A 144,179-nucleotide genomic window follows, 5' to 3' on the forward strand; every position below is an offset into this window, starting at 1 on the left:
CTTTCACAGTTATGATTGCTAATTGTGTATTTCCTTTCATCATATCCTCTTGCTTTCTGCTCTTTCCTCATACCCAGCTCTTTGCAAAGAAGGTGGTGGAAGAGGAAGATTGAGATCCACACTAGTGATATGTAATTGAAGCTCTCAGCTTCTAGTCCACTGCCCCGCCTCTCTTCCCTTTTGCAGACTGCTGAGTCTTGTCTTTTCTTTTAATCCTACCTTTAAGATCCCACCCCACCCCCACAAGCTGAGGTTTGTTTTGTTTTTGACTCTTCCCTCCTTGATTCAACTCACCTCTAGTCTTTCTGACTGGAATGCTTAAAAGTCCTCTATTTCATTAAAAATCCATTCTCTAACATCTCCCCCCCCTAGATTATACTTAGTCCTGCAAGGTAAATTATTTTTGGCTATAAACCTTTATCTTTTGCCTTTTGGGATGTTGTATTCTAATTTTTCCCTCCTGCTTTGTCTTGTGTGATACCAACTTGGTTCTTTGACATTTGAACTTTTTTTTTGACTGCTTGTATACTTTTAAAAATCTTTTCCTTCACCAGGAGCTCAGGATTTGAGCTATGATATTTTTTGGGAGTTTTCATTTTAAGAGTTTTTCCAGGAATCAATTGGTGGAATCCCCTATTTTCACTTAACTCTCCTGTTCTCATAAATTTGGAGATTTTTCATTTATGATTTCTTGAAATCAGGTGTAGAGTTTTTGGGGGTGGGAGTGGGGAGGGGTTATGGTTTTATGATTCTTAACACATTTGTTCTTCACATATTTTTGGGTCAATTAGTTTTTTACAATAGATATCTTATTTTTTAGCCTTTCAATTTTGTTTTAATATTTATTTCATGGAATCATTGTCTATTGTTATGGCCTTTGTATGGTCTATTCTTGGACAGGTAGGTGGCACAGTGGATAGAGTGCTAGGCCTGGAGTCCTGAGTTCAAATGTGCCCCCAGACACTTACTACTTATATAACCCCGAGCAAATCACTTAACCCTGTTTGGCTCAGTTTCCTTATTTGTAAAATCAACTGGAGAAGGAAATGGCAAACCACACTAGTGTCTTTGCCAAGAAAACCCCAAATAGGATCATGAAGAGTGAGATATGACTGAATGGCAACACCACAGGTCTATTCTGGTTTTCAGAGAGTCCACTACGTGGGCAATATTCTCTACCTTCTGGTTGAAACTATTTATTCTGCTTTCAATTCTTTCCTTTATTGCTCCTATTTTACTTATAATTCTGTTTTTATTCTTGCTTTAGTTATTTCAGGTTCTTTTAGTAGTTTTAATGAAAAAGACATTTTTTTTCCCTTCTCTGAGGATCTGCTTGTAATTGTTGTGGAATTACTCTCTTTTATGTTTCCTTCTTTGGTGATTATTAACCCATGATATTTCTTAATATACTTTGTGTTTTCTTCTGTTTAACCACACCTCTAGTCTCAATCTTATTGATTTGCTATTCTGTGCCAGGGTTAGGATGTATCCCTTCTCATGCACTTAGATGAGAGCATGTAATCAAGCCCTGACTGTACTTTCCTGGGTTCCTGATAATGGCTTTTACTTTCCTTTCTGTGTTTGTGCTTAGAGCACTGGCAGTCTGAAATGACCTTGCTCAGATCTTTGTGGTTGACTCTCCTTGCTCAAGGCACTTCCATGATTTTCTTCCCCCTCCTTTCTTCCCTTCCCCCACCAGGGCACTGTAGCTTTTATCTCCCCTGGGGCTTCTCTGAGATGCTGTCTCAGACTTCTAGTGTATTTACTTGAGCTACACTGGCAGGATCCTTCCAGCGTCCACAGGTTTTGGCTATCTTCGTGTGCAGTTCTTGGCTGGATAAAGGAGCTTACTGATATTTTTCTTTGAATTTCTTGATCCCTATTCAACCTGGTTCTCTTTCTAGATCACTTCTGGAATAAAAGGAGGAGACTTGAGCTCCACAGAACTTTCCCTCAGCCATCTTAAAGAAAATCTGTAATGTTCCTCATCCCCAGAACTCTCTTAGTACTTAATGTATGTGTGTGTGTGTGTGTGTGTGTGTGTGTGTGTGTGTGTGTGTGTGTGTATTAACCAAACAATTAACAATAAGCGTTTATTAAGTGGTTACCACTTTTGGCTAAGCACTGAAGATACAACAGCAAAAAACAATATAATACTGGATAAGGAAAAGGAACAGTCACTGACACGATTATTTCTTATTCCAGAATAATTTTAGGCCACAATAATAGGTTTTCAGGAAAGTAAGCAAGTTGACTATCACCATCCTTATCTATCTATCGTCATTTATCTATCTGTCCAACATTAACTTTTTTCAAAAAGTTGTACTTGAAAAAGTGCCCTCGCTACTTAATGGCAAAATTTTCCCTATTATGCCATTTACCATGTGGTACCCTGCTAGCTGCAAACTGAGATGCCCGATCTGTACAATGATGTGGGAGTACTTCATGTGCCTCTCAAAACGATACTCCATCTGGAGTCAAATTTTTGCAGTCTTCAACCATCTATCCTGAGTCCTCCTCACTCCACTTACGTAGGACTGTGTTTACGTCTGTTTCTTCTAAACGCATTATACCATATTGTGGGGAACTTTTTTTTTTTAAACACCAAGGGCTGAATTCTCTGTGCCTTAAAGCTCCACAGATACTTTGTAACCCTTTCTTTTTTCCCCATTCACACCCTCCCTCCCAGTCTGCTCTCCAGCGCAGGCGGGTACCAGGCAATTCCACGTGCCCGCCCTAAGTCCGAGAGCAGAGCAGCATTCACGAAGTTTAGAAAAGAAAGAATGAAAAAAAAAATAGAGTTGTGGCTTTAAGAGCCTCCTTTCCATTTTACTCTATGTTTACATAACATAGGGGACGGTTCCAACGTTGCCATCGCGGGGGGGGGGAGGAGGCTGTTTCCTTTTCTCTCTCTTTTTCGGGGGGCGGGGGCGGTCGCGAGGTGAGGGGGGAGGCCTCCGCCGCCCCACGTGCTCCGGAAGGGGGAGCCCTGTCGGCTCCGAGGCGCGCTCGGCCGCACTTTCTTGGGGGCGGGCTCGGGGCGGCTGCCTGCGGCCGGAGGCGGGGGTGGCTCCGCCGGGCCGCGGTTCGCTCCTCCCCCGCTTCACTGCGCTCCTCCTCCGGCTGGCAGCTCGCCGGTCGTCCGGTAGTCCGGTCGTCCGGTCGCCTCGGGCCCCGCCGCTCCGGGACGGCCGCCGGGCTCCGCGTTGGGGCCGCCTCGGGGGGAGCGCGGGCTCGGTGCGGGTCCCGGCGGGCGCGCGGGCGGGGAGCCCGGGAGCCAAGACGGAGCCCCTCGGGGACTGGCCGCCCCGCGGCCCCCTCACCACCGTCCCTTTCCCCAGCTCCCTGGCTCCCTTCTCCGTATGGGATTGTAGCCGCGGCGCGGACCCGGCGGGGATCGCGCAGGAGGCGGCGGCGCCCGCGGGGCCAGAGCCGCCGGAGCCTGCGGACGACGAGGACCAGGAGGACGAGGAGGGAGCCGAACGCGGCTCCATGTTCGCCCCCGGTCCGGAGGAGCCCTGCGCCCCCGGCAAAGAGCCGCGGAAATACGGGGAGCTCGTGGTGCTGGGGTGAGTGAGGGCCCTGGAGCGCCACCCCCACCCCGGGGATCCCGGGGGGTCAGGGCCGTCCATCAGCCGGCATTTTTTAGGCCCCCACTGTGTGCCGAGCTCTGTGCTGAGCGCCGGGGATACAAAGAGAGGTAGGAGACCGTGCCTGCCCTCGAGCAGCTGCCAGTCCTGGGGCAGACGGCGCGCAGGCAACTGCGTGCAAATAAGCTGCGTGCTGTAACAGTGCAGAGATCGGATCGGCCGAGTTAGGGGCCCGAGGCGGGGGTCGTAACTCCGGCTGGGGCCATTGCAGGGCTGGGACGAAAGGCACAGACCCTCCGTGGGTGTTACATTCGTGGCAGCCTCTTTCCAAGCTCCCTTGAATATGGGGTGCCCAGGGAAGTGTGTGTATGTGGGGGTGGGGGGATGATGTGGGAACTTATAACTTGTTCCTGGGCCTCTCGGGCTGCTGTTGGGGTAAGGGGTTGTATGTGTGGGGAGGGGGAGGGGGTGTTGCTGCTCTGCTTCTCCATCTAAATTGCCAAGCCTGAATTTTTTTCCCCTCCTTCTTTCTCCCCTGTTACTCCTTTCTCCCTCCTCCTTTCTCTTTCCTTCTCTTTCTCCTCTTCCTCGTCTTCCTCCTCCTCCTTCTCCTTCCCCCTCCTCTTTTTTCTTCCTCCTCCCCTCCCCTCTTCTTTCTCTTCCTCTTTCCCCTCTCCTGGTCTTTCTCCTCCTCGCCCTCCTTTCCCCCCCTCTTCCTTTCATCCTTCCTCCTTTCTCTTCCTCCTCCCCTCTCCCCTTTTCTTCTTCCTCTCCACTTCCTTTGGGGTAGAGAAGTCTGGGGAAGTTCAAGAGCTGGAGGATTAGTGGGGGGAGGGTGGAATAAAGTTAGTGTGAGTCACTGGAGGATCAGGTATGGGGGGCTGAAGGCATAGTTTATTCTGCTTCTTGGGGAGAGGCTGCGGCGGAATAAGGTTATGGTGAATCGCAGGAGGAGGACCAGGTTCTAGGGCTAGAAGATTAGTAGCGATGTGTCTTGGAGGGGGAGGGGGGTTGTGTGCGGAATGAGGTTACTGTGAATAGCTGGCAGGTTCAAGGGTTGGAGGATTAGTAATAGTGATGTGGCTTTGGCTGCTGTGGGAGGGTGAGGTCCCTGTGTATCCGAGACCTGCGGTCTGGAAGGTGGAGAGTTTGTGAGATGCCCTGGGAGTGATGGAAGGAACTGCATTGAGAGGGAGGATTGGGGGCGATTCGTGCTTCCCGAGGGAAATGAGGCTTTGGGTGTTGCTGGTTGTTTTTTTCTTTGGGCACCGTCATCTCCTTTCCTATGGTGCTTTTTATTTAGTGGTCTCAGACAGACAGATGTTGAGACTTTTTTGGGATGGGTACTAATTTGCAACCCAACTTGGGAAGAAGCAGGCAATTACTTATATATATTGTTATGGTGACGGGAGTGGTTACAGTCTGGGGAAGGCCCTGTGGTGAACTGTCTGGACCAAACCCGTTGGCTTGGCCCTCTGTGAACTTTTCCCCATTTGGAGTTTACGAGTTCGTTGGGTACAGATGTTAGGAATTGGCTCCTTCTTGATTTGTGGGGCCCGAGGTCAGGGCTGGGCTCCAGAATTGGAGCAAGGCTGTGTTCTTTGGACACTAGCGCTGCATCTTGAAGGTGGGTGGCATCCCCGGGAGGGATGCTCCACAGCAGTGAGTTAGATACAGCTCTCAGACAGAGAGGCAGCAGCAAGGAGCTCACAGAGCTTTAGGTCTGTCCTACTGGTGAAGACCATATTTTGAGGATAGTAATTATCTATAATCATTAAGCTGAAGCACTTAGAAACGTCATTTTACCTACTCTTTCCTTGTCACATTTTCCATTATTTATCCTTAATAAATAGATAAAGGGCTGTAGGCTAAAGGGGATAAAGAGAGTGGTGAAAGGGGGATATTTTGGGAGGCAGAAGATAATACCAACGTGGATTAGTTTCTGGGGTGGAAATGTTTATTCTTGTTTAAATATAGAGTTCTGAGTTTCATTATTTTTTAGTTAAAATAATATGAAACTTTTTTTCAGGACATCACAGACGCAGGTGAGGAAAAGAAATGTAAGCAAAATTAAAGGCTTCTGACTTGATTTTCAAAAAAGGTTATTCTACTCTTAAGGTTTTCTAAGTACTCTGTGTCCCCACAACACCCATGTGACAGAGGTATCAGAGATATTATTAGACCTTTGTTTTTACTTATGAGAAAACTGGAGTTTGGAAGAGTTAAGTGAAACTTGCCCAGGGTCACACAGTTAGTAAGTTTTTGCAGATGTAATTTGAATTTTGGTCTCTTCTGACTCCAGCGTTCAGAGAGAACTCTTGCTCTCTGTATGCAGCCTTTATTTTGATAGCTGAACTTCTTAAAGCACCACTTAAAATACAATTTTTCTTACAAAAATGTACTGGAACTTTAAAACAGAGAAACATATGATGGATTTCTAGACAAGTGACAGCTCAATATTATCAAGTCCTTACTCTTTCTGCCCCCTTTCCCTTACAGGAATGTTGTTAGCATTAACGATTTTTAGACAGTTAAGTTTCAAGATAAGCATTTTCCTTCATTACAAAAAAAGTTGCATTAAAAATGTTGTGAATGGTAGGGATATGGGAGATGGCTTTCCAAGCATTCAGTCCTGACTTTTGAACTGTTTTCTGCATGCTGAAACTAACAATTTTAGTGGTGGTTAGTGATATTTATATGACTGGCTTCTAGTAAATTTAACTCAGCCTCTTATAAAAGATTCTTCAGAGCTCTTTAAAAATATATATATTTTTGTTATTGAAGAAATCAACGATGAAATGTTTCAAAGAAACATTAAGAGTTTATAATGAAAATGAGAGTATCTTCATTTTTGTGGCATACTGTTTGGGCATCAATTTAAAATTGATGCCCAATGAATATTTGTTTATGTTGTTAGAAAACATATTTTTTTTCCTGACACTTTGCCAATAGGAATAAAATTTGGTTTAAATTGATTAAACTTACAAATAGTTTCCCTGAAAAAGTTGAGGCAGACAAGTTAAGTGACTTGTCCACACAGCTAGTACGTGTCTGAGGCCAGATCTGAATTTGGAAAGATGAGTCTTCCTGACTCTTGGCTCTCCACTTTTATCAGCTGTGCCATCTAGCTGCCCTATGAAGACCTTTAGTGATAAGAAACTATCTTCTATTTGTCTTTACTTCTTTCCTGTCCCTTTTTTTCTCCTTAACTCCCCCCACCCCCATCTCTTCCCTCCTACCGCATTTTAAAATTTTGGACAGTGTTAATTGTTTGGGAGTTTTTTTGCCTTTATGTTTAATCAGCAGTTAGGTGGTGCAATAGAATACTGATCTGGAGTCAAGAAAATCTGAGTTCAAACCTTACCCTAGACCCATGACTAGCTGTTGGTTAAGTCACTTAAAATCTGCCTGCTTCAGTGTCCTCAAGTGTAAAATAAGGATAATAATAACACCTACATACCAGCATTTTTATGAGGGTCAAATGATGTAATGTAGTGCCTGGCACATAGTAACACTTGTTTCCTTTCTACCTTCCTACTCTACATTTACATCCTAGTAATTCCCATGCTTTCATCATAGTTCTGCCTTTTTGGCAAAAGCAGAACGGATTTAAAACCCTTTTCACTTTATATATTTGTTCATTAAGGAAATAAAGATCTCTCTCATGCTGCCAAAAAAATCTTCGTGAGGCACAAGTCTCATTATATTACTTCCTTGCTTAAAAGCTTCTTCAGGAGCTCCCTATGGTCTCCAGGGTTCCTTAGCATGATATTTAAAGCCTTAAAACCAATTTCAGTCTGGCTTCATTTTCTGCCTTTTCAACTTTGGCTCACACTACTCCCTTTCATGGGCCAAATTGACCTGGTAGCTGGCTCTCAAACTCAACATGGCATTTTTCCGCCATTTTGTAGGAAGAGGATTTACTCAAATTCCACAAGATAGTGAATATATTTCCTTTTTCTTTATCTTTGCCATTTGGAATTTTTGGTGCCTTTACTTTGTCTCACCTCAAGTGCTTACTCTTTATCCCTCTGCTTAGTGCTTTTCCTAGAACACTTTGTCTTATCTATCTTGCTCATCATTTGTTCAAATTTGTTCTCTTTTTGCCAAAAAGGCAGAACTGTGACCAAAGCATGGGAATTACTAGGATGTAAATTTAGATTAGGAAGGAAGAAAGAAAACAAGCACTACTGTGTGTCGGGCACTATACTGTCTCATTTGATCCTCATAAAAGCACTGGTAGGTAGGTGTTGTTATCCTCATTTTAACCTTGTGCTACATTTACATATTGTAGAAATGATGTCTACCTAGAAGAATGTTAGCACCTTGAGGGTAAAGGTAGGCTCTATTTTCCCCCCCCATAATAGTCCACAGTGCTCAACAATGCTTTGCACATAGTGGTTCTCAACAAATGTTTTCTGAAGTAAGTTGAATTGAATTTTCATTGTTGACAAAGTTATGGCTATTGTAATTTTAAACTCTCAGAACTTAACCCTTTAAATGTTTGCAGTGTCAGGTCTTTTCTTCTGCCTTCCAAATGGAAACATTATTTGGGAACTAGATCAACTCAAAGTCAGTAGTTTGAAAGTTCTCTGAAAATATAGTAAAACATTGTAAAAGAAACAGATAAAATAAGCATTCTAAAGAAGGTCTGTTAATATAGTTTATAGTAAGGCAGTCATCTTGGAGGTTTAGATGCCTTTATGTAAAAATAAGAAATGGTATCATAGTTAAGACTGTTGTGTCAATTGCTTAATTAACAAATTAGGTTCAAAAAGCAGTTCACCATTTATATTGAGTGGTTTGATTTACTATATTATCAAATTGTTCAAAGAACTTATCAGATCATTAAATTTTGAATACCCATTTTTTCAGCTGTTAGCTGAGAGGTGATATTCAGTGAAACTAAGTGCCTCAAAGATGAACAAGGAATAGTTGAAATTAAAACAGAATCTCCCACAAAAAACCCTAAAAAAAATCTGATGTTCTAAATTTTTGTACATTTAAAAAATTCCACTGATAGAATTTAAATGGGAAAACTTCTTGTGTATTAATGTTCCAAACCTTTCCCCAAGCCTATCACCTCTCTCTCTCAACAGAGGACTTTGCCTCCTTCTTTATTGAGGCCATCTGTTTTGAGTTCTTTCTTGTCTCCTAACTTTATAGCTTAAAATACTTCTAAATCAACCCTTATTTTTTCATCCTTTGTGTTCTTAATCCCATCTAGGACTGTCTCCTTAGCCCTGCACATTCCATGACTCACTTCTCCCTTAATTTCTCCCTATCTCATGGCTCCTTGTAAACTTAACTGGGTCTCTGCCAAGAGGGTGGCATCAGACTTCTGGGGTCATAATTGTTTAGTGCATTGATTAGAATTCTTAAATCTTTCAGGTTGTCCTTCATAATTTGTAGTCAGTGTATATATTGTTCTAGATCTGGTCACTTCACTTGGTAGCATTTCATTGAACTCTTAAAGATTTTTCTGAATTAATCTCTTTAGTAATTTCTTCCTGCACAAATAGTATTCCACTTTATTCTTATTTTCCCCTTTGACCTGGAAGCTCTGGATAGACGTTTGAAGTTTCTTTCAGGAAGTGCCTGGTGGATTCTTCCTATTTTTGTTTAGCCTTCTGATTCTGGAAAATCCAGTAATTTTAATTTATGATTTCTGGAACTATTGTAGCCAAGTTTTGTTTTTTTTGCTATCATTTTCAAGGATAATGATTTTCATATTAGTGCCTTGTTTTCCAGGTGTCATTTTTTTATAGTAAACGCCTTATATATTTTTTTCTTTTCTTTCAATTAGGAAAACTATTTCTTGTTATTTTCTGTAGTTAATGACATCTGTCAGTCTGTTTTATTTTTCATGGGTACCACTACTTGTATAAGATTTTCCATCTTCTGTCCTAAGCTCTCTATTTTCCTTTCAATTCTTTATTCCAAAGCTCTTATTTAATGTGCATAATTCCATTCTTAATCCCTTTCAAAATTTCTTCCAGGTACTCTTATAGTCTCTGTGGCCAAACTGGCCTTTTCTCTGAGTCTCTGCTGTTGGGTTTTTTTTTACTTCTTGTTTATCTCCTGACCCTTCATATTTCTTCATTGTGTTCCATATCTTTGTTTTACTCATTTGGATTGTAGTGGGAGGTCCAGTCTCCACCCGCTCTTGTAGTCTTAGTCTGCTTGGGCTTGACAGTTTTCTGGATTCCTTCCTCACCTCTGCCTTCCCTGGCATGACTGTTCTCAAACTCTGGCAATTTTATTTGTGCCTCTCCCAACCCCCGGTTTTACAGTCAGCTGTTCCCGTGTAAGGCTGTGGTTGTGATGGTCCATTCCCACCTGAGACTTCCCACTTCTGATTGTTGCCTGTGGCAACTTCTACCTCTCCCTCCTATTCTCTGGGCTTCCATATAACACTTTAAAATTTATAACGAACTTTTCTCATAATCCTATGAAGTAGGTAGTTGTAATATTATCCTCATTTTGTAGATGAGGAAACGAAGGTTTCTCTGGATCTTTCATAATCAAAGTAGATATGTAAGCTGAAATGAAAGGTAACAAATGTTATAGGACCCTTCATCAGATAGGAAGGCTACAAATAGAATCCCAAATTCTTGATATCCTATAAAGTCATCCTGCCAAAGGTTTTGTTAACAAATGTTCTGAGATCTGTGGTATTTCATTTTAATATAGTTAATCAGAAAGGTGAAGTTATTGCTATTAGAGGAAAATTAACCAATGTCCTGGGGAAAAATGAACTGGTGGATTTCATTGGTTATTAATTTTTCAGCTTCTGTCAGGAGAACTAAATAAAAATGTCAGCATAAATAGTCAGAACTGGGATTTGAAACCAAGCTAGTGAAAAATTGAGCAATCAGTTTTCACAGAATCATGGAACAACAGAAATGGAAGGGACCTCAGAGATCACTGTATCCAACCTATGTCTGCACACAATTCCCCTTTATAACATCCTCAACATATGCTCATTTGGTGTTTGTTTGAAGAACTCCCTTGAGGGGAACACACCAGCACTGAAGGTCATTTCACTTTTGGAGAACTCTGTAGTTTTTCCAAGCATCCAACCTAAGTTTTCCTTTTCACAACTTTTACCTATTGCTCCTACTTCTGCTCCCTGGGGCCAAAAAGAACAAGTTGAATCCCTCTCCTTATGGATAGCCCTTCTAATAATTAAAGACAACTAACATGTGTCTCCTAAGTCTTCCTTTCTTCAGAGTAAGCATCCTCATTTCCTTCAGGTGAAGCTCAGGGCATAACTTGAGGCCCTTTGCCATTCTGGTAGCTGTCTTCTGGTTGTCTTGATTATTAGTGTCTGATTATCAATGTCATTCCTAAAGTGGAAGTGGGCGGTGCCCAGAATTGAACACAACACTCTAGATGTGGTCTGACAAGGCAAGAGTGTAGTGGGGATGTCACTCCCTTGTATTAGACACTGCATTGCTTATTGTAGATAGATAAGCAATTAAAATAATTGCTAGGCACTGTGCTGAAGGCTGGAGATATGAATACAAGCAAGTAGGAGAGTCCCTACCCTCCCAAGAGTTTATATTCTAGTGAAGGAATTCAGTACAGACAGGGGTGCTGGAATAGGGGGAGGGTGAAGGAGGTTTGAAGCATACATTTGCCCAGTCAGTGAGGCAGTCTGGAGGAGCAGTAGAAGTCAGAGTCCACAAAGAGTCCAGGCCGGAGTGAGGTGACAATAAACAACTGTGGCTGGGTGTCAAGCTTGTAAAGCCACCAGGTTTTTTTGTTTTTTAGATGAACTGTTTTCTGTTTAGTCCTCTCCCATCTTACATTTCTGAAGGTGATTATTTGAACCCATAAAGACTTTATATCTATCTCTGTGAAATTTCATTTTCTTAGAATTAGGCCAAAATTCTAGCTTAGAATTCTAGATTCTTTTTGAATCTTGACTGTCATTCAACCTGTGTTGATCTGGCTTTGTGTTTTTGTAAACTCAATAAGCACGCCCGCTATCGCATGGCCAAACACAGATTTTGGGACCATTCCAATAAAACAGGGGTCCTTAAATGTGGGGTCTTTGTATTTGTTTTTAAAAATATTTTGTAAATTATATTAGTATTATTTGTTTCTTTTGCAACTTTATGCATTTAAAATATTCTGTGAAAGAGTGGAAGTCCCTAGACTGCCAAAGGGGGCCATGACGCAAAAATCAATCAATAAACATTTCAAAGATATCTACTGTGTGCCAGGCACTGTGCTAAGTTATAACCTCTGCGATAGGGATTGCCTTCTAACTTGATGTGGGATCACTAATAACTCTACTATATGGGTCTGAACATTAAATGAGTTTTCAATTGACCTAACTATCGGTGCTGCCATAGAACCCAAATCTCTTGACAAATTTACACAGACAACATCTGATTGATCAGTCTAGTAACCCTCTCAGAAAGGAAAGGAGTTTAGTTAGGTATTATGTTCTGGAATCTTGCTAGGTATTAAAGTCAAGCTCAATAGCCCTTAGGACTTTTAGACTATTTACTCTTCTCTGTTTTTGGAAAATTGAGACATTTGCCCCTGTTGAATCCTGTGAAACCTCTCTTAGTTATGAGTTCTAGTCGAGCTCCATTAAAAAAAGTTGTATAATCTTAAGTCAGTCGCTTGTTTCAGCCTCATTTTTCTCCTTTGAAAGTAATAACAATGATGAGGATGATTATGTTATTAATAATAGCCTACTCATCCCTTCATTTAAGTAGTGTTATTACCCTGATAATTGATGTCCAGCTTGCTTCCGTCATTATGGGCCTAATTTGTTAAGATGAAACATAATAAGCTATACAGTGAAGTCCACCATTGTGTTCAAAAGCTCACAGCGTGGAAGGGATGTAGCTAGACAAAAGTAAATATGAAAAAAAATGGGAATTTTCATGGATTGTAAGCTCAGTGTGGGTCAATAGTCTGATTTCACATCTAGAGAAAGGAATGTGATATATTATTTTCATAGAAGCATAGGGTTCAAAAATAGAAAGTGTTGGGTTTTGTCCTGGTCAGACTACATATGAATTATTATATTCAATTTTGGCCACTATATTTTGGAGAGATATATTGAAAAACTAAAGAATGCTTAGAAGACGCCCATCAGATTGATTAGGAATCATGAAAGTGTGGCTTGTGAAGATTAATTGAAGGAACTGGTCTGTTTAGCCTGAAGAAGAGAAGACTTAGAGGGGTATGATAAGTATCTTCAAATATTTAAGGGATTGTCATGTGGAAGAGGGATTGAATTTGTTCTTCTCGTCCCTGAGGCTGGAGGTGAGGTCAGAACTAAAACCAATCTGTCATGACTTGCAAGTGAACCGGATTTAAGTGAGGCAGAGCTGTGCAAAGTCACCAGCCTCATTCTCTACCCCTGAGCCATCTGGGTCCAGTGGCAAGACAAAGGTCAGGACAACTGGAGATGACCCTGGACGCAGTGGGAGACCTTGGCCTTTCGTAAGGCTAAGTCTGACCGAGGCAATGCCCATTCAGTGATTAAGGCTAGGTAAGAAATGAGGCAAAGAACGGCCTTTTTTACCTAGACTGAAGTATCAGAGAGGCAGATTTCATCTCAGCATAAGAAACAATTTTATTCCTTATACTGAGGAATCCTAACACTTGGAGCTGACTAAAGATGGACTTGAAATACCTTGAAAAGTAGCAAGTTCTTCATCTTGAGAGATGGTTAATGGAGACTGGATGACCTGTTAGAAAGTTATAGAGGGCAGGGGTTGAACTAGATGACCTTTAACATCCCTCCTCAACAGTATGATTCTTTGATCCTAATAAATTGATGTACATACTACTTCGGAATTATGAAAATCAAATGAGTGTGTCCTTTATCCAAATGAGTGATTATATGAAAGAAATTAGGAGAGTGTAAATTGTTTTATTTACAAACAATAATAACTAACATTTACACAGCCTTTTAAGATTTGCAAACTATTTTATATATTATCTCTTGTGTCTGTAATAGGGACAATCTATATTGGTTATAGGGCAAAATTCAATTTATGAAGATATTCATTTACAAAGGGATCTTGTTATAATATAATCTTATCTTATGAGGGGGCAGCCACAACATGGCCATCAGAACAAAGCTCTAGTATATATTTTTCTGGGATTATTACAATTTTTTTTGGTATTCATATGACTTTAAAAGCACATAGGTTTTACTTTGTAACTTTTATAAAAATAAAATGTTTATGAAAATTGTTTGTCATCACAAGTTCTAATTTGTGTTCTGTGATGATGATGTGAATAATGATTTGAGCATGGCCCAAATGTGGATGAGAAAAAGAGGAGCAGGAAGAAGAAGGACCGTGTACTTTGGGATATTTGAGCATAACTTTGTGTAGTAGCAGCTAAGCTATGGAATAGAAGACAAAGGTACAGCTTTCAGGTTCAGTCTGCTTCTGTCATAAAAGTGCTAGTTGGGTTAGAAGCATAAAGCTTGAAATTATTTCTTGTTCCTCAGAAACGGACTATGGGAAGTATTCAGTAGGAATTATGGGTGGATATATTTGAAAATACCTTCTATATTTACTTTCAGTAGCTGTAAGCCTGCTGTTGACCATTTCATTGATATATCTACAGTAGATTTGAAGTCTGATAGACTAGTACTATATGAAATACCAGTTTCTACTGCCAATACAGTATAAATCATTGGGTAGAATTTTAACAACTAAATGTGTTTCATTTTTTTAAAATATAAATTTATTTATTTTTCATTTTCAATATTTACTTCCACAAGATTTTGAGTTCCAAATTTTTACCCCATCTCACCCCTCCCTTCACCCCAAGATGGCATGCATTCTGAATATCCCTTCCCCTAGTCTGTCCTTTCTTCTGTCTCTACCCCCTTCTCTTATCTCCTTCCCCTTCTATTTTCCTGTAGGACAGGGTAGACTTCTGTACCCCATTTCCTGTATTTCTTATTTCCCAGTAGCATGTAAAAACATTTTTTTAAATCATGTTTGTTTTTAAAACTTTAGGTTTCAAATCTTCTCCCTTTCTTGCCCCCCACCCACCCTCATTGAAAAGGCAAGCAACTCAATATAGGTTATACATGTGCAGTTACACAAAACACTTCCATAGTAGACATGTTGTGAAAAACTAACTCTATTTCCCTTAATCCTATTCTGCCCTCCCATTTATTCTGTTCTTTCTTTTGACCCTGTACCTCCTCAGAAGTATTTGCTTCTGATTACCCCTTTCCCAATCTGCCCTCCTCTCTATCATCCCCCTGCTCTCTTGTCCCCTTCCCCCTTTTTTCCCTGTAGGGTAAGACAGATTTCCATACCCAATTGAATGTGTATGTTATTCCCTCCTTAAGCCAAATCCTATGAGAATAAGATTCACTCATTCCTCTCACCTTCCCCATTTCCCTCCACTGTAAGAGCCTTTTCTTTTCTGTTTTTTTTTGTGAGATAATTTACCCCATTCTACCTCTCCCTTTCTTCTCTCCTAGTATAATCCTTCTCATCCCTTAACTTTATTCTCCAGATATAACCCCTTAATCTTCAACTCACCATATGCCCTCTATCTATCTATATCTGTCTATCTATCTGTCTGTCTATCAATCTGTCTGTCTATCTATACCTACATACATATAATTTTTTCCCTCCAACTACCCTAATACTGACAAAGGTCTCATGAGTTATAAATATCATCTTTCCATGCAGGAATGTAAACAGTTCAACCTTAATAAGTCTCTTATGATTTCTCTTTCCTGTTTACCTCTTCACGTTCCACTTGAGTCTTGTATTTGAAAGTCAAATTTTCTATTCAGCTCTGGTCTTTTCATCAAGAATGCTTGAAAGTCCTCTATTTCACTGAATGACCATTTTTTCCCCTGAAGGATTATACTCAGTTTTGCTGGGTAGGTGATTCTTGGTTGTAATCCTATCTCCTTTGCCCTTTGGAATGTTATATTCCATACTCTTTGGTCCTTTAATGTAAAAGCTGCTAAATCTTGTGTTATCCTGATTGTGTTTCCACAGTACTTGAATTGTTTCTTTCTGGCAGCTTGTAATATTTTCTCCTTGACCTGGGAACTCTGGAATTTGGCTATAATATTCCTAGGAGTTTTCCTTTGGGGATCTCTTTCAGGAGGAGATCAATGGATTCTTTCGAGTTCTATGTTTTCCTTGATAATTTCTTGAAAGATGATGTCAAGGTTCTTTTTTTGATCATGGCTTTCAGATAGTCCAATAATTTTTAAATTGTCTCTCCTGGATCTATTTTCCAGGTCAGTTGTTTTTCCAATGAGATATTTCACATTTTTCTAATTTTTCATTCTTTTGGATTTGTTTTACAGTATCTTGATTTCTCATAAAGTCACTAGCTTCTAATTGCTCTATTCTAATTTTTAAGGAAGTATTTTCTTCAGCTAATCTTTTGGACTTCCTTTTCCATTTGGCCGGTTTTGCTTTTTAGGGCATTCTTCTCCTCATTGGCTTTTTGGACCTCTTTTGCCATTTGGGTTAGGCTATTTTTTAAGGTGTTATTTTCTTCAGTATTTTTTGGGGTCTCCTTTAGCAAGATGTTGGCTTGTTTTTCATGATTTTCTTGCATCACTTCATTTCTCTTCCCAGTTTTTCCTCTACTTCTTCTTGTTTCTCAAAATCCCTTTTGAGTTCTTCCAAGGCGTGGGACTGATTCATATTTTTCTTGGAGGCTTTGGATGTAGGAGCTTTGACTTTGTTGTCTTCTTCTGGTTGTATGTTTTGATCTTCTTTTTCACCAAAGTAAGATAATATAGTGTGACTCTGTTTGTGCTTCTTGCTCATGATCCCGGCCAATTACTTGAGTTTTAAACTCTTTGTTGAGGTAAGAGTCTGCTTCCAATGTGGAGAATGTACTGTCCCAAGCTTCAGGGGTTTGTATAGCTGTTTTCAGAGATACTTGTAGGGACCTGTAAATTTTCAGTTCTTCCAAGGCGGTATGATAAGGGGCAAGGTGTGTACTCCTTTTACTCTGTTTACCAGAGCCTGTGCTGTGGTCTATTAGTGACCACAAGTACTCCTTTCTGTCCTGTAACTGTGAAGAGGGTCTGCTCTTCACAGCCATTACAAGCTCTACCGTGCCAGCGCTCCTCCTCACCCTAGGACCTCCGCCCAGAGCTGTGACCCTGGTCCAAGCACGGGGCAAAGCAAGAGATTCCTGCCTCAGCACTGGCAAAGAGATCCCTGCAGTCCACCTCTGATCAGCCACTCAGTCTGTGGGCCTGAAGCTTAGGAGGCAGCTGTACCCCCAGGGCCGTGTTCTCGGGGAACTGGATCTGAGACCCTGTGTTCTTCTCTCAGCACACAGAAACAGAATTTTCCCACTGCCCTTGTAGGTTGTCTTTGGAATTTGTGGATTGAGGAGTCTGGAAATCGAGATTTCAGTCCTCTGAGGCCGCCTCCAGGTTTGCTGCGGCCTGCGCACCCATACCGAACTGTGCACGTCTTCTAGCCCAGAACCTTTCTGATCAACAATTCAGGTTGTCTTGGGCTGGAAATTTGTTTCACTTTGTCTTTTTGTGGGTCCTGCTGCTTTAGAATTGGTTTAGAGCCATTTTTTATAGGTATTTGGAGGTGTTTGGGGGAGAGCTCAAGCAAGTCACTGCTTTCACTCCGCCATCTTGGCTCCGCCCTAAAATGTGTTTCATAAAAGGTATAATATACTGTTCTGGTGGCAGAAATGATTATTAAGTGACTTGTGTTTGGAACAAAATCTGAGTGCCAAAACACTGAATTTCTTTGATTAGTAGTTTAGTATTCTCTGGTCTTTAATTTGGCTTAAGAATTGTAGACTTTGTCACAAAAGGAAGAGTTGTATAATTTACTAAAGTACAGCTCTGTTTCCTGGTAAAATCTTCTGATGGAGTGAATCTTAAGCTTTTAAAAATTATAAGAGCTTAACTATGAATAAAATACGTAAACAAAATAAAAGAAAAAAATCTGATATATAACTTTTATGTAGCAATTAAGAAAGTTAGAACCAAATGAATTAATAATAACCCATATGAAGAAAATGCTTTTGTTCTGTCTTGGTTTTTCTTCCACTCTCCTCTTTCTTTCCTTTGCATTCTTCTTATCCAACCCATCTTTCTCTCTTTCTGTCTCTCCTTCTCTCTCTGCTGGGTACAGAGTAGGTGCTTAATCACTGTTAATTGACTGACTGATTTTCTAGTATATACACACACACATACAGTTTTGATCTTTTCATATTTTACTATATGCTTTAGATATGTCATTTAAAAACATAACGTTAAATTATATATTAACATTCTGTAATGTATTCAGGACGGATTGAATCTTATTTGTTTTTGCTAGAGTTTTACTTTTCCATTTAAAAATTACCCCAAAAATCTTGTATTCTCTGTCCCAGATATAAAGACTAAGCTAAGTCATCCTTTTTCAGTGTTGCTGGTTGTATGCTTTAGGGATTCATTATTTTCCCACCAGTTTGTTTTCTAACTTGAGTTTAATAGTCTGGAACAGATGGATATTTTGGTGTTTAAGCAGATATGGCAGAGGAATCTGTGATCAAGGAATTCTTATACTTAAGATACATAGTTATCTTCCATTTCTAAATCTTTCTTTAGAATAGAGCAAATGTGCATTTTTGCAGTAGGTGCCTAAGTTCTTTTTTTCTTTCTTTTTTTTTTTTTTTGTGAGACAGTTGGGGTTAAGTAACTTGCCCAGAGTCACACAGCTAGTAAGTGGTATGTGTCTGAGGCCGGATTTGAACTCAGGTCCTCCTGACCCCAGGGCCGGTGCTCTATCCACTGAGCTGCCTAGTTGCCCCCGATGCTTAAGTTCTTTAATGTCTGTGTGGGAATGGAATCAGAACTGGCCACTGTTTGCCTTTCTTAGCCTTAGATTAGGTGGTGGTGAAAACTTCTTAATTAATTTAAATTTTCCACTGAATAGACTTCCTTATACTTACTGTTTTAGTCCAAGAGTTTAAAACATATTTTCATAGTTGATTGTTTTTCTTTGTCTCAGGTGGTTTTCTGTTTTTGAGTGCCCTGGGTTTTCTTGACTTTGTCATTGCTGTCCAGTTTCAGTCTTGATTTTCTTTGCATAGTTTTGAGAAACGGTCTCAAACATTATTTTCCTGATCGGCTGCTCAGTTTTACTTGATCAGCCCGGCCTCTTCTCTCTATCTGAACTCCTAACTTTGCCCTCACTGTGTAACACTCATTTTGAATGCGTGGTGGCTGCTCGTGATAAAGGAGCCTCGTATTTAAAATCACATTAAAGAAGAAGCTGTAAGATCCTGGTTCATTTTTGGTGCCTTCATAAGGGAATGCATAGTAAGAGTGGCAGGATCCTTTTCTTATTTTGTGAGTAGTGGGTAGAGGAGCTTTTTCAGCTAGAGGAATAGAAGTGAACCCTTCAACATTTCAAAAACATTCCTCATTTCACTATTTAAAAAAAATTGTGTGGAGGAGAAAAGCTGTGATATGGACCCATTGAATTTCTCTCCCGAAGAATGCTATCTAATCTCACTAGTGACAAGCACACTTAAAAAGCTTAGGCTTTTTTTTTTTCTAATTTAGCCTGGAAAGAGGAGCCTTTAAAGCATTTTTCCTCTGAAGTAAAGGTCTTTCGTTCCCAAGGTGCTAATAATACTGTTTGTTGATTTATTCTTTGCTGACTTTTGATCTTCCAATTAGTATTGATTAAGGAAAAGCCCTTCACAATTTTTTTTTCACTGAAGGAGAACTTGATGAAATTGGTTTAAAAATGACCTGTGCTTTCTTAGATTAACTAAAGATTGAAAATAGCAGGTCAGGAGTGGTGTCTTGTATCTGTTAAGTGTTCAATGGGTTTAGATGTCAATTTTAAAGCTTTAGAAGAACTCCTTTGAGTGACCCTTCCAGGCACACTTGACTTTATGTCATACAATTTCACATACCCCCTTCAATAAGTATAATTTTTGCATACCCTGTAAGGTAGCACAATGCCAGGCTTAAACATAATTTTTTTCACTTTATTGTCAAGTTGACCAATGTTAACAACCGTGAACACTGTAAAGAAGAAAAAGGACATTGTATGAGAAACCTTGACTCTTCACTGTGAACAGTTATTTTTAAATGAGAAGGCATAAGCCCCTCCCCCCATCTCCCACAACAAAAACAAACTAAAGGTGGAAAAATCACCAGAAGTAAAGCATAGCTTTTCAAAAAGCGGCAGTAAGTGTTGATTGGGGAAAAAATAGGACTGCAAAATATTTTAGGGAGAATTATTCAGTCAGAAAATTCTAATAATAAAGTACACAGGGGTGAAATTTGAGTGGCGTACACATATTAACAAGCCCTTCAATTGAATTATAGCTTTGTAATGAGTATCTGCCTACGATCTTCTGTTTAAAATATTTTTTCAAATATATTTTCCCCTCTCTGCCAGTAGGAAAAAGATGCTGGTCCTTGTCATTACAATAATTTATAGGCAGAGATCAAGAGCCATACTTTGGGGTTTTTAGCTGGAAACAATTTATAGGCTAATCAAGTAATATTAACTAGCTGAAAATGTTATGGGGCGTCTAGGTGGCACAGTGGGTAGAGCACTGGCCCTGGAGTCAGGAGGACCTGAGTTCAAATTTGGCCTCACACCAAACACTAGTTGTGGGACCCTGGGCAAGTTACTTAACCCCAGTTGCCTTAAAAAAAATGTTACATACTCATTTACTCAAATAGCTCCGTGATTTTTTTTTTTCTGTTTGGAAGTTCTCTCCAAGATACAGATCAAAACCTATCAGTGTTTGCCCCTTATGTGCAATTCTTGGCTATGTCCTTCCTTAAGTTCACCACAGGGGTCCAGCCAATCTGGAGGAGAGTTTCCTTAATTTCTGACACCAAAAGGACACCAATGGAGCACTTTGGCAATCTATGTGTCATCTTTTACCATCACCCCATGACCAGCCCATGTTCTTTTCCTTATATCATGACAACTTGCATCTGTATAATGCTTTAAGGTTTGCAAAGCACTTCACATGTGTCAGGATCCTCATAGTAGCCCTAGGAGGTAGGCACAATTATTATTCTTACTTTACAGATGAGAAAATGGAGGCACAGAAGTGAAGTGACTTGTCCAGGGTCATACAGCTAGTAAAGGTCTGAGGTAGGGTTTAAACTCAGGTCTTCCTGACTCCAAGTCCAACCTGCTTTTTTGTACTGTGCCACCTTATACAGTTCCTTAATGACATCTTATACTCCTATTATTTGAAGTTCCTCGTTGGTTACATATTACAGTCCATTCACATTCAACTTATACCTTTCCATTATCGGTCAGTCAATGGTATTTATTAATCATCTATTTATTTTTAATTATCCGGGAGACTGTTGTGCTACAAATCTTGCTCCCATATAACAACATTAGAATGTTGTGTTAAAATGATGGGCCTTTGCTTTCTTGTAAAGGTTGGGGTAAGTAAAGGGGTTTCACATTTTCTTGAAGGTAACAGTGGGCAAGCTGTGTAAGTTGTCTATCCAAATGCAGATTGTTTGTCCTGTGTGAGTGGTCAGCAGGAACTCCTTTGAGTGATTACAGATGTATTCCAGGAGCTTCTTCAGTTTTATCTGTGAATAAGAGCGTCAGTATGAGCTCACTGTCCTATCCGTAGGGAATCTGTCTTTACCTTGGCTGCAGTGCTGGCTCCTTATCAAAGAAGAGAATACTTTCAGGAAGCTTTTCAGGTCCCTATTTTATGCCTTACCTGATGTTTATGATTAAAGGAATCCTGTGATATCTTAAAAGAAATCCCAAATGATTTGGATGTATTTGGATGGAGGAGACACCTAGCATAAATTCTTCTCACTGAATCAAAGGCTTTTTTTGTAATCAGCACACAGTAAGTACAGTGGAGTCTTAAACTCTACATCTTTCAGTTTATTGTAAAACGATAAATATGGGGTCCAGTGTTGAAAATTGCTTTACAAAATCCTGCTTGTTGCCTACTAATGCCTTCATCATAGATGTCCTCAATTTGTGTAGAGATGACACTCAAAAATATTTTTATAGGTGTGAGTATAGGCATATAGAGTGATACTTACTGGTGTTTACTCTTGCATTTTTCAGAACTGAAAATAGAAGATACCAATTAGCTAACCTTTTCTTTCCCATTAGTAATTGAATATGAAAGTAATCTACCTCTTTTTCCTTTTATGAATTTTTCCTTCTGTAAGTTGTTTTCTTTTTCCATAGGAACACAGTCTGAGTAGGAGTTTTCGTAGCTAGGACACATTCTGCCATCAGTATGTAACTGTGGTGAGCAGTTTGTAAATTGTTGTTGGAGCCTTAATGACACCATGGTCTGAAATCAAAGCTTCTCTCCAGTTCGATGTAAAACCAGGCCTTAAGAGATACCGTTTTAAGATCTCATTGGTATTTATAGACAATCTTCATTAAGGAAGGTGGGTACATTTTGGGTTTGAGGTAGATTTATCAACTGTTTGCTGTAAAAAATATTGAAGGTCCAGTTACAGAAGTCATGTTAAAAGCCCCAGTAAAATATATTGACTATAACGTGGTGAAAAGGGAGTTAACGAAATACTCAGTTTTCACTCCATAGCTGTGAACTGCCCCCCAAACCAATCTGTGGCTTTTTGCTTCCTGGGTTTTGAAGAACTAAGAGAAGATGGAAAAGGACCAGAGAAGGTCCTTGGGTCTTTTGGCCTTGGGTCTTTTGGTTGCCTTCATTCAGACCAATCAGATTTTGGAAACAGATGTCAGCTTCCTTCGGAAGGGGGCCTTTCCGTGTGCCTTTTAAGCGCCACCCACAGTGGATCTCCCTCTGATCTAATCAGATTGCTCCAGCCTCTGTTCTTACTAGATTTGCTAGCGTTGTCTTTGTGCTTTGGTTTCTAATGAAACTCTTTCCACTGTTGAGGACAGTGGAGCTGACGCATTTGAACTCAACACTGAAGTCTTGGGCAAGCTTATAGAGGGAGTAGAAGTGTCACTGAAGAAAAAAAAATATGGTAAGAGCAGCTGGCCTGGGCCAGGTTTACATAGGGGAGGTTGTTCTGGAAGGGACATAAGTTTCTCAAGGTATTTGAAGGAAGAGATACCAAGAACGTGGGAAAAAATATGTAAAACCTTGTTTTATCATACCAGAAAGGAGACTAGGATCAGCATGCTGATTCTCTTGATCTCTCTAAAATATTTATGAGAATCATCTATTCATGCAACAGGGGCATTCTTGGTGAGGGAATTAGAAGGGATACTTCACAGTAGAAGACAGTTTTGGTTTCAAGATTTGGCAGATTAAGGATCTCAATGTATTTGTTAGTTGTTGACCACTTTAAAGCATTTGATTTTGTAGAGCAAGGTGTCTCCCCATGCATATGTCAGAATTAAAAATTCCTTGGACACTATGATAACTGAGATTGTCCTGTTTGACAACTCTCTGATCATTCAAATAGGGATCAGTACATATGATGGATGAATTGGGCTTAGAATTGAATTAGGTGAGGGGGCAGGGATTGCCTTTAGGAAATTGCAGAGTTCTTTTAATGACCCCAGTCTTCTTGAAACAAACGTCTGTCTTTTTAGTATCAATATTCTGCTGGTCTTGTTGCATGGCAACTAGTGGAGGAAAGCTGGCCACTGAAGAACTGGAATTGAGGATGTGGGGAGGGCAATAGAGAGGTATCTGGTCAGCAGGAGACCATTGTTGTTTTTCTATCAGAAAATACAGAATAAGGGGCAGCTAGGTGGCACAGTGGATAGAGCACCAGCCCTGAAGTCAGGAGGTCCTGAGTTCAAATGCGACCTCAGACCAAACATTTGACACTAGCTGTGTGACCCTGGGCAAGTCACTTAACCCCAATTGCCTTAAGAGAAAAAAAAAAGAAAATACAGAATATCAGTAACTATAAGTGTTGCCCAGGGTTCGGTCTTAGGCCATCTTCCCTGCTGTCTGTCCACACCTTATTAGCTCCCGTGGGGTTAGCCATTATCTTTATGTAAATGACTATATATGAATATCTGTGTATACATGAGTATGTGTATCTCTCTTTAGCCCTATTCTCTCCCATGAGCTTCAATCACTATATTACTAATTGTTTATTGGACATTGGAACTGGATGTCCTAGAATTACTTTCAACTCAGCCTTTCTGAAACTGAACTTGTTGCCTTCTCCCCTCAAAGCTCCTCTCTTTTGAAGTTTCCTATTTGTATCGAAGATACCACAGGACCCACAGCCCTTACAGTATCCCAAGTTTGTAACCTCACTGTTTTCCCCCACTCCTTACTCTTCCTCAGTTTGCATATCCAGTCATTCACCAAATCTTGCCATTTCTACCTTCACAAAACCTCTTGCATCTGACCCCTTTTTTTCTGCTAACTGCAGCTACTACCTTAGCTCAGGTCTACATCACCTCTCTCCTAAATTATTGCAAAAGCCACCTGATTGGTGTCCCTGCTTCAAGTGTCTACACACTGCTGCCAAAGTAACATGCATTAAGCACAGATCTGACCATATGACTGTCCTGCTCAACCAACTTTGGTGGATTCCTATTGCCTCAAGAATGAGTTGGAAACTCTTTTTTTGGTTTTGTTTTTTTTGTTTGTTTTTCCCTTTTGGTGAGGTGATCAGGGTTAAGTGACTTGCCCAGGGTCACATAGCTAGTAAGTGTTAAGTGTGTGAGGCTGGGTTTGAACTCAGGTCCTCCTGACTCCAAGGCCAGAGCTCTATTCACTGCGGCACCCAGCTGCCCCTAAAACTTTATCTTTTAAAGCCTTGTACAACTTGGCTACAAACGCTCTTTTCAGCCTTATTGGACATTAATTACTACCCTTCCCACACTTTGTGAACCAGACAAACTACCTTTCTCTCTGTTAGTCAGTCATGGCACTCCATTTCCTATCATCCGTTTTCATGCCTTTCGGCTTACTCTGTGTTTGGAATGCACTCTCTCCTTCCCTCCCCTCAAGGAATCCATCTTTTCCTTTTAAGATGCTCAGCTGCCATTTTCTACATGAAGCCTTTCTAGATTCTTGTCAGTATCTCCTAGTGTCCCTCCCTCCCAAATGTGTGGGACAAGTGAAAGTTTCTCATATGAAATGGAAGCTATGCCCCAAAATTTAGTTAATGCTTTAGCATTAGCTGAGCCTAAGTTCCATTTTCCTGTAAATCATGTGATTGGATCATACATCTGTTGCCTACCCCCTCCGTTGTTTTGTAACCACCACCCCAGCCTTATCTTTACTAAATAAAGCAATCTTCTAGCTGCTGAGCTTGTTTTGGGTAAAAAGTCATCTTAGTTTCTAAATAGAATGTAAGGTCTCTCACCTCAACCAATGTGGATAAAGAGATTGAGGTAAACAAGTGTGTGTGTGTGTGTGTATGGGGGGGGGTTCTTAGAGTTGTTTGTCTAAGGGTATATAACTGCTTGCTTTCTGCCTGTATCTCAGCCTCCCTACTCCAGTCTGCCCTGGGTAGGTGATGCCCAATTCTTGCGCAAGACTTTCTAGAGTAAAACTTCTGTTTCTACTGAGAGAAACCTCTGAATTTTTCTTTGGGTAGGTGGTCTCAGTCCCACTCACATACTACCTTGTATTTAATACATTGTATATAGATGTATTTATTTGCTTCATAGTCATATTATTCACTTGTATATTTATATGTGTGCTTCTTGCCTCCTCATTGGTGTTGTGAGGAGAGATTGTTTTCATTCTGTCTTATTTGTACCTCCAGCACCTAGCAGAGTGTCTGGCACACAGTGCTTAATAAATATTTGTTGATTGATGGATTATTACCTAAGTAGCATAAATAAATGTATAGCAAACTTTTATTTGGCATTCCTAATGCTGAGGGATTAATATGGCATTAGGTATGCTTTTTTTCTTGAATTTTAGGGATATTAAAAGTTATAGATTCTGGATACTTTTTTATAGTAAACTCAGTATAGCTATTCTTGATCACAACTGGTGCATTGGGGAAGGGAATAAACATTTATTAAGCACCTATTATATGCCAGGCACTGTGTTAAGCTAAATATCTCATTTGATCTAAAAAAAAAAACCTTTGGGAAGTTGATGTTATCATCCCCATTTTGCAGTTGAGAAAAGTGAGGCAGACAGAGATTAAGTGACTTCCCCAGAGTCACACAGATAAGGGTCTGAGGCTAGATTTGAATTCGGGTCTTTCTGACACCAGGCCCAGAGATCTATCTTCTGTGCCACTTAATTGACCGTTAGCAGGTTAATATAATAAACCTCAGGAGTGCCAGGAATTAATTTAGCACACTTAAAAAATCTGCCTTATAGACTTCCTTTTTGCATAGGAAAAGAGCAGGTGCAGTTATGTGATTTTTTAAAAAGTGAATTTCTGGAGTTTGGGACTTTTGAGTTGTTTCCAAAACTTAGCTAGCACTATGTAAGACTGGAAGGAGGAAAAGACAGAGAGAAGTAGGTGTGCTAAAGAGTTTTATCACTTTTACCAGAATTAAGTCTTTCAGTGAAGTTGCTGAATTACAAGTTCTTTCATAGCAATTGAACACATTTCTCTCCTTTTTTAACAAAATCACTTTGTTTCTTAATTAATTGTTCCTGGCCCTAAGACAAGTGTGCCAAAATACCAGTTAAATAGAGAGAGAGAGAGAGAGAGAGAGAGAGAGAGAGAGAGAGAGAGAGAGAGAGTGTGTGTGTGTGTGTGTGTATTTTCTTCAGGAAGATTAGAGTTCCAGAAGCAACATTTAAAGAAAAACATTCTTCCTTTAAAAGGTAAGCTTAACTGCTGTGTTTTCCCTCAGTTCAGTTTGTGAGAGATGATCTCTCAGAAGTGAAGCCTCCTCAAAGGGTCATTAGTTCTTGTTAATGGTTCTGGTATTGTTGCTTTTGAGTGGTACATGTTAACCAACACTAAGTGAAGACCCCTCAGAATGCAAGACCCCCTCCCCTAGCCTTCTCCCTCCCGTACTCTTAGATAGTGGTAGCAGAAATTCCTGAGCCATAAAGAGCATCCTCTCTATCTCATCCTCTAGCTAGTTATATGACCTTGGGTATAAGGCTGCTGAAACTGTGAGGCCCTGAAAAGAGGAACATGCTAACATAATTTCTGTACCTCTTTGTTCTCTCTGTTACTGGGGTAGTTTTTACACGAATAGAGTGTATACCTGAGGCTCAGTGAATGAGCCAACAGGAAGCAGGTTAGGGTGGGCTGTTATGTTAGGGTCTATATAATCTTGCCTTAAACAAAGAGCACTCACACTCTTGGGGCAGCTTAGGCAGCACGGGGGTGCACTTTCTCAGGAAAGTCAATAAAGAGATCTCTCCTTTTTGCAAACTATTGTCAAGACTCTGGTTTTTAACTGAGTAAAACAGTGTAAACAATGTGACATCTCTCAGATGGATTGAGTGTAGCAATGTCTTAGACTGTTGCAAACTCGAGGTTGGTTACACTAACCTGAATAGGCCTAAGTTTCAGGTTCCTAGAAGTCACATGATTTGTATTGTTACATCAGCATTAGGTAATGGCTAATTACTAAATAAGGATAAATAGCTAGAATTGGTAGTATTATAATATGGTTTCTTGTTTCTGGGGTAGATTTTCGCATTTTAGAGTGTGAGGCTGAAATTCCTGTCCAATGGGAATTCAAAGCCAGTGGTGGGTGGGTATTTCTGTGTTAGGGCTATATTACCTTTGTCCTGGCCTTTGCGGACTGCTGGACAGCCTGCTTCTTGCGAGAGCGTAATAAATCTTTCACTTTATACGTAGAAAATCTCTGAGTGTTATTTTTGGGCAGCTGTACCACACAAGTTGAAGATGGGTTCTTCCCACCTCCAACCCATCCAAAAAATATTCAAATATTCGTAGAGCTTCTGTTGATTTTGTTTATCTGGGTAATAAAGCTATGGCAACTTCCATTCATGACACAACTTCAGGAGACAGTTCCTCCTCCCATTCTTTCCCCCTTGTTCAGATAATTAGCTGAATATGCTGTGCTTGGTATACACCACTTAATTGTATTGCTTCCAGAAAAATGAGATATTCTGAAGGCCATTCACTGCAAATGTCAGTTCTGTGGGAAGAGTGTTATAAATGACATTGTTTCAGGAAGCCGACTATAAAACTTAAAATACCAGGAACTGAGAATTTAAATATGAAATGGACTTTAAAGCTCCTTTAGAGAAGAAAGGAGAAAGATCAAGATCAAATTTTATCTGGCTGAAAACTGCCCTTTTCTTTAAGGGTGGATGGGAGAAAATGGGGAGAGTATTGCATAGTGGTGTTCTTGATGGTCCTTGGGGCAAAGCAAGATCCTGAATCAGAGACACAGCATTACTTTAAGGGACCTGGGTTTGAAGTTAAAAAACAAAACAAAAACAATCCTGGGTATTAAACCAAGCTTTGCCTCATTCTGGCGGTATGGCCCTTGGGCAGCATAACTTCTCAGCCTCTGCTTCTTCATGTATAAGATAGAAATAATACTTCACAGAGTTGTTAATGAGTAAGGTGTTTTGTAACTGTTAAAACACCACATGTAAGTTTTGCTTTTTTATTTATGTAATTGTGGGGTAAGATGCAAAACTTGAATTATTATACATATTAAACTTTGATAATTTGAGCTAATAATTATCCAGAAACTGAATGTATGTAAATTAATTGCCATAACAAAAAGACAGAGACCCCAGAATATATCTTAGTTGGATATGACTTACTTGCCAGATGGAGAGGGAGATAGTTGCCAAGGGCCATGCTGAGTTAGAATATGGTCATGACCAATATTGTCTTGTAAAGCACAAAGAAGCAGTAGAAGGTTAAACCAATGTAAAGAAAGATTGGTAAAATTTTTAATTTTAAAAAATTAAAATTTTGAAAATTATACATTTTAAAAAGCAAAGCCATCACACCGGCTTTCAAGGATGAAAATGGAACGATTACAGACTGAAGAAAATGGAAAGAATTTTCAAAAATCATTTTTAACATTGTTTTCTTCATCAAGTGCAGTGAGACCACAACAGTTGGGCTGTTGACATCACAGTCTGGAACATACCAATAGAAGAAGTAGACAAATCACTTGGTTGTTGTTCAGTTGTTTCAGTCGTGTCCGACTCTTCGAGACCACATTTGGGTTTTTTTTGGCAGAGATATTGGAGTGGTTTTCTGTTTCCTTCTCCAGCTTATTTTACAGATGAGGAACTGAGGCACACAGGATTAAGAGACTTGTAGTAAGTGTCTGGGGCTGGATTTGAACTCACCAAGATGAGTCTTCCTGACTCCAGGCCTGGTGCTCTTGTGCTACCTAGCTGCTCAACAAATCAGTACAGAGAGAGATGGAGAGAGCAGCTGAATTAAACCAAGTAAGTAGAGAGAAGGTTCATGCTAGAGCGACAGAGTTGTGAAGCGCTTAAGAGGTAAGTATCAAAGGTGACCAACTATTTCAAAGGCATGGAGAAATCTCAGATCCTGTGAATACAGAAAAAAGTTGACTGAGAACATCACTAATTATTGACCTAAATGCCTCTTCTACCACCTTTATAAGATCTTTGTGAATGTCATCTATACGTGACCTGAAGGCATCTTTATTGCCGGGATTAGTAGAGAACAAACCCATTTTCACGAAGTCGGGATTAGACATTCTCTTTACCATTTCTCAATTAATTGAAAGATATTAGGGAGTAGAAGATTGCATTATGCTTATTATTTGTGCATAACAACAAAAAGAAACAAAAATCCATTTGATTTGGTAGGTTAAAATGTTATTGCAGTAGAGCGTTTCCCTTCCATACCTCGAAACCATTCAGGATTTCCTGGAAGGTGTAACCATAGAAATAATCCTGATCAATAATAAGCATCAGGTGAACTCCTTTCCAGATCCAGCACAGAGTCCCAAGTCCGAGAGGATTTTTTGTTCATGGTAAGGCCCTCCAGGTGCTCCTATTTGTGATGACATTGTGCTGATTGAAGAGCCTTCTAGACAGATCTGTAAATCACTCAAAGGACTTTGACCTGCCCATCCACAGAAGAAAGTTTATCTACTCAGGATGAAGAATTAACCTTTTAACATGGATTTGGATAGAAAATATGTAGAACTTATTCACCAGTGCGTGTTCGTGCATGTTTGTTTGGGACAGAAAGTACAGATGGTCAGTGAGTTTGGCTTAGTGTTGAAAAGGAATAGAGTGGGTTGCATTGCCTTTTGGAATTGCCCCAAGCTTCTCATGAAAATAAAGACCCACCTTTTAAATATTAATATTCTACTGAGTTGCCACATGGCACTTCATCTTTGGAAAGCTTTTTAGTTCATGTTGTTAACATTAAAATGTTCACTGATTAAATCAGTTTTCTTGATTTCTTTTTCTCCAGAAGAGGGTGTGTGGGGAGCTGATTGGTACCTAGCAGGACTAAATGATTTTCTAAGGGAAGCTGAAAAGTTGTCATGATCAGGTCACGATGTTGATGGTTTAAAGACAGGAATACTCTTGTGTAACTCGTAAGACATAATTGCCACATTTCTGAATAAGGGGGTGGTGGGGAGAGAAAGGGGTGTACTTAAAATTGCATAGGCAATTTGAGACTCCACATTTTGTCAGAAGATAAAGTTTTCTTCCCCTCCAGTTTCACTTTGGGATGGTCTTAACCTGAATGCATGTTATTTTAAGATTGCTGCTTACCTGTGATATTATAAGAAAAATCTTAACTATAAAAAAAATCTGTTTGATATAAAAGTTTAATGAGTTAAATAATGAATGGGCCCTTATATAAAATGACTTCCATAATATTTTGCTAATACGTGGGATGGCTTTAGAATTAAACTAAGGACACACAAAGGGTGTCATTAATTACCTTATTAATGTATGAAAATGGCTGTTTATCATTTTTGCATTGCAGTAACATTGGTTGTCTTAAAAGTAGAAATGTTCATTGTCATTAATTACAGGGTTGGCAGTTTGGCTATAAATTGTTGAATAAAGCTGTTCTGAGTGGAGTTATAACTTGTGCTTCAATGAGAATGTTTAAAAAATATATATAATAGAATGTTTAAAAAAAATGTATAATAGATTTAGGAATCCCTTGTGGAGAAGTTCTGAGACCTGTCATGATGAAGGAGGGGTTGGGCTCAGTAACACATTCAGTTGAGGAATGTAGTAGAGAAGGAACCTGGTTTTAGTGGAAATGTTACTTGATTTTGGAGTATTTTTATTTTAAGCAGAAACAATGAGGTGGTCTGGCCTAAGTTCTCCTATTGAAAATCCCTCCTTTTCACATTATTCCTTCCTCCCTAAAATATGCATATTTTAAAGCAGATAGTTAAGTGGGTACTTTTTCCAGCTTTAGAAACATACTCTTGAGAAGGGTGCTTTGTATGCTTTCGAATGTTAGGAGATTTGGATCAGCCAGGCCATGTGCCTGCCCTCCCTCTCATTGGACCAGCTCTTGCTGTAACACTCTCCACCCAGCTAAGTCTTTATGTGCTCACCAGAGCATTACAATGCTCAGAAAATTGCTTTCTCAAAGAAATCACTGTTTTTGTTTAAAATAACTCATTTTTTCACGAAGGAGTAAAGTGCTTCTGCAAAATCATTCTTTGAAGAGTGTGCATGGATTTAATAAGTGCTGACGTTCAGTACTGTAATTTTCCATAGGCTTTGACACAAAGCACCTCACTTCTGTGGAATCAGAACAGAAATGAAATGCCTGATTCAGGGTTTGAGCTGTTCCTTTTTTATCTCACTTCCTTGAAGCCTTTTAAATGGATCAAAGTGCAGGTGGTTCCGGGTTTTTGACTTTACAAAAGATGTAGATTTAATAATTTCCTGCAATATAAAGTATAGGAGAAAAGACTGGGGAAAAAGAAATGATGTAACAGAATTTGCCAAAAGTGAGTTTGTAGTTATGATCCACTTTTAGAGTCTCTGTAAAATGGTATTTAAAACAGGTACAGGAACTCTGGGTATAGTAGTAGATTAAAAAATGTTTTTACATTAGCCTTTTTTGCATATAATGTTATTCTTTAAAAAATTTAATGGGTAGATTGTTGAATTGTGTGAAGTTTTTGTGCTTATGGCTTTACGTGAAATTATTTTTAAGAAAAAATTCAATATGAAATTGGTATTCTTTATCATTTATTTCTTGTCTTCCTCTCTGATTTCTCTTAGCAGCCTCACTTAATTATTGCTTACAAAATAGATGAAAATGTAGACAGTGGGAAAGAAATGGTTTTACATGTGATTCAAGATAGTCTAGCAAATTGGGAGTCTGAGGGATTTTTAGAATGTTGAAGTCATACTTCTAGGAACTGCCTGGTTGATAGGGATTTATTGTATAATTGACAGAATGCTTCACTATCTGTATCTGCCTTCCTTCTTTGAAATCTTGAATGATAGGGCATTACATACTCAATCATTGTTCTTTGTTGGAGAAGAAGAGCAAGATCGCCTCTTCACAAAGGAAGAGATTTTTACTTGGTTTATCTTTGTCTTGGTAGTTTTAAGACATTGCTGTTTTTAGGCTAGTTATAAAATTATGATATGAGAAAATTCAATTCATCAAACACTTGTCAAACAGAACAGTTTATTATATAACTAGAGTTCATAAATTGCTTGTAAAATAAAGCATTATATTTTCTCAAACCATCATTAAAGTTTACTGCAAGTTGAACTTTTTTCAAATGCTGTGTATTTCCCATCACCATTCTTTCTTTGCAGCAGTTTGTACTTAGGCTTTTTGCTTTTCTCATTTTTTTTTTAAGTTCTCTTTTTGGGGGAGTGCATTACTTTTTTTTTTGATCAGTTACCTCATATCTTCTTGACTGATGAATGCTTTGGGGCTTTTGTTATGCTCACTGCCTTTTATGTTGCAACTTGCTTTTTCTCTTTGTTCCCTGTTGCAAAAGAAAAAAACCCCCAACACTTTCTAAAAATAAAACTGTAGCAACTAATGAGTCTTTGCTAACAGAGCTTTTAAAAAATTCAAAAACAAAAGAAGTCTGGCAAAGCCTTGTCAGTAAATCATATCATGTGCTATTTCCATTTCAACAAGCCTGGCAACTTTTTTTTTTGGTAAAATAAGGTCTCTTTTAGAGGAATGTGGTGCAAATGAGATGCTTAATTAAAAGGGAGAGATAGGATTTTAGTATTTGGAAGGTTGCCTTTGCTGGGGAATTTTAGCTAGCTTTCACCAGGAAAATATTTGTTTGAAAATGGTTTAAATCACTCTTCCCTCATGAGCCTTTCTGGTTTTTTTGGTCTTGAAAATCTGAGGTCATATCTTCTGTGAACAACAACAAAGAATATTCAACACAGTAGTGAAAATCTTTCACTATTGAATATCTAAATTACATTTACTGCTATGTACAATCAGAAGCTTTATATTTAATTCAAATCTGTGTTCCCCAGTGGGGTATATACCCTTACTTTAAAAATATGTGTGTATGCTTACATAATTATATGCTACCTGTATGTGCCTGCTCCTCTCCCAGTCCATATCCCAGAACTGTTTTGTTTTGTTCTGTTTTTTTAAATTTTTTTCAGACCCGTTACCAGTGAACGTGTAAGCTTGTTTTTCAGTGAACCTTATTTTTTAAAAGTTATGAACCAAAAATTAGGAACATATTTTGTTCTATCTGGAATGTTATCAAAGTATCATTAACTTTTCATCTGCCTTTGAAATCAGATTAAAGAGGCATTAAAAACAAAAGAAAAAACCAAACTACAGAGAGTAGCCTCTGCCTTAAAAGGAAGTTACTTGTGCAACTTTCCCAGGCTGACTGTTGCATGAAAGGCTTTTGTTCATTATTGGCACGGTATTCAATTAGAAAGACGATGAAGCTGAACTGTGGGCTTCCGTAGCACCTTGTGCAAGAAGAGCAGGAAAATGATAGACTATTCAAGCTTGCAAATTCTTTTTTAATTCTGTGCCAAGATCTTAGTAATGATAGTAGTTTAAAATGGTTACTATACCCTTTTTATTTGTGGGGAACTCATAGAATTGATGAATGGATTCAAAGACAGGTGCTAACATTATTATGACAATTTTAGAGAAATTTCTGTAGTGCATTTTCATGTACCTGTCACTGAAAGATTAGTTTCACTGAGTTTATCATAGTTAAATCTGTCAGGCCTTGTGCTGTTATTAAATTATGTGGGAACAGTGGGAACAAAACTGGTATGCTTAGTTCAGATCTTGCCTCAAACACTGGTTCTGTGACCCTGAGCAAGTCGCTTAACCTCTTCGCCTCAGCTTTCTTATTGGTAAAAGAGGGTTAGCAAAAGAGCTATTTAGGACCAATTGAGATTACTTAGGTAAAGCACTTTGTAAAACTTAAAGTGCTGTATAAATGTTAGCCATTATTATTATTCTCATTATTATTAATATTCTCATTAATTTTCATGAGTACTCATTTGCTGTTTTTAAAATTACGTTTTTATTTATTTCATTAATTTATTTCCCAGTTACATTTTAAACATTCAGTTAAAAAAATTTGAGTTCCACATTTTCTCCCTCCCTTTTGTCCCGCCCGCACCATTGATAGCACTGTGATATCAATTATACATGTGAAATCATGCCAAACATATTTATTACTTATATTAAAAAAGAAACAAGAAAAACAAAATAAGAAAATTATACTTCAAATTTGCCCTCAGAATTCATCAATTCTCATGGGAGGTGGATGATAGCTTTTTTCATCACAAGTCTTTTGTAATTGGCTTGGATCATTGTATTGATCAGATGTGAAATCTTTCACAGTTGATTGATCTCCTGATCCTTCTCATTTAACCTTGCATTAGTTCATACAAGTCTTGCCAAGTTTTTTCTGAAACTACCCCACTTGTCATTTCTTATAGCATAATAGTGTTCTATCACAATTATACTTATTCAGCCATTCTCCAAATGATAAACATTCCCATAGTTTCTAATTCTTTGCTACCACAAAAAGAGCTGCTATAAGTATTTTTATAAAAATAGGTCCTTTTCTCTTTTCTTTGATATTTTTGGGGTACAGACCTAGTAGTGATATTGCTGGGTCAAAGGATATGCACAGTTTTATAGCCCTTTGAGCATAGTTTCAAATTATTCTCCGGAATGGTTGGATCAATTTACAGCTCTGCTGGCAATGCTTTAGAGTCTCAGTTTTACCTCATCCCCTCCAGCATTTGTCATTTTTCTTTTCTATTCATTGTTATTACACATATTAAAATTACTCAACCTATTCTGTCTGGTGAGGTTGCGAAACCTAAGTCTTTTGGTAAGGCTTCTGGGGCTTGGAACAATTATGTGGGATAGTCCCTGAATGATAGGGAACTCCTTTTCCTAGAGGGATAAGTACAGAAACCCATGATAGCAATGAAATCTGTGGATCTGATCTTCAAAGGTTCTGTGATCTCATTAATTTGAGTATTCGTTTCATTGGTACGTGTTACAACTCATTAGTGCTACCTCATTCTATGCACTTCTTGTCTGTGCACTTGCAGAGATCTTCCAAAGAGAATCCATCCAGTGTCTTAGAGACCCTTCCTTTTAGACTTTACATTTTTAGGGTACCAGAAAAGCTCTTGGGTCATCCTTCATTTGTACCACATGACCAGCCAGCCTACTTTTCCAATTATACAGTTCCTCAGTGACATCCTTGGCATCACTTCTTGAGTATGGGTTTTCATTGTAAATATGCTATGCTTTACTTGTGCCCCTCATAGATCTATCTGTTGCTCATCGGGTTGACTGCCATTTTATTTATTTGGAGATTGTGGTATTCCAAAATTCACGACCATAGAGCACTGCTTGAAAGAACATTTTTGTTGAAAAGATGGCATTTATACCATGTTGCAGCTTGGAATTTTAAAAAGCACTGTGTACTTTTTTGAATGCAATCCAGATCAGTTCTAGGCCCTTCTCATTGTCTTTTTGCAGTACTTATTTTGTATATATGCACCAAACCAAGTACACTGTAAGGAAATCCATGCTGTGAGTGAAACAATGTTGAAGGCATTGACATATTGTGTTACAAGACATTTAAGAGAGGAGAAGATAGCAAAAGAATAGGGGGGCCATGCAGGCCATGTTAGTATCTGGAAAAAAAAGGGTGACTGAGAAAATGTTAGTAACTTTCAACCCATGTACCTACTTTTTTATCTTTATAAAATTCTTCATTTTTATAAAAGGTATCCTTGTTGAAATATGAGAAAGGAACTGTCAGGCTTTTTGCAAATGGTTTTCTAAGCAGACCACATCTTTATAGGTACGTGAGTGCCAGAACTGCAGAGAATGCAAGCTCACGCTGATTTGTTTATTGAATGAAAAATGGTATTTGGTTCACAGAAAAACACAGGAGTTAAAGGTCTTAGAATGAAGTTTCTCATGTATATGCTAAGATGTTACATGGTTAATTTTTCTAAAATTGTCACATGATACTGAGAAATAGTTATTACTTAGTGGTCCCATTCAGAAGGCACCATACATATTTTAGCTCTGATTTTTCAGACATTTTATCCAGTTCTGTATTTTCTCATTTGTTGACATTTCTGAAAGATTTGTCCAATTATGAGAGAACATTAAAAGTATCCTGCTATTATTTTATTACTTTATGTGTCTTCTTGCAATTCATTCACATATGGAATTCTAGCCCCTGAAGAACCAAGTATGAGTTCTCTCTCCTAAACAGTTTTGTTATCATTGCTATTTTATGTCTAGCCTTTTTAATCTTATCCTTTCTTCTTTTGTGTCTCCCTCTTGGAATAATCAATTTGAGAGAGGATAGAAGCCTTGTCCTATGGTAGAAATTTCCCTGTGTCTTAAGACATGTGGTCTAGTTCACTCTGTGCTGTCTCCATAATTATTTTCTTTCCCATTTGCCGTGCAACATTCTTTCAATGTTCATCCCCCTTTCCCTTTTCTGGATTCTCATTTCCTCCAGCAGTTGTAATTTGCCTTCTTTTGGGGCAGGATGTTATCTGTGAAGATAAAACAGTTTCTCAGAGGAAGTGTTCTCCCTGTGTACCAACTCCCTGCAGATTAGACCCACAACTTAATCCCCATTTCCCATTACAAAATATACCTCCTTCTTCCTTGGGAGTGCATTTCATTGGGCTCCCCTGCATTGAGTTGAGAGATCTCGATTTCTTTTCCACTATTTCAGTCCCTCCCTTTTCTACCTCACTTATGAGCAACTGCAGAAATTATCTTTCCATTATTGTTTCTGAAGGACTTGATTAAGATCATATTTTCCCTCTATTCTCTACCTCTTCTCTTTTATGCACCCTGACATTCTGCAGGTTAGCCCAACAAAATTTATTGATTCCCTTGGGATGGGGGGTGGGGACGATCAGAATGTAGGCCATTGTGTTTCAGGCCAGTTTCTTGGACGTCACTAATCTTATATCTCTAAATACTGTTTTCATCTGTATCCTTTTGTGTACTTTTACCCCAAAAATGTCTTAGTGGTTCCCCAGTCCCCCTGTTTCTTCTTTCTTTCTCTTTCCCCAGGTTTCATTCTCTTTTTATTCTTTTTTATTTTGATGCTTTTTAGATAAGGAGTAATTTATTTAATTTTTCTTTCCTTGGTAGTTGTATTTGTTTACATTTCTTCTGTTTTTATTGTTTGGGGGGGTATTCTCATTTTTTGTTCAAGATTACTTCTAATCTTTATTGAATGTCCGTCTTGTTTTATTAATAATTAAGCTAAGGCTTGCATGGTATATCATTTGGGGTAGCATCTTGAACCCCTTTTCTTTTTTAGAATACATTATTCTATTTTCCCTGGGTTTTCTGGTGTAAGGAGGGGTCTTATGTTATTAAGGTTTTTTTTTCTTTATATTTGAAAGTCTCCTGGTCACTTGCAGAATTGTTGTTTGTCAATGGAATTGTTGAATTTAACTACCATGTGACTTGGAGTTTTTTTTTTTCCCGGAGCTAATCTGATTATTTTGATTAATATTCTTTTCTTTATTCAGAAAGTTTGGGCAGATTTCTTGTATTATTTTCTGCATTATAGTGTAAAAGATTTTTGATTTGTTATGTTCTCTGGAAGACCAATTACCTCCAAGCTATCTCTGGGCAGCCTGTGCTGTCTTTATGGCAGTCGCTTTGGCTTATTTAGAATTTATGTGTTCTCTTATTATTATTGCTTCTTGCTTCTCTTCTATTATTTTTGTGTTCCCAACTGTTAATCTCTTTCATTTCTTTAAAGAAAGTCTGTACTGTATATTCAGTTTTTCTGATCTACTTATGGAGTAAAATTTTGCACTGAATGCTCTAATTTCTGACCTATATTCCTTTCCAGTTCCTTCTTTTTGGATTTCATTTCCGTTTTGAGCCATCCTTGAGTTTCTTGTATTCTCTTGGGAGTCTGTAGGATTTTGTATTTCATCACATGGCCATTTAGTTTCTTTTGTTTTATGATATTTGTAAAGACATATTTGTATTGTTTTTGAGTACTTATGAAGAGGTCTAGGGGTTTTGGGGTGCTGGGACCCCAAGATCACGGTACTGGGCCCTGTCTGAAAGAATTCAACTCAAATCTTCTTCAGCCAGAGGAAAAGTTTATTAGTGGTAAAACATATAGGCCGGGTGACACCTGTAAGGACTAGCGGGCATGAGAAGTTCTCAGCCTTGGGGGCCTGAGATTCTCAGCCTCTGAATGAGGGCCAGGGTGGATCTTAAATACTGAAGTAACTTTGGGTGGTCAGAGAAGGGGGGGTTGGGAAAAGGGTCTAGGTAAGAATTCTAATTGCGGAGGTCTGAGAGATTGAACAGACAATGGGAATAGCTAATGGAGGGAACAGGAAGGCAAAGTTTGAAAGGCATCTGCACAAAATCAAGGTGGGGCTAGGACTTTCGAAAGGAGATAAAGGAAGGCCTTTCTGGGGCCTATAGAGAAAAGGGAGCCAGATTCTTTTAGGGTACATCTGAATAAGATTAAAAGGTAAGGCTAAGGCTTTCAAAGGGAGATGAGGGTCTGGGGCCTGTGAGTCAGATTCCTTTTGGGGCAAAGGGCGAAGATCTTGGCTTGGGCCCCACCCCCATGACTTAGTGTTCATCCTGGAATCAAGAAAACCAGAATTCAAATAGATCCCTAGACATTTATTAGCTGTGTGACTCTGGTCAAGTGATTTAATCTCTATTTGCCTCACTTTATTTAACTGTAAAATGGAGATAATAATAGCATCTGTCTTTCAGGGTGGTTGTTAGTAACAAGTGAGATAATATTTGTTAAGCCCTTAACAGTGCTTGCGAGTAGTAGGCACTATAGAAATGCTTATTCTGTTCCCTTCCCCCACCCCCTTTTCCTTTAAACCTTCCTTCTCATTTTAGGATTCTCTCTATTGATTTATTTGTTGGTGTTTGGGGCATTTATTTTGAAATCTTTAGTGTTCCAACCTTTTTTATATTCTCCATCAGTCACAAGCTCCTTCACTTTTTTTTGGTTTTTTTGGCTAGGCAGTGGGGTTAAGTGACTTGCCCAGGGTCACACAGCTAGTAGGTGTCAAGTGGCTGAGGTCACATTTGAACTCAGGTCCTCCTGACGCCAGGGCCGATGCTCTATCCACTGGGCCACCTACCAGCCCCACTCCTTCACTTTTTGCTATGGGACATGTCCTGGAGCTTTAGTCTCTGCATATTGTGGAATATAGTGCCTTCTGGCTTGGGTTCCTACTTTGAATAGCCTTTGGGGGTACACAGCTGGCCCCAAATGGGTTTCCATACTTTTTCTTTTAGGTCCAGTGAAACAACACACACACTTACCTCTATGTAATTCCTTGTTTCTTCCTTCTTTCTTAATACTGGTCTGTTGAGTTGGAGAGTGGTGAATGTGTTTTGGTCATTCTTTGCCACCGTAGGCATCCTTAAAGTAGAGTTGAGCTCTAGTGAGAAGGCATCACTTTTAGGATTAGTTTTTCTGATGTTAATTTTTATGGACTTTAACTCCAGGTTCTTCTGTGAATTCAACTATAATTGCCCCATCTCTGGTATATAATTTTTTTTTTGGAGGGGAGGGAATGTTGTATTTTTAAAGAAGTCTGAAGAAAGTGATTTACCTATTATCTTGCTGGTTGAGTAGACTTATTCAATCAATGAACAATCATTTATTAAGAACTTATTCAATTCCAGGCTCTGTGCTAGGTTCTAGGAATACAGGGACAACAATAAAATTGTCCTTGGCCTCCAGGAGTTGTTTTTTTTTTAATTGGAGGAAATAATATGTAAAAGCGAAACTATATGAACATATATAAACATATACAAAATACAGGCACAGCAGATTCAATGTAATTTCTGGGGTTTAGGTACCAGCAACTGGGAGGATAAGAAAGGCCTTATTTTTGTAGAAGGTGGCACTTGACTAGAACTTTGAAAGGAACTGGGGATCTGAAGAGGAAGAGGGTGAGAGAATTTTCCTGGCATAAGGGATGGCCTGTGCAAAGGTATATAGTCTGGAGATTAGAGTAAGTAAAGTAGGGCTGTTTAGCCATAGATTGTAATCGCAATAAGCCCTAGAAAGGTGGTCTTGAACTGGATTGCTTTAAATGCCAAAGAGAGAAATTTGTATTATTTTCTAGAGGTAATAGAAAGTCAGTAGAGCTTTTAGAATGAGAATAGAATGATCAGACCTTTTCTCTCTCTCTCTCTCTTTTTTTTTTTTTTGGCTAGGCAGTGTGGTTAAGTGACTTGCCCAGGGTCACACAGAGACCTTTTCCCTAGGGTTATCACTGTGGTAGCTTTTTGGAAGCTTAATTAGACAAGGGAGAAGAAAATAGGGAGAACAAGTGAGAGGCTGTTGTAATAATAGTCCAGGCAAGAAGCGATGAGATTCTGCACTAGCATATTAGCTTTGTGAGTGGAGAAGAAGGGACAAATAAGAGAGAGATTGTGGCAGAAGCATAAACAAAATTTACCAATTGATTGAATATGGAAGGGAGTATGAGAAATTGAAGATGACTCAAGTATTGAGTCTGGATGACTGGTAAGATGTGACAGAAATAGTGAAGTTAGGAAAAGGGATGTGCTTGAGGCATAAGGAAACTGGGAATTCAGTTTTGTTTTTTTTCTTTTCATTCTCTGAGGTAGCAAGGCACAGGAAAAGGGGCTCTGGGTTTGCGGGTCACAAAACCAGGAATCAAATCGTATCTCAGTGTTACTACCTGTGTGACCTGGACAAGTTCATAATCTCTCTGGGTTATCATTTCTTCATCTGTAAAATGAAAGGTTTGGACTAGAAGTGCTCTTTAATAAAGTCTCTTTCATCTCCAAATCCATTTGATGGGGGATGGGCCCAAGCCGAGACCTTTGCCCCTCACCCCAGAAAGAATTTGGGTCCCATTTTTCTATGGGCCCCAGAAAACCTTTAAACTTTCTTTAACCTCACTCACCTACTTGGTCTCAAAGGGTTGCCTGATGCTGTAATCCACTCAACTGGCCTTTCTTTCCTTATCACTTATTCTTATTCTGATGGACCAGCTCTCCCATTTCCTAGGCCCTGTCTCCCTTTGATATCCTAATGAAGCCTAGTTATAGCCAGACCCCATTCAGCCTCTTCCCCATCTCCCAGTTTAGTGTTATCCTGATGGGGCCTGGCCCTCCATTGTCTATTCAGAGATGACCCCTCAACCTCCCAGACACTGCCATCTGGATTCTCCTTAAACTCCTCCCACAGTCCTTAGCTTCAGGATCCTCTGAGCCCCTCTTCTGGTCACCTCAAATTACTTTGCTGTATACAAGATCCAGCCTGGCCCCCATTTAAACGCTGAGATTTCCTCATGCCCACTCATCCTTATGGGCATCACTAATGTTCAGATTCCTTAAGAGTCTGGCATGTGTGGTTCATTTCTAATAAAACCTTGTCTTTGGCTAAAAGAAAACAGGTCGAATTCATTCAGACAGGACCTGCATGTCATTATTTCAGGGTCCCAGCACTCCTACTATCTTATACCTCAACACATTAATCTCTTAAACAATGAGAACCTAAAAGGTACATCTGAGGGCTCCTAAACCCAAAGCAAACATACTGAGTGAACCATCTTGTTAGGAGGTGGGCTTAGTATCAACACTTTGATCCACTTTGGTATTGAGATGAATTGAGACACTCAAAAGTAGTATTTAAAAATTCTTAACAAATATTACTCTGAAGGATTTTGGGAATGAGAAATTGAAATTCTTAGTAATTCCTGAAGTGAGTTATTCTGTGTAGATGCTAGAGGTGTTGGGTGCTGATTTCCTTTTTCTTAAAATACTTGTGCTATTTTTCATGCTCTTTGCTCACAATGGATACCCAAAATATCACTTAAGAAATAACACATTAAGTTTAGTAGTATTTATAAAGAAATGTAGCCTATTCCAAATATTCAGACATTGGCAGGAGTGTGTTGGAGCCAACTCAAATCTGATTGTAAGAGCTGATTGTTAAATTTTCAGTTTGAGCCCTTATACCTTGGAAGGTGACTACATAGCACGACTTGATTTATTATTTTGTTCATTGTCTTAGATTTAAGTGTTAATAATGCAGACTAAACTTAAAAATGTTCTGTGCAGGGTTCCCCCTCCCATCATTGTTAAATGTTGGTTAAATATTTAACCGTCCTGAATGTGAGAAAACGTCAGCCAACCTTATTGGGTAGTATTCGAATACTGTAACATTTGGATAGCTTGGCAGAATTAAAGCCATACAGAATTGCTTGCTGAAGTTGCCAGTTTAAGGACTTTTTTGCTTCCAGCCTCTCCTTCTGTAATACCCTCTTCTCTTTTAGTTTAGCGCCTGTCTACTAGGTGCTTTCTCTTGGTTCTCCTCCTCCTTCACTGGCTGTTCCTTTGTAGTCTCCGATGCTAAATCATCATTCACATCCCATCCATGAATTGTAGGTGTTATACTTCAGAGGGCAATCCTGAGCCTTCTCTCTCTACATCTACTCTTGGTGATCTCATTAGCTTTTCGTGGGTGTTCAGTGAATATCTCTATGCACATGACTCCTAGATCTGTAGATTCAGTGATCTCTCTCCTGAGCTCCATGCATGTATTTATGCTTGCCTATTAATCATTTCCCGGTAGGTATTCCATAGGTATTTCAAATTTAACCTGTTAAAAAATGAAGCTTATTGTCTTTCCCCCCCTAAACTCACCCCTTTTCTGAATTTCCCTCTAACTACTGAAGACAAAACTGTCCTTCCATTTATCCAGGTTTGTAGCATCAGTCTTTATGAGCTCTCTCATCCTCCGTATCAAATAGTTGCTGTCTCTTCACATTTCTGTCTCAGTGATATTGCTATATAATTTGTTACTTTTGAGTGTTGTGTGTGTGTGTGTGTGTGCGCGCGCGCGCGTGCTTTCCATTACATTGTTGTAGTGTATTTTGTTAACTGTTAGATAGTTTACAAGTATCTCATTTTATTCCATGCTTAATCCTGAACTACTAGATGAGCCTGAGTCAAGGCTCTCCTACTAAATTTAGGGAAGAAAAGTGGCAAGATTGGATCAGAATGTTTTTGTCAAAAAGGGCAGTGTGACCTCTATTTCTAGTGGTGCTTCCAGTGTTTTGGGGGTGATCATAGAATAAATTATGGCATTCAGTTGTTAGAGACAGATGTGGACTGGCTTGTGTCTTTAAGTACATGCCTTGAAGATGATAAAGGCTATTCACTGTTACTGACTTTGTATAGTTTTTGTATTTGGGGGTGTTAGTAATCTCTAGACCCACTAGCTAAAGGATCAGATTTTTAGTGTTGTCTAAAAACTATGCTGAAGGAAGTGCTTTGGGCTTCCTATTTGGCATTTGAGAAGCTTAGGCACAACTATGCCTTGTGTACTTTTTTGGGACTCTGGTATAAGGCAGTGGGAAAGGCACTTGAAAGGACAAAACTTATCTTCCCTATTCCTTAATCTTCTTTATGGAATTGGAGATATGGTCAGATGTGCCAATAGCATCCCATTTGTTTGGTGAAGATGGGAACTGGTGAGAGGTTTTCATTAGTTTAAAAAGAGAGAGAGCATGCTCTTCTGTCTTTTTCTCTTTGGGATGTCCAGTGATGGGCCCTACATAGTGGGCCCCAGTAGAAGCCCCAGAATAGGGGGGCAACAGAAGCAAACATGGTAGTGCTCCGCACAGTGAAAGGGTGCACTGGCAGCAGCACAGGAAGGTAGCGCTGTAATGTGGCTCAGGTGAGGGGGAAGGGTGTGAGCGTAGAGCAGGCGGCAGAGCTGCTTATGGTCTGGCCCGGCCAGGGGGTGCAATCCCTTAGGCCCCTCTAGCAGGGAGTTCAGTGCTCTAGCATTAACAGCAGCAGCACTTGGCCTGACACAAGGGGCAGTGGCAGGGTCAGGCCTCTGTGACAGGCTGCATGCGAGAGGGTGATGACTTTGTAGCCGCCTTGCATGGATGATGCTGAATTGTAACGAGGATTGGTGACTGTGCTGGAAATGCTGCTATCTGCACTGTAGCCTGGTGTTCTTATTGTTACTCCTGCTCATCGTCACCGCTTTATGTCAGGAGATCCACCGTGAACTGCAGAGTCTTGGCATTACCCATCCACATGAACCAGGTCATTAAGATATCTCCAAGACTTAGGGGAAGGCAAAATCTGGGGTATCTGGGCTTTGTTCTGCTCCTGATTGTCAAACAGCTTAATGTTAATTGCAGATTTTGATAATCATTTCATCCCTATCTTTAGACAAAAAAATTGATAAAAACATTGAATGGGACAGGCCAAGAATATGGGCCAGAAATTGCCCTGTATATAGGTATTTCCCTTCAGATTGATATTGATCCAACTTCTGGGTATATCTATCTTAACTATAGTATCATCCAGTCACCTTATTTTTTTCCATTTTGTCCATAAGACTGAGTCTCTATCAATTGTTTCTTGCTAAACTAAAGAAACCACTGTATCTAGGGAATTGTTCTCATCCTATCAGTCTAGTAACCCTACTTATTTAGAATGTGAAAGCTTGAGAAATCTTTGGTAGATACCTAATAAGCATTCTCTCGTAGTAACAGGTTAACTATTTAAGCTTGTGTCCTAATTGTAATATTCAAACTCTGAGAAAACATGCACATTGGGCATTTTTAGGGGAAAAAAATGTAGGTATTTTGAGTTTCATTAATGTTAACATCCTTCCTCTCAAATACAGGACACACATTTTTCCTGGCTTTTCCTTTCTTTGACTAACAGCTTAGTTATTGTCCCAGGCCCTGTCATAGCACTTCCATAGCTCTTACAAAGCTAGTGGATTGACTTTTCCATAAGTCCTATAAATCTTTTTTGGGAGAGCTGTCAACTTTTATTAATGTTGTTTTAATAGGAAATTTGAATAACTTATCCAGAATTAATTTAATAACAATCATAGGATGTTGTTGGGATAAATTAGAGAATTTTGGTTTGAGTTCCTTAAAAGAACAGTTATAAGTGGGAGGGAACATTATGAGAGTAAAACACTTAAAAATATTTTTATTGTGAAGATGCTTCTTGTGATTGTTATGAAAATCCAGTGTAACTGCCAACAGTTACTGTTCAGGAAGCAAACTTCCCAAATTCTTTTTAAAAAAAGATAAAATTTAGTAAGAATTCCATCTACTTTGATTCTGTATATGGACTGTATAATCATACATGTCTATAAATATTCAGAAAGTATATTTGTCTGATTTTTTATCACTTGTGGTAAATTCACTGTCATATTTAATGTAAATAATTATTTCAAATGCAATAATTTTATGTTAACTCACAATTTGTTTAGTCATAGTTTATGAAGTGCTTTTATCATAATAAACCTATGAAGTAGGGAGGGAAATTATTATGCCTATTTTATAGATTAGGAAACTGAGGCCCATAGCATTCCAGAGTTCTCAAGTCACAGGAAGCAATAAAAGAACCACCCAGAAACCATTTTTGCTCACCTTTTGAAATAGCTGAAAGAAAAAAAATGAAAGGTTAAGATGGTTAGTCAGGACATTGCCCCTGAGACTACTACCTCTAATTTATTCTGTATATATTTTGTTAGTGTACGGTCAGATGTTGTTTCCCCCACCATTAGACTTGCTCCTTTAAAGCAAGGACTGTTTTTTGCTTCTCTTTGTATTGCCAGAGCTTAGCACAGTGTCTGGCATACAGTAGGTGCTTAATAAATGCTACCTGATTCACTAGTCATATACGTATATGCCTATTAAAGCTATTTTAAGCTCTTAAAGTTTAAAAACTGCAGTAAGATTTTTGGGAGATCCAGTTAGCTCACTGACTAACTAGTTACCAATAGATATATTCCTATTTTTATAGATACAGCCATTTATTTGTTAATTGTCTATCTATCTTAGATAACAAAGTCTTATCCAAAAAAAATTGATACAAAGATGTTTTCCCATTTGATCATTAACCCTTTCTTATCATAGGTCTGTAATAATTTTGTGTAGAAGCTTTTCAGTTTCATGTAATTAAATTATCTATTTCATCTTTTGTAATATCCTCTGTCTTCCTACCTGTAGCTGTGCTACTTCCCTTCCAATTTGTTAAAGGTATTTAATATTCAAGGCACGTGTCTATTTTGAATTTATTGGAAATATGGACAAATGTGCTGATAGCATCCCACTTGTTTGGTGACGATGGGGCCTGGTGAGGGGTTTTGCATTAGTTTAAAAAGAGAGATGTTTGGGAATCATCCTGGGTTTTAGTTATTGGATAAAGGGGTATACTTTGATACTGAGCACTGTATGAGGTGTTGACAGGCAGTCCAACTTGAGGCTCGATTTCTGGTTTGCTTTCAAACTTTGAATTTGTCTAATATCTGTGCCTTGAATTTCTCTTTATTTATAGTGCTTACTTGAAAACAGGCTTAGTTGCAGAGATGACAACTCTGAGGATGCCATTAAACCTCATTTGCCCAGGATCAGACAATATTTGTGAATCATATTGACATAAAACCTTGGTCTATAAGGTTTTTTGCTTATTCTGTTGAATAACTATTCCAAAGACCTAGTAAAAGTTGTAATAGGGATTTGATGATTAAAATACAAATAGAATTAGTAGAGTCGCTTCTGTTTGAATCCTTTTAGCCAGTGGAAAAAATGACATCTTAAATTCTGCGCAATTTCAGTTCCTAATTGAATATTTTCAAAATAAAGAAATTTATTGTGAACACAACTTTAAAAATCAACAAGAACAATTAAACCTATTTGGCAGCTACTTCCATTTAAATTTATGAATTTCAAATATGAAATATCCATGACAACTTGTCTGTAATTTTTTTACCCATTTGCCCCCACATACAAAGGTATGTGTGTTTATACGTTCATATATTTTCTCTTTTTGTAATTATGTTGCATACTTTGTAGATTCCTTTTTTTTGTTGTTTATATTGTTTCATATAGGTCTTTTCGGGTTTCTTCATATTTTTCTTAGTTGTATCATAATGTCTCATTACATTGATGTACCACAATTTATTTAGCCACTTTCCAATTACTTATCTATAATTGTTCAGTCAGAATACCAGTTATAGGGTATCAATTATTTTCACCTTAAAACCCCCCACAAATAATGCTATTATAACTATCCTTAATTACAGAGACCTTTTTTCTTTTTGCTAACTCACCATATTTCCAGTCATGAATCATTGGATAAGCTGCTATCCTTGTAGAATCATAGCTTTAGAGCTAAAATACACCTTAAAGATCACCTACTTCAACCACTTCTTTTTACACATGATATAATCTGAGGCCTAGAGAAGTTTGGCGATTCATCTAAGGCAACACAGGTAATAAGGAGAAGAAGACTGACATTGAACTTAGATGTTATAGATACCCAATCCAGTAAATTTTCTTTAATTTTCTGTTCAATTGCTCTTCAAAAGAATTTCTACCCATTTGCAGTCCCACCCATGGTAAATGAATGTATTTGTTTCTTCCTGTAGTCATCAGCATTGAGTTTGATAAACATCTTAATTTTTTTTTGTCACCTTGAGGGGACATGAAGGACTTACTTTAGAAAATGACATCTTCAGTATTTTGATTGCTGGTGATGTAAAGACAAAAGAAGTCCCTAAAACACACAAGAAAAGGTGTTAAAGTCGCCTACAGATTGTAAAAGACATTAAAGTTGTCAGAACATACTAGTGAATTAGTCATGTAGTAGCATAATAATAGTTGTTTTAATCGCATCCATTAATTTAGAGAAAGAGAGGCTAAAATCTGACATCATACTGCTTTAAAAAAGGATTGGGCTAACTCATCTTACAATAAAATACACCATTTGGTAGAATTTGGCTGAGAGGCGTATGAGATGGAGAATACCTGGCTGCAGCCAGTCAAGAATGAACTGAGAATAGGAATCGAAGGGAGTGTTTCTTGTATGGCCTGTGTCCTGTTTTAAAAGTTTTATTGCTGCTTTTTTTTTGCTGTTTTTTGACCCAACTGTTAACTTCCCAATACTCCTCTTTGCAGTGCTGCTCTCCCTTATAAACAAAGTACAATGAAGCAAAACAGTTAAAATTGTGACTATCTGATAGTCTATGCAAACTCCACAGTAATAGTCCATCACTTCTCAACCAGAGGACTTATACAATCAGAGGTCAATTGCGGGAGGGTGATTAACTTAGTCTTGAAGCCTGGAAAGATTTTCTGATTTGCCCAGTGTCACACAGGGAGTGAGTGACAGAGGCAGGCTTTGGCACTCAAGTTTGGTGCTCTGTGTCCTCTTATCATTATCGTTGGTCCTATACAGCTAAGACTGGTCAGTATGTTTAACATTAATTCTGATGCCTTTTACTGTTTTCATTGATGCTGTTGTAGCTGTTGTAGCTGTTGTTTATTTGTTCTGTTGGTTCTGCTTTCTTTGCTGTTTCCTACAAGTCTTATCCCCCCCATTCCTCATATACATCTCAAATCACACAATGATTTTTAATTATATTCATATATTATAATTTATTTAACCATGCCCCAGTTGATGAGCATATACTTTGTTTCCAGGTATTTTGTTTGTTTGTTTTGGTACAATTCATTATGAGTCTTTTGGAGTTGTAATTGTTCATTGAATTGATCATAATTTTTCAGTTGTTTTCCTTTAAAATGTAGTCATTGTATAAATTATTCTCCCAAATCTTTTTATTTCACTCTCTCGGTTTATGTAAGTACTCCCTTTTGTTCTCTGACTGTCCCTTAAATCCTTTCTTATAGCACAATAATTCATTAGTCGTATACCATAATTAGTTCAACCATACATCAATTGATTGTCACAACTCATTTCTAGTTCTTTGCTATGATAAAAAATATTATTGTAGAAAATTTTATTTATATGTGTGCTTGTACTTATTCTTTGATTTCTTTGGGGTATAGGCTTACTAGTGGTATTAGAATTTCAAAGCAAATGCACAATTTAGTGACTTGTTGAGTATAAAAATTACTTTTCATATTGGCTGTACTAGTCAAAGGTGCTCTCACAGTTTATAGTGTGCCTACTCTTCCGCAGACACTCCATCCAGCCTGTCATTATCCTTTCTGTTATCTTTGTCAATCTGATTGGTATGATGGGTTTATTTTAAGTTGCATTTCTCTCATGATTAGTGATTTGGTACCCCATGCTTCTTAAATCATTTCTCCTTAGCTTATTTCTAGATCAGTTGTTTTTTGGGGGAGATAGCTCACTTTATCTTCTATTTCTTTTTTGTTGTTGTTGTTGTTGTTATTTTAGGCAGTGGGGTTAAGTGACTTGCCCACGGTCACACAGCCAGTAAGTGTTATGTGTCTGAGGTTGGATTTGAACTCAGGTCCTCCTGAATCCAGGGCCGGTGCTCTATCCACTGTGCCAGCTAGCTGCCCCTATCTTCCATTTCTTCAGATTTTTTTTTAACTTTCTGATAATATTTCTTTTTGCTTCTGGAATCATTGGGTTTTATTTGCTCTGTTTCATTTTCAGGAAGTTACTAGTTGGTTAAGGTTTTCTACCTCTTTTAAATGGTTCATCTTTTTACAACTTTTTTGCTCCAATGTTCTTAATTCAATTCTAATTTTTTTTTTATCTATTGTTTCATTTCTTCTGGCCATTCTTGGAGACCTTGTGGCTTGCTCACCCATTCTTTTCATGGAGATTTTCCTTGAGATTGATATGGAATTCCTCTCTTCTGCGCTTAAGTCTTGAGGATTCTCTTAGCTAAACATCCATAGTATTTCTTCATTTTGTTCCAAGTTTTCTTTTGTTTACTTACATTTCCAGCTTCATTTCCTCCATTTGGTCTTTATGTCAAGACCTGGTTCTGTCCTTTCTTTCCCTCTTTGCTATGTGGCCCTATTTGGTACTGTGGCTGCTATTATCTTATAATTAAGTGACTTTTGTATTAATGAAGCAATATGATAATTTTTACCTTACTCTAAGCTGTGTAACTCTGTTTTTTCATATTATAATTTTTTTTCCTCATTCTAGAATCCTATAAGAATATACTTAAGAATGTTTTCTGGGAGCGATAAATCTTAATTCATGAGGGAACTCTTGTCAATTTAGACATCCCTCAAGTAAATTGAAGCAGATCAGTGCTAGAATTTAAAACAATGATAAATTAGTAAAAATTGTTCTTGGTGGGCTTGTGCCTGAAATTCAGAGTACAGCATTCAGTTTTGGTCTTTGACACAGGCCATGGCTGAAAATACAGTACTCAGATAAAGTGGAAGTGCTTGTTTGTTCAGTTTTTGATCAGCCTCCTAGGCAAATTAAACAAGCAACAGCAGAGTGCTGTAATTCTCCCTTTTTCCTTGGTCTGTTATAGTGCTAATCTCTATAAGCTGGGCTCTTGTCTCCTTTTAAAACATTTTAAAAAAGTTTATGAAGTAACACAAACTTTTCCAGAACATAGTAGGATTAAAAAAGATGATTGCATATGAATCTGCAAACTATTATGTACAACTTGCTATTCTTTTTAAATATATAATAAAGTTATCATATAAATTTTTTTTCCTTCTCCCCCCTAGAGATGGCTACCATTAGACACAAATATGTATACATATAAAATCATTCTATACTTCTGTTTATCAATTCTTTCTCTGGGTACAGATAGCATTTTCCTTCACAGGTCCTTTGTAAGTTAATTTGGGCATTTATAATACTAAAAATGACTTATTTGCTCAAAGTTGTTTTTAAAACAATATTACTGTTACTTCATACAACGTTCTCTTGGTTCTGCTCATTTTGCTCTTCATTATTTCATGCAAGTCTGTCAAAGATGGATTTACAAGTGAATTTAATCAAACATTTAAAGATCAACTAATTCTAATATTAAATAAATTATTTGGAATAATAGACAAAGAAGGGGTCCTACCAAACTTCTGATACTGATTCCTAAACCAGGAAGAGTAAAAATAGAGAAGGAAAATTATAGACCAACTTCATTAATGAATGTGGATGCAAAAATCTAAAATTAATGCTAGCTAAAAGATTATAACAGTATATTACAAAGATTATGACCAAGCAGGATTTATGCCAGGAATGCAGAGGTGATTTAACATATGGAAAAGTATTAGCATAGTTGATTATATCAATAATAAAAATAAAAAAAGATCTTATCTCTTTGATCATTCTCTTTTCATTAATATAGGTTAAGATATAAAAACAATAATCTTGTTGTCCTTAGCTTTCCTCAACAGGCCCAGCTCATTTTGAACTTTACCTCTCCTGGTCTGTTCCCGCAGGAGCATGCCATGCTTTTTGTATTCCTCCCCCATTAACTGCCATTTTTTCCCATCTTCTGTAAATTTCCTTTTAAAAATTTAAGTTGGTTGGTGAGTTTTCTTTGCATTCACATTCTCCTCCTTAGCAACTTCTTACAATAATGTCTTTGCTAATCCTAGCAAAGAATCATAAAAGCAGTTCAGTCCATAAACATTCAATAAGTACCTACTGTGTGCGAGGTGCTGGGGATGCAAAGAAAAGTAAAAAACAACATCTGCTGTCAAGGAGCCCACAGTCGAAAAGCAAGAGAGCATGCAACACAGCTATGTACAAATAAGCTGTATACAGGATACATGGGAAATAATCCACAGAGAGAGACACTTGAATTAAAGGGGATCAGGAAAGGCTTCCTGTAGAAGACTGGATTTTACCTAGAACTTGAAGGAAGCCAGGGAAACGAGTAGTAGGCAGAGATGAGGAAGAAGAGCATTCCATTCACGAAGGAGTGTCTTGTTCAAGGAGCAGCAAGGAGGAGGCTAGTGTCAGTGGGTTGCAAAAGTGTGTGTGTGTGTGTGTGTGTGTGTGTCTGTGTGTGTGATGAAGGCCTTTGAATGAATGCTCAACAGAGGATTTTATTTTTGATCTTGGAAGTGATAGGGAGCCCTTGGAGTTTATTGAGGGGAAGGAGGGAAGAAGTGACATGGTCAAAGCTGTTGCATAATTTTGTATAGGAGCCAAGACAGAAGATGGTGAGAGTGATCCAAGGCTGAGGCTCAACAGGGAAGATTTGTGATGCAATAAGAGGGGCAGCAGGGGACTCAAGCAAAGAGGAGAGTATAGAGTTGATCTGGTTCTCCAGGGACTCAAGACAAGGAAGGGAGGAGAGTGTAGATAATGCTAGGGTAATGGCCTGCAAAAGAACTGAGGAGGTCCAGGGATTGGAGGTTACAGTGTAGATGAAGAACAGGGTTTGGGGTTCTAAGGGAAAGGGAGAGGAATAATGATGAGATTGTGATCAGAAGGGGATTTCAGAGCTCATGGACAGAGAAATGGTATATTTCTGGATGATGGCAAGATCAAGGAGAATATGACCATTTTGTGTGGGGGTGGAGGAGTAGATTATGGAAAATGAGTAAGTTGAGGAGCTGTGAGATTAGGGTATTTGAGGGAGTATGAATATGTTTGTTGACATCCTCTAGTCTGACAGCAGGAGATGAGAAGGAGAGAAAGGCTGTGAGTCAGAGATTGAAGTGATTGAGGAAAAGAATGGGAGTGTCCTGGAGGTCAGTAAACTACAGCTACCAGAATTTGGATTGGGTTGTAGGTAGGGATTGAATGAATCTCAAAGGAGAAGAGCTTATTGAATGATGGTGGTAACTAGAAGAACCTGGAAGTGGAAGTGAGTTGGAGGGGGTATTCCAGCTCCACATCTCAACCAGTGAATGGCGGGGGGTGGGTGATGGGTGGGTTATAAGTTAAAGTGCAGCTAATACTGGAAAGGGAGGCCAGAAAAACTGTGTTCTCTGGAGAAAGCCAGGTCTCAGTGAGAGCCAGCAGATGGAGGAGTGGGAAAGGAAAAGATTTAAGGTGAAAGTGAGTTTATGTGTATGGAGTAGGCATTCCAGAGAGCACAGTGGAAGGGGCAGGTAGCTTTAGAGTGGGATATTGGTGGGGTTTGGTGTAAAGAAGTGGGACTAAGAGATTGGGCAGTGTGGGACAGGAACAGGATGATGACCCTTGAGGGTTCAGGATCATTGGAATGGGGAAAGTATGAACAGTGGAGAGTTTGTTATTCATTGAGAAGTTAGTTTAGGTAGATTTACAATGTCCATAGGAATTTGGCTTCAGAATGGAGTCCTCCCAGGGCTTTATACGATTCTGGCAAGGCTACAGGTTCTTGGCCTTGAGAATGGTGTTACTGTCCTTTCCTCAGGGTAGGAGACCAAACTGGTGACTTGACTTGATAGAATGCCATTTCTCAACTTCCCAAGGGAAGCTGGAGACCAGGCAGGGGACCTGGCCCATTGGAATGGTATTTTTCCCCTTACTGTTTGTCCTCTGAAAGGAATATCCTTCAACTTCTACAATACCTGCCTTAGCATATCCAGGGGTAAGACGAGGATGTACTTTGACTAAGTCCTTACTTTTGACCCCATATTTATATCATTATTATTGACTTCTTACCTTGACTCATGAACATGATTTAGACTAAAATTTTGGGGATGTTTCTTACTATCTAATGATGGGATAGGATAACAAAGAATCAATGAATAGAAGTTTTCATTTAACTCCTCAGGACATTGGTAATCCTCAACCATTGTGATTTCCAGTGCTGAAAAGCCTCTGTGCTCCCTGTACTCCCCATAGACTCAGAGGCTGAGCTGACTAAGAAGGTAAATAAATTCTTACTGTGATAATACATAGAATAAGTTGGAAAATATTTTTTTTATTTTAGAAAGCATTGTATTGTTGACATCCCAGAATTGTGCCTGAATTGTGCTCTTTTGAAACCAGAACTCAAAAGAGACTGGAAATTTTAATTCCCAGTGGGAAAAAAATGTGAACTTCTTAGTGTATTTAACATGCCCTTAAATTTTTTATTTCAATATTTCATTTAATCTGTGCCAACAGACCCCATTTGCTTTTTGTTGGTTGGATGAGTTTTTCTAATAGTTGCACTATTTTTTTTTATCTGCTTGCGACCACAGTGTCAGGCAGAGTGTAAAAGCAACCAGGGCCCAACAATTGTCCAGGACAGTTCAGATGATGGTCTAAAACGAATGTAGGACAAGCAGCTAGAGGTTTTTTACCCCAGCTCTTCTGTTATGCTCTTTAGAATGGTGCCAACATTTTCCTACAAGATTTTGAATGACATCTTTGGTATCTTTTGTCTTTTGTCCTTTTGAAGGATCATTGAAGGGGTAAAATAACTGAACAGTTGTCATTGCCCATTTGTGGGTAATAAAAGAGGACGTTATTTAGAAAAGAGTGAAACTAGTTAAATCAGAATTGGAAAAAGAACTTGAAAATTGAAAAGCAAAACATAATGTTGCATTTCTGGCATGTTAGTATGTGAAACTGCTTGTAGGACTTACTGGCTTTTTCAGGTGACTTTTTAAGTATTTGTGGCCCAGGTTTTTATGTGGATAGAATGTAAAGTTGTGGAGAGCTGATGACTTGCATTTTTGTCTTTGCATTCCCAGCATTTAGCATAGTGCCAAGCACATGGCGTGTGCTTGATAACTGCTTGTTGCCTGTAACACAGTGGTTTTCTAAGTCACCTACATAAAATGACAAATTTAAGGCCCTCCTATGTACTAGACATTGTATTAGGTGCTGGGAATATAAATAAAGGCAGAAGACAAGTCCTGCTCTTAAGAACTTTCTAATCTAATGGGACAAGCAAACAACTATGTATAAACTAGATTTGTACAGCATAAAGTGAAAATCATCTCAGAAGGAAGGCACTAACAGTAAGGAAGACCGGGAAAGGCTGCTTTTTTTTTTTTTTGAATGAGGCAATTGGGATTAAGTGACTTGCCCAGCTAGGGTCACTAGGCTAAGTGTCTGGGGCTGTATTTGAACTCAAATCCTCCTGACTTCAGGGCGGGTACTTTATCTACTGTGACACCTCGCTGCCCCATGAGAAAGGCTTCTTGAAGAAGGTGGGATTCTATCAGAAACTTGAAATAGGCTAGGGAAGCCAGGAAGCAGAGAGTAGGGACAGCCAGTGAAAATGCATACAATGGGAGGTCTAGGTGGATTGTCTTGTTCGAGGAACAGCAAAGAAGACAGGGTCACAGTTGCCAGTGCAAATACAGTACCTGGAGGGAAGTAAGATGTAAGAAGACTGAAGAGGTTGGGAGCCAAACAAATAATTTGGTATTTTGATCTTGAAGGCAATAGGGAGACGCTGGAGTTTATTGAATAGTAGGGTGAGATGGTCACACCAACACTTTAAGAAAATCACTTTGCTATCTCAGTGCAGGATAGACCAGAAGGGTCCAGGAATGAGATGATGAGGGCCTCAAGGCCCCAGGGTAGTAGTGGTGTCAATGGAGAAGAGGTGTCTGTGTGAGGTGTTGAGAAGATTGGAAAGAACACTAGATCAGAAATTGAAAGACTTGGGTTTGGGTCCTGTCCCTGCCACCTGCTTGCCTTGGGACAAATCATAGATCATATATAGATTTAGAGCAGGAAAGGGACCTTGGAAGTATCCAGGTCAACCACCTTGGATCAGCTGGAAAACAGAACCCTGGAAGGGAGTGGTCAAAGTGGGATTTGGTTAGTTTTAAGAAAAGCTTCTCCACAACATGCTGAAAGATTAAGTAACTATATTTGTGTTTGATGAAGCAAAATCTTAACTTTTATCTGGTGCTCTGTAACTATGTTTTATTATATTATGAATTTTTCCTTGCTCAAGAATCCTTTAAAATATGTCTTAAAAATGACTTGTGTTAGAGAAGTGTCTGGGGGCCTAAGGAGACTCAGTCACTTGGACATTCTCTAAGCAGGAAAATGCCTACATTTAAAATAATTCACATGAATAAAAATTGTTATTGACAGGCTTGTGCCTGCAATGGAAGGCACAGAATTTTCTTCCACAGTTTTATTAACTAAGTGGCACAGTGAGTAGAGTGTTGGACCTGGAGTCAGGAAGACCTGAGTTCAGATGCACCCTCACATGCTTAATAACTGTGTGACCCTGAGCAAGTCAGTTAATCTCTGCCACCCTCCCAGGTTGTTGTGAGCATTAAATGGGATATTTGTGACACGCTTAGCACAGCGCCTGGCACGCAGTAGGTCCTTAATAAATGTTTATTACTTTTACCTCTTATCCCCTCCACCATCTTAAAGAAAGATACCATCTACGCCTTTATCCAAGTCATTGGTAAAATGAGTGGCCCATTGCCAAGCGTGGTAACAGTGCCCCATTGATATTGAGCCATTTACAGCTGCTCGTTAGGTTTGTACGTGTGAACGGCTCCGAATCCTCAGGACAGTGTTAACAGTTGTTGAAGTCAGCCAGCGCCCGTGAACTTCTGGGGTAATGCATTTCCAGCTCTTTGTCTAGCTAGACCCACACACTTCCCCCAAGCGGTCTCCACTGTTTGTGTGGCTCCCCCCTGACCAGTAGTTCTGAGGTCTTCCTCTTATTTGAGCTTGGGTGAAGGCATGCCTTTCACGTTTGCTCTGCCTGCCTTAGGGTACGGGCTGCCTGCTGCCGTTGCTCTGACTGTTCAGAGATTCTTTGGGTGTGACTTGGAGGCTAGAGATCAGTACTGTACTCTACTGGTACTGCTTCCAGCTGCCTTTCCAGCTCCTTCCTGATACAGAGTTTATATGGGGACATAAAGGAATGTGATGAGCTCAAGTTTTTGGAAAGTAAGATAGTAATTTTGATCTCCTTTCAACTAACATTTCCCTAAATGGCTATATCTGAAAATGGTGGGGATTACTTAGCATATATTTTTTTAAAAATCCAATCTGTAACTTCATAGGTGGAAGGTCCCTTGAAGAACTTACTTGGCAAATGCTGGCCATCGCCTTCCTTCTCTGAAGCTTAGAGCTTTAAAATACATTACAGGTCTTACTGACTTTTTGAAGGCAACTATCTCCTGAGCCACCCTGCTTTTCACTTAGTATGTTGTTTTTTAAATATTTTGACTAGGAAACAAAAGGAAACCAGGGTGGGACGGGGAGATAAAACAAAGATTTTCTACTTTCCCTAGGTTCAGTAACTAAAAAGTTTAATGTATGTTTACTAAATTGTCAATGCAGCTAGCACCAACCTTGTCATATAAGAAACCTGTAATTACCTATAAATTACCCTCCAATTTGGTATTTAAAATTTGGTCACTAATAAGGTGTGTATTAGCCAGTTTTTCCTTCTGTGGGACATTATTTAGTGGCAAATGTTTTATAATTTATTGTCTTTTCCCTTGTTTTATCCAAACTTTGTTACCATCTCATTTTTCAAATATGTCAACTCTTGCACCTGTTTTTGTAGGTACAATGGTGCACTTCCTAATGGAGACCGAGGACGTAGGAAAAGCAGGTTTGCTCTTTACAAACGCTCAAAGGCTAATGGAGTCAAGCCAAGCACTGTTCATGTAATATCAACACCTCAGGCATCCAAGGTATGTGACAGTGGAGGAGAGTGGGTATGTCAGAGTAAATTATTCTGGGTAATATTTAATCCTCCTTAACTGATTTCCTTCTTTTCAATCATTGCTCTTTTAGGAGATAATGAAAATCATGCATATCATATTCAATTTAATTATAAATGTTAGGGAGAAGGATTCTATCGTTCCCAGTAAATATTTCATAGTGTCTTACTTTGAACCAGTTTATTTACATTCATGAGACTATATATACATACATATATACATATGTACATATATATGTTATATATCAGTGTTGTTATCGAGTCTGTAATTGTTTGACTATTAAATTGATCACAGTTTGTGCTATTGGGAGTTGCATTTGCTGTGTACTATTTCAGAATTTTATAAATAGTTTTAAATTTTGTTTTCTGGCATTTAGAGAGAAAAAAAAACCTGGCCATAGCTATAATTGACAGTTTCTATTCTGTTTGGTTAGTTTTATTTCATCAAATTCATAGGTTCCTTTGCTAGAAAATGTTAACAATAAAGTATAAAAGTTTGATAGGTTCATGATAATACATGTAATGTTTATGTCTATATCTAAAGCCTTGGAAACACAATTCTGCCTCTGTGAATATTCTGACAAAAATTCTCCTATTCCTGTTTTTGGGACATTGTAGGTAAGGTTTTTATAAAGTACTAGTTTGAGTTGTCTTTAATGAGGAAAAGTATATGCCATATTAAAATTAAGAGTTGAAGAAATACTGAAAATCAAAACCAATATTTAGCCTTAAATTTTTGGCAAGAAAAAGAGAAACTGATTTTAATTATGGGTAATTTGGAGTAAAATCAAAAGAAACCCACCTTTGAAAAGATTCTGAGAAAATGAGGCAGGGTATAAAAAGAAACTGGAGGGTCAAAAAATTTTGTGGAAAAAATAGTTTTTAGATACTCGGTGAGTGAGTTATTATCATTAATATTGTCATTGTGATATTCCTTTTTTCACTGTTCTGCAGTTTTAAAAATGTAGCTCTGTATCCCGTATTTTATCACTAATATATTGCCATAATATCTTTTAAATTTTTTTTCTTTTTTATTATGACCTTAATTAAACATCAAAAAATGAACATTTCTGTAGGCAAAGAAAAATAAAAGTATTTGAAGCTGTGAACTTGAATTATTTTCTGTACATTTTTCCACTATGAACATAATTCTAACTCATCACAGTAGTTATAACACTGTTCTACTTGTGAATTTTGAATTTCCTTTTGCTTTCCTCTATTCATATTTTGAATGATTCATTGACATGCTTTTCTTTCTCCTTTTTTTTTTAACATTATCTTACATATTCCACCTTCATCTCACCCCCCTCAAATACAAGAAAAACGTTTGGGAAAAATAAATAGAACCCCAGAAGACAGACTTAACAGGTTATATCTAAAAATGTGGCTTATTCCACATCTGTACTTGGCTCATTCCACACTATTACCTCTAGACCAAGAGGTGGGAATTATGATTTGTTATCATTCTCTTGGAGTCCTAATTTTGCTCATTATATTAATCATAGGCCAAACGTCTTCCACAGTTGTTTCCCTTTACAGTATTATAGTGTTTGTACACATTGTTCTCTTGGTTCTATTCACTTCATTTTGTATCAGTTTAGAAAAGTCCTCCCGGATTTCTCAGCAGCCCCTCCCTTTCCATCATTTTTTATGGCACAGTGATATTTTTTTTTTTTTTGTGCGAGGCAGTTGGAGTTAAGAGACTTGCACAGGGACACACAGCTAGTAAGTGTTGATGTCAAGTGTCTGGTCTAAGACTGGTTTTGAACTCAGGTCCCCCTGACTCCAGGGCTGGTGCTCTATCCACTGTGCCACCTAGCTGCCCCACAGTGACATTCTTTTACATTCATATGCCTTATATGATTTGTTAAAACTTTTGTCATTGTTAACCAAGCATATGTATCCAATATGTTTCCAGTTCTTTGCTACAACAAAAAATGCTGCTATAAATAGTTTTAGACCTATGGCTCCTTTTCCTGCTTTCTTGGATTGTTTTGGATCTCATTAATGTCTTAGAGTCTAATATTGCTGGATCAATGCATGGTAACTTTTTGGGTGTAGTTCCAAATTGCTTTCCAGAATGGTTGAACCACTTTACAAGTCCACTAACAGTGCGTTAGTGTGTGTATCTCCCCGTAGTTCCTTCGACAAATAAATATTTCGTTTTTTAATGATTACTTACTTACCTGTTGGATTTGGAGCTTCAGAGTTGTTTTAAGTTATGTTTCTATTATTAGCTGTTTTTGGATAATTTTTTTTTCATGTGGCCGTTGATAGTTTGTTGTCTTTTGAGTGTTGGAGTACTATGATTCTGTGATCTTCTGGGGATTAATTTCATTCTTACCCTGCTTCCTCCATGTATTTTGTATAGTAGGCCTTTATCATGGAATTGGCTATAAAATTTTTTTTCCCATTAACCATTTCCCATCTAATTCTAACTGCAGTATTTTGTCATATGTAAAGCTTCTTAAAATCTTATGCATCCTAAATTATCCATTTGGCTTCTGTGATCCGTTTTCCCCTTGCTTGGTCAAGAACTTTTTATCAGTTCCTAGTTGTGAAAGGTATCTCCTTCTGTCCTCTAATTTGTTTATTATATGACCTTTATTATCTAGTTCTTATATTTATTTGGAGCTTATTATATTTACATCTTATATCCAATTGAAACTTACTATGGTGCATGGTATTAGATGTTGGTTTAAATTTAATTTCTGACAAGCTGCATTCCAGCTTTTGTAGTTTTTTTTTGTTTTTCCAAATACTGAATCTTTACTCTGAAGAGTTGGAATCTTTACATTTCTCAGCCACTATGCTACTGTGTTCAGTTGCTTCTGGGTGTTGTGTACATATGCTGGTGGGTTTTTTTTTGGTCAAGCAGAGGATAGATGGTCACTTGTTGGATATATGAGAATTCCTTTTGTATAGGGATTGGACTGGATGGTTGCTGAGGTCCCTTATAACTCTCAAATTCTGTGATCAACTTCTAAAATTTTTAACCAACACCAAATAGTTTCTATGATAAATGATTTATAGAGTTGATTGAGATCTCATACTACAAGGTTCCCTGCCTTCCCACATTTCCTCCCCTTATTTCCTTTGAGATTCTAATTTTTCCTAGTTCTGTAAGGTAACCCTTAGGTGGTTTAACTGGTGTGGTCCTGAGTATTGTGGGTTAATTTAGGCAATGTTATCTCTTAAAAATTCTACCAGCATGGTCCAACCGTGAACAAATGATGTCTCTATGCTTATGTTTCTGCAAAGTGTGTTTTAAAATTGTGTTGATATAATTGTTGTATGTATATTGATAGCCAGACTCTTATATTTTATATGGTCTCTAGTTAATTTGGATGGATTTTTTTTTCTTTCTTTTCCTACTGGCTTTTCTTGGTAAGCAAGCAGAAAGACTGATGATTTGTGTAGGTTTATTTTATAGTTTGATGCTTTCCTGAAGTTAATTGTTTCAGTTAATTCTTTAGTTAACTCTAGCATTCTGTAAGTATACCATCATATTATCAGCCAAAAAGTGGTAATTTCTTTTTCTCTTCTTGTTCCCTCAATTTCTTTTTCTTGTCTAATTTCTATAGCTAGCATTTGCTATGACTGTTATCAGATAACAATGATGACAATGGACCATCTGTTGCTTTACCCCCAGTCTTCTTGGAAAGGGTTTTATCAGTACTCCATTATAGATAATGCTGGTTCTTGGTTTTAGGTAGCTATTCTTTACCATATTAAGTAACAGTCCATTTATTCTGTGCTTTTTAACATTTTGAGCATAAGTGAGTATCGTATTGTAAAAAAGCCTTGTATTTATTGATTTAATCATGTCACATATTTATTTCATTAGTAATTCAAAATATTATTTTTGTATCTTTCCTAATACTGGACCAATCTTGAATTTTTGGTTTAAATTCAACCCGGCCATAGTGTATAATCATGCATAATAGATGTAGGCAGTTTGAAAAATGCTTTCTTGAAATAAAGTATCCGAGTTTTTTTTCTTGATCATGATTTTCAGAGAGTCTGATTATTCTTAATTTAACTTTGTCTGGCCCAGTTTTCTACGTCACTTGTTATGTAGAAACTCAAGGTTTTTTTTCTAACTTTAAATCTCTTAAGTTTGGTCTAATATTTTTTCTTATCATAGAATCATTCAATTCTGATATCTCCAGTGTTTTCTCTTCTGAGCTATTTATTCTCCTTTCAGTATTTTCCTCTCAGATTCTCATTTTATTCTTTCATTGTTTTTATCTGCTGTTTCCTTCTTCCCCCCCCCCTTATTTTTAGCAACTCTTCTTAGCCTTGTGACTATACTATTTAATTTTATGAAGTTCATTTTGTAATTGTGCGGTTACTCTATCCTTCTGGATTTGCTTCTTGTATTTCTTTTAACTCACAGTATTTCTTCAGTGTTTGGTATTTTATTCCACTTATTCACATATTCAGTCTTCTCCTTCCTCTTTTGGGATTTGGTGCTTGGGCTATTCTCCTCTGGTTCTCTCTGGTATGTTTAGATCATCTGTATAGTTTAACTAGTGTTTGTAATCTAAATGTAAGAATCCTTTCTTGGAACTGAATCATCAATCTTGATGTGCTCTTTATGATTGATATTTAGAATAAAGAAGAAAGTTAACAGCAAAATGAAAGGATGTCTCACAAGTTTTCCTTGGAGAGTCAGTTAAAGGAGTTTTAGGAGCTGGTTGGTTTTATTGTGTACCCAGAGGCAACAAGAAGCATCATTTTTTAATACATCTGGTCATTTTATATTTCTGTGTTATTTAAGTATTTGTAAAGAAGACCACCATGAAAATCAAGTTACATTAACAAGCATTTCTTTAACGTCTACTGAGTGCCAGGCTTTGTACTAAGTGTTGATACAAAGAAAGGCAAAAACCAGCCCCTGTTCTCGAGGAGTTTGCTGGTTAATGGGAAAGAACTATTGTAGGTAATGCACCAATATCTATTACAGGGTATAACAAGGTAGAGAAAATAGATGGAGTCCTACCAAATTCTTTTTATGATACAAATATGGTGCTGATACCTAAACGAGGAAGAGTCAAAACAGAGAAAGAAAATTATAGACCAATTTCCCTAATGACTATAGATGCAAAAATTTTAAATAAAGTGTTAGCAAAGAGATTACAGCAATTTATCTTGAGGATAATACAATATGATCAGGTAGAATTTATACCAGCAATGCAGGGGTGGTTCAATATTAGGAAAATTATCAGCATAATTGACCATATCAACAACAAAACTGACAGAAATTATTATTATCTCAGTAGTTGCAGAAAAGGCATTTGACAAAATACAACACCCATTCCTATAAAAAACACTAGAGAGCATAGGAATAAATGGAGTCTTCCTTAAAATGATAGGTAGCAACTATCAAAAACCATGAACAAGCATTAATGTAATGAGGCTAAGCTAGAAGCATTTCCAGTAAGATCGGGATGAAACAAGGATGTCCATTATCACCATTGTTATTCAATACTGTGCTAGAAATGTTAGCTGTAGCAGTTAGAGAAGAAAAAAGACATTGAAGGAATTAGAATAGGCAAAGAAGAAACAAAGCTATCCCTATTTGCAGATGATATGATGGTATATTTAGAGAATCCTAGAGAACCAAGTAAAAAATTACTTGAAATAAACAAATTTACAAAATTACAGAATATGAAATAAACCTACACAAAACATTAGCATTTCTGTATATTACTGTCAAAGCCCAGCAGCAAGAGATTGAAAGAGAAATTTTATTTAAAATTACTGTAGACATTATAAAATATTTGGGAGTCTACCTACCAAAACAGAATCAGTAACTATAGGAACACAATTACAAAACACTTCTCACACAAATAAAGTCAGATCTAAATAATTGGAAAATATCAGTTGCTCATAGGTAGGCCAAGCTAATATGATAAAAATGACAGTTCTACCTAAGTTAATTTACTTATTCAGTGCCATATCCATCAAATTACCAAAAATTATTTTATAGAGCTAGAAAAGAAAAATAACAAAGTTCATCCAGAATATCTAGGGAACTAATGAAAAGAAATGCAATGAAGGTGGCCTAGCACTACCAGATCTTAAATTGTATCATAAATCAGCAGTCATCAAAACTATTTGTTACTGGCTAAGAAATAGAGTGGTGGATCAGTGGAATGGGGTAGGTATGTAAGACACAATAGTCAGTGACTATACTAATCTACTGTTTGATAAACCCAAAGACTCTAGCTTATGGGATAAGAAAACTGGAAAAATGTATGGCAGAAACTGGGTATAGACCAACATCTTACACCATATACCAAAATAAAGTCAAAATGGGCACACGATTTAGACATAAAGACTGATACTGTAAGCAAATTAGAAGAGTAAGGAATAGTTTATCTGTCAGATCTATGGAGAAGGGAGGAATTTATGACCAAACAAGAGATAGAGAACATTATGAAATGCAAAATGGATAATTTTGATGATGTCAAATTGAAAAGTTTTTGCATAAACAAAGACAGTGTGCCGAGATTAGGAGGGAAACAGAAAACTGGGAAAGAATTTTTACAACCAGTGTCTCTGATAAAGGCTTCATTTCTAAACTATATAAAGAACTGAGTCAAGTTTATAAGAGTACAAGTCATTCCCCAATTGATAAATGGCCAAGGGTTATGAATGGGCAGTTTTCAGAGGAAGAAACTAAAGCTATCTATAGTCATATGAAAACATGCTCTAAATCACTATTGATGAGAGAAATGCAAATCCAAACGACTCTGAGACACCACCTCATGCCTGTCAGATTGGCTAATGTGACAAAACAGGACTAAAATTAATGTTGGAGAAGATGTAGGAAAACTGGAACACGAATGCATTGTTCGTGGAGTTGTGAAATGACCTAACCATTTTGGAGAGCAATTGGGAACTATGCCCAAAGGGCTATAAAATTGACTCAGCAATACCACTTCTAGATCTGCATCCCAAAGGGATCATAAAAATGGGAAAAGGACCCACATGTACAAAGATATATAAAGCAGTCCTTTTTGTGGTGGCAAAGTTTTGGAAATCGAGGGGATGTCCATCAATTGGGGAATGGCTGAACAAAATTGTGGTATCTAAATGTAATGGAATACTATTGTGCTGTAAGAAATGATGAGCGGGCAGACTTCAAAAAAACTTGGAAAAGCTTAACATAAACTGATGCAGAGTGAAATGAGAAGAACCAGGAGAACATTGTACATAGTAATAGCCACATTGTGGGATGACTAATTTTAACAGAGTTGGCTTTTCTCAGCAATGTAAGAATCTAAGACAACTCCAAAAGACTCATGATGGAAATTGCTATCCACACCCTGAGAAAGAACTATGGAGTCTGAATGCAAATGGAAGCATACTATTTGCTCTCCTTTTCCTTTGCTGTTTCTTTTTATTGCTTCATTCTAGTAGTTCCTCCTGTTAGTTCCAATTGTTCTTTACATCGTGACTAATGGGAAAATAGGCTTTACTGCTTAACATGAATGTATATGTAAAGCCTATATCAGATTGTACACCATCTTGGGTCGGGGTGAGGGGAGAAGTGGAAGGGGGAGAAAATTTAAAACTCAAAATACTATGGAAGTGAATGTTGAAAACTAAAAATAAATAATTATTTAAAAAAAAAAAGAATAAGGAATAGAAAGACCAGGAGACTTGAAGACTACGTGGAAGCTTTACACTTACGTGCCAAAATCCTCTTCAAGAGAAGAATCAGCATGCATTGGAAATGGAGACTATGGAATAAAAAATGCAAAAAAAAAAAAAGGGCATTGATTATATTTTAACAGAGAGAAAATGAGTCATTCCTAAATCATCCATCTTTGTGCATTACGACTCCTAACTTGTTAGAATTGTTAGAGCAAAGATAAAAACTAATATAAAACTAGGAAAATAAATATAAAACCTAGATACTTTATTTCAAGGAAGCATTTTTTTTTTAAAAAACAGCTTACATGTATTAGAATCAGTGATTGTTCACCATGGCCAGGTTGGATTTATACCAGAAATAATTGTAGCCTGACCAATTCAGATGAGTTATTGATGATGAAAAATGCAGTATGAACAGAAAGAAGAACATAGGCGTAGATTATAATATTTTCTTAGAGAAATTTAACTGATGTTTATAATTTAGTTGCCATAACAAGAAGGCTAAAAGAGCCTAAAAATCACATTAGTAAGCAAACTCTTGACTTATTTTCCAAGTGGAGTAATAGAGCAGCAAAAGGCAATGCTGGTTTGTAAAAGCATGGAAATGGTTGATGTAAGTTTATGAGCAGTAGCACCTCATGAAAGAGAGAGGAGTGGGGAGGATAAGACCATTTTAAAGAAGGCTTGAAAGAACTGAGTAAAGTTATCCTGAGGGCATTTAAGGATAAAAGGGAAGAGGACATTAAGAGAAGAAAATGGAAAATATCTGAAAAGATTCTTCTTTGAAATACATAAAACTTTTTTTAGTTATCTGCATGGCACTGAAAGGAATAAAAATAAGAAAAAAAAACAGGATTAAACCAAGTAAAAATAAGAGACTTGAGGGGACTGAAGGATTAGTAAATTCATAAAATAATTTCTAGGTCACATGACCAACAAGCTAGAGGACTTTCTGCAGTCCTTATGATATCTCCGACTGCTTTTTTTTTTTTTTTGGCGAGGCAATTGGGATTAAGTGACTTGCCCAGAGTCACACAGCTAGTAAGTGTCAAGTGTTTGGTCTGAGGTCAGATTTGAACTCAGGTCCTCCTGACTTCAGGGCCGGTGCTCTATCTACTGTGCCGCTTAGCTGCCCCATCAGACCACTCTAAAATAGGAATTATACCCAAGAAATAAAGCTATTTCAATTGCCTCCATGGTCTAAGACGCTCAGGTTACTAACAAGGTCAGAAACTAGTGAACTGACCATTGAGGTAGCTAACTTTGACCACTAATGCTCTCACTTAATACCACTTTCACCACCTACCATGCTCTCACAAGACTGTCAGCACATAGGCTTGGAACAGAATGCAGATCTACTCTTCCCCATCCCCCAAGGCCCGTGCCAAGGAAAACCAAAAGGCAGAAGCTTATTTTAGTTGAGATTGCTGTGTTTTGTGCTACAACAGTACTCAGCCTGAGAACTGCAAAAGAGAGAGTACCTGGGGCAGGATGCCAGAATGTACCTCGATCCATCAGTCCTGTCTAAAACAAAGGGTCCATCCAGTTCTGTCTCACCCAGAAGTCACTTTAGACACAGACTGAGCCTAGTGAAACATAAATTGCTCATTGTGGGAGGAGGCTGACAGTTGTGAGGTCCAGCCCTAGGGAAATCACCATCAAAGAGGAGGGAGTCAAAAATTAAGGAATAGGGGAAAAGAAAAGGGAAAACTCACTAAAATTACCAAAGATCTCAGGAGGAAGAAAGTTAAAGATCTTGATCATAAGGAAGTAAACCATTCGGGAAGTTATTGATAACAGAAGGGAATATCATGTCCAGATTAGCCAAGCAAGTCTAGATATCTCTGAATAAATACAGAAAGAAAAAGGAAAATGATTCAAAACTTCATTAGGCAGTGGACCATGTGGATTCCCAGGACAGCAAGGAACAATATCAGGATGCTCCTAAATGTTTTAAAAGAGAAACAAAAATTATGAAAGAAGACTATAAGTCCTCAAAGCAGAAGTAATTTGCAGAATGGGGAAATCTTAGGAATGACAAGTCTTATCAAAGAAACAAAAGAGAATATAATTAATGGGGAATGAGAATATGCAGAAGTAAAGGATAATCTGGAAGAAGAGAAACAAAAGCAATAATGTTTAAAAAAAACCCCATGATCTTTATAAAAGCAAAAAATATTGAACTCAAAGTATCCACAAACAACTTAAGGATTATAGGCCTCTAGTGAATATGAGAAGTCAAAAACCAGTTGTTTTTGCATTTAAATTTTACTTTTTTTTCCTAATTGACAAGTATTTATCTTCCTAACTCCTTCCTCTTTCCCTTCTATACCTCCTTAATTGATACACTATCCCATCCACCATAGTGGTTTTTTCAAACCCTTTCATACTTTCACAAAACTGCCATGGCTCCCATGACTCTCCCATAGACTGTCCCCTCTTTCAGATCAGAACTCTGCCTCATATTTCACTGAAAAAGATTAAGGCAATTTTACTCACTGCTGACTTGACTAGTGGTATCATTGGGTTAAAAGATATGCATAATTGAGTGACTTTTTAAGCATAGTTCCAAATTACTTTTCAGAGTGCCTGGATCAAGGGTGGGGAACATACAGCCTTTGAATCCAGACTTCACAGAACAAATCCCCTTAATAAAAGGATTTTGTTCTGTAAAACTTGGACTCAGTCAAAAGATTGCACCAAAGGCCACGTGTGGTCTTGAGATGGCAGGTGCCCCACCTCTGGGCTAAATCATTCCATAGCTCCACAGATAATACATTAATATACTAGTTTTCCCTTAGGCCTTCCAACAATTATAATTTCCTGTTTTTTTCAGTTTTGTCAGTTGGATTGGGTAGATAGCCGGATATATATATGTATGTGTGTGTGTGTGTGTGTATAATTTATATAATTTATATTTTTATTAATATTGTATTTATAGTATTTAATTTCTGTGATGCAGACTGTTTTCTTGTTAATCTCTTTTAGCTGTCTATTTTTAGTATTGCTTCCTCTGTTAATCATAGTCACTATCCCCACCTTTTTTGAAATTGCATGAAAGATAATGAACTCTGCTCTACCACATCATTTTAACTTATTTAAAGTATGTTTCTTGTTAACATCATATTATTGGATTCTTGCTTTGTAATCCATCCTGTTGATTTTGTCTGATCTATCATATTCTTTATAGTCACAGTAAAGATTGTTAATTGTCATATTTTTGCCGCATTATATCTTATACTTTTTTCTTCCTGCCATCCCTGCCCCTTTAAAGAATGAGGTAAAGGAAAGAAAAGGAATGTGATTAACATTACAGCTTAGTAATTGAAGTGTTCCCAGTTAGAAAACACTTTTCACACAAATAAAATCACATCTAAACAATTGAAAAAAATATAAATTGTTCATGGGTAGACGGGGCTAATATGATAAAATGACAATTCTGCCTACATTAATTTACTTATGCAGTACCATACCAATCAGAATACCAAAAATAAGTCAAATTGTAAGAATACAAGTCATTCTCCAACTAATAAATGGTCAAAGGATTTGAATAGGCAGTTTTTAAATGAAGAAATTAAATCTATCTGTCATATGAAAAAATGCTCTAAATCACTATTGATTAGAGAAATGCAAATTAAAACAACCCTAAAGTACCACCTCATACCTGTCAGATTGGCTAACATGACAGAAAAGGAAAATGATAAATTTTGGAGAAGATATGGGAAAATATGAACACTGATGTATTGTTGGTGGAGTTGTGAATGTGGGAGATTTGGAACACCTAATGCATTGTTGGTGGAGTTGTGAAACCATTCTGGAGTGCGATTTGGAACTATGCCCAAAAGGCTATAAAACTGTATGTACCCTTTCATCCAGCAATACCACTACTAGGTCTGTATCCCAAAGAGATCATTAAAAATGGAAAAGGACCCACATGTACAAAAATATTTACAGCAGCTCTTTCTGCGGTAGCAAAGAATTGGTCATTGAGAGGATGCCCATCAGTTGGGGAATGGCTGTGGTATATGATAATGAATGATGAAGTGATGAGCAGGGTGCTTTCAGAAAAACCTGGAAAGACTTAGATGAACTGATGTTGAATGAAGTGAGCAGAATCAGAAGAGCTTTGTACACAGCAACGGCAACATTGTGTGATGATTAACCATGACAGACTTAGCTCTTCTCAGCAATACAGTGATCCAAGACGATTCCAAAAGACTGATAATGGGAGATGCTATCCACACCCAGAGAAAGAACTATGGAATCTGAATGCAGATCGAAGCATGCTATTTTCTCTCTCTTTTTTTCTTTCTCATATTTTTCCCTCTTATTGTTTCATCTCTCGTAACATAACAAATGTGGAAGTATATTTAACATGCTTGTACATGTCTTGGGGAAAGGAGAGAGAAGGGGAAAAGGGAGAAAAATTTGGAGCTCAAAATTTTACAAAAATGAATGTTGAAAACTATCTTTACATGTAATTAGAAAAAATGCCATTAAGGAAAAACATATTTGAAGTATTCCATTCCTTCTCCTGTGTCTTCACCAGGCCCTGACTCAGATCCCTGGTTATTACACTTGCTTTCTTTTTTGTTTTTCCTTGAGGCTCGCCCTTATTTGAACCAAATTCTTAAAGAGTTTTTGACTAGTTCAGAAACACTGAACTTAATCCTTAAATATGAATCAGATGTCTAAACAAAAATAAGCCATGTAGCTCACAATTTTGGAAACTACGTTCACAGCCATTTTTTTAATCCATATGCTATGGTTTGTTTATATAGCTAGCTTTCTGATGATCCGTCTATTTAAAAGGATCTTGGAGTTTATACATAGATAGTCTCGATAGCCCTTTTTTTATTCTTCAGCTGCAGATGGGGGTGGAGGCAGGAAGGTACCTATTTTATGAAGTAATTTTCTTTACCATTAAAATCCACAAGTGAATATGAAGAATTCAGGGAAACATGAGGAAACTTATGTGAAATCACGCAGAGTGAAGTCCACAGAACCCGGAAAACAATATGCACAGTGGTTATGTGTAAATGCAAAGAAAACCAAAATAAAATTGCTTTGAAAAAGGAAGCTAAGCTGTCTTGAGGACAAAAATTTCTTTCCCCCAGAAGTCATTGAAGTGGGAGGTTTAAAAATTAACTTCTGTAATCAAAAAGTCTCCTCTCCAAATACTTTTGACAAACTTTTTTTTCTTTGAATTGACCACATGGGGGAAATGATCATGGTTGTATAGTTTGGGCAAAATACTTTTATAAGCTTTTTAGAATCAATGTGCCACTTTTGTGTGAGGAAAGATTATTTTTTATTAGAGTCAGAATACATACATACATACATACACACATATATAATATATGTGTAGTATGTATCTATTCCTGATTAGAGGCAGAATATATGTATTTTGAAGTGGGCTTTGCAAAACTATTAGGAGCCACATAATAGCTGAATAGTTATATTAGTGGAGGTGACTGAAGCTTCCGCAAAATGGAAAAGTAGTAGGTTTGGTTAAAATTCAATGTTATTGGCTCAAATACTTCAAATAAGCATATAAATTACCAGCATTTTATTGGCATCTTTTCAAGTATGAGCCCAGTCCCACTTTTCTTAACAGAATGAATCATACATCTCTTACCAAAGATAAAACGTTCATATTTCTCAAAAGATAAGCTAATTACATATTTATGTACTTTGCACATAGCATTCACAGTTACACATGTGTGTGTGTGTGTGTGTGTGTGTGTGTGTGTGTTAAAAAAACAGTTGAAATCATTATATTGACCAAGGAGCAAAAAAGGTATATCAGAAAGTTCCAGGGGCATAAAAAGAACTGATTTTTAATTTTATGACTATTGCACAAGGTGCCTGAAAGGCATGGTAACATTTAGATAGCGTTTGTGATTACTGCAGTCTTTCATTCATTTCTGCACTCCTGGCTTATTATCCCACTGTAAATATGTAATGTAGCCCCAAGCATAGCAATAACATTATAGTATTTGAAGACTACATGAAAAACTTTTCCATTTAACTACCAATTAAAGAGAAAGTTAAGCTAAAACATCTTATTAATTTACTCATGCTATATGAATGACGTCACTATATGGTTCCACTGTGGGGGTGGAGGGGGATTAAAAAATTGCTTTAGCTCATCAAATCTTTTTCCAGTGATATCAAAATATCATTTAGACTTAATAGCATAGAGTCTTTAACTTAACTTTAACTTATAGAGACTAAAGGCTTGAATTCTGGAGGTCACATTGAACCAGTGACAATATCTAGAAGTACCTTGGTTTTCTCTGGTGAAGATACATTAAACATAAAGATATAGAGGAAAATGCTATGACTGTGTATGAAGAGAGACTGACATCCTGAAATCAGAGTTAATGAGAGCACATTTAAAGCAGTTAACCACTTGTAAGTGCCATTCTTCAGCTAAACTTTCAGAACTGTAAAGGGACTGCGATCATTTATCAAGATAGACCCCAAATAAATAGGTGGAATAGAAGTGAAAAGGTAATATGATAAACAGAATAGAGGAGCAAGGAAGGAAATGCATTTACGTAGAGACCTTTGAAAAAAATCTACTTTCATAAAGAGAAATTGAATTGTAAAGGAACACGTCAAAGGAAAACAAAAGCTCTGTTCCTGCTAGATTTATAGGTGATTTCTACAAAACATTTAGAGAATATTCAATAACTATAATGCATAAATTGTTTGAAAAAGTGTGAAAGATAATACTCTACAAAAGCTCCTTTTGTTGTTGTTGTTTTAAATCTGAGACTTCTTTAGAGTATAATAGTCTCAATTCATTTTGTCTTCCTGCTTTCACTTTGAGGTAGTTGGATGATAATGTGGATAATTTCTATTTGTTACATACTTGGAGATCCTTTGAGATTCATGCTATATCAATACATGATTAAGCTACATTAGTGTGCTGTTTCATTTGTTCCATCTATTTGTAATAGAGGAAGTAATTTCAAAATGAAATATCTTCGTATTTCCATTTTCTTTTTTTAGCTTAAAAATTTTATTTATTTAGTTTTAACATTTGTTTTTTTTAAAAAAAATTTTGAGTTCTGAATGGTCTCTCTCCCTGTTATTCCTCCTCCACCATCTGAGCAGGCAAATAATATTGTATCAGTTGTACATGTAAAATAATACAAAACATATGTCCATATTAGCCATATCACAAAATAAAATGAGAAAATTATGCTTCCATTTGTACTCAGAATTCATCAGTTCTCTCTGGAGGTGGAGAATATTTTTCATCATGAGTTCTTTGGAATTGTCTTGGATCATTGTATTGATCAGAGTAGCTGAGTCTTTCACAGTTGATCATTGCTACAATATTGCTGTAACTGTGAAGAAAGATCTGGTTCTGCTCAATTCAATTTGCATGAATTCATAAGTCTTCCCAGTTTTTTCTTTCCTGAAACAATCCTGCTCTTCATTTCTTTTTTGGTTAGGCAATGGGGTTAAGTGACTTGCCCAGGGTCACACAGCTAGTAAGTGTTATGTATCTGAGGCCAGATTTGAACTCAGGTCCTCCTGAATCCAGGGCCACCTAGCTGCCCCTCTTCATTTCTTATAGCACAGTAGTGTTCTGTCACAATCTTTTGACTTTGTTTTATTGTTTCTTGATGTCTCATGGAGTCATTAGTTTCTAATTGCCCAATTCTAATTTTTAAGGAATTTTTTCCTTCAGTGAGCTTTGGTACCTTTTTTTATTTGGCCAATTCTACTTTTTAAGGAGTTCTTTTCTTTAGTGAATTTTTGTGCCTCTTTTATGCTATTTGGTCGATTTGCTTTTTATGTTGTTATTTCCATCAGTATTTTTTATGCCTCTTTTAACCAAGCTGTAATTCTCTTTTCAAAATTTTCTTGCATCACTCTCATTTCTTTTTCCATTTTTTCCTTTATCTTATGTTTCTTTCTTCAAATAATTTTTCATGGAGTTTATTTTCACTGTGAATAGTTGTAAGTTATGTCAGTGATGAAGTACTTTGCTGTATTGTATGGAAAGTGGTCAGGGACAAAGATGACCTCAAATGAGAATAATTATATAAGGGAAGGATATTGGACAGAAATTAGTTCCTTATCTAATTGCAGAAGTGAAATAATCTGGACGAATCTTTGAGACTCCATATCCATTTTGTATCATTGTCTTCAATAAATATAACCCCTTTGCTTTTGTCTTGTAAATTGTTTCATTTACCATAAAACAACAGTTCTTCAAAATTGAGGAACAATTAAGAGCCACAGTACCCAATAATTACAAGAGACAATTAAGGAAACATGTTATTTATTATGGCAAGGCGTATGTTTCCATTCTTATTTAGTGTGCCTTGTGAGTAGGGATGTGGAACCTGGGCTTTCTCCTTCTGTCCAGGAAGCAATATTGGCAAGAACCTTGGACATTGCTCTGCTTCCTGCATTTGTGGCACAGACAAACCTCTCTTCTTTGTGTTCCTCACACACCATACTCCGTGTCCCTTTTCTGTGCCTTTGGATTGTCTGGCCATCCCTTGTGAGTGATACATTCTTTCCTCACCTCTTCATAGATTCCTTGTCTTCATCTCGGATGCAAGCTCAAGTACCACTTTCTGCACAAAACCTTTTGGGATTCTCCCAACTGCAGGTGCCATCTCACCCAAATTACCTTTTGTTTATGTACTTTATATTCATTTGTACTTATTGTCTTTATATTTATTTTATCTGTACTTATGTGTCCTTTTGAGAGCTCATTCTTTGTCTTCGTAGTCCTAGCACCTAACAGTGCTTTGCACATAATAGTAGACACTTAATAAATACTCGTTGATTGATTGATTTTGTGTATTTTGGAACATGGATGAGCTATGTGTTTCTAAAGAACAGTATCCTTTTATGGTGCTACCATCTATATCCTCAATCCCTTCCTTTGTATGGCGAAGGCTGAACATGTGCCTTGAATTTTTAATTGTTAATATGTGGTTTGTTTAGTTTCTTGAGGCCCAAGGCTTAGGGAGAATGTCTGGCACCCTCTAAAACCATACCTAGGAAGTGTCTTTTGATAATTACTCTTTAAATGTCCTAGCATATGCACATCTATTGCTTTTTCCCAGGTACTTCATCTTGTTTTGGGGACTACTATAGAGACTCAGGAAGATATGGCCAAGATAAAAGGTTAATGTCAATATTTTAATTCTTTGAGAGAAATAATCAAAGATAGGAAAATATTTGTATTTTTTATGTTGAGTCATAAATTGTCATATTTATGCCAACAAAAATGTAAGTATATGTTTATCTGTAGGTAGCTTTTATTCAAATGTACTCCAGCAGGAAATGCAATAGCTATTCAGAAGTTACTTCTTTTTGCGGAAGGTTGAATCCTAAAGTGTTACACCTCATTTACCAGGGCGTTTTGCAACAGGGTGACCCAATTAGAAACAACAGTAACTGTACTAACACTCACTACTGCTAACTGTTTGACAGTGCAGATCTCTGTGGTATGCTTGATCAAAATTATATTAAAGTGTAGGTTGATATTAGCCTTTTGTCATTTTGCTTTCAAAAAGGGTGAAAAAGATAATCTGTTTTTCTTCCTATGTCTAATGATAATCACCTAAAATTATAGACTGAATAAGGGTTGAAAGATATTTTATCTCAGGAAAAATGTATTCCCTTCTCATCCTCAAATTAAATGGCTTATGTTTTGAAAGCCCATTACAAGATTTTTCTCCTCGGTTTGACTTCACCATCTTGGTCAGTATTACATGCTCTAATAACTTTGCTCTTAAGTTCAGTTAACCCCATTTACATATGTGGTATCTATCTAGTGTTTTCATTTCTAGTAATCTAGGTCTTTTATCTTCTAAAGTGCTGTTTCTAACACCATTGTATTTTGTAATGTCTACAAACTTAAGATGTCTGTTTAAAGTAGTTTCTATTACTAGAATAAAACCAGCAGAAATTCTGGAATTCATCTTTAAGGCTTATTTTGCCACGGCTTATCTCTTCTTTAGTTAGTAGTTTTCCATTTGTTTTCTGATAATTAGTGTTTTATCACTCCAGTTCCAGTTTTCTTCTTGTTTTATGACTTTTATTCCAGCTGCTAACTAACCTTTGATGTAGAACTTTGTCAAATGCTTTCTAAAACTGCCGGATCATGGCCATTTCTTTTATTAAGTATTCTGTACTGTGCTCAGAAAGCCTTCTCTCATGTGAAATGACTCTGATTTTCCTGAAGTTGTATTGGCTGTTCTTAATCAAAATGTGTTCAACAAACTATCAAATAATTAATTTTCAATGATTGTATGGTTGTTGGATTATAAGTCCTGTGAAATCCTGCAAGAATTAGTAACAAAAAACTTATTGCACAAAATTACAGTATGACCATATCCAGTTTTAAAGATTTGAAAGTCTATACTTTCTCCTCTACTGCATGTAGATGCACATCACCATTGCTGAATTCTAATGTTGCATACTTTATATGTTACCAGTGAAGCCAGTTACAAAACAAGTTTTAAGTAATTGTTTATATACTAAACAGTCTTAAAATGATTTCTCTATTTATATTGCTAAAAATTCTTTTTGGAAAATTATTACCTTTCCCACCTTGATTGAATTTAAAGTGCATTCTTCATTTTTGCTCAGTTGCAAACTATCATTTTATTAGGCCTTTTTCCGTGGTAAGGAAAATCATGGCTTTGGTTAATTACTAAGAAAGTTGTGAGATCTGTAGTGTAATCTGAGATAAGTTGCCCAAAACCACATTTTGCTAATTTAAATTTTTGACCCTGTTTCTTATTTATTTGAGTTTTAGAAGGAGGGGATAGGCAATAGTGTCTAAAAAGAAATGTAGCAGCAATAGTCTAAATATGGATTTAACTCTATCCTTGTTGTAGGTTGTTTGTAAGGCTACTGACTAAATAATTAGTGTTTATATAAGTTAAAATTTTTTCCAAATTGCATGTAAAAACATTTTTAAATAATATGCCTTTTAAAATTTTGAGCTCTAAATTCTCTCCTTCCTCCCTCCTGTTCACCTTTCCTGAGACAGTAAGCAATTTTATATAGATTGTGCGTTTGCAGTTATGAAAACATATTTCCATATTAGTCATATTGTGAAAGAAAACACAGGAGACACACACACACACACACACGCGCACACACACACACACACACACACACACACACACACACACACACACACTGAAGAAAGTAAGAAATAGTATGTTTTGATCTGCATTAAGACTCCATCAGTTCTTTCCCTGGAGATGGATAGGATTTTTCCATCATTAGTCTTTTGGAATTTTCTTGGGTTATTGTATTGCTGAGAATAGCTAATTCATTCACTGTTGATCATCATACAATATTGCTATAACTATGCACAGCTGGTTCTCCTGGTTCTGCTTACTTCACTTTACATCAGTTCATTTCAGTCTTCCTAGCTTTTTCTGAAAATATTCAGAAAGTTTTTCTACTTATCATTTCTTATAGCACAGTACTATTCTATTATAGTCATATACTACAACTTGTTCAGCCATTTCCCAGTTGATGGGCGTCCTCTCAATTTCCAATTCTTTGCCACCACAAAAAGAACTGCTATAAATATTTATATACATATTGGTCCTTTTTCTTTTCTTTTTTAAAAAAATCTCTTTGGAATACATACTAGTAGCAGTATTGCTGGGTCAAAGAGTGTGCATAATTTTATAACTCTTTGAACATAGTTCCACATTGCTTTCCAGAATGGTTAGATTAGTTTACAACTCCACCAACAGTGTATCAGTGTCCCAGTCTTCCCACATCCCCTTCAACATTTGTCATTTTCCTATTCTGTTATATTATTCAATCTGATAAGTGTGAGGTGGTACTTCAGAGTTGTTTTAATTTGCATTGCTCCAATCAGTAGTGATTTGGAACTTTTTTTTAATATGACAAAAGATAGCTTTGATTTCTTCGCCTGAAAACTGCCTATTCATGTGCATTGGCCATTTGTCAATTGGGGAATGACTCATATTCTTATAAATTTGACTAAGGTCTCTATGTATCTGAGAAATGAGGCCTTTATCAGAGAAACATGATATATATATTTCCCCCCCAGTTTTCTGCTTTCCATGTAATCTTGCCTGCATTGATTTTGTTCATGCAAAAACCTTTTAATTTAATATAATCAAAATCTTCCATTTTATATCCCATAATGCTCTTTATCTCTTGTTTGGGCAGAAATCCTTCCCTTATCCATAGATCTGAGAGGCTATCATGTGCCCTAATTTGCGTATGCTATCACCCTTACTGTATAAACCTTCTGCCCATTTTGACCTTATCAGTATGTAGTGTGAGATGTTGGTCTCTAGTACCTTGTTCTTGCCAAACTGCTAACCAGTTTTCCTAGCAGTTTTTGTGAGTCCTTGTCCATAAATCTGGGATCTTTGCATTTATCAAACACTAAGTTACTCTGGTCATTTACTACTGTGTATTATGTACCTAATTTATTCCTTTGAGCCACCATTCTTATCTCTTAGCCAGTACCAGAATATTTTAATGATTACCACTTTATAATACAGATTGAGATCTGGTATGGCTAGGCCACCTTCTTTTATCATTTTTTCATTAATTCCTTTGATATTCTTGCCTTTTTGTTCTAGATGAATTTTGTTATTGTTTTTTCTAGCTCTACAAAATCATTTTTTGGTAGTTTGATCATTATGGAACTGAATAAGTTAACTTAAGTAGAATTTTCATTTTTATTATGTTGATTTGGCCTACCCATGAGCTATTAATATTTTTCTAGTTGTTCAGACCTGACTTTATTAGTGTGAAAAGTGTTATTTCCCTCCATCCTATTTTTCTCATTTCTTCTTCTTTTCTCTCTCTCTTTTCACCCTGTCCCTCCTCTTGTGTTTTGCTTCTGACTACCACCTCCCCCAATCTGCCCTCCTTTCTATCGGCACCCATCCCTCCTACTTATCTGTATGGTAAGAAGGATTTCTATACTCAGCTGAGCCATGTATGTTATTCCCTCTTTGAGTCAGTTCCTGTTGAGAGTAAGTTTCAAGTATTGCCCACCCCAATCCTTCCCTGCACTGTAAAATCTCTTCCATGTGTGTCCCTTTTATGTAAGATAATTTATTCCATCCTACCTTTCCCTTTCCCTTCTTCCAGTGCATTTCTCTTTCTCACCCCTTAATTTTTTTTTGGGGGGGGAGGGAATATCATCCCATCATAGTCAACTCACATCCGTCTAGGTGTATATCTTCTAGTTGCCCTAGTTGATAAAGTTCTTAGGAGTTCAAGGTATCTTTCCATATAGGAATATAAAGAGTTTAACTTTATTGACTCCCTTATGATTTCTCTTTCCTGTTTACCTTTTTATGCTTCTCTTGAGTCTTGTATTTGAAAATCAAATTTACCATTCAGTCCTGCTCTTTTCTTCAGGAATGCTTAAACAGTCTTCTGTTTCATTGAATATCTATTTTTCCTGTGAAATATTGTACTCAGTTTTGCTGGGTAGGTGATTCTTGGTTGTAATCCTAGCTCCTTTGCCCTCCAGAATATCATATTCCAAAGCCTCTGATCCTTTAATGTAGAAGCTTCTAAATCCTGTGTTAAATAATTTCTTATTATAGTTACCATTTCTATTGTATTTTATGATAATGATGAACTAGAATAGACAACTTATACTTTTCCTACTCAGTGTGCTATCCCTTTTATTGGAGATTTTAAAAGAAATGAAAAAAAAATCAGTTAAACAAAACTAATGATACCAGTTACATATGACAGCACACACACGCGTGCACACGCTTACACACACACACACACACACACACACACACACACACACACAAATATTCTGTAACAGTAGTGTCCCACCTCTTTAGTGAGGTACATTTTCTCAAATTTTCTTTTAGGACACAGTTATATGGTCATTATAATTAAATAACATTTATGGGTTTTTCCCCCTCATTAATACTGTTGTTATATATTGTTTACTTGATTCTGCTTATTTCACTAAATATCAATGTATATAAGTATTCCTATGCTTCTGAATTCCTTGTACTCCTTGATTTTTGCAATGTGATAAGTAACATATCCTGAGGGAGAATCAAGAAGCGATATGTTACAGGAAAGTCAAACCACTACTACCTTGATATCACCTCCCTGCCTGCACTGATGGAAGTAGCCCAGAACCCTGAACTCAAGAGCCTTGGGAATAGCAATGTTTCTAGCTCAGTACCCTCAGCCATCATCCTGAGAAACAACCCCTGTGGAGTCACAGCCCGGCAACTGCTCTTGCAAGTGTATAACCACAGTTACTGAAAAGCCCAGAAAAGAAAGTTCTTATTACCAAAGTTCTTGGCACTGGCAAATGGTTCAGCATCAGAAACTGATATGATTTTGTCTTTGGGAAATGATGTTATAGAAGGGGCATTAAAATCTGCTTTGCCACTTGAGCCCGAAGGACCATGGGATTTTTCCATCTGATTTATCTGAAAGCTTCCATACATATTTTCTCTGCCACTGGAACGTAAGCTTCTTAAGGGTAGGGACTGTGTTTAGCACATTGCTTTGCACATATAAATGCTTCATTCATTCAATAATATTCCATATACATACCATGATTTCTTTATTAATTCCTCAAATAATGGACGCCTAAATTGCAATAGCATAAACAGTGGTAACTGACTCTCGCAATCATTGAGTTAACAGGGATAAAGCCAAGATGGCAGAGTGTGGGGAACATTTTTCCTGAGTTTTCCCAACATCCTCCTCTAAACAACTTCAAAAAGCACATCAGATTTAATTCTAAATGACACAACCAGCAAAAAGTTAAAGTGAGTCATTTATCCAGCCCAGAACAACTTAGGAAGACAGAAAGAGAGGTCTGTGGACACTGGCCAGGGGACTGGCCAGGTGCATGGTGCTGCAAAAGTGACACCAGCTGTGAGCCTTGGAAATACTGGTGGCATAAATAGAAGTAGAAACAGCAGCAGCAGCAGCAGCAGCAGGAACAAGGACTCAGTACCTAGAGGCAGTAAGGGAATAAAACACCTGGTCAGAAAGAGATCAAGGAGATTCTTACACACAACCAGTTGTCATTTGGCAAATCCATTGTTCATTCCAATTCTGAGTAGTTCTAAGGCACTGTGGTTGCCAGGGACCAGGGGCCCTACCTGAGTAAAGACCAGAGCATTGACCAGACAAAAGCGCTGACCACACTTCTCTCTAGGTCACATTACCTTGGAAACAACAAAAGCTCCTAGACCTAGCTATAAAAACAGCAGGACATAAAAGTGTGAAGTTTGGGACAGTCACCACATCTCCTCCCCTACTGTGCCCCTCCCCCCATGTAAGCAGAGCCCAACTATAATATAAAGTCCATTGTCAAGAAATAGACTGGGAAAATGAGCAAACAAGTAATAAAAATAACAAAGTATCCTTATCATAAAAAGTTGTTATGGTGACAAGAAACCTTAAGACACAAACTCAGAAGACCATAACCTGAAAAATCTTCAAAGCCTCAAAGAAAAAAAAATGCAGATTGGACATAAGCCCAGCAAGAATTCATAGAAATGCGAAATAAAGAGATTTTTAAAGAGCAGAAAAAATTTTTTTTAAATCAAGTAAGAACAGTAGAGGAAAAACTGGGAAGAGAAATGAGAGCAAATGAATGCAAGAAAATTATGAAAAAGATTTAAAATCTGTCTTAGTAAAAGAGGTACAAAAATATTGGGAAAATACCTTAAAAAGCAGAATAAGCCAGTTACTAAAAAGAAGTAGAAAAATTTACTGAAGAAAATAAATCCTTAGAGATTGGAATTGACCAAGTAGAAGCTGGTGACTTTATGAAACATTAAGAAATAATAAAACAAAGTTAAAAGAATTTTAAAAAATAGAATATGAAATATCTCATCTTAAAAACAATTGACCTTTAAAATAGATTGAGGAGAGATAATTTTGGAATTATTGGACTAGCTAAAGTCATGATCACAAAAAGAGCCTAGATATTATAAGAAAATCAGAAAACTTCCCAGATGTCTTAGAACCAGAGGACAAAATAGAAATCAAATCTGTGAATCTCCTGAAAGAGATCCCAAAATGAAAACTTTCAGAAATGTTATAACCAAATTCCAGAGCTCCCAGGTCAAGGAGAAAATATTACAAGCAGCCAGAAGGAAATAATTCAGATGTTGGGGAGCCACAGTTTAGGATTGCACAAGATTTAGCAGTTACCATGAAAAAGAAGCAAAGGGCTTGGAGTATGACATTCCAGAAGGCAAAGGAGCTACAATTACAACCAAGAGTAACTTACTAAGCATAACTGAGTGTCATCGTTTTGGGAGGAAATACACACTTAATAAAATAGAAGACTTTCAAGCATTCCTGATAAAAAGACTACCAGAGCTGAATAGAAAATTTGGAATTAAAACACAAAACTCAAGAAAAGCATAAAAAGTTAAACATGAGTGAGAAATCTTAAGGAACTGAAAGTTAAATTGATTATGCTTAGAAATGGAAAGATGCTACATGTAGTCCCTAAGAACTTTATTATCAAAAGGGCAGTTAGAAGGAGTCTACTTAGACAAAGGGCCTGCATGTGAGACTGTTATGTTGAGATGATCTCAAAAGAAAAGGGGAAGGATTAGAAAGAGAGATGTATTGGGAGAAGAGCTGGGGTGGGGTGAGGCGGAGAAAAGGAAGAATGGTGGAAATTATCTCACATAAAACAGTCGCCCAAAGAAGAATTTTTACAATGATTGAACCTCTCGTCTGAACTGGTTCAAAGAGGGAAGAATACACACAGACACACAGACACACACACACAAATTGATCTTACCCAACAAGGAAGTAGCCAGGGAAGGGACTAAGAAAAGAGGTGGGGTGGGGGAGAAGGAATTAAGGGAGATAGTGGTCAAAAGCCAAACAGACTTGATGAAGAGACAGGACAAAAAAAAAATATCAATAGACAAGAATAGAATGAAGGGAAACACAGTTAGCAGTTATAATGTGAATGCAATGTACTCACCTATAAAATGGAAGCAGGTAGCAGAATTGATTAGAAACGAGAATCCAACCATATGTTGTTTAGAAGAGACACTTGAAACAGAAAGACTCACAAATAATTAAAATAAGGGGCTAGAGAAGAATCTATTATTCTTTAGCTGAAGTTTAAAAAAGTAGAGATATTACTCATTACTCAAAGCAGAAGCAAAAATAGACCTAACTAAAAGATAGGGAAACTATGTTTTTGTTAAAAGATATCATAAATGATGAAGTAGTATCAATACTAAATATATGCATCAATGGCATAGCATCCAGGTTCCTAAAGGAAAAGTTAAATACGTTGTAGGAGGAAATCAACAGTAAAACTATACTGGATGCGAATCTTAATTTACCTCTCTCATGCCTAGATAAGGCAAAATATATAAGGAGGAAGGTAAAGAGATCAATAGAATTTTAGGAAAGTTGGATATGATAGACCCCTGGAGGAAAATGAAAAGGAATAGAAAGGAGTATACCTTTTTCTCAGCTGTACCTGGCACTTTCACAAAAGTGACAGAAAAGGAAGTTAACAAATTCTGGAGGGGTATGCTAATGCACTGTTGGTGTTTGTGTAAACTGGTTTAGCTGTTCTGGAAAGCTATTTCCAACTATGCCCAAAGGATGAAAAAATTGAGCATATTTGACCCAGCAATATCATTACTAGCTCTGTGACCCAAATAGATCAAAGAAAAAGAAAAAGGACCTCTGTGGACAAAAATATTTATAACCACTCTTTCTGTGATGGCGTAGAATGGGAAATTTAGCGGTTGCTCATCAATTGGGGAATGACTGAAGAAGTTGTGGTATATGATTGTGATGGAATACTATTGTACTATTATAAATGACAAGGAGGATGGTTCCAGAAAAACTTGGGAAGACATATATGAACTAATTCAAAGTGAAGTAAGCAGAACTGTATAGGGTAACAGTAATATTGTAATGATAATCAATTGTGAGAGACTTAGCTACTCTGATCAAGGCAATGATCCAAGAGAGTTTCGAAGGACTCATGATGAAAAATGCTCTTCACCTCTAGAGAGAGAACTGATGAACTCTGAGAGAAGTTTGAAGAATATTTACTTATTTTTTACTTCATTTTTCTTGCTTTTTTCCTCACCACATGGCTAATGGGGAAATAAAGTTTGCACAACTTCATATGTATAATAAGTATTATATTTCTTACTTTCTTAATGAGTGGGGAAGAGGATGGAGGTAGATAATTTAGAACTGACTTTTTTTTTTAATGGTAACTGGTAGCTCCAGGTCTTTGCTACCACAAAAAAGTACTTCAATGGATATTTTGATGTAAATGAAACCTTCCCCCTTCCCTGCCATCTTTAATCTCCTTGAGGGCATATATTTAGTGGTAGGATCTCCCAGCACTTGCATGACATGGCCTCTTCCTTCCTTCCTTCCTTCCTTCCTTCCTTCCTTCCTTCCTTCCTTCCTTCCTTCCTTCCTTCCTTCCTTCCTTCCTTCTTTCTTTCTTTCTTTCTTTCTTTCTTTCTTTCTTTCTTTCTTTCTTTCTTTCTTTCTTTCTTTCTTTCTTTCTTTCTTTCTTTCTTTCTTTCTTTCTTTCTTCCTTTCTTTTTTCTTTTCCTTCCTTTTTTCTTTCTTTTCTTTTTCTTTTTGGTGAGGCAAGGAGGGTTAAGTGACTAGCCCAGGGTCACACAGCCAGTAGGTGTCATGTGTCTGAGGTCAGATTTGAACTCAGGTCCTCCTGACTCCAAGGCCAGAGCTCTATCCACTGTGCCACCTAGTTACCCCAATGGTCTTTTTTTAATGTATAATTCTAAATTACTTTTCTTACTAGACAGATTCATAGCTCTACCAATAATGTAAGAGTCTGCATGTCTCTATCACTACAAAATAGACTATTTCTAACCAAGTTCATCTTTGGCGTTTTACTGGTTGTCAGGTGGTCCTTCAGAGTTGTTTTGATTTGCATTTCTGTCATTATTAGTTTGGAGCATTTTTTCAAAGAGTAATCTGAATGTAGATATATACTTTTTCTGAACACTCTTCCCATTGCCTACTCCATTAAGATCTCTTCATACTAAACATGATGAGTTTGTTCCTCATAACATGATTTCCAGCCATTCTGCCAACATGACCACCACATTTTGAATGTTACTTATGTCAGTAATGGTCCCCAGACCTCTTGTTTATTTACATACCAGTCAAGATGAAATGTAGCACAAACTCTCAGTAGATGTATAAGTATATTACGTATATTTAATTATTTCTAAATTACATGAGAAAACTGATTTTGGATCCAGAAAGACCTGAGTTCAAATGCTGCCTATGACAAATATTGCTGTGTGACCCTGGACAACTTAATCTTTTAAGTGGAGAAAACATGCCGGCCTCCACTGGTAGAGTGACTTTCCACATCTGAGAGTTCCTTATACTAATGAAATGACAGGTCCAGTCACAGTTTGTAAATTACATGCATGTACTACTGTGGTAATCATTATTTACCTAAAATATAGAATTAAAAAAGATAAGATAAATATGAAATAATAATTAATCCCAGAGTCAGCGAGCCACCAGAGTTGATTAATGTAATGACCCATTCAGACCTGTGCTTTATGAAAATTATTTTGGCAGTTATGAAGGATAAGTTGGTGAGGGAGACCAGTTAGGCTATTACAGGCGTGAAGGGATGAAGTGTGTTGGCTATGTGAGTAGACAAAAGAGGACAGAGTTGAGAGAAGGGGAGGTAGAAATGACAAAATTAGGCATCTGATTGGCTGTATGAGGTGAGGGAGAATGACGAGTCAAAGAAGACACTAAGGTGGTGAGCCCTGGTACCTGGGAAAGTGGTGGAACCCTGAGACAGAAGAAAGTTTGGAAGATGTGTGAGTTTTGTAGGGATGGATAGATTATGAGGTGTGCAGTCTTTCACAATTTATCCATTGCTGCTTTTCCTGTGTGACTCATTCTGTCCTGCTCAAAGCAAAAAGATGAAAGGGCCTGGCTTTTTTTCACCATTCGTTGCCTCAGTAGAGAGCCTACCCTCTGAGGGGCACCTGCTAAAGCTATGAGGTGGTCTAGGGACACAGGTGGATTTGTTGAGGAAGTGGAATTTTCCCTTTGGGACTTGTACAGATGCTATGTTGGTTGTCCAGGTAGCAAATAGATTATAATTATCCTGAGGGTCTAGTGCTATCATTGGGCATGTTGGGAGCAAAGTGGCTGGACTTGGAAAATTTGAGGGAATATAACTATATATATCTATATATCTATATGTATATCTATATTTACCTATCTATAGTTGTTCTGGAGATAAGCTGCATCATTTGCCGTCAGTGGGAGAAGTGGGATTTTCCCACTCACTGATTGATTGCTCACATGCCCTTTGGGGCCAATCCCCTATGGATTAAGGCCGTGGCACCTACATTGTATACCATTGTTCTAGGTCACCAGCTCTGATTGTGTGGTCTGAGAGCCCTTGATGGTTTCATTTGGTGAAAGGGTTCTAAATTAGTTGTAATGCATTTTAATAACCATCCCAGAATTTATGAAGGAAGTATATCAAAACTAAATCCTAGGAAGATTGTATTACCTTCTGACATTTGCATTCTTGGGTGATCATAAAATCTGAAAGTAATTTTTGCTTTGACTTGCAAGTCCTGTTTGTGTGAAGAGTACATTTCTTCGAAAGTTCATTAATCTCCTGATGAATGCTTTTACAGTAAAATACCTATGAGTGTTTTGATAGATAAGTAGGTATTTGAAAGTAAAGTAGGATAAGACTTGCTTATCACTTAATATGATAATCAAGTGCCAAGGAAATGGAATTGTATTAATAAATGGTACTAGTAAAGGAGAATGGATGAATGAATGAAAATGTACCACTCAGAAAGTATAACACTATCTGTCTTTCACTTAGTGAGTTGAGCAGGTTGAAAATCTTACTTCTGAGTTAAGTTAAAATAAAATTCCTCGTTCATTTAAATTAAGCACTTTGTACAGTGTAACTAATCATCTATGAGCTATGGTTACAGAGACGAAGAAATAGTCCCAGTCGTCAAAGGAATTTACAGGCCTTGAAAAAGGCTGTGGTAAGAGGTCAAGCAGAGAGGGATAGGATATTGGGGAGAAAACAGACTCTGTCTTGGGTAATCAGGGAAAGCTTTAGAACCTTAAAGGAAGATGAAGATTTAAACAGACAGAGATGTACACAGCATCCATTCCCGACATAGAGAATGGGCCACATAAGAAGCAGGACAAAGTTCAACAAATTCAAGGAATAGCTGGTAAATTTGATAATCGCTGGTGCTTGCTTGTGTAGTGTTTTATGATTTACAAAGAGTCTTGTATGCATGATCTGCCTATGAGGTTGGTAAATATAATCCTCATTTTACAGATGTAGAAACTGAGGCTCAGAGAGCTCTCATTATTTTCTTGTACTCACATAGATAATGAAGAATCAGCAGTAGCATTCAGACCCACTCTTCTAACTAAATCCAGTGATATTGTCACAATACCATACCAACCCTCTGTCATCCAATTTTTCTAGTATGCCAGAAATAAGGAGTTTGTATTTTATCCTATAGGCAGTAGAAAGCTGCTTAAAGATCTTGAAAAAGGGAACTGGCATGACCAGACCTCCATAGTAGGAATATTATTTCAACAGTCATACCAAACAGTGGCTTAGAGAAGGAAGAGATCAGAGGCAGGGAGACCAGTTAAAAATTTATTATTATGACCCAAAAGAGGAATAATGAAGACCTTTAGCCAGTTAATGGAAGAATGAAGGATTTGTTTTACTTAATTGTGTTGGAGGCAGAGTGAATCTCAAACTCTGATGTCACATGAATGTTTATATTTTTCTTAAAACAAAAATGGGAAGTACAGGTTCTGTTTTGACTTAGTTAACCTGGTTGTCATGTGACTGATGTTTATTTTTGACTTTAATTTGGAAAATTATTAGTAAAATTAATTTTAGTATAATCAGTTCATTGAATTTTGGGTTTATTTAAAATTTAATAGTTGCTATTTCCATGAAAACTAATTTGCCAGATAATTTAAATATATGTAGTACTGGGTTCTTGACATACAGTAAACATGTGTGACCCTGGTGACTTTGTGACTTCCATCAATTAAGATCCTTGATTTAATGTAAGACTTTAAAAACTTTTTTATTCTTACAAGCATTTATTAGCTCTCTCTCCTACTACTCTTGCCACTTGCCCCTCCCCACCCATTGAACAATAAAAAAGAAAAAGCTCTTGTAACAATATATGTCTCATTCTGCATTTTAAGTCTTATCACCTTTCTGGCAAGAGTGAGTGGTATGTTTCATTTTTAGTTCTGTGGACTCATTGGTTTTTATTATTGCATTGATCATAGTTCTAAAGTCTTTCATAGCTGGATTGTGTGTGTGTATGTGTGTGTGTGTGTGTGTGTAAAATCTTATTGTATAAATTGTTCTTTGTTCTGTTTTCTTTACTGCATCATTCCATAAAGGTCTGTTATTTCTTATGGTACAGTAATATTCTATTACATTCATATACCATAATTTGTAGAGCCATTCCCCAGTAGATGGAACTCCCTTTCTTTCTACTTTGTGGCTACTGTAAATAGAGTTACTGTAGATATTTTTATACTTAAGGGTCTTTCCTCTTTTCTTCTTTCTTTTATGTCTTTGGGGGTATAGGCCCAGCAGTAGTATGGATGGGTCAAAGGGTATGCACAGTTTAATAACTTTTAGAGCATGATTCCAAATTCTTTTCCCGAATGGCTAGACTCATTCAGAACTCTGTCAGCAATTCATTAGTGAGCCATAAACCCCTTTTTTTGGTCAGTTTTAGCAATCTCATAGGTGTGAGGTAAAACCTTAAGAATTACTTTAATTTGCATTTCTCTGAATATGAGTGATTTTAAGCCATTTTTCATATGATTGTTGATACCTGGTATTTCTTCCTTTGAAAACTAATAAGACCTTTACTCTCTTGCTCAATAAGCTTCCATGACTTCCTGTTATAGGCTTTACAATAAAATACAGACCTCTCAAGTTGGCATTCAACGCTCTTCACAATCTGGCTCCAGTCTACTTTTCCAGGCACATTTTATACTAATCCCCTTATGTTCTAAAATGGCCTCCTTGTCATCATCCAAACTCGACATGCCATTTCTATAGCCATGCCTTTGTACGTGCTGTTCCTGTGCAAGAATTTGCCTCTGCTCATCTTCACCTCTTCAAATCTTTAACCTCTGTCATAGGAGTAGCATCTATTAGCCTGGCTGTTCCTTAAAAGGTATTGAAACCACCCTCAACACTTAATTGGTCCAAGAGACTAAAGCTCAAGCCACTATCTAGCATCTTTGTTATCTAAAGTTTAAGGACCAGTGTGACTTAGTCAGGGGCTCCTCAAGACCTCCACATTGACAAGTGCTAGGGAAGGAAGCTGCAGCCAGCTGAATCGGTGCTACCTCCATCCTGAATAACCTTGTTAAGGAACTTTGATGAGCTCTTAGATGGTCTGTAAACACTCTCATTTAATTCCAGTAATGAACCTCAGTCAAGTATGGCCCAAAACAGTCTCCTCAGTTGCCACCTCCTAATTGAAACCTTTCCTGACCCTTATTAGTTGTCAGTGTTCTCTCTTGAAATTGTCTTGTATTTACTTATCGGTTTACATATTGTATTTTCCAGTAGAGAGTTAAGTTCCATGAGGGCAAAGACTTTGATCTTTTGATTCAAGCAACCCCACACATACATCTACAGTTTTAATATAAGATTATAAAGCTAAATTACATAATAGAGAAGGGATATTTACTTCTAATTCTGTAGTATTTAAAATAACTTTAAAGCTCCTATCTTTTTCTGGATGTGAAAACTAAGTGGATCACATATACCACATTTTAATTTTCTCACGTGGACCTGGCTGAAACAGTCTATTTTTTGCTTAACACTTTTCATGTTAATAGTTAACAAGTTAAAAATTCAAATTTCACAGAAGATTAGAGATAGAAAATCACCAAAAGAAAATCTAGTCCAACCTTTCCCTACTTATGCCAGTGAAGAAGCAAGGTGCCAAGAGATTTAAGTAATTTTCCAAAAGTGACCGTGTCAGGATTCATATATAGGTCTTTTGACTCTAACTCCAGCATTTCACTCTAATATACCACTGATTGGGGCCTAAATTTATGCAGGGTATCCCAAAAATCTTAGTGCAGTTATCAAAGTAGCTTAAAACTGCACTAAAACTTTTGGGACACCCTGCATCTAGTTTTTATTCGTACATTCATATATACAAATTTATTGATAGTCAAAATATATAGTTTTTTGTAGCCTTCCTAATAGAACATATACAAATTTCCCTTAATGGATTATTCATAGTTAGCTTATTATCTGGATTCACCTCCCAAATCTTTATTGAGTTTTCTGTTGTAGCTTTAAAATTAATTTTAAAAATCAAGATAAATCACAAAACTGTCTAGAATCTGCCACTTACGATAACAAATTGTTATATCTGTCAGTATCAATAGAGATAACATACTGGTCTCTAATGTGCTACATGAAGAGGAAGAAAAGACACAAAATTAGAAAACAAAGGAAATAAGAGCAGCTGAACCAGATCAGATATGCCAGGAGGCAAAGTGACTTCCCCACAATCACAGAGATAGCAAGTAAGGAACAAAGCTGGAATTTGAACTCAGAGCCTAGGACTCCAAAAGAAATGCTCTTTCCACAGCACCACATTGCATCTCAGCCAGTAGTCACCACCCCATATGCCTCCTTTCCTTTCTTTACAAAATATTCATGAAGATGATTTACACCACATTTTAAGAACTTCTGTTAAACTATGCTTCAGCGTCAGCTTTCTGAAGTCACAAATGAACATTACATTGACCAGAGTTCTGAGGTCTCTTGGTGTAAATTTTCCTTCTGATTCATTCTCCATCGGTTGATAAAAATCTACTTCTGTGAATTCCTTCACTGGATCATAATCTCATTGGGAACCCAGTGTTTTATACTTCTTTGTGTCACACTCACAGCATATTATATAATAGGCATGGCAATAAATATGTGTTGATTAAGTTTTATAACATAAGCATGTTGAAATTGAAATTAAAATGTATTTTAAAAATTTTGTTTTCAATTAGGTGATCAGCTGTAAAGGTCAACACAGTATCTCTTACACTTTATCAAGAAATCAGACAGTAGTGGTGGAATACACACATGATGATGATACTGATATGTTTCAGGTAACTATATTTTTGAAACTGAACATTTTCTGTATTTGAGCATTTTAAATATCTTTTCTTCTCAACACTTTTCCTTTTTGATGTAGAATCTGAATTTCAAATTGAAGTTGAACTATGCTCATGTCATATGTAGAAGTAGTCATAAATAATCCAAAAATAATTTCTGTTATCAAAATATTTTTGTTTTGAAGTAATTTTGTACCTGATTTTGAACATGGATTTCATCTCAAAACAAAAATGAAACCATTCTATAATGGCATGACTCAAGATAAAATTGGAAAATTGGCTACCTACCCCCATTCTGCCTGTCTCCTAGACCCTCCCTTCCGTCTGTGTCAGCAGTAGATGTGTCACCTGTCCCTGGCTCTGATAATCACAAGACCACAAGAGCTAGCCCTCCTTTCTAAAATGTATGATTTCTGTCTTCTGGGGGAGAATAGCTGCTTTGATTTGAGTACTTTTCTTGTAACTGACTGTCCTAGATATGTTTATGGCAACAAAGCATTTAACTAGAGCAGATGACAGTAAGAATTGAAAAGCAAACTCTGTCACAGAGAATTTACTGTAATATTCCTTATGCAGTATGAATTTCCAAAAATGCCCCTTTCAATCAAAACAAGAAAAACAAACAAGAAAATTAAATAATTGACTAAATATCTTTATTTCCAGTTGACATTGTCTTTCCACAACTTCATAATGATCTTGCTTTTCTTTTGGATGCTTTCAGAGATTGCTTTCCATTTCTAATCCATTTGAATTATCTCATTCAAGTTAAGGTTTATGAATTCAGAATGCTACAGAAGCAGTTGTTTGTAATTTTAGGTGAAAGCTTTGTATTTACAGTACCTTTTGTCACTGATGACAGATATGAAAATGTAATTTCACACTAGCCTCATTAGATTGAGAGCTGGAGGGGAACTGGAGGTTATTCAGGCCAAGCTGCTTATTTTATACAGCTGAGGCTTCCATAGTTGAAGTGACTTGCCCAGGGTCAGAGTGGTAGCCATTGTCAGAGCCAGATTCAAACCCACGTCCTCTGACTAGAAATCAAGCACTGTGCCTCCTGATCCATGGGATCAATCAGATACTTGGCCACTTAACTCCGATTTCTTTAGGAGATACTCTGTCTTGTGTTAGCTTCTGTTTGATCTTCTTGGGCTTATCAGTCATGAGATGGTAACAACAGAACCATTAATTACATCGTTTAGCAAATATGTATTGAGGTTATGTGCAAAGAGCATAGGACAGTCTGTGTCCTGAAGAAACTTGTAGCAATAGTAGATCTGGGTATATGGGACAGAGTGCATGAATGGAGCAAGAGTTTTGTGAATACAGCTAAGAAAACTGTTAAAAGAAGAACTTTAATATCAGTGAGTTCATAGACAGTTCAAAGGTATTTCTGTCAGCTTTCATCAGTAAGGAGTTGGGAGCTCCGGCAAGAGCTAAGAGCTCTTGCCTGACTGTAGCTGGCAGAGAGTGGTCTGTTTGGATACATACAGGCATAATAGCATCCCAACCAGTCTTCAAGTAACTATGTAAATATTATTCAGTAGTTTTAATCTGTGTTATTCTCATGTGTTGAAAATGTAACAGAGATGTTGGATGAAATGGGTTTGATAAATGTTTTAGCAAATTAGGTATATCATTAAGGTTTGCAGATCCTTCAAAATTATGTTTTGGCTGAAGGCGTCGTTGAAGATCCCTTCTGAGAGGCAGCAAGTTTTGAGAGTGTTACATTTATCACTTAACCTCAAATAGGAGCTTCAGTGCTAACTGATGAATCAACTCCCTGATGGTGCCGCACCTACAGTTCAAGTAACTGCCACCACAAGATCACTTTAAATTATTTGCTGTACTATATGTGTTTTTACAAGGGAGGAAATCTACTTAAGGTGGGAGGCATAATGTGATTAGTAACTTACCTTCCCAAAAGAGCATAAATAGTTTTTAATGCACAAACAGGTGGAACGATTTTGTTACTAACACTGTCAAAGTGTGTGCCTGTGTGTCTGTGTGTAGAGAAAGATTGAGAGATACATACATAAAAAAACATGTAGGAACTTTTTGAGAAAACAAACTGCACACAACAAATGCTCACAATTTCTTATTCAAACTTTTCATTCTTTTAAAAATATTTAAATATTTGTGCTTTTTGTTGACTGAGTTCATGATAAAAAAATTTGTTTAAAAAAAGGTTATCATTACTTTGTTCCATATATTTTTCAGTTAATAGATAGGGATTCTCACTGCTTGGAGCTGCCAGTGCCCAGTTTACATAATTTATAAACTTATTCAGCCTTTTGAAAATCAAAAACAAAGAAAAAAGCAATAGAAATAGTGTTTTATACGTTTTCCAGAATTGATATCATTGGGAGGCCCTCAGATTCAAAAGAAGCTACCTATAAGATACAGGATATACACCTGGATTTAAGCAATATGTTATGGAATAGAGAGATGAAAATGATCATAGTTAGTATTCAGTATTATTAATTACTTGTTTGGGTGGAATGGTGAGGTCCTCCAGGAAAAAAAATGGGAGCCTTCCAAAATTAGGAATTTGAAGTATATGGAAAGGAGGCTCAAGTATAAATGAAAGGGATATAGGAAAATTTGTCGGATGACTTGCTGATTCTATAAATCCCCACCACTTATTGAGATGTCCAATGGCATATGAAACAGAAAAGTTTAGAGCCCTTTTAATAGAGTGGGTAGAGCTGGAAGTTGGTGCTATTTAAAATATATATATAAAATCTCTTTACTACCACTTTTTAACTAATTAGGCAACAATAAGTGCTTTTACTTGTATGGTATTATTAGATGGCAACAATTTCATCCCTATTTGGTTATAGGAAATACTCTACAGAAAACCTATGAAATTTAATCTTGCTTTATGCAGTGGCTGGGTTCTTAAAATCGTGTACAGCTTTTTCAAGAATACAGGACAGGTTGGAATTTTACTATATAAAAATTCAGGTTTTGATCTATTCTCATTGAATAGCCCAGGCCCTGTCCTGCACACTAGCTGCCACCAGACTCCACACTGGTTATTTGTTATTCTGAAGCGGCACGAGCTGTTGCAGCAACAGCAATGGGCTAGAAAAGAAGTGGGAAAGGTTTAATCATTGTACCCTGTATATAAGTGGACTGTAATTTGGGAGGAACTTTTTTCCTGTTACCTTTATAAAGTTTGGCCTTGATTTGAGGGTAAATTGAATTGTTTGAAATATACTGAAGAAGATCACTGTTAAAAGGAATACTGCAGTAAATCCCTTTTTATAGAATCTGAAGAATGTTTTCTAAAGTCTGATGTGTCTGCTTCTACATATTTGGATAGTCTTTTTTTTTTTTGAGGGAGGAAGAGGAATGTCCAGACCTATGATTTCATCAGGGTAGGAATTCCCTCCTTCCTGCCAGTGCAGACCAGCATCTGTCCTGCCACTTCAATGTTTTTAAATGTGCTGGGGCTGGGGGGCACAGAGCCAAGATGGTGGAGTAAAAGCAGGGACTTGCTTGAGCTCTTCCCCAAACCCCTTCAAATACCTGTACAAAATGAGTGTAAACAAATTCTAGAGCAGCAGAACCCACAAAAAGACAGAGGGAAACAAATTTCCAGCCCAAGACAACCTGCATGGTTGACATGAAGGGTCTGTTGTACCAGGCTGGGAGAGGCGTTTGCCCGCGTAGACCAGGCCCCAGAGGACTGAATCATTGGCAGCTGTGGCGGTTTCCAGACTTCTCAACCCACAAATGTCAAAGACAACTTAGAAGGTCGGTAGGAAAAGTCTCTCAGATCTGGGTGAGAGAGGAACACAGACCAGTCCTGGCCCCAGCATGGCCCTGGGGCTGCAGCAGCAGCAGTGGTTGCGGTTGCTTCCAGAGCTCTCAACCCACAGACAACTGGTCAGAAGGAGATTACAGGGATCTCTTTGCTGTCACTAAAGCAGGATTCTGTTGATTTGCACGTTCTTGGATCTGAGTGGCAATCCTGGGGCAAAGAGAAGCACTGGCATAGTAGAGTTTGTGGCAGCAGTGCAAAGGGAACTCTCCTCACAGTTCCAGGACAGAAGAGAGTACTTGTGGTCACTCACAGACCAGAGCACAGGCCAGGAGAGTAATAAACACTTCTCCTTAGATCATACCACCTTAGAAGGACTGAAAACTTATAGGTCTCTAGAAGTATCTCTGAAAACAGCTGCACAAACCCCCTGAAACTTGGGATAGGTGTGCCCTCCAACCTGAAAGCAGAGCTCTTATCTTAACAGAGAGTTAAAAAGTCAAGTAATTGGCTGGGAAAATGAACAAACCAGAAAAAAAACTCAGACTATAGAAACTTACTTTGGTGACAAGGAAGATCAAAATATAAAATCAGAAGAAGCAAAGTCAAAGCTCCTACGTCCAAAGCCTCCAAGAAAAATATGAATTGGTCTCCGGCCATGGCAAAGCACAAAAAGGATTTTGAAAAGCAAGTAAGAGAAGTAAAGGAAAACTTGGGAAGAAAAATGAGAGTGATAGAAGAAAATCATGAAAAATGAGTCAACATCTTGCTAAAGGAGACCCAAAAAAATACTGAAAAAAATAACACCTTGAAAAAGACCAAATGGCAAGAGAACTCCTAAAAGCCAGTGAGGAGAAGAATGCCTTAAAAAGCAGAATTGGCCAGATGGAGAAGGAGGTCCAAAAGTTCGCTGAGGAAAATAATCCCTTAAAAACTGAAATGGAACAAATGGAAGCTAATAACTCTATGAGAAATCAAGAAATTATAAAGCAACCAAAAAAAGAGAAAGTGGAAGACAATGTGAAATGCCTCATTGGAAAAATAACTGACCTGGAAAATAGATCCAGGAAAGATAATTTAAAAACTATTGGACTACCTAAAAGCCATGATCACAAAAAAGCCTACACATCATTTTTCAAGAAATTATCAAAGAAAACTGCCCTAATAGTCTAGAACCAGAGGGTAAAATAGAAATTGAAAGAATCCACCGATCACCTTCTGAAAGAGATCCTAAAAGGAAAACTCCTAGGAATATTATAGCCAAATTCCAGGTTTCCCAGGTCAAGGAGAAAATATTGCTAACAGCCAGAAAGAAACAGTTCAAGTATTGTGGGAACACAATCAGGATAACACAAGATTTAGCAGTTTCTACATTAAGGGATCAGAGGGCTTGGAATATGATATTCGGGAGGTCAAAGGAGCTAGGATTAAAACCAAGAATCACCTACCCAGCAAAACTGAGTGTAAACAATGAGGGGGAAAAAATTGACATTCATGATGTAGAGAAATTTAATGCGTTCTTGAGAAAAAAAACAGGGCTAAATAGAAAAATTGAGTTTCAAATATAAGACTCAAGAGAAGCATGAAAAGGTAAACAGGAAAGAGAAATCATAAGGGACTTATTAAAGTGGAACTGTTTACATTCCTACATGGAAAGAGGATATTTGTAACTCATAAGACCTTTCTCATTATTAGAGTAGTTGGAGGGAATATATATAGACAGAGTGCCCAGGGTGAATTGGATATGAAGGGATGATATCTAAAAAAGAAAAGGTGAGAGAGGAATGTACTGGGAGGAGAATGGGAGAGGTAGAATGGGGTAAATTATCACACATAAAAGAGGCAAGAAAAAGCTTTTACAGTGGAGGGGAAGAAGGAAGAGGTAAGAGGGAATGAGTGAACCTTACTCTTATTGGATTTGGCTTAAGGAGGGGGATAACATTCACACTCAGTTGGGTGTGGAAATCTATCTTACATTACAGGAAAGTGGGGGGGAAAGGATAAAAGGGGGTGATAGAAGGGAAGGCAGATGGGAGGAGGGGTAATCAGAAGCACCACTTTTGAGGAGGGACAGGGTCAAAGGAGAGAATAGAATAAATGGAGGTCAGGATATGATGTAGGAAAATAGAGTTAATCTTTCACAACATGGCTATTATGGAAGTGTTTTGCATGGCTGCACATGCATAATCTATATTGAATTGCTTGCTTTCTCCATGAGGGTGGGTAGGGAGGGAGGAAGGGAGAGAATTTGGAACTCAAAGGTTTTTGTTTTGTTATTTTTGATTTTTTTTTTGGCTAGAACTCGAAGGTTTTCATTTTTTATTTATTTATTTAATTTTTAGAACTCAAAGTTTTAGAAACCAATGTTAAAAACTTTTCACATGCAACTGGGAAATAAGATACACAGGCATTGAGGTATAGGAATCTATCTTACCCTCAGGAAAAATAGATGGGGAAGGGGATAAGAGAAGCCAGGGGAGTTATAGAAGAAAGGGCAAATTGGGGGAAGAGGTAATCAGAATGCATGCTGTGTTTGGGTGGGGAGGGGAAAGATGGGGAGAAAATTTGGAACTCAAAATCTTGTGGAAGTGAATGTTGAAAACTAAAAATAAATAAATGAATTACAACAAAAAGAAAATGTTTTGGGGCACTGAAGAATTAAATTACTTGTCTGTGGTCCCAAAACCAGTATGTGTTAGAGATGGATTTGAATTCAATTTGTCCTGCCTCCCAGGTTAGCCCTATATTTCTTTGCCACAGTGCCACTCTTGGAGAATTTTCCGTGAGGTCTTATGACACAGAAGCTATAGGTATGCTCTCCTTTTTTTATTAGAACCATTCCTGATGTCAGTGTGTTAAGGACTCATTGCCAGAATTCTAGGTTCTAGTTAGAAGAGCATCATTCTCATCATGGCTTCCATATGCAGTCACATTCTGACTTAGTTTTAAAATAGTAATGTGGCATAGATTTAATAGTTGAAAGGGCAAGCTCTTAAGTGTTTTCCATGTGGATTTTCCATACTGAGTTGTAAATAGATGATCAAAAAAGGAATTTTACCCTGGCAAAACAGTGCACAGTGAGGTTTCTCAGACATAAAGTGAAGTGACTTCTCTGGGTAGACCGGATTTAGATGATAACGGAATGACAACTTTTATAAACTGACTGCATACACAGCTGGACAAGAACTACTCGATTCTGGTTGTTTGATCTGTTAATTTGGTCTCTTCATGCATTTATTCATGCATGTTCCAGACTTCCAGTTCCAGGTGATGCATTAAGCCAGATTGGCTAAAATGATAGAAGAGAAAAATTATGAATGTTGGAGAGGATGTGGAAAAATTGGGACACTAATTCCTTGTTGGTGGAATTATGAACTGATCCAACCATTCTGGAGAGCAAACTGAAATTATGCCCAAAATTAGTAAACTACCTATATACTCTTTGATCCAGCAATACCACCACTTGGTCTCTTTCCAAAGATAATTAGGGGAAAAGGGAAAGAATCTCTATATATCTAAGTATTTATAGCACTCTCTAGATGGTGGCAAAGAACTGGAAATTGCAGGGATGCCCAGCAATTGGGGAAATGGCTGAACAAGTTATGGTATATGATTGTGATGGAATACTACTGTGCTATAAAAAATTATGAACTCAATGATTTAGAAAAATAGGGAAACACTTGCGTGAAATAATAAAAAGTGAAATGAGCAGATCCAAGGGAGCATTGTGTACAGGAACAGCAATGTTGTTTTAAGAACAGCTTTGAGCAATTAAATAAATTATTTTCTCTATTATAAATATACAAATTGACTATAAAGGACATATGAAGAAAGACACTATCTGCATCCAGATAAAGAACTGATAAATAGAAGTATCTATAGAATAATTTTACATATATGTATACATATATGTACCTATTTGTGTCTAATGGTAGCCATCTCTGGGAGGGCGAAAGGAAGAAGAAATAAATTTACATGATAATTTTGTTGTATATTTGAAAGCAATAGCAAGTTGTGTATAATAGATTTGCAGTTTCACGTACCATCATCTTTTTATTGTACTATGTTATGGAAATGCTTATTGTATTCCATAAATTAAAAATTAAAAAAATTAGCGAACCTAAGAAATTAGATTAGACTTAAAATAGCAGAGCATTAATCTAGCTACTGTTTGTTTTTATGCTAAAACAGACTGTCTTTTTAGGCATGTAGAGAATTCTCTGACATTCTAGCAAGGTGATGATGATTAATGCTAATGGGCCATAACAAATTTTGTCAGCCTTTACTTTCTCATATTAAGATTCCTACAACAGGAAATTTGGAAGGAGGCCAGTGTTGGGCATCGGGCAGAGTATCATGTAATAAAGTGTTGCCATCAGAGCTTTGGAGTAGGAATTGCTTCATTTCTTATATTTTGTATCCCCCAGAACTTAGCACAGTGCCTGGCATGTAGTGAGCCTTTAATAAAGTCTTGTTGATGGATTTGATTGGTTAATTCAACAGTGTCTTTCTTCCTTCTCTTCCTAGACTTGATTTGAGGGTAAATAGTCAAAGAAATATTTTTCATAGATATGTGGTCTAGAATAGCGAAATATTCTAAGAATTAACTCCCTTTACAAAAATTCCTATTTATATTATTCTTTGAGATTTGTAACATATTAATAGAGGTAGCCTTTTTTTTTAAGCATATGTTTTTAAAACTTTAGGTTTCAAATTTTCTCTCTTCCTCCCTCCCCACCCACGCTCATTGAAAAGGCAAGCAACTCAATATAGGTTATACATGTGCAATTATGCAAAACACTTCCATAGTAGACATGTTGTGAAAAACTAACTCTATTTCCCTTAATCCTGTCCTGCCCTCCCATTTATTCTATTCTTTCTTCCCTCCACAGAAGTATTTACTTCTGATTACACCCTTTCCCAGTCTGCCCTCCTCTCTTTCATGCCCCTGCTCTCTTGTTCCCTTCTCCCCCTATTTCCTGTAGGGTAAGACAGATTTCCATACCCAACTGAATGTGTATGTTATTCCCTCCTTAAGCCAAATCCTATGAGAATAAGATTCACTTATTCCCTCTCACCTTCCCCCCTTTCCCCTCCACTATAAGAGACTTTTCTGTGTTTTTTTTTTTTGTGAGATAATTAACCCCATTCTAACTCTCCCTTTCTTCTTCTCCGAGTATAATCCTCCCCTCATCCCTTAATTTTGTTCTCCAGATATCACCCCTTCATCTTCAATTCACCCTGTGCCTTCTATCTATCTATCTATATATATATATACATACATATAATTTTTTTCTTCCAACTACCCTAATACTGACAAAGGTCTCATGAGTTATAAATATCATCTTTCCATGCAGGAATGTAAACAGTTCAATCTTAATAAGTCTTATGATTTCACTTTCCTGTTTACCTCTTCATGTTCCACTTGAGTCCTGTATTTGAAAGTCAAATTTTCTATTCAGCTCTGGTCTTTTCATCAGGAATGCTTGAAAGTCCTCTATTTCACTGAATGACCATTTTTTCCCCTGAAGGATTATACTCAGTTTTGCTGGGTAGGTGATTCTTGGTTGTAATCCTATCTCCTTTGCTCTCCAGAATATTATATTCCATGCCTTGAGGTCCTTTAATGTAGAAGCTGCTAAATCTTGTGTTATCCTGATTGTGTTTCCACAGTACTTGAATTGTTTCCTTCTGGCAGCTTGTAATATTTTCTCCTTGACCTGGGAACTCTGGAATTTGGCTACAATATTCCTAGGAGTTTTCCTTTGGGGATCTCTTTCAGGAGGAGATCTGTGGATTCTTTCATTTCTATTTTGCCCTCTGGTTTCCTTGATAATTTCTTGAAAGATGATGTCTAGGCTCTTTTTTTATCATGGCTTTCAGATAGTCCAATAATTTTTAAATTCTCTCTCCTGGATCTATTTTCCAGGTCAGTTGTTTTTCCAATGAGATATTTCACATTGTTTTCTAATTTTTCATTCTTTTGGATTTGTTTTACAGTGTCTTGATTTCTCATAAAGTCACTAGCTTCCAATTGCTCTATTCTAATTTTTAAGGAAGTATTTTCTTCAGTAACTTTTGGACTTCCTTTTCCATTTGGCCAATTTTTCTTTTTAGGGCATTTTTCTCCTCATTGGCTTTTTGGACCTCTTTTGCCATTTGGGTTAGGCTATTTTTTAAGGTGTTATTTTCTTCAGTATTTTTTTGGGTCTCCTTTAGCAAGCTGTTGACTTGTTTTTCATGATTTTCTTGCATCACTCTCATTTCTCTTCCCAGTTTTTCCTCTGCTTCCCTTACTTGCTTCTCAAAATCCCTTTTGAGCTCTTCCAAGGCCTGGGACTGATTCATATTTTTCTTGGAGGCTTTGGATGTAGGAGCTTTGACTTTGTTGTCTTCTTCTGGTTGTATATTTTGATCTTCTTTTTCACCAAAGTAAGATAATATAGTCTGACTCTTTTTGCGCTGCTTGCTCATGATCCCGGCCAATTACTTGAGTTTTAAACTCTTTGTTAAGGTAAGAGTCTGCTTCCAATGTGGAGAGTGTACTGTCCCAAGCTTCAGGGGTTTGTATAGCTGTTTTCAGAGATACTTGTAGGGACCTGTAAATTTTCAGTTCTTCCAAGGTGGTATGATAAGGGGTGAGGTGTTTACTCCTTTCCTGGCCTGTGACCACAAGTACTCCTTTCTGTCCTGTAACTGAGGAGGGGTTCCTCTCTACAGCCACTACAAGCTCTACCACGTCAGTGTTCCTCCTCACCCCAGGACTACCGCCCAGAACTGTGACCCAGATCCAAACACGGACAAAGCAAGAGATTCCTGCCTCAGCACTGGTAAAGAGATCCCTGCAATCCCTCTCTGATCAGCCACTGGATTCCCCCTCAGTCTGCGGGAAGCTCGGGAAGCAGCCGCCCCCCTCCCCCCCCCCCCGCCACGCTGTTGGGGAATGGAGCTGAGATCCCGCCTTCTTCTCTGAGCACTGACAGAAACAGACTTTTCCCACTGACCTTCTAAGTTGTCTTTGGCATTTGTAGTTTGAGGAGTCTGGAAATCTCCACAGCTGTCCGAGATTCAGGTCGCTGTGGACTGTGCCCCCACGCCGCGCTGCTCTGTGCTCCCAGCCCGGTGCCATACACCTTTCTGATCAGGTTGTCTTGGGCTGGAAATTTGTTTCACTCTGTCTTTTTGTGGGTTCTGCTGCTTCAGGATTTGTTTAGAGCCATTTTTTATGAGTATTTGGAGGGGTTTGGGGGAGAGCTCAAGCAAGTCACTGCTTTCACTCTGCCATCTTGGCTCTGCCCCCTGAGGAGTCTAGAGGCAACCTTTCTAAGTTGACATCTAACTTCCAAGAAAAGGAGAGATGAAGTTGGCAGGGATAACCAACCCTTTAATTTTGCAGACGAAGAAACTGAGGCCCACAGAATCTAAGTGACTTGTCTACTATTACTTAGGTTATAAATTGCAGGGTTACAATTTCAGCTATGGTCTTCCTATTCCAAATCCAGTGCTCTTTCCACACTGTGCTATTTATAAATCTATTTTAATATAAAAGATCTGCTAGCTTAGCACTATATTGAAATTAGTTAAACTTAATTAAAAGTAGCTGATATTTTGGAACATTTATGTGTGTGAACGTGTTTGTGTATACCTCAAAGTCTCTTTAACTTATACCTTATGTTACTTCGAAGTACAGTTTGTAATTATTAAAGGTAACTTGAGAATCTGAGAAATGCATTGTATAATAGTGTTTCGTTTATTTGACCTGAACATGGTAGTCAGAATAGGAAGCTGATGGAAAATATATGAGTCTTAAAGAGTATTTCGTTTCTTTAAGGTGGGAAGATCAACAGAGAGCCCAATAGACTTTGTGGTAACAGACACAGTTTCTGGCAGTCAAAACAGTGATGAAACCCAGATCACGCAAAGTACCATATCCAGGTTTGCCTGTAGGATTGTCTGTGACAGGAATGCACCCTACACAGCACGGATTTTTGCAGCAGGATTTGATTCTTCCAAAAACATCTTTCTTGGAGTAAGTATTATTACTGTCTGGGTTGTATGCAATCAGAACGGGCCATGGTTGTCACATATAATATGCAGTTGTATTAATAAAATAATTTGCTTAATACTATGTTATATTTTAAAGTTTTAGTTCTTTAAGTAGTAAATTTTTTCTTAAAGGAAAATATAGTAATAAATTCTGTTAATAAGGGTTGATCTTAAAGACAGGAGAGTTTATTTCAGAGAAATTGTTAAATATTAATGAATATGATATGAAGTATACTGTACTTCCCCTTGCACATAGCTGAAGTGTTCATGTGGTTCCTGTTGTATCAAAGGCATTTGTACCTGGGGTCTTTTGGATAGCTAACTTTGGTTTAAAGGAAAGAATTGTGATTTAGATGGTAGGATCATAGACTTAGAACTCAAAGCAGTTAAGAATTCAGTTGTCACTAATTAAAATTTTAAACTAATTATCCACATAGCCTTAGTTTTCTCTTGCGAAAAGGAGAATTATTATGTTTGTTGTCTTCCTACTTTGCTGTCTCCCAAGATAATTGTGAAGAATAATGATTCTATATTAAGGAAGTTGAGATCCTAAAATAAAAGTAGTGACTAGTTGGAGTTTCGTTATACACTAGACAAACTATTTGTCCACTTTGTTTTCTCTAATGCTCAGGTTAAATGAATTAATTTTTTAGCATGTTACTGGCTATCTAACCATAGACACAAAATAACAACTAAACTTGGGCAGAAAACTTGTATAACCAGAACTCATGTGTTTTTAAAGGAAAGTCTACTTTCTTTCCCAGTGGTGTGATGTGTATATTTTACAGGAAAAGGCAGCAAAATGGAAGAATCCTGATGGACACATGGATGGACTAACTACAAATGGTGTTCTAGTAATGCATCCCAAAGGAGGATTCACAGAAGAGTCCAAGCCAGGAGTATGGCGTGAAATTTCAGTTTGTGGAGATGTATATACACTGCGAGAAACAAGATCAGCCCAGCAAAGGGGAAAGCTAGTGAGTTCAACTGTACAGAAATACTATCTTATAAAGAGTAATTATGAAGATCGTTACTTGCCATCCATGAAATTCGATATATGTGTGTGTATGTGTGTACAGTCATTTTATATATACGTAAATGTGCATTTACATATATATACCCGTGTGTGTGTCTGTGTGTGTGTGTGTGTGTGTGTGTGTGTGTGTGTGTGTGTGGTGTTTTCCCCAGTGTTCCTTCAGGGCAAAGACAATTTTTTGTCTTACTATCCCACAACACCTGTCATAGGATCTTGCATATTGGATAAATGCTTAATAAACATTCATTGAATCAGTGATCCTATGGTCCTCTGTTGAGCCTGGCTTGTTGTAGTGTTGGTTTTTAGTTTTTTATCTAAACATTTTTAAAAACTTTAATCTTAAAATGTACTAAATTGTGTGGTGATTGAACGGTGGGGAAACAAGATGGTGATGATTCATTACTAGTGCTCCCTGTTGTTGCTGCCCGTTTTTGTTTTAATTTTGATGATGTTAGCTACTCCCTAAACTTTTTTTTCCTTTAGTCAACTCTGGTATGGGTTCACCACTTCGCATTTCAGTTTTCTCCATAATCAAGTTGATTCAAGCATTTATTTAGCACCTGCTGTGTGCCAGGCACTGTGCCACGTTCTGGGGATACAAAGAAGGGCTGAGATAGTCTCTGCTCTGAAGGATCTCAGAGTCTAGTGGAGGAGAGAACATTCAGACAAGTATGCAAGAGCAAGCTATATGCTGGTTAAATTGGAGATAATCTCAGAGGGAAGGCACCAAGGTTAAAGAGGAACAGAAAAGGCTTTTTCAACAAAGTAGGACTTTTAACTCTGACTTGAAGGCAAGTCAGGCAGAGATGAAGAGTGAAAACGCCTGCGCTTGGTGGATGGATTATCATGTTCAAGGAACAGCGAGGAGATCAGTGTCACTTGAGTATCTTTCCATGGTCCTTATTTAGAAACCTCCTCATTACCTCACTTGGGGTTCTTTCCAATGATGGAGGATCCAAAAAACTACAGTGATTAAAATTAAGAATCAGTAAGTATATCTGGATGCAGTACAGACAGGGTCATTGGACTTCAATAACATATACACAGGGGGGCGGAGCCAGGATGGCGGAGTGAAAGCAGTGACTTGCTTGAGCTCTCCCCCAAACCCCTCCAAATACCTATAAAAAATGGCTCTAAACAAATTCTAAAGCAGCAGAACCCACAAAAGGACAGAGTGAAGCAAATTTCCAGCCCAAGACAACCTGGATGATTGATCAGAAAGGTGTATCACGCCGGGCTGGGAGCGCAGCATGGGCACACAGGCGCAGCAAACCCGGAGCAGGCCTCAGAGGACTGAATTGCGGACAGCTGTGGTGGTTTCCAGACTCCTCAATCCACAGATGCCAAAGACAACTGAGAAGGTCAGTGGGAAAAGTCTTTCTGTGGTGCTGAGAGAGGAGCATGGGGTCTCAGTTCCAGTTCCCTGTGAGTGTGGCCCGGGGGGGGGGCACTGCCTCCTGAGCTTCCGGCCCATAGACTGAGGGAGAATCCAGTGGCTGATCAGAGAGTGATTGCAGGGATCTCTTTACCAGTGCTGAGGCAGGAATCTCTTGCTTTGTCCGTGTTTGGATCTGGGTCACAGTTCTGGGCGGTGTCTGGGGTGAGGAGGATGCGTGGTGGAGCTTGTAGTGGCTGTGAGAGGAACCCCTCCTCACAGTTACAGGACAGAAAGGAATACTTGTGGTCACAGGCCAGGAAAGGAGTAAACACCTCACCCTTATCATACCACCTTGGAAGAACTGAAAATTTACAGGTCCCTACAAGTATCTCTGAAAACAGCTATACAAACCCCTGAAGCTTGGGACAGTACACTCTCCACATTGGAAGCAGACTCTTCCTTAACAAAGAGTTTAAAACTCAAGTAATTGGCCGGGATCATAAGCAAGCGGCGCAAAAAGAGTCAGACTATATTATCTTACTTTGGTGAAAAAGAAGATCAAAATATACAACCAGAAGAAGACAACAAAGTCAAAGCTCCTACATCCAAAGCCTCCAAGAAAAATATGAATCAGTCCCAGGCCTTGGAAGAGCTCAAAAGGGATTTTGAGAAGCAAGTAAGGGAAGTAGAGGAAAAACTGGGAAGAGAAATGAGAGTGATGCAAGAAAATCATGAAAAACAAGTCAACAGCTTGCTAAAGGAGACCCAAAAAAATACTGAAGAAAATAACACCTTAACAAATAGCCTAACCCAAATGGCAAATGAGGTCCAAAACGCCAGTGAGGAGAAAAATGCCCTAAAAAGAAAAATTGGCCAAATGGAAAAGGAAGTCCAAAAGGTTACTGAAGAAAATACTTCCTTGAAAATTAGAATAGAACAATTGGAAGCTAGTGACTTTATGAGAAATCAAGACACTGTAAAACAAATCCAAAAGAATGAAAAATTAGAAAACAATGTGAAATATCTCATTGGAAAAACAACTGACCTGGAAAATAGATCCAGGAGAGAGAATTTAAAAATTATTGGACTATCTGAAAGCCATGATTGAAAAAAAGAGCCTAGACATCATCTTTCAAGAAATTATCAAGGAACCAGAGGGCGAAAAAGAAATGGAAAGAATCCACAGATATCCTCCTGAAAGAGATCCCCAAAGGAAAACTCCTAGGAATATTGTAGCCAAATTCCAGAGTCCCCAGGTCAAGGAGAAAATATTACAAGCTGCCAGAAGGAAACAATTCAAGTACTGTGGAAACACAATCAGGATAACACAAGATTTAGCAGCTTCTACATTAAAGGACCTCAGGGCATGGAATATAATATTCTGGAGGGCAAAGGAGATAGGATTACAACCAAGAATCACCTACCCAGCAAAACTGAGTATAATCCTTCAGGGAAAAAAATGGTAATTCAGTGAAAGAGAGGACTTTCAAGCATTCCTGATGAAAAGACCAGAGCTAAATAGAAAATTTGACTTTCAAATATAGGACTCAAGTGGAACATGAAGAGGTAAACAGGAAAGAGAAATCATAAGAGCCTTATTAAGATTGAACTGTTTACATTCCTGCATGGAAAGATGATATTTGTAACTCATGAGAACTTTGTCACTATTAGGGTAGTTGAAGGAAAAAAAATTATATGTATGTACATATATAGAGATAGATAGATAGAAGGCACAGGGTGAGTTGAAGATTAAGGGGTCATATCTGGAGAATAAAATTAAGGGATGAGAGAGGATGATACTCGGAGAAGAAAGGGAGAGGTAGAATGGGGTAAATTATCTCACAAAAAAAAAAGAAAAACCTCTCACAGTGGAGGGGAAACAGGGGAAGGTGAGAGGGAATGAGGAATCTTATTCTCATAGGATTTGGCTTAAGGAGAATAACATACACATTCAATTGGGTATGGAAATCTGTCTTACCCTACAGGAAAATAGGGGGAGAAGGGGACAAGAGAGCAGGGGGATGATAGAGAGGAGGGCAGATTGGGAAAGGGGTAATCAGAAGCAAATACTTCTGAGGAGGGACAGGGTCAAAAGAAAGAATAGAATAAATGGGAGGGCAGGATAGGATTAAGGGAAATAGAGTTAGTTTTTACAACATGTCTACTATGGAAGTGTTTTGCATAACTGCACATGTACAACCTATATTGAGTTGCTTGCCTTTTCAATGAGGGTGGGTAGGAAGGGAGGAAGGGAGATAATTTGGAACTCGAAGTTTTAAAAACACATGTTTAAAAAAAATGTTTTCACATGCAACTGGGAAATAAGAAATACAGGAAATGGGGTACAGAAGTCTATCCTGCCGTACAGGAAAATAGAAGGGGAAGTGGATAAGAGAAGGAGGGGAGAGAAATAGAAGAGAGGGCAGACTAGGGGAAGGGGTATTCAGAACGCATGCCATCTTGGGGTGGGGGAAGGGGTGAGAAATTTGGAACTCAAAAACTTGTGGAAGTGAATGTTGAAAACTAAAAATAAATAAATTTATATTTAAAAAAATTTAAAAAAATAAAGAAAAAGAAAAGTCACTAAAAAAAAAGAAAAAGAAAAAAATAACATATACACATAAGTAATTAGTTACCGACTCTATTTCTATAACTCATTTTGCTTTGTGGCTCTGGAGTCCTCTGTATTGCTATTAATATCAGATAAAAATTGATGATTAGGGGTTTGGTTGATGATCTGTGACATTACTTTTCATTTGTAATCTAGCCCAGATAAGTTTGCAGATTAAATGGAAAGTGTTTGGTGACCTCCTAGATCCTGGTGTTAGCCAAATTTGCCAAATGGTCTGCTAAACTTCCAGTGTTTTTGTTTGTTATAATACCACTAGACAGTCCATAATATCCTTACTATGTAAAATCATTCCCGCTTTATTAGATGCTCCTTACTGCTGAGTAATGTTTGCTATGTGTTGTTGCCACACAAAGCATTTAATATATTTATCACAGTGAGAATGATATTAATAACACATCATCTGTGTGTTTTGAGCATTACAAAAATGATAGAAGTATGGAAGCAAGCCTGTACTTTATGAATGTAGTCCTTTGAAACATACATATGAGAAACTACTTTGAGGTTTGGGCCCATGTTAGTGAATGTTGTAGTAGTTCAAGTTTTGCCTTCAATTAGCTAGTTAATTATGATATTTCTATTTAGAAACTTATAGCAGAAGAATGTAGATAAGTTTAAATCTCTTTCAAGGATGCTAAAATTAACTAAATTATTTTAAAATACTTTTGCTAATTTTATGTATATTGCTGTTCCATTTTTATAAGACATATATTTTAATTGCCTCTTTTACCCTATAATCTGAAACTACTGTAGTCTTATGCAATTATAACTAGAGGATCCTGATATCAAAGCTTTTATCCATTATTTGGCAAAAGAAGAGATTGTGAACTATGCAGAATTGTTGAGGTGTTTTGTCTTTTCTTAGACAAATATTGGCTTCTACAATGTATTCTTTCTTAGTGTAAAAATCGTGTGTCTTTTACAGATACTGACAATAGGCATAAAATTGCTTTTGTATGGGAGCAGGCAATGTTTTATATGAATTTGAACCAATACTTGTTTCTGTTCCCTTTTAAGATATATTGGCCCTCCATAGCTACCTTAAGGGAGGAAAAGTATCCAGAATCAGAATGACTTAAATCACTGTACTTTTACCTGGTCACATCTCATCTAGAATATTGTGCTCAATTCTGGATGCCACATTTTCAGAAAGATGTGATATGCTCAACACATTCAGAGAAGGCCAACCAAGATGGGGAAGGGTATCCAAAACTATGGTTCAGTTGAAGGAATTGAGGATACTTACCTTGAAGATTAGAATACTGGAGGAGACGTGCTGTCTTTTAACTGGCAGATATTTGAAGGGCCTTTTCTGTTTAGTCCCAGAACTAGGAGCACGAGTGGACGTTAGAGAGGCAGCTTTCAGTTTGATATGAGGGAAGACATTCTAATGATTCTTATTGTCCAGAAGCAGAATGGTCTACCTGAAGAGGGATTTCCCCATTACTAAAGGTCTGCAGACAGAAACTGAATAACCACTTGCCAAAGATAGTGTAGGAGGGATCTTTGGACAGATATGAACTAGGAGGTTCCTTCCAACTGTCAGATGTGTCAGGCTTCATTTCTTGGGTTTGTTGTTTTTCTCTTTTCATATAGCAGAACTATAGCAGTTATAGACTCTTTCTTGCTCAACCAGGGTCAGGAGAGATATGTGTGTTTGTATGTATATGTGTGTATGTATATATGTAGGCACATGTGCATGTGTGCTTTCATTTTAAAATAACGGATTTCCGTATTAGGATAGCAGAATAAACTAGAATTTATGAATGAATGAATGAATGAATGAATGAATGAAAGAAAATTTTTTGTTAAGCATTTGCTTTGTGCAGAGCACTGTGCTAAGTGCTGGAGATACAAACAGAAAAGCAAGACAGTCCCTGCTGTCAAGGAGTTCTCGGTTTAGCTGCAAGTCTGATAGAAAAGCCCAGTGGCCCTTCGCGTGCAGTAGCAAAGCCTATGTAAATACGTCCTCACTGTCGTTCCCATTGATAAAATCTTACTGAACCATTTGGTAATGCTGGGGATTTGATGGTGAGAACTTTCTCTCCTGAGTCTTCAGAAGCTGTGGCAAGTGAGGAGCTGCAGCAGCAGCCCCTGCAGGTTGTTGGTAGGTTGCATCTTGGCTGGAAGCAAGGCCAGTGTTTGGGGAGATCCTGCTGTTCCCAGTGCTCATGGACATAACCTGCCAGACCGTGACAATCGATGGTGATAGTGGCTGAGGAGGCAGGTCATTTCTCCAGGTGTTGTTCCCTTCAGTGATGGCTGCAGGGGATGTCAGGAATCTTAGGAGGCCTGATTCCATGTTCTTGCTTCAGAATCTGTCTCAAGCCTTTTCTTCAAAAAGGTTTAGTAAAAGTCATGATGCCAAGGAATTTGTTGTTTCTTCTTCAACTTCTTTTTGTTGTTGTTTTTAATTTTTTAGCTCTTATATAATCCATTTTTACTAAGTCAACAAAGATTTATTAAACATTATGTGTCAGGCACTTTACTAAGTGTTAGAGATATGAAGAAATGCAAAAACAGTCCTTGCCCTCAGGGAGCTCACAATCCAATGGGGGAGATGACATGGAGACAGCTGTGTACATATAAAGTTAAATTGGAAGTAATCTCAGAGGAAAGGCATTCTGTTTGTACTTACGTTGCTGTTAATGTGACCTTTCCTTTCTTTTGCATTGTGTCTAAGCATCTTGAGGGAAAAAACCACATTTGTGCCCTGTTAGCCCACTGGCACCACTCTAGTTAAGACTTTTATCTCCTTGGGCCTGTGTTGACTAGAACTGCCTTTAGACTTGACTTCTTGCAGTGTCATCTTGTGCACCACCAGTAGATTAACCTTAAAAATCTTAAATCGTTCCCCAGTCAATACCCTTCAGCCCATTTCACCATTCATTTTACTTACCCAGAGAAGTCATGGAAAAGAGGTAGTGGAGTGGTGAATTCAGGACCATTACAGACAGAGTGACATGTGACTCTGCTGACCTCTACCTGGGTGACCTTAAGCAGATCACTTAACTGAGTTTCCTTATCTGTAAAACATTGGAGTCCAACTGCTTTGTATCAGAAGTTCTTGTACTCCTAAAACCGATCATCTTAAATCTAAACAACTTTAGCCTTGCATTCAGAGTTCTCTATAATTTAGTCCCAATGTGCATGAGCCCTCTACTTAGCCAGGGTAGACTACACTAATTTCCCCAAATAAGAAGTATATATACCTCTATATTTTCACATATGCCTTTTAAAAAGTTAACGAAGGAGGTTTACTTGACTATAGCATTAAAAAAAAATGAGGGATTTCACACTTAGCATGAGTAGAGATGGCCTCTCCCTTATCTCAATATAAAATGCGTCTGGTCTACAGGGCAATGAGTGGTGCCTTGATTGGGAGATAAGATTCTTCCCATATCTAAAAGGTCCTGATTCCAAGTGAATGGACTGTTTTATGCCTTTAGGTGAACAGGAAGTAATGATCAGAATCTGTCAGGAAGCTGTGGTGAGGGAAACCCAGCTTGAGTCTGAAACCTCTGGGCCAATCAAGTTTTGAAGTCGGCTTTAGCGTCTTTGAGCCCCAGTTACAGAGGAAGGGGAAAACTCTGAATGTTAGTGGTCCTATTATATACCACCTCACTGTGGCAAAATCCTAAGGTTCTTCTTGAGGACCTTCCAGTATTTGAGTGATTTTAGAACTTTCCCTGGATAATCTTCCTGGCATAGGCAGTTACTAAGGGGACAAAAGGGGGAAAAAAAGAAAGATTTTATTTAAGAAGCAAAAATGAAGCAGACATAGAACAATGTTAACAGCAAATTGTAACAGCCATCCCAAAGTTGTTACCATAAAGAAAAAAGAAAGCCAAATATGGAGACCAAAAGCCAAAAATCCCAGCTTTATCCATCCCCCCCCCCCTTGAAAGGATTGAGTTTCAGATCTCAGTGATTATCTTGATGTTGTGTGTGGTAGGTGGTGCCAGATCTTTGTAGTTCACTGTGGATTTCCTAATACAAGAGAGCAATGATAAGGTAGAACAGCACAGAGGATGACAACTCCAGCATTGCCAGTAATACTTCATCACACATCAGCATCCTCTTTTTGTGTTCCTCTTGATTCTTGTATTCGTGTTTCACGATTTCTGCACAGCTTTGGTCTTTCATTGGGAGTGATTGAAAGTCCTCTATTTCATTAAAAGTCCATTTTTCCCTGGTAGGATTGTACTTAGTTTTGCTGGGTATATTATTCCTCGTTACAAGCCTATGTTGTTTGCCTTGGGGATTATTGTATTCTAAGTTACCCACTTCTTTAGAGGCATGGCTTCTACATCTTCTGTGATCCTAAACTGTGGCTCATCAGTACTTGAATTCTTTTTTGCTGGCTGCTTGTAGTATTTTTTCTTTGATCTGGAAGCTCTGGCTTTTGGCTATAATATTCCTAGGGCATTTTTAGCTTTGAATTTCTTTGGGGGAGGAGAGTGACTAGTGGATTCTTTACATTTTCACTGTGCCCTCTGGTTCTAAGGATCTGGGCTCTTTACTTTCATGATGTCTTGAAATATGAAATCTAGGCTCTTTTTTTGTTCATGGTTTTCACATAATCCAATGATACTTATATCATCTTTTCTCAGTCTGTATTTCAGCTCATTTATTTTTGATGTTAGAAACTTTGCACTTCTGTTTTTTCTAATCTCTTTTTTTCTTTTTAATTTCTTCTTAAATTCTGCTTGGTCCATTCTAATTTTCAAAGAATTTGTTTCTTTAGTAAAGGTTTTGTTACTTGGGATGAGCTATTAATTTTATTTCTAATTCTTTTTTCTATAACTCTAGTTTCTTTTCTAATTGTTTCCTTTTGCCCTCTCATTTCATTTATGAAATAATTTTAGCTTTTTTTTTTTATAAGTCTTGCTTCATCTCTCCCAGGAATTCTTATTGATTTGTGCCCAAGCTATATTTTTCTTAGAGACTTTGCAGCTAGGAGTTTTAAAGTTATCTTCTGGATTTGTGTTTCGGATATCCAGGTCACCATAATAGCTTCTTGTGATGGAATTCTTGTTTTTTCATTCTTCTGGCCTTACTTCCTCTTTGGACTTTGTAGTAGGACCAGGCTCTGCATACTTTTAGATGGAATGGCTGTGTGGGCTTCATCCTGTTTTGGTTCTTTCCTCTTGAGACTTACTGTTTTTTCAGGATACTAAGTGTTGTATCATTTCAGGATCTCAGGTACAGTAGGAATGGACCATACTGTATGAAGGGAATTCAAAATTTTGAAATATAGTAAGGGACCAAGCAAAGTAAGTAATTTATGTTTGATTTTCGAGGTAGAGAGCTGCTGGAGGTTATTGAGTAGAGAGCAGACCTGTGCTTTAGGAAAATCACTTTGACAGCAATGTGAAACATATTTTAGAGTAGAGAGAGACTTGAGCTAGAGTCCAATTAGAAGGTTGTTGCAATAGTCTAGGCAACAGTTAATTCCCCACCTGAGTGGGGAAGTAGCTGTATGAGTAGAGAGAAGGGGATATTTGCGTAAGATGTAAAGAAAGAAAATCCAAATCTAGCCATTGATTAGATTTGTGAAATGAGCTTACAGAGGAGTCAAGAATGATAATGAGGTTGGACACTTGGATTACTGGAAGGATGATGGTGCCCTTGACAATAATAGGGAAATTTGAGAGAAGGGTAAGTTTAGAGAAAAAGATGATGAATTCTGTTTTGGACATGTTACATTTAAGATGCCTATGGGACATCCATCTCAAGATGTTCATAAAGCATAGGGTGATGTAGAAGTAGGGCTCAAGAGAGACACTAGAGCAGAATATACATACAGCTCTAGCTGTCATTGCATTGAGATGATAATTGTACCCTTGAAAACTGCTGAAATCACTATTGAAGAGAATAGAGAGGAAAAAAGAGAGGAGAGCCCAGGACAGAACCTTTTGGGAACCCATAGTAGTGAATGTAACATAGTTGAAGAATCAGCAAAAGAAAATGTGGAACAGTCAAACGGGTAGGAGAACCAGTAGAAAGAATAGTCATGAAAATCCAGAGAGCAGACAATATTGCAGAGGAGGTGGTCAGCATTGACACATATTGCCAGGAGATCAAGAAGAATAAGAATTGAGAACAGGCCATTAGATTTGGCAATTAAGAGATCACTGGTCACTTTGGAGAGAGCAGATCAGCTAAATGTTGAGGTTGGAAGTCAGATCATGGAAGGATTAGAAGAGAGTGATAGCAGAAATAGTGTCACCAAGTATATGTCACTTTTTCAAGGTGTTTGGCTAAGAAGGATATAGAGAACAATTGCTGTCAGGCAAGGTAGAATCTTATGAGAATTTTTGTAAGGATTGGGAACCCTGGCAGCAAGGAAGGAAGCAGAGTGGGATTACTCTTTATTTTTCTTCCTGTGGCACTTACTATATACTGCCTTTTATTTTCTGTGTGTGTGGCTATCTGTATCTATCTTCTTAACTCCCCTGCTACATCTTAAGTGCCTTAAAGAGAGGAAGCCGTGTCTTAACTCAGCTTTGTATCCCACACAGAACCTTGCACAATGCCTTATGCGTAACAGATGCATAGTAAACATTTGTTGCTTGAATGAATAAATAAATGTTGGCTACTTAACGATTTCTGGCCTTGCCACTCACTTAATCTGACTGACTGCTTTAGGCCAGCATAGCTAAAATATGGATGGGTTTGTTCTCTGGTTATTTCCAAAATCAAAATTATTAATGAATAATTGTATATGAAGATAATCTTTATTTTGAATCCATCTTCCACCCAGCTGCCAGAGTGATTTTCTTAAAGACTTTCCTAAAGTCTGAACATGTCACCTCCCTTCCCAACTCAGTGTAGTCTAGCGGGTCCCTCTTGCCTCCAGGAGCAAATATAAAACCCTCAGTTTTGACGTTTAAAACCATCCCTCCTGTTCAGTCTTCTTGGACTTCTCCCTTCCGTGAACTGTGTGATTTAGCTCTGTTGACTTATTTGTTACACTTTGAATACAACATTCTAATCTCCCACATTTGTACCGTTTTTCCGGCCATTGTCCATGCCTGAAATGTTCTCCTTCACACCTCCACTTCTTCACTTTCCTGGCTTCCTTCAGGATTCAGTTTTAATCCCCGCTTCTGCAGGAGCTTTTCCCCAGTCCCTTCTCACCCCCCTCCCCAACTCATGCCCTCTCTTTGAGATTGATTACCTTCTGATTACACTGGATGTTTGTCTTCCCCATTACAACATTAGCTACCTGAAGACAGGGGCTTGTTTTGTTTTTTGGGGTTTTTTTTGTTAACCTTTCTTTGTATCCCTAATGCTCAGTCTAATGCCTGGCACGTGGTACGTAGCTGTCTCTTTGTCCATTGTTGGAAAATTTCCTTCTTATAGTGAATTAGAAAATGTCTCATAATGTAAGGGCAAAAATTCAAAAGAGATTTGTTCTCCATTGAAATTTTATCTACGTTACTTCCAAAAGTCTTTTTTTACCTGTTTTTTTCAGTAAGAAGAATGTTAGAGTTTTACCCTTTAAAGTTCTACCACTGACAGTATTTTGTATTTTTTTCTTCTTTTCCTCATTATAGGTTGAAAATGAGACCAACATCCTACAAGATGGCTCTCTCATTGATCTGTGTGGAGCAACCCTTCTTTGGAGAACAGCTGATGGTCTCTTTCATGCTCCAACTCAAAAGCACATTGAAGCTCTACGGCAAGAGATCAATGCTGCCCGACCACAGTGCCCTGTTGGACTGAACACATTGGCATTTCCCAGCATCAATCAGAAAGATGTGGTAGAAGAGAAGCAGCCTTGGGCATACCTCAGCTGTGGTCATGTGCATGGCTATCACAACTGGGGACACCGAAGTGATACAGAAGCCAATGAGAGGGAGTGCCCAATGTGCAGAACTGTTGGGCCCTATGTGCCTCTTTGGCTTGGCTGTGAGGCAGGATTCTATGTTGATGCTGGACCCCCGACTCATGCTTTTACCCCTTGTGGACATGTGTGTTCAGAGAAGTCTGCAAAGTACTGGTCCCTGATTCCACTGCCTCATGGCACCCACGCGTTTCACGCGGCCTGCCCTTTTTGTGCCACGCAGCTTGTTGGGGAACAAAACTTTGTAAAATTAATTTTCCAAGGTCCAGTTGACTGACGGTATCTACAATAGTATCACTTTAACAAGTTACTGTGAAGATTTTACCACTAACTGTAGATTTTACTTTTTTTTAATATGTTAAAGGGGTTGAGGGGGAGTACTAATAGAGATTGGGAAAAGTGAGGTTACAGTAGTGACAGATACCTGGCACTTGACAGAAATCAGTGATGTCGCATTGTAATGGCTGCATAGTCATCAAAGCTTATTTGATAAGTATGTTTGTTATATGTGTTTGTGATTGAATTTTAAAATGGCATATTTGATTTTAATCTTGGATTTTTTTTAACAAATTTTTTTTCCTTGTAAACTTTGACAAATCTCTAAATAATACTTTTTTCACTATTAGGAGTTTAACCAAAAGATTAATTGGTTTTATTTTTATTAAACTATTACTTTGTAGCCATCGGTATTTAAGATCCTAGAATTAGAGTTATAAGCGACCTTAGAGGTCACCTAGTCCAACGTGCTTCTTCACAGAGGAGAGAGCTGAGGCACAAAGTAAGCGTCTTGTCCAAGCCATGCAGGTGGTTAGCAACAGAGGCAAAATTGGAACTCAGGGCTGCAAGACTCCTAAAGCCTTTGACACTTTTTCCACAGTACTGTTCTGCTTGTCCTTTAAGATGTTAACTCAAGAGTTATAAACAGTGTGTGGAAATGTTTGCTAACCACAAGATAGTTATCTACTTCAGAGTGACCTGAACTAGATTAAAATGTAATTGATAAATATTTAGCAAAATAAATAAAAATGCAATGGAAAGTAGATAATACTTATGGTTTTCCAAGTCGGTGTGTGGCCTGCAGGGATTACATATGGTTTGTTGTCCCCTGTTTCTGTTGGAATTCAGCACAAATGATTTACATGAAGTTCTGAAATGAAAATGTGACGTTCAGCAATTAGCACAGAGAATTGTTTTGATATTGGAAACTTTGTGACCTATTTTTTTATCATATAAAGTTGAGAAAGAAGATTCAGGTGTTGTAATAGCTTTTTAAAATTTGGTTGTCAGAATTTAATTGCGTTATGCACATTTGTAGAATAACTTTTGACATTATAAACCATGAATTCTCCATAACTTTTGGGTTTGAATTTTACAGCCTGTCCCTGCTATGTACCTTGCATGCCTAGGACTATGTGATTAATTAAAATGTAGCATCTCTCACAATTCGTTAGGTTGGCATTATTGCAGGAGAAGAGATTGTTTGGGCACCATAATACCAAATTATGCATATATAGAATCATTTATTGAGTTTAAAAAGTGATTGCAAATTGGTTGGGGTTTTTTTTAAGCTCACTTGCATATTTTTTGGACTTGGATGTATCCAACATTCTATGAACGAAAAGCTCACCTCAGACTGTGATGAAACAGTAGATTTTGTTCACTCTACTTCACACCATCTGTCACCTTCTGTTGCAGCTTGAGGAACACTGTAAGTTTTGAAAATGTTTGCAAATCAAACTAAATTTAAATGTGATCATTAGATATACACAACACCCAATGATGCTTCTGCAGAGATAATTTGAAATGTTTGATTTTAAGCCAGCAAATAAGTGTTTACTGAGGAATAATTATATTAGAATTTCTTATGAGCTCCAGGATCCCATTCAGTTGGCTTTATTTAATTGTGAATAATAATTCTGTGATACCTCTGGTAACAAGTATAGAGACTATCAGTCTATCCAGGATGAAAATGTTCATTTGGGAGAATATTAATAGCTATCTGAAAAGAAATGAAAATCTACTGAATGAACAATATTTTAAACTATAATTTCTATTAAATTGACCATTGGAGCTTTTTATGCTACCCATGAGACCTTTGTATAGACATATAATTTATATAACTTTAATATATTGTGTGTATATATCTATAAATATATACTTGATTGGCCTGTTGATGTTTTGACTGTAAATTGTTTTATAGTTCATCTGTAAGCCTAGCATTTTTAATTCCCTTTACTCATGGGTGATGAGAGGTGTTGGTTTTGTTTGCTGCTGTTTTTAATATCTTATTATATAAAATGTCAGCTTGTCAGTTTAAAATAGCCTCACTCTTCCATACACTTTGTGGTTTGGGGTGGGGAGCTTTAGCTTCAGAACACCACAAACCTCCCATGGCATTCTTCTCAGTGATCCCTTTCTGTACATCTTGCTCATCTCTCCCTGAAGGCTAAAATCAGAATGAATTGGACATGCCTAAAATAATAGCATGAGTGCCTTTTTATTCTGCAAGAGTCTTCTGTGACCTCTGATCTGGTTCCAAGCCTCCCTCCAGCATTGTCGGTCGTTTGGGATGGACTGTGTTTGCTCAGCCCTTCACTGTTTCATGGTTTGGGGAATGAGGATAAAGGAGTTATAACTAGCCTATTTCTGGTATGTGGTTAGCAACATACATTCTTCAGCTTGTTAAACAGTCTGCAGACTAAATGATTTACTCATCTTTCAGCCAGAAGGGGCAGATTTTTCTTTTCTGAGAGAAGTTTGTCCAGAGAACCCTTAAGATTAAGATTCACTATCACTAGTCCTCAAGCTCATGAAACTCTACAGAAAGCAGTTGACTAACCTGAAAAAGGCCCTTACTCTTTTCCAAAGCTTATCTCATTAAGTATTTGTTTGAAATTTGGAGGTTTCATTCTCTAAGGATAGGGCTGGGATGTTAGGTTTACTCAACTGGGTCACTCTGCAGTCATTTTTTCCCTTGTATCCAGATATGCTACCACCTCTTGCCTTCTCCCTTTTTGGAGCTGCCCTCTACACTTAGAAACAGAATGAGGAAGTCCATAAAAAGAGAAATATTTATATGCTGAAGTACTTTACTGTCAGTGATAGAAATGCTTACCTTTATATTTTTGTTTGATATTAAATTTTCTCAATTTTTTTTTAAAGTAACTTAGTTGGTAAGTGAAAGGAAATCTTGTTGCCCACTAGCCAAAGAAGAAAATAAGCTAAGGAACAGGATCCCAGAAGCAGCTTGTGTAAATTCAGAATAGAAACATTTATTCTGTCTTCACCTGCAGTGAGAGAAGGGATAAAGATTACTGTCCAGTGTATTTTCCTGAGAGGTTATAGAAAGAGCCTCCTAGACACAGCCCTGATTCATACAGTGATTCCCTCTGATGAAGAGGATAGTATATACCATTTCAAAAGGCAGCAATAATGTGTTTCGTAGAAAACACTTTTTCTTCAGTTGTTTTTTTTTAATCAGTTTATGATTGAAAAGAGGTTAAGAGTCGATGAAGTACTAGTATTCTGAATATATTTTAAGAGATTATTTTTATGAATCTCTGCTTTCCCCTATAATGTGTACCACACCTCAGCATTTTCAATCATCGAGCATTGTTAGTGTCTATAATTTGCAAGGTACTATGCTAGATTTATAGAGGTCAGGAAAAAAATGAAACAATCCTTGTTCTCCAGGAGTTTGGGTGTCACTTTTTAAAAACAGGATTAAAGGCTCCACCAAGGATTCAATAGTGAACTTTTCATTTCTTCAACTCTGGGCCAAAAGAATCGAAATCTTTTCATTTCCTAGAGTAGCACGCATTATCATCAGTTTCAGTTCATAACTTATGGTACCACAGTGCCTATGGATAACCTCATAATAGAGTTGCTTCACGTAGAATTTCTGGAGGAAGAGAAAGGAGAAAGCCATTAAAAATGCTAGCCTTCGTTAAGGGGACTAATGAATTTGGATGCAGAAAGAGGCCTGCAGTTGGTCATTGAAATAATTACAGCAGGTTTTTTCCTCCTGCATCCTTAGAGATATATAACTTCTTGAAGTTACTTTGTACTATTATAAGGGAACCAAGGAAATTTTTTTCACTCAAAACTTAAAAGGGGGATTGGGGCAGGGGACGTTCAGGGAATGCCCATATGAATAGGGATCAGTGATTTGCTGCTAGAAGTAAATCACTGGTCTCCATTATATTGTCGTTCCTTCCAACCCAAGTTAAAGACGTGACATAGCGGGGTGATCTTTTAAAGGTCTATACCAGGGGTGGGGAATCTGGCCTCAAGGCCACAAATGGCCGTCTAGGTCCTTGGGGGTGACCTTTTGACTGAGTCCAAGTTTTACAGAACAAATTCTTTTATTAAGGGAATTTGTTCTGTGAACTTTGGATTCAGTCAAAAGGTTGTACTTGAGGACCTAGAGGGCCACATGCGGCTTTGAGGCTGCAGGGAGGCTGCAGGTTCCCCACCCATGGTACGGATTCCTGACACATGATAACAAAAGGAAACTTTTTACCTAACTTTTATTGACCAAGACTTGAACTCTCTTAAAGAAGTTTTGTATGAAGAAATTAGTATCACTAGAGGTGAGAAGGGAGAAACAATTTTCTTTCCTAGTTCTACTAAGCAAACAAAAAATTGTTGGAAGATGTCTTTATATAAAATGAAATGGCAGGAAACAAAGGAAATTAAGTGATGATGTTTGCTATGTATAGTATTACTAGCTGTTAACTGTCTGGAAATATTTGTAAAAAAAAAGTATCTTTTATAAACCATGTCAAGTTGAAAACTTTATTTCTTCACTGTTATGTACCTGTGGAAGTATAAGCCATTTTACAGGGGGAAAAAACACAAAAACTTCAAAATTATTAAACTGTTATTTCAATATGTTCATGACTCCTTATTCCCAGGCTACAGATCATTTTCATCTTGCGTATCAGTTTGCACAAAAAGTTTGTATATAAATATGCTTGATTTTTGCATTTGGCATATATCTATGTTCATCCTAAACAGTTTAAATTATTTTTTATGGCTTCTGCATAAAATGTTGAACAGATTGTTTAAGTCTGGTCTCTGAAATTTCCCTTAATTCTTCCTTATTTATTCAAATGGCACTTCATTGCCAATCAATTTCTTGTGTTATCACTGCAGAGTAACACAGACTTCTAAGAAATATAAGCTAGCTTCCCAATGTGATGGGTACTATAGGCTATGTGCACATTTCTTAGTGCTGCCCAAGTTAAGAGTCACCCATGCCTGTCTCACTCCTTTACCTTCAGCAATCCACAGAAACATAGGTTGTCAGTTAATTGACCAGTGAGGGAGTGACCATACAAGGAAACACCTGCTTCTGCCTAGTGCCTGAAACTCTCTGGAGATCTTAGGTGGCACTTTTGGACCTGAAATCTATGTAGTTTGAGAGGTACAGGCTGGAATGTGGCCAAAAATTGCCAAGATAAGAAAATCTTTCATCTCTGCTCTAAGTCCTCGCCCTGTTTTAAGGTCTTTCTTTCTCATTCGTTACCAACCAACCTCATTCCTCATCTTAGACAATTGACTTTTTAGCGTTCAGGTGCTTTGTTTGAATATAGTAACAGTGACTGAACTGCCCAAAACCCTCCATGTCCAGAGATAAGAGATTAAGAGATTGCAGGTTTAGGGAATTTGGTAGAATTGACTTAGTAAGTAAACACTTGGAGAAAACTGAGAAAGGGCTTCTAGAAATTAGCACAGAAAGAAATGCATGCCAGCCTCCCTATGGTGGTGGTTCACAGCTCTTACCTGTCTCATTCACTCTGGTCCCTGGTTTGTGCTCATTCCTGTCCCTCTTTTAGAACCTCATCCTTAGTTGCAGCTCGTTTTTCAGGTAAAGTCCCATCTTTTCCTTTGCTTTACAATAACAGCAGTGAGGGATCAGGAATGGAGTGCAGCCATATAGCCATTTTGTCCATGGAGGCTTCTAGTCTCTCAAAAGTTCTTCTGCTACCCTATGCATGGAAAAACTCTTAACTGAATTTGGGATGACCTATTCACTCTGTTCTAGTCTTTTGAGAGAAGTGTAATGGCAAACTTTCTACAGCTGAAGCCCTCACAGAGCAACCTAAGGGGTAGGGCCAAAACCCCACAGTCATACAAAATGTTACCCTGCCTCCTGACTTCTCATATGATCTCCTGCTGAACTCAAATTTATTTTAGGGTGAGTATTGGTAAAGCCAACTACCCCAAATTAATAACTTTCTTTCTGGTAGTTCTAATATTCTCTAGATGTCTCTTTAAAGTCACAATTGAATGTGGCCATCAATTTTTTTTAATAACCTCATTAGCAGGGTGCTTACATCTCAAGGCTTAAATTAGGCCTAAGAATTATAGGAAAGTGAATTATTTTACAACACTTTTTCTTTCATGGAAATGTGTTACTGAGAGATTTGGAAGCGTTCTAGGTTATTGATTATTGTGAGAAAAGGATACAAGCTTGGAAATACGAAGACCTACCCACTTGCCCTTGGATAATTGTGCAACTGAAAAAAAAATCTTTAGGAGTTAAAATATCATTGAATTTTCACTGATTTACTAACATTAAATTAGCCTCTCTATGTGTTGTTAAGTTGTTTCAGTTGTGTTTACTCTTCATGACCCCATTTGGGTTTTCTTGGCAAAGATACGAGAGTGGTTTGCCATTTCCTTCTCCAGCTCATTTTATAGATGAGGAATTGAGATAAATGAGGTTGAGTGGCTTGCCCAGGGTCACACAACCAGTAAGTGACTGAGGCCAAATTTTAATCTTCCTGACTCCAGGCCTGGCGTTGTACACTGCGCCACCTAGCTGCCCACTGAAGTACCATTTTGAATTCATGCTGTTTCTTTAGAGTTCGTGTGTTGTTTTTTTTCTTTAAAATAATCAAGCCCTCCTTCCCATTTCAATTCCTGTGTTTGGTGGAAAATGCTACTCCAAAGGAGTGATTCTATAGGTAAATCTGTAAGAAAAGGAATAAAGGAATAACCATATTGACTTCTCACCTTTCTTTTGTGCAAGTTACATCTCTGGAATATATTAGTCAATCTCCCTGTCTACAAGGGTCGTAGGTCAGTAATTTATGGAAAAAAAGCAAAAGATGATGTTACTTCAGCTCCTGGATTTACACTGAGGTTTTTGAGCATTAAAAAAGATTGAGAGGATGAAGTGAGGAGAGAGTCTGGCAGCTCTGGGTTGCTAGATGTCCTTTCCTCCCTTTGTGAGCATACTCTTGAAGTTACTGTTGGGTGTAGCTTTCTGCTGGGCCTCTGGTAGAGTCCTGAGTTTCCTCACTTTTGTCCAGTTTATCCCTTGCTCCCAACGCCAGTATTGCTTCCAGTCAGTGCTATTTCAGGAATACTGCTAGATTGCCACCATCATCACCCCTGCCTCATACACACACATGAAAAAAAATCACAAAATTCTCCAGTCCTCCAAAGCTCACGGTCCTCCTCGAGGCAAAGTTGGGGTTGTAAGGAGATTGAAGCCAGAGCCTGGGCTTTTCTCCTCCATCACTAGTGGTACCTTCTCAAGGATTTGGCTGGAATGATTCTAGTCATTGCCAGGCACTCAGATTGCTAGGTTCTGAAATTGTCTGGTTATTTTATACAAAGACCACAAGGAATGACCAAATCTGTTCAATCAAGCCCAAATATTCTATACGATATCCAGTGGTGTTCTTTTTAAGTGACAACCTGAAAAGACCTTAGCTTAAGAGGCCCACGGTCTCCCGTTGCATCCTGGGCCATCTCCAGTCATCCTGATGAGTATCTGGCCACTGGACCCAGGTGGCTCTGGAGGAGAAAGTGAGGGTGGTGACCTTCCTCACTCAAATCAAAGTCAATTGCAAGTCATGTCATCATCTCCCTGATGTCACAGTTCTCTTTGAGAACAAAGGACAAACACAATACTGTTTTGAACTGAAACCAAAGAACAACTCTATATGTAACAGTGAATCTCCTTTTTATGTCACTTGCTTTTTTAAAAATGCATGTATAAATTCCGTACCTTAGTTTCAAAATATACCTACTTATCTGTGCTTCCTCCTGAACTTGCTTTTTATTTTTGCATTTAAAAAAAAATTCAATGACTCTTTTTTGCCACCACTATTGTTAATCTTACCTTCCCTGCCCCCTCCTATTAAAAAATGAGAGAGAAAGGGAATGGAGAGAAATCTTGTAACAGACATAGTCAAGCAAAAAACAAATCTGTGGTGGCTATGTTCACAAATTTATGTCTGTTTTAGTACAAGAATTCTATCAGCTCTGTAAGAAAGTGGGCAGCATGCTTATCATGGGTCCTTCTCTGGAGACATTGATCAGAGTGTTGAGGTTTTTTTTTTTTTACATTTAATTATTTTTTTCTCAATTACATGTAAACAAAAATTTTTAACATTTGTTTTTTAAAGTTTTGAGTTTCAAATTCTCTCCCTCTCTCTCACCTCCTTGAGAAAGCAAGCAATTTGATGTAGATTATACACATGCAGTCATGCAAAAGATTTCCATATTAGCCATATTGAAGAAAAAAAAAATCTCAATGATGCAAAAAACCCAACCAAACATGAATAATAAGATTTTAAATGTATGTTTCTATCTGCATTCAGAGAGTTCTTAAATCTTTCAGGCTGTTTTTCTTCATGGTGCTGTTATCCTTCTATAAACTGTCCATCTGGTTCTGCTCTTTTACTCATCGTTAAGTTCACCCCACACAGGATTCTCTGAAACCGTCTCATCACTTTTTCTAGTACAACACTATTTCATTCACATACAGCAATTTGTTGAGCTATTCCCTAATTGAGAGACAACCTAAGGCACCCCTTTACATTCTAGCATTTTACTTTTTTTTCCACTTTCTTTTTTGAGTCCTCCTTTCAGAATCAGATATTGTTTTGCTTATGGCTAGTTTCTCCCCAATATTATCCTCCCTATTAAATCCATCCCTTCCCTGTTAAGTTTGATGCATTTCTACACCAAACTCAGCTTTTCTTTGTGCGTTAGAGACACTGTGGATATAGAATACTGGGCCTGGAGTCAAGAGGCCTCAGTTCAAATCCAGCCTCTCATACTTCCTAGCAGTGTGGCCCTGGGCAAGTCACTCAACCTTTGTTTATCTCAGTTTCTTCCATTATAAAATGGGGATAATAAGACCTACCTTGAATTCAGGGTTGTGAGGATTAAATAAAATAGTATTTATTTTGAAAAGTGTTTAGCACAGTTCCTGGTATATAGCAGGTGCTATAGACATGCTTTTTCTCTTTCTCCCTTTTCTTTTTCCTTCCCCATTTTATATGAGTGAGGTTCATCTGCTGCTTTCCCACCCCTCCTCCATGTTTATATGCTCTTCTCACAAACCCTCATTATGAGAAATAGCAAGTTCCGCTCCCTTATTCTTCCTTTTGTCACTTTTTTGTTCCTTTTATCTTGACTTTTGTTTCCTGTCTCAAAACCAATCCACCCCAGGACCTCTGTTTTTTTCTTATTGAGCTCCCTTAGCGCCCTTTGAAGACACTAAGGTTCTGAAGAAATTCTTGTTTCTTTTCCGTTGTTAGAATTTTAACACTACACCATCATACAGCACCTTCTATTTGCTCAAATTAATTGACCTTTTTAGAATTCTCTGGACCTTATTTGCATTTCAAAGTTCCTACCCAGCTCTGGTCTTTTCCTCAGAAATACTTGAAAATCCTCACTTGCATTAAAGGTTCATTTCCCCCCACAGGATTATACTCATATGCAGGACAAATTATTCTCGGTTGTAAACCTGTATTGCTCACCTTTTAGAATTGTGCAACCCACAATCTCCTCCCATTTTTCATAGAAGCTGCCAGTTCTTCTGTGATTTTAATTGGTTCTGTGGTATTTGAATTGCTTTTTTTCCTGGGTACTTTTCTTTGACATGGGAGCTCTGGACTTTTGTGTAATTCTGGTGTGGAAGAAGTCATTTACTGCAGTTTTACATTGTATATCTTGGTCATTATTTCGACTGATACAGATTTCTGTTTTCACTAAAGTTATATTGGTGCTAAGCGTTCTACTTCCTGCTCAGAGAGCCATCTTGCTTAGAAGTCCCCATCCAATGACTTTCAAGGACTTCTAAACTGGGTGAAGACCTTTCCACACCTAGTTTATAGCCTTTATTTGATTTAACAAATATTTCTAGTTCACACCTCTAACTGTTCCACTCAATGTAGGTGTTTCTGATCTGCTTAAAGTAATCAGGGCTAAGTGGGGTGGGTAACTCAATCAACTTCTTTCTCCTTACATTAGCCTCAAAGACAACTTCCTTTTGAGGACAAAATACTTAAAGTCTGATTTTGCTCTTATTTTTTATCTGGCCACTGCCAATTATTGACTAAAATTGACTACAAATTATAAAGATGCAAGTCAAAATGATAATAGTTCCCTGTCCATCACAAGAAATTAAAAGTCAGCAATCTCATTGAAACTTCTCATTGTACTCATATGGAGTAATTACAGTTAAATACAGAGGAGCAGAAGACCACCCTGCACAAGATAAAATTGTTATGAATCAATACCGGAAAACTCTAACACTTAAAGCATTCACTCAACACCCTACTTCCCACTAACTCCCATGCACATACAGCAGCAATGAGCACGAGCAAACTAGCAAGCTTGTACTGGGGGAATCGTTTTGAGATTCTCTGATAATCAGAAGCTTGACTTGAGCAAGCCTGATCATTAAATTTTCAGTATGAGCACTTACACGTCAGAAATCAGCCAAAAAATCGTAGATTTATCAATTATTTTGTTGATTGTCTAGACTTAAGAAAGTGATAGAGAAAATGTTAAAAATGCAGGTAAATTAAAAGTATGTTCTGTGGGAAAGCTAGGTGGTGCAGTGGATAGAGCACCAGCCCTGGAGTCAGGAGGACCTGAGTTCAAATCTTACCTCAGACACTTACTAGCTGTATGACCCTGGGCAAGTCACTTAACCCTGACTGCCTCCAAAACAAAAATCCCCCCAAAAGTACATTTGTGTACATCCTCCACCCAAGCTGGTTGTTAAACATTTACTAGCACACCCTTGCTCCTAATGCAGTGACATCCAGAGGATCTCCTACCCCTTCTACCACACAAGAAGTGGTAGACATTGATTCTGCACTAAAGGAAAGGGGGAGCTCTTTGAAGGCAGCATTGTGTTCGCCTTTCTTTGTACCCTCTGTTTAACACAGTGCCTGGCATATAGTAAGCATTTAATAAATGAATGTGGAGGATGATGATGAGTCAAGTGGGATAGAAACATGCTACATCGTGGCTGGGGCCCCATCCCTAAGGTAAAGATACACTGAGCCTGCATTGAAAGCCTAAACAAAACTCTTACTACGCCTCCATGGCTAAGAAAGGCCCCATGGTATGTCGAACTATAACAGCACTTATTGTAGTAAAGAGAGTCAGAATCAAAATAGAAACCATCAATTGGAGAATTATGGTCCAGGAATATAATGGAAAGTACTGTGCTATGATACAGTGAATGTGAAGAATACGGAGAAGCATGGACTCTTATGAGCTGATGCAACAAAAATAACAAATACATCAAAACTGGATGCCTTGAAATTATAGTTACCAATCTTGGCCCCAAAGAAGAGCTGTGAGAAGGCACCTCCCTCCAGCTACCTGCAGAAATGGAATATTATGGGTATGGATCATTGAGTGTGACATTATATTTGGTTGACTTAATGGTGATGTATTTCTTTCACTCTTTGTTATAAAAGATTACTTTCTGTGAGGGGGGTGGTAGAAGGCATATATTGGGAAATGAAGGTGGTGTAAAACCATAAGATAGAAATTTAAAAAAAAAACTTTTTAGTGATACACTGAAATCCATTGCAGAAGATGGGATGAGTTTTTCCCCTTTTTATTTAAATTGGAATATCTATGTATTTATCATTCAATAGTATGTCTATGTCCCATTCCTCTGGAACGTAAGTTTCTTGAGAGAAGTGATTACATCCTTTTTTATCCTTCTATCTCCCATGTCCAGCATGTGTTGTACCTTGCATATAATTGGCACCGAATAAGTGTTGAATAAGTTAAATCTAATCTTCTAAAAGAAGTTACATTTGGATAATCACTCAAATTCTTCCCACAGCTTTAGTGAGCTATGATGTCATCCTGCCTAATTTCTAGGTCAAATTATCCTATTCTGTTCAATTCAATGAATATTTATCGAGCATTTGTCTTTGTACAAAATAGTTTGTTCATGCCTACACACTGAAAGAAATACAAAGATGAATAAGAATTGTGCCTTTTCTCAAGAAATTTGCATGTAGTAAGAAAGCTAAAATAAAGACAAAAATATGAGTAATATAGATGTACAGAGCATAAAGTATTGCAAGAGTTTAGAAAAGACAGATTTCTTAGAACTGAGGAAGTCAGGGAAAGCTTCCCTGGAGGAGGCAGAATTTGATTTAGGCCTTGAAAGATGGGTGGAATCTTAAGAGGTGGGGAGAGAAGACATCCCAGACATAAAAAAAAGCTTCAACAAAACCATAGAGGCAGTACATGTTTGGAGAAAGAATTGCAAAAATAAAGAGTTCAGAAGCCATCTAGTTCAATCCATGGGTGACCAAGAATCCTCTCTGTAACATGCCTCACAAATAGTTATCTATTTGATGACCACTGATGAGTACTCCAACTCGTAAATACAGAATGCTGTTGATGATTGATGTGTAATGTGTTTAATGGGCGCTTGTGCTAATATGCTCTTATTGCTGTAACATTATGTGGCAGAAATCCCTTGAAGTGGGGCCCATGTACTTAATCCTACACATGTATGGAACAATGGACCAGGTATCAAGTTTTCTTTTAATATGATGACTCTAGGAATTTTTCTTCTTCACCAAGTATTTACCTAACTTTATGTCTTCCATTGCCTCTTCTCATTCATTCATCTTTGGTCATAAATTAATTTCTCCACTTAATGTCTCCTTCGCGCCTCTATACTGCTTCGGGAGCTAATCTGTTGGATCTTGAAGAAGCTGATAAACTGCCTTGTTTATGGTGATAGAGCTCAGATACAGTTCAGATGCCAGCACTGTCTCAACTCAAATTCAATGTTGGGACTAAATGAGGCTCTCCCAAGTCAACCAAATGGTTTACTTTTCCCTGTCAAAAAGAGGTTCACTTTGCCCTAACACAAAAAAGGATAATGACAAGGATCCAGTGGCACTCAGTTTTTCTGGCTACAGCCCCTCTCGTCTCCATATATCAATGTGTCTGGTCATCAGGACAAGATCCAGTGAAGGACTGGGTAACTTGTGCGGTCTTCAAAAATCCGCTAACCCTGAGGAGCTTAGGCTCCGAATGGTGAGGACATTTTATGCCCGTGGATAACCAGGAAGATTCATCAGGGAAGTCAGGGCCAACCACATTGGGAGTGGGCCATCTTTTGCTTCTTTTAGGGAAAGCTTCCCCATGTTGTAGGTTGGAGGAAAGAAGTGAAGTCAGAGAAATGTTAGTTCTATCATAATCCTCATACTTAACCGGGAGCTAGCTGAGTTGTGAAAACTCAAAACTAATTTTTTTTTAAACTAAAATTTTTCATGATGAGCACAATGGGAAAACACTGTAAGTAGGCCAAATGGCAATCCCAAAAAGAATTTCTCAAAAACTTTTAGTTTTTGCCTTTTACTTATTGCAAGAGAAAGCACCTTATCTCTCCGTACTTTTGTGCATTTGGCTTCATTGACTGTTCATTTGTGGCGGTGGTTGTCATGGCCTGACTGTAACTTGGTTCATGGAATAGCTGTCACATAATCCCAAATAATGTTACATTTTTCAAAAAAATTGAAGACTGGAATGAATAAGAAACTATTTTCAGTTCTGTTATTATAGCTACAAAATCAATACTTCTTAGAAACCAAGTTACTGGTTATGATACGATATGATACGAGTTATGATAACTCACTGATACAGGGCCTTGTAATAGTTCAATGAAGATTTACCAGTGACTGAAAAATGCATGCTTTGTTTTCAGGAACAGAAATAGACGGCAAGTATGTTTGTGGTTAATAAGGTCCCCTGGGAGTTAAGGAGCAGTGATGAATCAAGAACTCTTGGGATGTGCACTGTAATTTGTAAAATGTCATTAGTCTTCAATACAATTACATTTTTTCGTGAGCACTTCAAAGCCCTGCTGCTATAGCTATCAACTTTGCCATAGTTTATGAAAAGTTAGATGATTATAATTGAGACTTCATCTAGGAGCAGATATCAGCTAACTAAGAGAACATTTCGGGACAGCATTCCATTTAGAGTAGCTACAAAGCTGGGGCTCAATATCTCACCCTTTCGGTTTTCACAAGCACTCTTTCAGTGGCGACTATGTCAAAGGCCCTATGGCAGACACTAGGGTTACAAAGGCAAAGAAGCAAACAATTTCAGCCCTCAGAGAACTTATGGTCTACTGGGAGAGGTTAGCATATACACAAATGTCTACATATAACAGGGACTGGTCCATAGGGCGCAGTCTCTGTTACCTTTTGCTGTGCTCTGCTGGCTATCTGAGTGAAGACTTTGTGAACTGACTTCTGGAAATGCAGGATGGTTGTAATGAAGGGGTCCCCTCTCCTTGTTTCAGAACATGCAGAATCACTCTGTGACTGTTTCCTGTCACCTGATTCTATGGTGATGTTGGCTGTAGAGCATGACCTGAATATGCATATATAAGGTGCAACAGAGGAAAGCGTGTTCTCTCTCCCTGGTGGCTTTCAAATGAAGAAGAAAAAATTTTAAATTTAACATTTTATTTTTCCCTAATTACATGTAAAAACAATTTTAACGTTCCTTTTTCAAATTTTGAGTCCCAAATTCTCTCCTTCCCGTCCTCACTCATTGAGAAGACAAGCAATTTAACATAGGTTATACATGTATAGTCATGCAAAACACATTTCCATGTAAGTCATAGTAAGTAAGTAAGATAAGTAAGACAAAAAAAAAAAGAGAAATACAGAAAGTAAAGAAAAAATATGTTTGGTCTGCATTCAGGCTGTACCAGTTCTTTCTCTGGAGATGGACAGCATCTTTCAACATAAGTCCTCCAGAATTGTCTTAGATCATTGTATTTCTGAGAATAGCCAAGTTATTCACAGTAGATCATCATACAATATTGCTGTTACTGTATACAATAAATGCCTGGTTCTGCTGATTTCACTTTGCATCAGTTCATGTAAATCTTTTCAGGTTTTTCTGAGAGTATCCTGCTCATCATTTCTTATAGCACAATAGTAAAGAAGAAGAAATTCTATAAGCCTCTGAATGACAGAAACCCTCCCCCCATCCCAATGCTATAGAGCTTGTACATATATGATGCTACCTTTTTTCTCCCTACCTCTGTAGCATTTATTCTCTGCTCTTAGGTGAAGGGGTATTGAAAACTAAATGGACCATGATATGACCTTTAGAGCTTTGAAAGATCAGAACTACCAGTGGTCCAACAATTGAAGTCCATAATGGAGTGTGCTAGTAACCATGGCAGCCAAGCCAGGTCCAAGGAATGACCTATTAAATCCAGCGTAGCTATGCACTAACGCAGCAGCTGAGACACCATATCCTGCAAGCAAGGAAGTGACTCATACATTGTTCATAAAGTACCCAGGAGTGAACCTGGTGGGAGGAATATTGTAGTCACCACTTTAAAGCTGAATCCATTGTCTACAAGCTCTGAGTTTATAGAGAAGAGGGTGCCTCTCATTTAAAGGTTTTTATACTTCTGTTCTTGATATACTTTCTCAGTAAATATCCCTTTGTAAAAACTAATTGATGTTAATTAATCAATTGATATTGAGAAATATTAATGGTCAACTGACTTTAGGAAGATGGTAATTGACTGTCTGATGTGAGAGGCAATACATTGAATGTTGACTTGTGAATGATAGCTTAGCACAATGTCTGGCACATAGTAAGTACTTTATAAATTTTTACTGATTAATTGATAATAATGACAATCAATTGAGAATTAATTGGGCAAAAGTCAGCCCAACTCCTCGGGGTTACCCCTAGAACTCTGAGGAGAAATGAAACTTTGCTCTGTGGACCTGAATTGCCAGTGGAGTTAGGAATGGGATAGTGAGACCCAGAGCATATATGTGTCACATGTGGGGTGTTTTTTGATCTCGTAAGGATACTTCTATAGCACTGAGGGAAGAAGCAGTAGCCAAGGTTGGGGGACAACAACCTGCCATCACTAGTGGAGACTGGGAGGAGTCCAGTGTTTGTATGTGCTACATAAATACAAAATAATAAATTCTGGATGGCAAGAGTATTCACTAGGAAGATGAGGAAAAACTTTGTGTAGAAAGTGACGTCTGAGACAAACCTTGAAGGAAATTAGGGATACTTCTGGCAAAAATGGTGATGTGAAAAGTGCCAATATAGTCCAGGTCCCTCCAGACCCATTTCTAGAATGCTGAAAAACCAGTGCAGTTGAGTGTCAAAGTGGATAGAGCACCGGCATTGGAGTCAGGAGGACCTGAGTTCAAATCTGGCCTCAAACACATAACACTGTGTGATCCTGGGCAAGTCACTTAACCCCAATTGCCTCGCCAATAAATAAATAAAAATAAATTTTAAAAATGAAGAAAACTAAAAAACATTTCCATAAGAATCAGAGAATTAACAAGAGAGATTAAAACTAGGAGAAATACTAGTGAGGTAATCACCCTCCTCCAAAAAAAAGACAGCATTTCTTTTTTTCTATTCTTTTATTTCCTTCCCTCCCCCCCGTTTATGCTTTTCTTTCTCCTTTCTCCTTTTCCCTCCTCACTAGTGTTTTGCTTTTGACCACTGCCTCCTTCAGTCTCTCCTCCCTTCTATTATCCCTTTCTCTTTTCTTCCCCTTTGCCCTTACTGCTTCTTCCCTCCCTTCTATCCTCCCTTCCTTTTCCTTCCTCCCTTCCCTCCTACTGCCCATGGGGCAAATTAGATTTCTATACCCAACTGAGTATGTTATTCCCTTCTTGAGCCAAATCTGATGAGAGTAAGGTTCAAACAATGCTCACCCCCCTCCTTTCTTTCCCTCTGCCACAATAGGATTTTCTGTCTTTTCCTGTGATGTAATTTACCCTTGTCTGCCTCCTCCTTTCTCAGTACATTTTCTAAGATCAGACTAATCCATTTACCTGGATCCATTTCACCCACTTGATTAGATTTCTTTTTTATCATTACATCAAAGTCAACTAATATCCACCCCCTTTATGTATACTCCTTTAACATGGTGTAATAACAATACAGTTCTCAAGAGTTGCAAGTGTCATCTTCCCTTGTAGGGATGTAAACAGTCCGCCCTTATTAACAGTATTTTGTATCTTTCTGTCCCATTTACCTTTTTATGTCTTTCTTGAGTCTTGTACTTGAAGATCAAATTTTTTGTTGAGCTCTGGTCTTTTTATGAGGAAGGTTTGGAAGTCCCCTATTTCATTGAATACCCATCTCCTCCCTTGAAAAATCATGCTCATTTTTGCAGGGTAGTTGATCCTTGGCTGCAATCCAAGCTCCTTTGCCTTACAGAATATCATGTTCCATGCCCTGTGGTCTTTTAATGTAGAAGCTGCAAGGTCCTGTGTAATCCTGACTGTGGTTCCATGATATTTAAATTGTTTCTTTCTGGCTGCTTGCAGCACCTTCTCTTTCATCTGGTAATTTTGGAATTTTGCTATTATATTCCTTGGCATTGTCAATTTGGAATCTCTTCCAGGTGGTGAGCAGTGGATTCTTTCTATGGTTTCATTAACCTCTGGTTCTAGGACTTCTAGGCAGTTTTCCTTTATGATTTCCTGAAAGATACTGTCCAGGCTCTTTTTTTCATCATGATTTTCAGGTAGTCCAGTGATTTTTAAATTGTCTCTCCTGGATCAATTTTCCAGGTCGGTTGTTTTACCAATGAGGTATTTTATGTTTTCATCTATGTTTTCATTTTTTTGTTTCTGTTTAACTGATTCTTGCTCTCTCACAGAGTCATTAGTTTCCATTTGTCCAATTCTAGTTTTTAACAGATTGTTTTCTTCTGTTAGTTTTTGTACTTCCTTCTTCAATTGGCCAATTGTGTTTTTTAAGGACTCTTCTACTTCTCTCATTAGACTTTTAAAATCCTTCTTGAGCTCTTCTAAGAAGGCTTTTTGGGCTTCAGACCAGTTCATATTACCTTTTGATGTTGAAGATGTGGGTTTGTTGACAATGTTGTCCTCTTCAGAATTTCTGTCTTGATCTTCACTCTTCTCATAATTTCAATCTATGGTAAGTTTCTTTTTACTCATGGTGTTTCTTTATTTCCTGGCCCTTAAAGAGATTGAGTTCTCCTGTTGGGGAACAGAGGGCACCGACCCAAGCTTCTTGTGTTGGGAGCCTAGGTCTTGGTCACTGGCTTTGTGGGCTGGGACCTCTTATGTTGGCAATTGGAGGCTGTAGGGTTCTGGCAGCTTACTTCGTGTTGGGCTGGAATCAGCAAGGCTGGAACTTTCAGGCAATTTTATGTTGTCTGCTTTTCCTTTCCCTTAGCTTTCTTCAGCTCCTTTTAGAAGGGTGCCAGCAGGGTGTTTATCTGCCTGGGGCCCCTTGCAGTGCTGCCTCCCTCATTTCTGCTAATGCACTGGGAGATTCCTTTGTGGTAGTGTGCCAAGGCACCCGGCAGTTTTCTGAGCTGGTTTCCACCGGTTCTCCTGCCCTCACTGAGGCACTCAGAGGTCCATGTGTTGGTGTTTGCCTGCTGTACCACCTGGGCTTCAGGATCTCTTCCTGGTTGACAGTTGGAGGCTGTAGGGTTCTGACGGCTTACCTGGTATTGGGTTGGAATCAGCAAGGCTGGGACTTTAGGAAGACTCTAGGTTGCTTTCTTCAGCTCCTTTCAGATGAATGCTGCAGGGTGCTTATCTGCCTGGGGCCCTTTGTAGTGCTGCTTCCCTTATTTTTGCTGAGGCACTGGGAGACCCATTTGCTGGGCTGCTGCACTGCTATTCCCCGTGTTTCTTCTAGTTCAGCTATTCCAGGGTTTTTTTTTTTAAATCTGGGGTGATATTTTCTGGGTTTTCAGAGGTTGATAGGGGAGGGTGAGAACAACTACTTTTTTACTCCGCCATCTTGGCTGCTGGAAGCAGAACCCCTATGCTCCATTTCTGTGACAATACCGAGGGGACCCCAATCCTCCCCCTCCACAGCCCCATTCAAAACTATGAAAGGAGTCAAAGAATGTAGATTCTCGGGTATCAGTCCATGAGACCTTGATTCTATGTCCTCTAACCCATCCAGAACTGCTGGATGGAACAGGGACAGTGTCCAGCACAATATTCTAGTTCAGAATTATGGGAAGAGACAAGGCCTAGATTTTTGCAATCTCATTTGATACCGTGGGAAGAGGCATGACATATCCTTAATTCAGCATCCTAGTCTGGGCTTATGGCAGAGGGCTGCACCCCAGAGACCACTGTAATCTTAGACATCCTGCCTAGGATTGTAAGAAGGAGAAGGCACAATAACCAGAATCACAAGCATTGCAATTTCTCCTTTGATGTCCCCACTCAAGACTGCTAAATGAATCAACGATGGATGGATATAATATCTTAAGTGTGTACAGCTGGCAAACACTTTGCTAAGCTGGAGATTATAAATACAAAAGTGAACTAGTGGGGCAACTAGGTGGTGCAGTGGATAGAGCTCCAGCCTTGGAGTCAGAAGAACTTGAGTTCAAATTTGGCCTCAGACACTTGATACTTACTAGCTATGTGACCCTGGGCAAGTCATTTAACCCTGATTGCTTCACCAAAAAGCAAAAAAAAAAAATAGTGCCCATAAGGACTATATGTTCTAACAATGTTGTTCAAATGCAAAACGTGCACTTGCCAAAAAAGAGTATTTTATGGAGGATTGACACAAGGCAAGTGTTCACTTGGCGATCAGAAGAAGTGATACAAGGACACTCTCAAGGTCTCTTTTAATAACTTTGGAATTGATTGTGTGACATGGGAGACACAGGCATAGGAGCACTCAGCATGGCACACCCACGTCAAAGAAACTATTATGCTGTATGAGCAAAGAAAAAATTGAAATGCTCAAAAGAAACGTAAGATGTGCAAATTTAGAGAATGCACCCCAAATATTCACACAGGCTATTTGTGCCTGGGCTGTGGTAGAACATACTGGTCCGATCAGGCACAGTTGGACACACTGACACTTGACTCTAGGACAGTGATGTCATTTTGGTCCTCTGTGAGAATGAAGGAGAACAACCAATCATATGTTGTAATGTAAGAGACACACAGGGGAAAGGACAGTCATTGAGATGGTGAGTCAATTATTGGGGAGTCTAGTGGTAGCAATATCTTTACCTTTCCCACTCCAATGCAAACTAGACTAGTTTTTTCTTTTTCTTTTTGGTGAGGCAATTGGGGTTAAGTGAGCTGCCCAGGGTCACACAGCTAGTAAATGTCAAGTGTCTGAGGCCAGCTTTGAGCTCAGGTCCTCCTGACTCCAAGACCAGAGCTCTATGCACTGTGCCATCGAGCTGCCCCAGGCTGGTTTTTTCTTAAAAGTTGTTGAAATCATCCTTGAGACCTAATTGGCTCAAGGGACTAAAGCCATCACTTCCTGGTCTCCTGAGTATAAAATAGCCAAAGAAACCTGAAAAATTAGAAAAAGTAAGGTACCTACTATCAAAAATCTGGAAGAAGGAATGAAGAAAGAGAATTTAAGAATCATAGAGCTGTTTTAAAATCATGATAAAATTCTACATATGTATATATATACATATACATACATACATACATACATACATATATACATACATACATACACACACATATATGTATGTTTGTATTTTTTTTTTTGTGAGGCAACTGGGGGTTAAGTGACTTGCCCAGAGTCACATAGTAAGTGTTATGTGTCTGAGGCTGGATTTGAACTCAGGTCGTCCTGACTTCAGAGCCAATGCTAGCTGCCTGCATATGTACTTTTTTTAAATCACTACAGAAAACTATCTAGAACTACTGGAACCCAAGGGCAAAGTAAAAGTGGATAGTGACTTGGCCCCCCTGTGGTGGGAAGTCCCCTAGTGTTATGGATACCTGAATCCTTGAGGGGGGAGATAAGTAGGTTGTGGTGGGGGCAGGAGTGGGGTGGGGTGGAGTGGAGTTCCTTTCCACCTGGGGTGACACTTTATAGACTATAACATAATTAAAATTGTAATAAAAAAGATTCCAGAAAGTATTTAGATATATATGGAGGCTAATTAATATAAAGAATTAATGAGTCAAAGAGTAGTTCATTGAAATAATAAATACTTTTATTAAAAAATTATAATGAGACAACATGTTGAAATTTTGGGAGATAGCGAAAGCAATCTTTAGGAGAAAACATCTTTAAGCAATTTTGTTCATGAAAAATAAAGAATTAACAAATTGAATGTACATCAAAAAAAGATGGAAAAATCAACAAATTTCAAAACCACAAATGCAAAAATAGATATTCTGAGAATGAAAGAAAGATAAAAATAACTGAAAATGTATGTAATATGAGTGAATTGGCCCATAGAAGCATTCTCAGAGCATTTTCCAGTATGTCCTGTCTGATTAGAAGTCTACCACGTAGAAGCTTGGAAGGGTGGGGGAGGGGGCCTTTCCATCTTTTCATGGCTGTGGGATTTTCACCGTGTCATGATGAAGAGTCCATTAATTGTCTGCTGAGCTGAAGAGTTGACGACTCATAGGCTTGCAATAAGAGATGATGAGGAGCTCCTTAAATGGTGGCTAAGCTGGAAGACAGTTGATATACAAAAAAGGGAGAGTCTCTCTCTCTCTCCTCTCTCTCTCTCTCTCTCTCTCTCTCTCTCTCTCTCTCTCTCTCTCTCTCTCTCTTCTCTCTCTCTCTCTGTTTTGAAACAGGAGGGCTATTTTGAGCTAGGTAGGGAGAGGGGCAGCTGGGGTCCCATTCTTCCACCATGTGTTCACGAGCCCATAAGGGAAGCATGAGCTGAGATTTGTGCTTCCTCTTTCGTATTTCCTTTCCTGAATAGGTAACTAAGCAGCAGCCTCAAGATGGATATATTTAGGGAATGACCTTGTCAGTTCCAAAAAATCTGAAGATCTTAGGAGACATACAAAAAGGAAGAAGTGATTTCTACTGGAGCAGCAGTGGTAACTGATGGTGGGAGCAAAGGGGAACTGTCTGCATGAGTAGAGACAGTAACTAAGTAGAGACCATACAGAAAAACAGTCGCCTGAAGGAGGCAGAAGGTTCAACGATCATAATTCCTCATGGCAGGGAGGAGTGCTAGGGATGCTGCTCCAAGGGGAGTTTTGTGAGGACCCTTTGAAGATTGTAAGGTGCTTGAGGATGGGAACTGTCTTTTGCCTCTTTTCATTTCTTTAGCTCTTGGTGCAGGGCCTGGCACATAGTAGGCACTTAATAAGGGTTTATTGATTGATTGATTGAAGAGAGAAGGGAGACTTCCAACCCTCAAAGTATCGGGAGTTGTGAGTTACTCTTTGACATATGCATATCTTATGCAGTATTTCACTTCCATTTTCCTTTAAATCAGAGGTTCTCAAACTTATTTGGCCTACTGCCCCCTAAAAAAAAAAATTACACAGTGTTCCTCTGGAAATCTATTTTCTTTGACCCTTTAACAGTTTTTTAAAAAAATTTGCATCATTTTAAAAAAATGTATTTTTTTAAAATGATACATCTTAAATTTAATAATTTATTGTAATTTGTGATTTTTTTCCTGCATCGAAATTTTGTTTCGGCAACACTGTTTCATCTAACCGTATAGTATTGTATTATACACAAGTCATTACGGGCACACATTCCTGCCGATGCATGATGGACTTCCTGACAATGCACAGCACACTGTCCACCTGATACTTGTTGTTAAGACCTGTTGGTGGACTTGACCACTGATTGGTTATAACTTGTATTTTGTGCGTTTATCTGGAAAATAAAGTAATCACTATGACTCTATTACACAACAGATGAAACATGTACGAATGGTTTTTTAAAATTTCTTAACTTCTCTACTTTCTTTGTGCTTCCACTGCCCCTTTATTTTTATTCAACACCCTCCAATTGCACCCGAGGCTACTACCATCCCCCTGGATCATTCCACTTTGGGAACCTCTGGTTTAAATACTTCAAAGCCCACTCTTCCCATGGATGCTCTGTGTGTTTGTGGGAGAGTGTACCCTAGGTCTTGGTAAGGATATTTTGTACCGATTCTTCTCGCTGCCCCATCTTAGTAAATGCTTATGCTAAAAGTTAATTAATCTACTGGTAGAGTATTCATGGGAAGCTCACGGGTGGAGGCTCAGGAGCTGCAGAGTAAATAGTAGCCACTCATAGGGTTACTATTAGAATCCCAAGGGCAGCAGCTATCCTACGGTTTTCTATCTACGAATAAATTTATGCACAATCTGAATTGGTAATTCAACTCAAGAGGCCTGAGAATACTGATTGACCCATAGAAGGTAAGGATATAGTCAAGGCAGACAGAGAAGTGACTTGCCTAAGATCACACAGTAAATGTCTGAAGCAGGATGTGAATGCAGGTCTTCCAGACTTCAGATCTAGCTCTCTATCCATTGAACTACCAAGCTGTCAGGTTTGTGGATTTTATTCACAATAAAGAAAACTTTGAGGATGCAGTGATTTGGGATTGACTTGGTTGGAATGATTTCTGGCTCCATTTTGTGTGTTGATCTCAGGGCATTAGACCCAGAGTCAGAAAGACCTAGATACAAATTACATGTCAGACACTTACTGTTTGTGTGATCTGGAAGAAGTATTTAAACTCTTTGTCTCACTTTCCTCATCTGCAAAATGATGCTTTTGGACTCACAGGGTTCCAACCAGCATCAAATCTATTCTCTTCTAAGCCTAGGAACCATATAATACTTCTCCCCCTCCTCCATAAGCTATTTCCATTTCTTAATTATCCTTTATCATTATCTTAATTTAATGTAATTATTATCTTAATTTCTTTATTATCAGTACTTAAAAGGTAGTATTGCTTTGCACATTACTTCTATGATAAAATTTTTACCCTAATTAGGAAATCATCACAATGCTATGGTATTTTCATGAATATTATTTAGCCTAGATTCCTATTCTTGGCCATGCTTCTGCCCTAATAAATCTCTCCAACTCCTTCCCTTTATCAATACCATTTTCTCAAGCTATTTTTAGTCAGGTTTCTTTACCCTGATTATGGGTCATTTTAGGTGAGAAACTGATTGCCTAATCAGTTCTTAAAATACCAACTCCGAAACAGAGAGAAAAATAGTCATCTAATTTGAGTTCACTCTGGCATCCCTCCACCTGGTCAAAGGGCTATAATTGATTATATAGAAGCTAAAATTGAAAGTGGTCATTTATGAACAAGGACTTATTCCTCACTTAGGAATAAGAGTATGCCTTCTTATTTCACTTTTGAGGTCGATGACATCTGCCATTTCAGTTTTCAATTACCACCTGGAGTGCTACCAACTGCTATAGCTGGCTTGTCAACCTCGAGATACTGTTCTGAGTTCAGTCGGAGCATGAAGGGGAGAGGATCCCTGGGTGTAAACTGTGGAGTTCAGGGAACACCATGAACATAAGAGCCATAATTTAGTAGCAAAAACTATTTTATTAAAGTGGCAGAAAAGATAAGTGAGGAGAAGCTTATTTTTCTAACAGCAGGGGGAGGCTCTGATAAAATCCTGGAGGAGCAGGCCGATTGGCTGGGGAACTCACAGCATTATGGGTTTGATCTGGGTAGAGACCTCATAGAATCTGGCCAGAAAAATACTTGCTATATGAAATTCAGTTCTTAAACCATTTTGATCAGCTTTTGATCTTGTATAATAAATACCACCCAATGACTTATTATTATCATTAATAATTTTTATGAATAAACATAAATATTATAAATTCTATAAATAAAAATAAATAAAAATGATCACAATTAAAAATTATTAATGATCATAATAATAGCTAGTATTTATATGATGCTTTAAGATCTGCAAAATGCTTTATAAATATTATCTTATTTTATCCTTGTAATACCTCTGAGAGGTAGTTGCTATTATTATATCTATTTTACAGATGGGGAAACTGAAGTTAAGTGACTCACCCAGGATCACACAGCTAATAAATATCTGAGGCAGGATTTGAACTCAGGTCTTCCTGACTGCATTGAGGTGGTATAGTGGATAGAGCTCTGAGCCTGGAGTCAGAACTCATCTTTGTGAGTTCAAATCTGGCCTTAGATACTTCGTAGTTGTATGAATCCAGGCAGGTCACTTAATGCTGCTTGCCTCAGTTTCCTCATCTGTAAAATGAGCTGGAGAAGGAAATGGCAAACCATTCTACTATCTTTGCCAAGAAAACCCCAAGTTGAGTCACAAAGAGTCAGACACAACTGAAATGACTGAACAACAACTTCCTAGCTGCTAGTCCAGTGCTCTCCTTTCTGAGGCACCTATCTGCCACACATTTCAGCACTTGGGTGTTTTTATAACAAATAAGGATAAATAAGAGGAACCTTTATTCCTCTAATTTGTAAGGTTGTATGAAGCCACCCACAGGCAGAGGTCACTATATGTCTTTTTTTTTTTTTTGGCTAGGCAATGGGGTTAAGTGACTTGCCCAGGGTCACACAGCTAGCAAGTGTTATGTGTCTGAGGCCGAATTTGAACTCAGGTCCTCCTGACTCCAGGGCCGGTGCTCTATCTGCTGCGCCACCTAGCTGCCCCCACTATATGTGTTAACAAGAGAAAGACCAGTCTTTGCATAAAGAAACTCTCTGGCAGAATTTCCTGTTGGCTACAGTCTATCCCCTTTATTCCCAATAAAGATTTCTGAAAGGTTTTGGTTCCTAAGGATAGGTGCCAGAATATTAACAATAGTATGTAGGCATCTACAAATGGGAGTTGGTAAAAATATGAGCAGCGAAGTTTTTCATCCCTCTGTATCTTCATCACTGGGGGTGCAGGGATACCCGGTAATAGTGAGCTAAGGCTTCTCATTAGACATGAGGCTTTCCTAGATGGCCAGAGAAATTTGCTGTGAAGGAAAGAGGGACCTGGCGAAAACAACATCCAATGGGATCTGTCAGGAATAGGCCTGAGAGTCATAGAACAGCTGATCGTTGGTATTCTGAGACAGGATTCTCTCTTCTCTTTTCACTTTCTTAAGTTTAGAAAATTAACAAAACGATAAATCAAGCCCTGATTTGTAGCTGATTTCTGAGGTGTAGATGCTCACACTGAGAATTTAACAATTGACTCAAGTGAGCCAGTTTGCAATGACTTCACATGCCCCTGCCTGGACCCGACTGAAACATTTGGAGGTGCCAGGCAATGCAGGTCATTGACATCTTCCCTTGCAATGGTGGATTATTGGACTCAGAAGTGCAAACCTGGATCAAATTGAGATTAAATCATATTTATAATCTTGAGAGGTTCTATATCATATAGGACAGAAGTCAGTGCTTATATCTTAGAGCAAGGTACATTTGTTTCAGGAGTTAATTTAATACCAACAGACTCACAATTGTAACATGATACCTGACAATCTTGTGAAATATGCTTTTTGTCCCCATTGAGTTCATACGGTGTATTTTCTAAGAGTTTCCTGTTGTTTTCCTGTTTCAAACACTCTCATTTCAAACAGCAATTTTATAAATTAGGAATCAGAAAATTAAAATAATCATGGTTTTGATTTTTACATGATGATGAATACAAGCTAGATTAGAAGAGGCTAGATAGCATAGAAGGGCAGTTGGGTTGCACAGTGGATAGAGCACCAGCCCTAGAGTCAGGGAGACCTGAGTTCAAATCCAGCCTCAGATACATAACACTTACTAGCTGTGTGACCCTGAGCGAGTCACTTAACTCCATTGCCTAGCCGAGAGAGAAGAGAGAGAGAGAGAGAGAGAGAGAGAGAGAGAGAGAGAGAGAGATCCAGGCCTAGAGTCAGGAAGACTTGAGTTCAAATTCTGCCTCAGACACTTACTAGCGGTCTGACCCTGGGCAAATCATTTAACCCTGTTTGCCTCAGTTTCCTCATCTATAAAATGAGCTGGAGAAGAAAATAACAAACCACTCTAGTATCTTTGCCAAGAAAACTGAAAAAGGGTCACAAAGAGTCAGATAGGACTGAAAATGACTAAGACCACAACAGATAGCTTAATGAATAGAGTGATAAACTTGGGGTCAGGAAGACATGAATTTGAATCCTGCCTCAGACTTTAGCCATCCTAGTTAACTGACATTCATTTATTATACTCCTGCTATGACCCTGGACAAGTCACTAATCTCCACCTCCCTCAATTTCCTGATCTGTGCAATGTGGATAAAAAGCGTAAGTAACTGCCTCCTAGGATTATTAAAATAAAATGAGATGATACGTGTAAAGCACTTTGCACGTCGGAAATGCTACATACATGTTAACTAATGTTACAAAGAAATCGCAAGGCTTGTTTTAAAACCAGATATGCGCTTGTGAATGTCTCCGAGGTTTTGAAGGCTTCATAGTAACCTCTCATGGGCAAACATCTAGTAATTGTGGGTCCAAGGTTGAAGATCCTAATGTTTAGTAGCAGTGCTGGTGGTATGAGGTTCCCGGGATACCAGTTTGTCAGTAAACACTTATTAAGCACATACTATGTGCCAGGCACTATGCTAAGCATTGAGAGCACACACTAAGGCAAAAGTCAGCCCTTGCTGTCAAGCAGCTCACAGTCTAATGGGGAAGACAACCTGGAAACAGCTATGAACATACAATATATATGAGATAAATCAGAGACAATCAACAAAGGGGAAGCAGTAGCATTATGGAGGATTGGTAAAAACTTTTAGAAGGTGAGTTTTTAGCTTGTACTTTGAAGAAAGCCCAAAAAACCAGGAGGTAGAGATGAGGAGGAAGAGAATTCCAGGAATGGGGGATAGTCAGTCAAAATGCTTGGAGTATGTGTGACAATCAGCAAGGTCAGCATCACTGGATTACAGAGTAGAAGGGGGTAGGTAAAGTGGAAGAAGACTGAAAAGGGGTGTGTGTGTGTGTGTGTGTGTGTGTGTGTGTGTGTGGTGTGTATGCATGCATGCATGTGTGCATATGTATTGTGTGGGTACACATGCAGGTGTGTGAGTGCATCTGTGTGAGCATGTATGAAGCAAAGAAGGGCTTTGAAAGCCAAACAGAGGGAGCACAGACTTTTACTGTGTGGGGGTGAGAGTGACAGTGTTGCACTTGCACTTTAGGAAGGTCAGTCTGACAGGTGAATGGACTAGAGTGGGGAGATATTTGTTAGAAGGGTGACAAACTAGCAGGCTATTGAAATAGTCAGGATGTAAGGTGATTACGGCCTGCAGCATTAAAAGAGAGCAAATTAAAAGATTAAAAGCTTACACAAGAGATGTTGTTAAAGTAGATTCAAGACCTGGCAACAGATAGTATATGGATGGTGAGAGAGTGAGGAGTTGAGGATGCCACTTGGGTTATGAGACTGGGTGACTGGTAGGATGGTAGTAACCTTGACAGCTATAGGGAAATTCTGAAAAGTGGAAGACTTGGTGGGAAAGATAATGAGCTCAGTTTTGGGCCTACTGTGTTGAAGACATCTATGGGTTATCCAGTATGAGATGTCAAATGGACAGTTGGAGATGAAAGACTGGAGTTCAGGAGAAAACTTGAAGTTACGTAAGTAAATTTGGGAATCATCAGAATAGAGATGATAATTGAATCCATGGGTGTTGATGAGATCATCAGATTAAATAGTATAGAGGAAGAAGAGGGACCAGGAAAGGGTCCTTACAGGATACCCATAGTTAGTGGACATGACCTGGACAAAGTCTCAGCAAAGAAGACTGAGAAGGAGTGGTTAGACAGGTAGGAGCAATGTCATGAAAACCCAGAGAGAGGAGAGTATCAGGAAGGTAACTGTGGCTGCAGAGAGGTCAAAAAGAATGAGGATTGAGAGAAGACCAATGGAGCTGGCAACTAAAAGATCACTGGTAATTTTGGAGATGGCAGGTTCAGTTGAATGATAAAGTCGCAATTCTGAAATCTACATTCAAAAAGATTTTTGAGTTGTGATGTATAAAAACTTTGAGAGATGTTATTCCTGGGTAATTAATCATTTTATTAATTATGGCTAGCAAATAATTAGTGAAAAGATGGTCATTTGGCCTTCTCTTATAAACAAA

The 144,179-nt window shown here is 37.9% G+C and overlaps 1 protein-coding gene across 1 annotated transcript; it reads left to right on the forward strand.

The window, feature by feature from the left end:
- The first annotated feature begins 3,404 nt into the window (after positions 1–3,404).
- PELI2 (pellino E3 ubiquitin protein ligase family member 2) lies at positions 3,405–119,865 on the forward strand. The gene is made up of 6 exons (XM_020986451.2): positions 3,405–3,569; positions 57,182–57,311; positions 90,155–90,256; positions 101,863–102,060; positions 102,866–103,054; positions 114,683–119,865. The coding sequence occupies exons 1-6, from the start codon at positions 3,493–3,495 to the stop codon at positions 115,247–115,249; spliced, it is 1,263 nt and encodes a 420-aa protein (XP_020842110.1). The 5' UTR covers positions 3,405–3,492; the 3' UTR covers positions 115,250–119,865.
- Positions 119,866–144,179: the final 24,314 nt, after the last annotated feature.

This window comes from Phascolarctos cinereus, unplaced genomic scaffold (assembly GCF_003287225.1).
Source record: "Phascolarctos cinereus isolate Bilbo 61053 unplaced genomic scaffold, phaCin_HiC Scaffold_3;HRSCAF=262, whole genome shotgun sequence".
NCBI classification, from domain to species: domain Eukaryota; kingdom Metazoa; phylum Chordata; class Mammalia; order Diprotodontia; family Phascolarctidae; genus Phascolarctos; species Phascolarctos cinereus.

What these genes read in the sequence shown, in the direction of transcription:
- PELI2 (XM_020986451.2), top strand. Translation starts at nt 3,493, where the DNA reads ATGTTCGCCCCCGGTCCGGAGGAGCCCTGCGCCCCCGGCAAAGAGCCG. An exon ending in GGGGAGCTCGTGGTGCTGGG is followed by an intron (nt 3,570 to 57,181) that starts GTGAGTGAGGGC and finishes CTGTTTTTGTAG; the next exon opens with GTACAATGGTGCACTTCCTA. An exon ending in CAACACCTCAGGCATCCAAG is followed by an intron (nt 57,312 to 90,154) that starts GTATGTGACAGT and finishes GTTTTCAATTAG; the next exon opens with GTGATCAGCTGTAAAGGTCA.